The sequence below is a fragment of the Enhydra lutris genome, unplaced genomic scaffold (assembly GCF_002288905.1).
Source record: "Enhydra lutris kenyoni isolate GAN:26980312 unplaced genomic scaffold, ASM228890v2 scaffoldscaffold21, whole genome shotgun sequence".
NCBI classification, from domain to species: domain Eukaryota; kingdom Metazoa; phylum Chordata; class Mammalia; order Carnivora; family Mustelidae; genus Enhydra; species Enhydra lutris.
The window spans coordinates 11,235,892-11,380,070 of NW_019154105.1; the positions used below are offsets into that span (position 1 = coordinate 11,235,892).

Sequence of the window (144,179 nt, forward strand, 5' to 3'; positions counted from 1 at the left end):
CTTCCAGTGATGTTTACTGTATAGATGAGCAAATATTTAATAGACATTTTCATTTCTTTTTAAAATATAAATTATAGCATAACTCTACATGCTATTCTGTGCCATTTTTTCCCTTTTAATATGTCCCAAAGATCGTTTTATATCCATATATAGAATCCTCTTATTTTTTAAAATGTACAGTATGGATATATGTAATTTAACCTGTCCATTACTGGTGAACAGGTGAATTGTTTCCAATCTTTTGCTATTGTAATGCTGAAATGAACTATCTTATATAAATTTATGTCATTTTGTACATACACAAATTTCTCTAGGATAAATGGTCAGAGTATGTGCACTTGTAATTTATATCTAAAATTAAACTTGTAACAATAATTTATTTTTTCTTAGTTTACACCAGCAGCGCAAGTGCCCATTTTCCCATAGCCTCACTAACACAGCATATTAGCAATCTATTTGCCAATCTGACTGGTTTAAAAAAACTGCAGTGGTATTCTCTTAGGAGGTAGCATTTCATGTTTAAGACTTCTGGGGTTTCCTTTTCTGTGAATCGTCTTCATATCCTAACCCCATTTGTCCCCCCCTCCCCCTTGTTACCCCTGTCTACTTATCTCTTCATATCAATCTTAAAGCAAATCTAAGACCTAGCATCATAACATATGACCCTATTTCAGCATGCATCTCTTTTCTTAAAAAGGACTTAAAAAAAGCACCATTCCTAAAAATATTAATTTCTTGTCAAGAATATCTTTCTGAAAAATGATTTTTAAAAAAGTTTTATTTGGATCAGGATGTAAACAGCAGTCCTTAACGTTGCAGTTGGTTATTATGACTCTGCTCCAACATTTTTAAATAAAAAATTTTGAGCATAGAGAATAAATTATCAACATATGTACACCTACACCTAGATTCTACAAGTAATATTTTGTCATACTTTCTTCATCATATCTGTGCATCTATCAGTCTGTCTTTTTTTCTTTATAGATATCAAAGTTGTAGACATACTTAACTCTTAAGCTTTTTGAAATACGTACTGTAGAGTTTTACCTTGAGGTGAAATTTATAGTGAACAAGTGTTAAGTGTACCTGCCACGTGATGAGTTTAATGTACAACCGTGTAACCTCTGGCAAGCTGTGAAACATTTCCATCACGTCACAAGATTTCTTTACCCAGTCAAGTCCTGCACCTTTCCCATCCCCTCTTCCTGTTAGAATTTTTTTTTTTTTGCCATAGATTAGTTGACCTATTCTAGAACTTTCGTATAAATGGAATCATACAGTGTAAAGTTTAACTCAGCGTGTTTTGAGAGTCATCTGTTTCAGCTTTTTGTTCCATCAAGCCTTTTTGTGGATCTACATTTTAATTTCTTCTGGGTAGTATTTAGTTGAATAACCTGAGTTGTAAGATAGATGTAGTTTTAAGTTTACTAGAAATTGACATACTTTTTTCTAAAGTGGTCATTCTATTTTGTAAAACCAACAATACGAGAGTTCCAGTAGATTATTTTTGGGAAAATTATAGTCTTTATAATATTAAACCTTTCTATCCAAGAACACAAGATCTGTTTCCATTTTATTTGGGTATTACTTAGTGTTCTAGAAAGTTTCATAATTTTCTGCGTATCATAATTTTCTTGCATACTATTATTTAGTAAGCATAGCTAATGAGGTACATCTTCTATTTTTATCTACATATTTTTGTGAGATGTCTTTTTTTAGTCCTTATAGCTATTAAAGCTAAATATTGAAATAAAATTATTTTAGAACCAGACATTTAAATTATATCCTAATCGAAAAGAATTACAAACTAATATTTTTATTAAGGAAAATTTTATTTATCAACTAAAATAATTACATTAGTATTTATGTTATTCATTTTAAGTTTCTACTATGGATTTCATGCCTTATAAGGAATATGTGTCAAATTTTGCTAAGGAAACAGAAAGGCCTTGGGGATGAAGGTTAAACAAAGCTGTTGATGGCTTTCAGGAAATCAGGATTTGTAGGAGTTGCAGGAAATGGCTGACTGTGATTCAGCTACATATTCACCACTGAAATGAAATAATTCACAGGAGGAATACCAGAAGCTTCTGGAAGCATCTTAAATCTAATGTTTGCCAAAGCACATGACATGCTTGCCAGTGGCAAGGAAAAATATTGTGGGTTCTGTTTCTCTCCCACTGTGCAAAGCTTGTGTGAGTCTCTCTTATAGGCAGAATGTAATGCAAAACCCTGCTGGCAGGGAATTCTGAGAAATCTAGTTCCTAGTCTTCTAGCCTTTGTGAATAAGACATTCTGAAAGGCGGATAGTAGGTCCACATCCTCACCCTTTGGTGCCAGCTTGCACTTTTAGCCATTCTGTGTGTAGTGGTTATTTAATTGTGGCTTTAATTTGCTGTTCATGACAATTGATAATGTTGAACATTTTTTCATAAGCTTGTTGGCCATATAAATACCTTCTTTAGTGAAAATGAAGTGCCTATTATTTCTTTTAACCTGTATGTTCCCCTTTCCATATCTTTTGCCCTTATTTGAAGAAATAAGATTAACCTGTAAAGGTCTCCATGAACTGAATTTTGTCAGTTGCCTCTCTATGATGTTTATTGACCACTTTTCTATTGTGTTTGATTTTTTTTCTTAATAGGAGCCCTTTGTTCTTACAATGAGCTAACTAAATACCTTTCTCCTCAGCGCTTTGCTGTTTTGTTTGCTAGTCATGGCAGAAAATATTTTTATGTGGTGTAATTTTAAGTTTTAAAAAAAAATTTATTTATTTATTTATTTATTTATTTATCTATCAGAGAGAGAGAGAGCAGCAGCAGGCAGAGGGAGAAGCAGGCTCCCCATTGAGCAGGGAGCCTGATGCGGGACTCTTATCTTAGGACCCTAGGATCATGACCCGAGCCGAAGGCGGACGCTGTGCTCACTGAGCCACCCAGGTGTCCCTGTGTGGTGTAATTCTTATTTATTATTTTGGAGAGCATAGGAGTGGGGGAGGGGCAGCGGGACAGGGAGAGAGAATCCCAAGCAGACTCCATGTTGAGCGTGGAGTGTGACACGGGTCTTGATCTCATGCCTCTGATATCATTACCTGAGCAAATTCAGGAGCCAGATGCTGAACCAATTGAGCCATCCACGCACCCCTATGTGGTGCATCTCTTAAATCTCCCCTTTTATGGCTGCTAGGTTTTGTGTCAGGATTAGGCCATTGTAGTGAAATGCTTTTGAAAGTACCTGGTGAAGCCATGGAAGCCAGTGTAGACTAGAATATGAATGGACTCAGTGAAACTCTCAAGGATCACTATGGTACATTTAAGAAAAAGTCTTTAAAGTGATCTAGACTGAATATGAAGGCCGCAGGTAAAATTTCCCAAGTATTTTCACCAAAGACCTATGATCCCAAAACACCTGGTTCTAACTAACCTTTCTGTTACTTGACGATGACATTTGAGAATAAAGACCAAGAGTTAAGGAAACACTGAGTTATTCACAGTCTCTGATAGGCTGGCTGTAGTGTTCATTCATCTTTTGGTTTTGTCAAGAAAGCAAATGGGGGAATACAAGTTATAATATTGGGCTAATTTTTAACCTGCTTTAAATTTTTAAGCTTTTTTTTTTTAAGATTTTATTTATTTATTTGACAGACAGAGATCACAAGTAGGCAGAAAGACAGGCAGAGAGAGAGAAGAAAGCAAGCTCCCTGCTGAGCAGAGAGCCCGATGTGGGGCTCGATCCCAGGACCCTGGGATCATGACCTGAGCCGAAGGCAGAGGCTTTAACCTTAACACTGAGCCACCCAGGTGCCCCTAAAATTTAAAGCTTTTAACTTTAAAAACTTTAACCTGCTTTTAATGAACTTTAAATTTATTTAAAGAATAAATTATTTTTGATAGACCTTATTATTGAATATGAATGATGCTATTGTGTCAAAAAGCAGCACCCCAAAATGGTAAAGCAGTGTTGCTGCCTGGGGACTTCTGTAGCTTTTCTTTCTTTCTTTCTTTTTTTTTAAGATTTTATTTATTTATTTGACAGATGAGATCACAAGTAGGCAGAGAGGCAGGCAGAGAGAGAAGGGGAAGCAGGCTCCCCGCTGAGCAGAGATCCTGATGTGGGGCTCGATCCCAGGACCCTGAGCCAAAGGCAGAGGCTTTAACCCACTGAGCTACCCAGGTGCCCCTTCTATAGCTTTTCTGTCCTATCTGCCTGTTGGAGGCCTGAGTGCTCGCTCTCTACCAAGCTTATTAACTCTTAGGACTCCAACATCCAGCTTACCACTGGTCACTGGCTCTGTTTTTTAAATAACTTTTTGTTTCAATATGCTGTCTTGGATAAAATTTGACCTTTATTCGAGGTGTAGAAATTGTACATGCCAGATATTTATTTCTGATTTGGTAGACTGACATGCATATAAAATTCTCTATCCAAAAGTAATGTGTTAACAAAATTAATTGTCCTCAGGGATGTTGAGAATAAAAGAGTCAATAATGTCCAACAAATGTCTAAGAAGCCTTAAGATTTGACTTGAGGGACCATTAAGGGGATATATTAGGCTAAGTTATTTGAAAAGTGTTTTATTATAAATCAAAATATGGTCACTTCTGAAATTGAATTCTTTGAAAACGGCCTACCTTTTCTGTTGAGCAAAGCTAAAATGAGGCGATAATAGTGACCCCACGAACTACTTTAAAATCACTAGTCCATACCTGGGGTCCTTTCATAGAACAGTTAAATTCTCTTTTAAGAGTTTCATCATACATCTTTATTGACTTACACTGAGCTATAAATCTGACTTAAAATCCTCATTCTGAGGAAACTTCAATTTGGAAATAAACAGCATTTGGGAAGTTCCATTAAGTTTAGATCTATAATTATGAGTATGAAAGTACCCTTTTTTTATTTAAGGAAAATTTTTTTTAGATTTTATTTTTCCTTAGTAATCTCTCCACCCAATGTAGGGTGCAAATTTGTACCCCTGAAATCAAGGGATGCGTGCCCCACCGACTGGACCAGCCAGGTGCCCCTAAGTAGACCTAATTTCAGAGTAGTTTTAGGTATACAAAAATATTGGAAAAGTAGATTTCCTATATGTAGCTCATCTAGTTTCACCTCTTACATTGCTACAGTGTATTTGTCACAACTAATGTTAGTACGTTACCATGAACTAAATTCTACACTTTTTAGATTTTATTGGCTTTTGCCTCCTGTCTGTCTTGTTCCAGGATACCACATTACATTTAATCATCATGTCTCTGTAACCTCTGACCTTGTTTCTGACGACCTCGACAATTTTAAGGAGTACTGACTGGTCAGGTATTTTGTAGAATGTCTTTCAGTGGAGTTTTCTGAGGTTTTTCTCATGGTTACAGTGGGGTTATAGGATTTGGTGAGGAAGAACACCAGGGTCCCATTTTCATTCATCTTATTAAAGATGCATGTTTTCAGCGTGACTCCATCACTGACATCAATTTTGATCACCTGACCAAGATAGGGTTTGCTGGGTGACTATAAATTTCCTTTTTCCTTTTTCTATATTGTAATTTAAAAAAAAAATTGTACTTTCTATATTGTGCAGTTACTAAGCACAGCCCACATTCAAAAGGTGGAAAGTTAAGCTTCATTTTGAAGAAATAGAAAATAGTTTGGGTATTTTCTGTGTAGATTTGCCACTTCTCCCTCACTTACTTAAAATCTTTTGTATTAATAGGAGCTCAGATATTTTGTACTTTGGCTTATAATCCTGTACTACATTATTTCGTTGCTCACAGTTAACAGCTTTGGCCACTGGGAGCTTTTTATTGGCCACTGTATCCCTTCAGTGTCCTTGAACCCTTGGTTTTTATGCTACTTTCTTACTTTCTGGCATTACAAGATGTCCCAGACCTAGCATCAGCCATTTCTTCAAAGAGCCCTGGTTCCTTTTAATGGATAATGGTGTTAGAAACCAAGCTTTAGGGGTGCCTGGGTGGCTCAGTCAGTTAAGCGTCTGCCTTCAGTTCAGGTCATGATCCCAGGGTCCTGGTTTTGAGCCCGGCATGGGCTCCTTGCTCAGTGGGGAGCCTGCTTCTCCATCTCCACCTGCCCGCCACTCCCCTTGCCATGCTGTCAAGTAAAATCTTAAAAAACACAAAAAAAACCAACACCCAAGCTTCAGTCTTTCTTTCTCTTTTCTTTTTCTAAGAGCTTATCTATTTGAAGGAGAGCAAGGGAGAACATGACCAGGGGGGAGGGAGAGGGAGAAGCAGGCTCCCTGCTGAGCAGGGAGCCCGATGAAGGACTGGAGCCCGATGCGGGACTCCATCCCAGGACCCCAGGATCATGACCTGAGCAGAAGGCAGATGTTTAACTGACTGAGCCACCCAGGCGCCCCAAGCTTTAGTTTCTAATGAAAGATTGGCTATCGGGTTGTGCCCACTGCTACCAAGTGTTGGCTTCTAGACCCCCTCAGCAGACAGAACTGTGTGCAAACCCATATTCATCTTCCCCAACTGAATTCCCCCTTCCCTCAAACCCCTGGCAGCAACCATTCTACTGTGTCTGAATTTGGCTGCTCTAGGGACCTCACACAAGTGGGGTCTATCTGTCCTGTGACTGGCTTGTTTCACTTGTAATGTCCTTGGGATTCATCTGTGTAGTAGTATGCATCAGAATTTCCTTCCTTTTTAAGGCTGAATACACCATTGTATGTATTTGCCGCATTGTTTCTTCTTGGTGGACACTTGGGTTGCTTCCCCTTTTGGCTGTTATAAATGCTGCTATGAACATAGTTGTATAAATATGTTTGAGTCCCAGCTTTCACTTTGAGTGTAGTATACCCAGGAGGGGAATTGCTGTATTACCTGGTGATTTTAATTTCTTCAGGAACCGCCATACTGTTCGGCAGTGTCTGCACCCCTGCAACAGCACACAGGAGTTCCAGTTTCTCCACGATTCTGATGAAAGTCCAACCCATGTTTTTTTTGTTATTGTTGTTGCCTGTGCTTTTGGTGTCTTATCCAATAAATTATTGCCAAATCTAATATGAATCTTTTCCTGTTTTTTACCCCCTAGTTCTAGTTCTAGCTCATTTGTTTAGGTATTTGAACAATTTGGAGTTAATATTTGTATATGTTTTAGTAGAGGTCCCACTTTTTTCCCTTGCTTGGGACATCCAATTTTCTCACCCAATTTATTGAAAACACTGTCCTTCAAGCCCCTTCTGGTCTTGGCACCCTTCTCAAAAATCATTAGACCATATATATATAAAGGCTTATTTCTAAGCTCTCCTATTCCATTGGTCTAGGTCTTTAAGCCAGTACCATACTTTTTTTTTAAACCATACCGTTTTGATCACTGTAGCTTTGTACTAAGTTTTGAAGTAAGAAATGAGACCTCCAACTTTGTTCTTTTTCAAGATTGTTTTGGCTATTTGGGTGTCCCCTGGGATTCCATATGAATTTAGCATGGGTACTTTTTTTTTTTTTTAGCATGGGTACTTTTATTTAGGCAAAAAATATTGGGGTTTTTGATAGGATTACATGGGATCTGTAGATGGATTTGAGTAATATTGACATCTTAACAATACCGTCTTCCAATCCATAAACATGGTGTGTCCTCCCGTTTGTTGTGATCTTTAATTTCTTTAGGCAATGTTCTGTAGTCTCTAGTGTACAAATCTTTTGCCTCTTTGTTTATTCCTAAGAATGGTATTCTTGGTGCTACACTGTGAATACTGGAAAGCACAATTTTTAAGGAAGACAGAACTAACATGAAGTCAAGGCATTCATGACTTGGCTCCCTGGCTTTTGTGGACAGTTGCACCAAGAGATCTTTGGAGATTTGTCGGGGGTGGGGGGGAAAGAAAAAGCCTAAATAGCTTTGTGTGTTAAGTCACAATAAAAATCTCAAGTGGCTAATTACTTATTCTTCCTCACATTCCAGGTACCAAGTTGCCTCCTCTTTGCAATTTGATTCAAAACTAATTATAAAATAGCTTTTGCTAATTTGGGATAATTCCCCACATTACCTGTAGCACCTAGAACAGCGCTGAGAACATGCAGATGGCCAAAAATAAGATGATCACACACACACACACACACACACACACACACACGATATTATTCAAAGGGATAAAAACAGTCAACAACCTAGGCTAGAATTATTAGATTTTATTTTTCCCTAGTACTTTTAAAAGCTCAGCTTCACCATGTAACAGGCCAGACTTTTGGAATAACAACTCTTTCCCAGGCTATAACCCTTTTGAGGAGAATTTATCAAGTATGATGGTTCCAGGATGTTTCCACCCCAGAATTCTAAACCGGTTACAGAATCCGTATCTTCTTAGGTCTTAATTGTAATTAATAACCTAGACACATGTAACATAATCAAAATAGCACATACCAAAGTTTTTCTTTCCTTGTAGAAGGCACTTCCCCCAATTTTCCCCAAAGGGTTTGATATGAAGAGATATTTTAAGTATCACACTTTCCAAAAAATCTGTCTACCAACCAGTTCTAATTCTTGGCTCAGAGAAAGGTACCCCTTATTAAAGAAAATAAATATTCTGAGCTAACTGATCTCAGCCATGGACAAATTAAAATTGTTTTACTTTACACCTGACAAACCTTTGCTTTCAATACCTCCTATTTGCAAAACTCAAACCTTATCTTTAAAACACAGTCGTCATTATGACTTGGGAGAGCAGGGAAGGCTTAGGAAGGGAGCTGGCTTCTATTTTGCAGGAGGACATTCTGAAAAGGGCAGATACTTATTTCTGAAGTCATTAAGTGGAGAAATGGCAAATGTTCCTCTTATTCTGATACTGAAAACACTTGTAAGGCCAGGACCTTTCTGGTCCTGAAACTGTAATAAATTACATTGTTTTAAGTACATTCAAAATTTATATTACTCTGTAATTTCTTTTCCCTGAGTTTGGGTTCACAGTTTGGTAGAGATACTTTAAAGAGGTAGTTGGGCGGGGTGAAGAGGAAACCGTTTATGTCTAGCAGCACCTGGGGATAATATAAAACATCTAAATTTTGATCTCAGTTAACATTTATCTTTCCCCCTTGAATCTGCAAATGTAAAAGAAGGAGGCGATCATTTTCCTATTTTTTTTTCTTATCTGTGTGGACCCTCTCTCCTATTATGTTCATGCCAGTACTGTCACTATTTATAAAAATAGTTCTTCCAAAGACATGCTAAAAAATAAAGCCTTCAAAGGTGGGGTTGTTTAAGATTTAGAAGAGAGAGGTTCAGCTGAGTAATTTTTATTCCTACAGTCATTAGGGCAACTGAGCAAACCTTCCAGCACCCCCAACCACTGCCTTTTCTCCCTGGACCCGGTTTATTTAAACCATTCCTATCAATGCTGGAGCTGACTCTAAGTTCTGGGCTCTAGGAGATCCTGACATCTACCATGGGTGGAGACACTGGTCCAGGTCTCGGCTTCCAGTCTTACGATGGGCTGGTGGAATACTGTCTCATCAGATGCTCGTGGCAGGGATTGCAAACTCGCTCAGGCTTGATACTTGAAGGAAGAGGCAGTTCGTTTGTTGAGCAGGCATTACAGAAGGTCCCTGTGCAGTTCTTACACACATTCTGCGAGGAGAAGAGGGAGGTTAGGTGGGGAACAGAAGTGCAGGGCGTACAGATGCATGGGCTATAAAAGGCCACATACGAAAAATGCTCAATGCCTCGTCAAGTATTGACTGAATGTTTGCTAAGTGCCAGATGGTACCTGACCAAGCACAGTCTGTCTACGAAGCAGCTTACCATCTCGCTCTTAGATCTAAATGAGGAGAAGCAGTGCCACAGAATTCCAAAGAAATATAATACACAAATAATGTATCTTTAGAATACTTTCATTCATTACATTCACTTTTAGAGGGGCTAATTCTAAAATCAGTTTGTAAGTATCTAAGAATACTCCAAATGAGGCAGGGAGTGGCCAAGTGCTGGGCCGGGGAGCCAGCCTAGGGTTAATGTTGCTGAGTATGAACCCAAAGTGTACTTCCTGATACACTGATGCACTCAATGCTTTCCTGGAAAGCTCTATAAGCACATCCTTTGGGCTATCAGTGCGGCAGGAGCCCAGCCCCCTGCATCCTCTTTATAGGGAAATCAGTCCCTTTATGAAGCGTTTTGACTCTTTCGTGGTCATGCAATGAGGCAGCACGTGGGTCATTCTGGCAGTGTCACTGGAAAGGCTGTGACAGGGTGGTGCCCACAGAGCTCCAAGGGTCCCTGTATAAGGGCTGTGAAGAGTAATTGGCCCCATTAATAATGCCACTTTCTCCCAAACAATTCACCTTCCTGACAGTGCGGTAGAGGTAGGGGCCACTTTTATTTGAAAGCCTGAGAGGAATTTCCCGCTGACATACTGCGGGTGTCCTGCATGGCTCAGAAAAGCCCGAATTAGATTAGCCGTTTCTTTATTTTGGGAAATATGTCTAGAATTCCAGTTCTAATTCTAGAGAGGCAGGTTCATCTTCATCGGATTCTGCGCATTTGAGACTAGGTCATATTATAATTTTGCTCGCTAAAATTCAGCAAGGTCACAAACGGCGGCATTTGGGCGCAACCCGGAATTTGGGCACATTTCCTTATCTCTTCCAAGCACTTGTTTCTTATAGTCATTTGTCCGTTTTTGAGCATCTACAATGAAACGGGCACCGAATGCCATGCTGGGGGACAGCAGTGTGAGCAGGTCCAAGAGCCACTCACCACCCACGAACGCTTCCTTCCCTCTGCCTCGGGCAGGCACTCTGCCAGAGACCCCGCGGGCCCAAGGGGAAAGCAAGAGGTTTGGTGGCGAGCACGCAGTTCCCTGGCAGAGGCTGATTCTCCAAATAATTCAGAGAATCCCTCCCTCCCCAAACTATCTGATTTGGTCTACGCAGGATGAAGAATCGGAGGAGTATAGATTTGGGGGCCAAAGTCAGGCTGCGGCCGGGCTTTGCCACTTACGACCTGAGGAACTCTGAGAAATGTGCCTAAAATCTCTGAGCCCAAGGTGCTTCGTCCATAAACTGACGACACAAAGGAGACAAGCTTTACGACAGGGACTTGGTCCATGCTGGTTCATTACTCCTCGAGCGCGGGGAAATAGCACATTCCACACAATAGGCACTCAATAAACCTTTAGTTATGTTTATTTTTTAAATTACTTATATTTATTTTAATGGGGATTTACTGACATGACTTACTATGGCTGGAAAAAAAAACAACCCGTATTTTTTCAACAGGTATTTTATAAATGCTTGCATCCTTGTGCTTTTCTCCCCACTCTGTACTCTACACAGCAAAGTCCCTAGTATTGAAAGGCCATCCCTGTGAAGAACCCGTTTGGGCCTCAGCGCTGTTACCTTGGTTCGGCTGCCGTCTTCCCGGCATAGCTGACACATCTGTGGCTTCTCAGAGAGCAGCAGCTGATTCTAAACCACACATTGAGCGAGTTAGTGTCTCTTAGCCCAGAAACAGTAATACTTGCAGAATATTCATTTTTTTTTTAATCACAAAATTAATAGAACCACGCTACAAACTATCTGCAAACCAAAGAAACAAATTACATATGGTTCTAACCCCTTAAAGCAGCTCTGGTAATCCCATCAATATTCTTGGAGCTCTTTTCATTTTTATAAAAAAGTAATGTGATTTTATTTCTAAAAAGAAAATTCAAGGATACAAGTGTAAAGAAGAAAGCTAAAAAAAAAAAAGCCCCATCTCTCTTGTCCTACTGCATCATCAAGAATGGAAGGCAGTAGGCTTTTTTTGTATCTCATGGATGAAGGATGGGCTGGCTGAGTCCTAGCCGCACTTAACCCTCTTTCTCTGCAGGTTGTCATAGCCTGTTTTACTTGCAAAGTATCTCACAACCATTTATATCTGTTTATTTCCAAGTGATCAATAAGTCTTTTTTATGGAAGGAAAAACTAAGGGGAAAAGAGGTACAGTGAGCTCTCTTAGGTCCCACAGTATGGCAAAGAGAATTTCAAGTAAGAAACGAGACCTGCTGTTTACTTAGTAAATTGCTCAGAGCTCTGCGACTTCCGGGCAGGAGACAGTTTCAGGCAAATGCACTTGTTAAGGGTATTGTTACAAGGGTGGGCCCCAGGGGCCTGTGTGCATTCACCGACTTTCCATGCTGCCTGTGTACAGCCAGGGACAGTACAGGTGACTACAGAATTCATTCGAGATGTCTGAGAACGGGAACGGGGGGAGCCATTACCTGCTCATCCACAGGGTGAGACGGCAGCCTACAATGGAAAATTAAAAATAGGAAAAAACACCAACTTATTATATTTCTATGTGAATCATTGCAAAAGCACAGGAAAAGCAGCACCACGGTTCTTTTATGTTGACATAATTGTTAATCTTGACCTCCAAGGAGAGGAAATTTTGGTGGTTAGATCTTATTAGCAAACTCTGATCCTTGACTTAAATTATGGTTCCTGCTTAAAAACAGACTTGGAGTTATATTGTATGCTTTGTTTTTACTACCAAGAAAATAGTTTAGCGTTCATATCCCAGCCTGTAAAACTCCAATGGCCAATGCTATTCATTTTAGTATCTTTTGTTATGATATTATAGAAATCTACCCATTATATGTCCTGTATTAGTTCCCCTCTTCCAAATGTCCTTAAAATGTCAACTTTAGCAAATTAATCAGGGTAAGGGGAATGAATGAGATTGTCACAGGAGTATCCATTCATGCTGAACTATTTCTTCCTGAGACCTAGCTAAGCTCACCCTCCTTTTTCCAATTTGAAACAGAATTTAAGAGGAGAAGCAGTTCTGGGGATAATACACCACAGATCCACAGTGGTTCTAATTCTTTTCCACCGAGGGGCAGTGTGACCACCAGTGTGACCAGGTGTCCAAGCTGTTCCTCAAACTCTAATTCCAAGAAACCTGGCTATGTTTTAGGATTGTTGCTCTGGCCAGGACAGGCTCTGGAAACAGCTATTACGTAGAGCAAAGGACTTCAACAAAGACATGAGAAGCAGAAGCCGCTTAGGTGGGCCATCTTACTTCTCTGTGCTCCCCAATTTTCTCTTCTGGAGAATTACATTTTTAAGGAGATAATGAATGTGAAACACACTATTTAAGCTGCAGGGCACTATATAGGTAGAAGATAGTGTCTTATATTCCCAGGGCTGAAATCAGATGCTGGCTTGTAAGGTCTCCTGATTGTAAATGACTTAGTTCTAGTCTGGAATGGGGCTGATTCTGAAAGGCTCTTTTAAGCCCTCATTAATTTTACAGCCTTTCTAGTTCCTTTCTTTGGCCCATGCTGATCATTTTAAGGTCATTTAAGGTTAGTCCTCAATCAGGCCATGCGCTCTTAGGGAGTAAACGTAAAGCTTTGGAATCATTCTGGCCTTGAAGGTCAAGTACCTGCATAAGGAGTCTTTTTGTTGGAACTGTGTTGATTTATCTTCTCCAGCAGTGACTTGCTCAGGTGACACACTACCTCATTCTTGAGGCATCAAAGCCTGGAGAGGGACAGCTGCCAAAATGTATGCAGTATAGTTCTCTCCAAGCCCCTCTATGGGATCTTTCTCATTACTAACTTTGGCTGCGGCTGCTGTTCTTAGAACAGACTGATTCTGGGAGCAATTTTAGATTCATAGCAAAACTGAGCAGAAAGTCCTGACATTTCCCATATAACCTGCCTGCCCTTCCACCTTCCCCCAACATCAACATTCCACACCAGGGGGGTAAACGATGTGACAACGGATGAACCTACATTAACACATCATAACTAATCAGTCTGCGGGCTTCATTAGGGCTCACTCTTGGTGTTGTACATTCTAGGGGTCTGGACAATTGGAGGACACGTATCTATCATCGCAGTCCCATGTAAGTGTTTTCACAGTCCTAAAAAATCCATCATACCCCCGAGCCCCTGGCAAGCACTGTCTCCATGGTTTTGGCTCTTCCAGAATGTTGTAGAGTTGGACTCCTTCATTTTTTAATGCAGTGGCACTGTGTAATATTTTGTTCTATTTCTACCTGCTAAAATAATTATTAAAAGGCAACTTCCTTGAATAATCTTATGGTTTTCATAGTGAGCAGATCAGATGAAGAGTTAAGAAAAAGGCATCAAGTGAAGCTTTTTGAGACCCTTAAGAGAAAGGACATGAAGAAAATAAGAGGATTTACTGGAAACAGAGCTGCTTTCACATAGCACGTGGGGGAAACAAGCCATACTGGAGTTCATTTACGAACCTAAGAACTGCTATGATTTGTACTTCGTTCTTCTGTGATACCAGTCCAGTAAAGATGAGAAATGATCGCTGAAGTGATCATTTGAATTTGGGGATTAACCGGGGAAGAGTCAGAGGACAGCTTAATCACCTTTCTTCTTGAAATGGACTAAGTGGGCGTGGTTTAGTCTGCGTTCTCTGGTTGATTTATTCATTCCCCCTCAAAATGTCTTTCTGGAGTGTTACTATTACAAGTTGTTGTCTCGTCTGTGCCACTGTATATATCAAACTCTCCCTCTTTGCGCCACCCCAAACTAGCGTTCTATCTTTGTTAGTACTTTATTAACAAACACCTGTGGCTTTCGTCCAGGGCCTCTTTCGGTTTAACATTTTCCTCTTGAATTTTGTGCTTCCCATCCTGCCAAAAGAAAATAGCCCAATTCATGAGTTATTCAGAATGCTCAACAGCGATGGTATTGCAGACATTTCTTCTGTACTGTCTTAGCTTAGGTATATAAAGCTAAGCAGCTTTTTTTGTTAGGGAAGGAATTTAACTTTCAAGATGTTTTCCCTCATTCTTCGCTCTAAGTAGTTTCTTAACGAATATTCTGATAGCGTTTGCCACAAACGGTTTTCAGAGTAGATATTTTCCCTTCTTAACTCTTGAGGTTCAATGAAAATTCAGAATATACTGGATTTATTTACGAAGTGAGCTCAAGGTATCAGTTCCTTCTTAGGGTATGTTAGTTACTTCTGTAAATCTCTATCTGCCTCCACCCTCACTCCCAGCTGAGCTCTGGAAAATTGGGAAAACCGAGCACCGCATGTCTAGCAGACTGTAATCCTCTGGACACTCAGTCAAGCAGCTGCCACGATGTCATGACAACTTACACGGCCCATACAACTCGATGATACGTCTACTCTGAAGGACCAAATGTAAATTCCAAACTGCATTTCTACCAACGCTCGTAAGCCATGCCTGGGCGGTTCTCAGTGACAAATTCTTTGTGGCGCACACAGTGCTGTCTGTCTTGAGCTGCCGTCCATCAGCCTCCAAAAACAGAATGTACGTTCTTAGACCACTCAAGTGTCACGGAAAGGAGCTTAGTGCAATATTTACACTCCTGGAACCCCGACTGCAGGGCAATTTAAGATTGAGAAACTCAAGGGCTCACTGGAAAAGCAGGTAAGATAGGCCAAGCATTTAGGTAAATCTCTGCAAGCCCGGCTAAGGAGATTTTCTGTTTTCGAAACTAAACTAATAAAGATGGCGTGGTGCCAAAAGAAGAGTATTTTGCACACGGTAAAGGAGTAGTAATGAGTACTACATAATACATTTCCATTTACTATTATTTGCTGCGCTCCAGCAAACTAGCATCTCTTTCTCTAAAAATGCTAGATAAGAAGCTTATACATTTGTCCTTTGTTATATATAACATGAACCAAGAAGCTACTTTTCTCCTGTGTTTGTCTTTGACACAAAAGGTATTACATACTATTCTGATTTTATTATTTGAAAAGGTTGGCTCCAATTTCCTGGGTCCCAGAGATGGTCTCATTGAACGTTAGCTCCCTTGCCACTATAGGAGCTGGGGGTCTCTCTCCTAAGGCTGTTGTGTAGAAACTTCTACTGCTGTTCTTTAAACACTCTGTATTATTTTCTTTTCCCCAAGCAACTCTAGTTCCCTCTTGTTTTAATTTTCCCAAGAAAAGTACCTTGAGCATAGTAAAACTGAAATCCTCACGATTCTGAAAAGGCATACAGAAGCAAATCCACATTTAAGACAATAAAGGGAAATTCAGAGTCGGGAAGGATTACTCTAACCTAGTATTAAAGGTATTAGGCAGAAGAAGTCCAAGGAACATGAATTTTTGTTAAGACACCCAAATAATCTTACTTAAAGTGAAATCAAGTTAGAGAGAGTGTCTAGAGGTAGACTGAGAACCAAAGCCTGTGTTCACTCCAGGTCTTGTCTGCATGTACATACTCGAGGCCATAGCATTACGCTTGTGTTGCCAGAGAGAAAACCGTCCAGCTCAACGAGGTAGCCCCCCAAAATTAAGTAAATGACCAAGGGAATAACAAATATTACCATTTTGGGTTGTGGCTTCTGAGGACCCTTTCCTGGGATGCTCCTGTTGTTCTGTAACCTTCTTTCTCTTTCCAGTTTTAGTTCTAACTCAAGCTGGTGCCTGGGATGGGCAGGAGATGAAAAGGATCATAATTTGAATTTCTGCAATCATATTCTCTAAAGAATGCCAAACCCTTTCTTAAAGCTCAGCAATTAAATTTTAATACTTGATTAATAAAAAGTTACCAGATATATATGGACAATCAGGCTTTAAGGTGTTAAAACACAATATAGTAAAACCAGTAACACTAAATACAGACAGTATGTTTACTATTTCTTGGATAATTAAGAATGTACTTTGCGGCGCCTGGGTGGCTCAGTGGGTTAAAGCCTCTGTCTTTGGCTCAGGTCGTGATCCCAGGGTCCTGGGATCGAGCCCTGCATCGGGCTCTCTGCTCAGCAGGGAACCTGCTTCCTCCTCTCTGCCTACTTGTGATCTTTGTCTGTCAAATAAATAAATAAAATCTTTAAAAAAAAAAAATAAGTACTTTAAGGGGTGGCTCAGTCAGTTAAGTGCCTGCCTTTGGCTGAGCTCATGATCTCAGGGTCCTGGGATTGTCCCAGGTGGGGCTCCGTGTCCAGCAGGGAGTCTGCTTCTCCCTCTGCCCCTCCCCCTGCTCATGCTCGCTCTCTCTCTCTCTCTCTCTCTCAAATAAATACATGAAATCTTAAAAAAGGGATGTACTTTAAGATCTCCCAGTGCCTGAGGGTCACCACTCTGAATATCAGTATTTAAGATTAACTCTTAATAAAGAGTTGTAGTCAATTGAATGATGTTTAGTAGGGTTAACTACAATTAAAAGACACTACGTACAGAATTTCAGGAAGAAACAACCTGAAAGTACCAACTCTGTTGTCCCATTTCATCTTAATTAGCTGGTCTCTAATGTTCAATGTCCAGTTCTACTGTCCGCCACTAGTGTCCCTGGCAGCCATGTGCTTTTATATCCAACAACAAAGTTCTCTTTGTTTGAAGTCAGTGGCTTCAGCAAAGAATTGAGTCTCACTGGACAGATAATATGGAAGAGTGGTTAAGGACTTGGGAGTCAGAGAGACAGACTTTTAAAGTGCTGCTACTTACTTGCTGAACTGTGTCAATCTGGACAAACTGAACGCATCTAAGCTTTAATTTCATCTGAGAGGGTGGGTAAGACAGTTCCTACGAACAGGTTGGTGGGAGATGCTGGGACCGGATGCCTGTGCAGTGCTTCATAAAGTTTGCGGCACACAGTAAAAATTTAGGGAATACTATTTTTATCAGTGTTATGTGGGCTATTAATTCTCTGAGTCCTTTCTATTTATCTGGGGCCTTGGGTTCTAGTTTCCTCTTTTTCTGATCGCAAAGCATGTTGACAAAGATACGGGAATGTCGATATATGCGAAGCTTCCTGAATGCTAATTCCAGAGAAAGGACACTGCGAAGACGGAACGGAGAGGGCTGGCTCAGGGGCCCTCCTTCTCTTGCTGCCGGCCTTAGAATTACCCACGACCGCCCTGGGAGCTCCTGGCGCCCTCTCTTCACCGCTGCCTGGTGAGCTGGTCCACTTGCAGCTGCAGACTGTTTATCTTGTCTCCGAAGTCCTGCTTGAAGAGCCGGTTGTCTGCCTCGGCCGACCGGCGGCCCCGCTCAGCCCGACACAATCTGGGTGTGAGCCACATGAACTTGTGATAGAAAACAAAAGCCACGGTGGGGAGGAAGACCAAGTTTACAACACAAAATAAAGCAACCCAAGGAAGAGGCGTGGAGAGAGAGAGGGGGAAGAAAATGCTTTGCAGGACACAGGGGAAGAAATTGGACGAGGGTGGGGAAAAAGATGGAGAAGAAACAAACTCTAAAGAAAGGCCAGATGAAGGTGAACCAGGCAGAGGAAAAGGTGATTTTCCAATTTTTTTTTTATTCTAGTACTACAGTTTACAGCCATTAGATGATAAACAATAAAACATCACTTTTTAGAAAATCCATATCCAAAGCCAACCTCAAGTACACAGTAATTAAAGTCAAACCCACTTCTTTGTTTGGGTTTATTTCCTAACAGGTTTGGTACCTTATATTTCTGCTTTACACACATAACTGGAACTTGCAAATGGGCAACTACCTTCTTACACGTGGAACGAGAACATTTTCCTGGTCCTTTCCCTACACCACAATTTGTATTAAATCACGACATTGTACATGAACCCTTACCTAGGCTTTGAGTTCTTCTCTAAGGAAAAGCCTTTGTCAGAGTTTGGCCATCTCTTTCCTCTTCCATTCCTACCAGGTGGTGTGTGACTAAGTGGACAAAGAACTCAGCACTGGGCCTATATGACATTCCTGATCGCATTCTCTGGAAAATTCTAATGAATGCTTTCTTCTATAAATCCCATAACTTTGCACCTATAAAGAAGTGCGTTCTAAGAGGTGAACCATCCGGGGCTCTATAGAATAGAACTGGAAAGCATACTATCTGTAGTCTTTAAAATGTTTTATTTTAGTGTTGGAACACTCTTCCCAAATGCTCATAGAAAAGGCAACTCATCACCACAAAAGGCTGATGAAGATAAGAAAAGGTGCAAAATTATAAGAACTAAAATAAGTTCAAGAGCACAGTTTATTCCATGAGGTTGGTCATATGCTCTTTGACTTGACTTTGGTTCAAGTCTGTAAGGACCTAGAGAAGCACACATGAAATCTACCTTACTCTCTTAATTCTGGTTTTTCCAAGAAGAAGGTAAAGAGTTTCAAAAGCTGGAAGCAAAGGGGGGTTATCTTTGTTCCCACCTAAGCAGCTGAAATGCTGCAAATCATACCAAAATGAGAAAAAATATTTTTTTTTGTCAAGACTTCTTGAAGGAATGAAAGCTTATGTAAAGCCTGTTCCCCCAAATCAAAAGTCATTAAAAAAAAAATCCAAGTATTTATAGGATTATTTACAATGTAAAGCCTAGAAAGGGGAGTAGATCTGTGGTCACTTAGAAAAAGAAGCCCTGCTAATTACTATGTATGGAGATCTACAGGAAATTTTTATTTTTAGACTAAATAATAATAAAGAGTTTATCATGTATCTATTTCCTACGCTGAAATGGTTTTCTAATAATTAGATTGTTAGTTTCCCAGAGACATTAGCAAATCCCCATCGGAACAGAAAGTAATAGAAACTCTTAAGTAAATGTTTCTAGCAAGAAATGACAGGTGGGAAACCATCACTTATGTTTATACCTTGTTGTCTTTACTCCAAAAGGAAAAGCAGGATAGATCTGAAAATTGTGTAGTGTTGTGTTGTGTTTTGTTTTTATAGGAGACGAGTTTTTTCATTAAAATTATTCTCTCTGAGCTACCTAAATAGGAAGTGGAATTGCAGGAAAATGGCAGAGGTAGAAGATGGCGAATATTAGGAGGGTTTTCCAAGCTTCCACATTATTATGTTATCGTAAGTTACCTAATCACTAACTTTATCTCTACGAACTTTAAAGAAATATAAGGATGCGGGTTTGTTTCCCCCCCACAAAGTCACTAAGGCAAAAAAGTTGCAAGCAATCTTGGTTACGGAGAACAGAACTGTAGTGAAATGCTAAGTACTTATCTGTGGCTTGGGGAGTAAACCTACACAAGGAACGTGGGGAGGGGACGTGGCCTAGGAGACAGAGCTACTTTAGAAGAGTCCAAGTCCGTAGGGCTGTCACCTCCAGTCCATTACATCGCAATGGCAGAGCAGGCTCTCTGGCATGGACAGCGCACCTAGAATCTGGTACTGTCTGAGACTGAGCTGTAAAGGCATCAATAAAAGATGCACAGAGTGTCCATTCCCTAGGCCTTTTTTTTTTTTTAATGGTGTATTTATTGGTCAACTCAACCTTTTTTTTTTAATGGTGTGTTTATTTATTAGTCAACTTTTAAATGGTGTTTATTTATTGGTCAACTCAACCTTTTTTTTTTTTTAATGGTGTGTTTATTTATTGGTCGACTTTTAAATGGTGTTTATTTATTGGTCAACTCAACCTTTTTTTTTTTAATGGTGTGTTTATTGGTCAACAAAGTAATTTCTTGAAGTTTATTTGGCAATTAATTAAGAACTTACACTAAATGTTCTAACTCTAGGGAGAAAATAAAGAAGAAGAAAAAAACCCATGGCCTAGATATCAAATTGTTGTTGTTGTTGTTGTTGTTTTTTAAGTCCAACAAATTCAGAGTTGATTTTTGGTGACATTTTATGTAGAATCAGAGCTTAAATGAAATAACTTTCAGATTTCTTTCTTTACAATTAAGTTGTACATCAGACTTGCGAGGTGACGAAATGCAAAATGCCTAATGATGTTTTGGGATCAGTTTATTTGCTGCACTATTTAAGGTCTTTGCCTGTTTCACCAAATCCTTTTCACTAAATTAGTAAAATAAAAACAAAAATGGAGTGAAAGGGGAATGAGAGAATGAATAAACGGGAAAGACAAAAATAGCAAGAGAATAAGTCAGCTTAATACTTGAAGAACTCATTATTTTAGTTCTGTCTACTTCAAATGCCAAGTCAAAAAACTATTAAAAAATAATTCTATGCAACAGTTCAAAAACCCAATTTATGAACACCAAAATTAATTTGTTAAATCATAAACATATAACTGCTATGAGCAAGCACTTAGAGAACTTTCTGGATAGACTGATACCTTTTTATTTAAAATCAGCCAAATCAGAAGCTTCAAACTTATTTACTGATTTGCAATTAACTTGTGAGTTACCATTAATATTCAGTGCCATTCAGGACCCTTCCTGGTCAAGATTTATCTGAATAAAAGAAGTCATCCACTCATCTGTTCATTCATGCATCTGCTAAATGAATTCCTTGTGTGTTCATGGCACTAAGACAGATCCAATGAGGGAACTTAAAAAATTCATTAAGTAACCTGGAGGAATTCACACTCTCATCAGATGATACATATATAAAGGGCTGGAACGTGAAGCAGAAGGTGACAAGGAAGCATTAAGGACAGGTGTGGATGTAAGGCTATGGGAATTCCAATAAGGACAAATGGGTAGATTAATCTGAGAAGCATCATCAGAGGAAGCTTAGGAGAGGTGGTGGCTTTGGAGCCTGAAGGTAAAAAAAGGACTGAAGAACAAGGCAGCGAGAAGAGGAAGGGCCTTCCTAACCGGTGGGGCTGTTGGGCAAGGAACAGGTGGGGAAAGTGCAGGCGCGCGCAGGGGCCTGCAGTCAACGCGGCTCAAGTAAAAGAAGGGTCATCAGTGGTATTCGAAGTGGCAACCCACACTGGCCACGCAGAGTGACCATGGGTGCTGTGGCTCCTTCAGTCTTGAAATCTTGGCCATTTCTCTTGGCAGCTGAGTCACCATGAAGAAAACAGGTGGTTTCAGCCAAGGAGAAACAAAAGCGGCACCGGGAGAGGGTGTGTTTTGGGCAGACTGACTTGTAGGTACCTGACGGAAACAGCTGGTCAGAGGATGAAAACCCAAGACTGGGTTTTCAGAGGAGGACAGAGCTGGAGACGGACAGATCTAAGATTGTGGGCAGGGTGACAGTGGACACTGCAGAACCGCTCAGGAGAAAGGGGAGAGAAAAGGGAGATGGGAGGGAGGAGAGAAAGGCGTTCACGTGTTACAAGGGCCCTCGGTATCCCAGCGTCACTAGCACCAGCACGTTCCAAGAATTTGGTGACGCAGAATAAAACAAAAACTGCGAGCATATTTAAAAGTACTTTCAGGGCACCTGCGTGGCTCAGTCAGTTAAAAGTCTGCCTTCAGCTCAGGTCATGATCTCAGGGTCCTGGGATAGAGTCCACATAGGGCTCCTTGCTCAGCAGGGAGCCTACCTCTCCCTCCCCCGCACCCCCCCTCAACTGTGCGTGTCTGACTTTGCTCTCTCTCTCACAAAAATAAATAAAATCTTTAAAAAAAATTTTAAAAAGTGCTTTCATCCTGTGGGCCTCCCTCTTCCAACATGACACCGAAATGGGATCATGTAAGAGGATTACTGTTCTGCTGTTCAAAACAGTCAGGAGGGCCTGAGGTTTCTTAAAAATGTTTTCAGTGACATCTTAGAGAAACACAAAATTTAACTGGCTTTCTACTAGCATGTCTGGCGTTAAGTTGGGAGAATTTCATACACTTTGTCTGCCAAGTGCATAGCATCCTCTTCCCTTCCAGCACGGAAAGCTCAAGATGTTTCACTCAAGAAATAGCACTTTTACCTTTGTTCGAGTTGTTTGATGGTAGCGGCCATCTGATTAGTCTTCTCTTCCAAACGACTGTTTAGTTCACTTTTCTGTTTTACTCCTAAGTCTGAACTCTGTTATGGAAAAGAAATATGAGTGATGTACATAGAACATAAAATCCTGAAATAAATTACACACGGCTTTCTGAACCTAATGGTAAGTGTGAAACAGAGAAACAGAACTGCTCATATATTTGTCTATCAGTTAATTTCCAAATGGGGAAAAAACAAAATGCAACGTTTAAAATCAGTATTGCTATGTGCAGCTTTGTCACAGAAATGAACATTACGAGGCTCATCAGTTTATCATTTCAGTGTAAGAACTAATGGTGTGTTGCTTAGCAAAGTAAGGTGATCGGAAGAAGACAAGTACATGATTTCACTTCCATGTGGAATTTAAGGGAAAAAAAAAAAGGATGAACATAGGGGAAGGGAAGGTAAAATAAAATAAGATGAAACCAGAAAGGGAGACAGACCATGAAAGATACTTAACTCTAGGAAACAAACTGAGGTGGGGGATGAGTAACTGGGTGATGGGCATTAAGGAGGCCACTTGATGGGACGAGCACTGGGTGTTATGTGCAACTGCCGAATCACTGAAGTCTACTGAAATTACTTGTACACCGTATGTTAAAAATTGAATTTAAATAAAGAATGAAAAAAAAAAAAAAGCTAATGGAATATATAGCTCAGTTGACAGGGGAGGCTGGAGTGTAGAGATTATCTTACAGGATAAAAAAGACCTCTTTCCCCACCAGAATCTGAAAAGGAGCTATGGCTTTCCAGAGCAGCACAGGATCCTACGCCGTCTGATCTCTACAGCGGTTTACTGGCCGCCAGCCTCCAAATGCGACGTGAGTCTTCCCTCTTGGACGTCAAGCGTGATTCCAGAGATACCAGAGGGGCAGAGGGAACCCTGGGAGCTTACAGAGCCAGTGAGTGTGTTCTTCTTCTTGGCCCTACCTGCAGCTTGAAGGCAAGTTCATGCTTGAGAGCCCTGAGGTCATCCAGCTGCTGCCGCAGAGACACCAGGGCGTCCTGTTTCTCGCAGACATCCTTCTCCAGCATCTTCATAGCCAACTCCATCTCCTGTCTCATGCTGATCTGGATCTCCAGTTCTTTCTCCACATCCTGCCCCCAAAGGTAAACAAACTGCTTATTTTCTCTTTCCTCAATGAAGGACAAACTATGAAATTCCACAGGAAAAGGTGTAAACTCCAACACTCTCAGGTCTGAATATTCGGGCAAAATAGCTACAAGCTATCATTCAATGCAGAGATATTAACAAAGGAATAATAATTAGGATCATTAAAAAATAGATCATTTATTCGCTAATTTACAAATCCCAAAAACTTGGTAGGCCAGAGACAGTGCTATTTAATATGTCTGAAATACACACATACTTGAGGCACTTCATTACAGCGAGACAACTGATGTCATGTTCTATCACAGAAACGTACATAACGTGCTCCGCTAGCCAGCGCTGAACGAAGCACTTGCAATTCTCTTCAATTTGGATGTTGTTGATGTCGTCAAGAGCCCAAGGAGCCCGAAAGATACTCTGGGTCTCGAGGGTAAACATCTCAGTAAGTGAAAATGATCGATATGGTAACTGAATTTTTATAATCACGTAACATGAACCCCCTTTTTTGGTCCAATCATTATTACTGCAACATGATTTGGAGGATCAAAGTTACAAAGACCTGAATTTCCTTCTCCATCCATTCTCTTCCCTGGGGCGTATCTAGGAACTTGCTTGGTTTCTTTCCTTTCTGAATAAACCAGTATCTTTTTGTGACAAAAGCATGTGGAAAATTTTGTGTCAGATTTTTAAGATACATGTGCCACGTAATTGAGGTGTCCCTCTGTGCACGGTTAGCTTGATTCAATCAGATTGCTTCTGAAATGCTGACATGGGTTATTTCTAGGATCTTCCTCATAGAAAGTGTTCTGAGATCTAATTCATAAACACATAGAAGGAAAGTGATAATTCAAGGATGTTAAAATTATATTCCTGTTTGCTCAGAACATGTGAAATTCTATTCTATACACTGTTACGTGGTCATAATTTTTAGAAACCGAATCACCTTTATTTTCAGCTTCTTCCTACTTTCAGAGACACTGTTGGTGGGGGGAGATCCTTTCGTTTCTCGGATCATCACAACTGCAGGAGGAGTTCATTTACCAATACCTGGGATGTATCAATGTACTAATCCTTGGCTAAAACCTATTACAGGAGTATTATTCACTATTACACATTTATACACACACACATACATCCTCCAAGGAGACATAACAGAATCTTTGCAGGATGAGGACTGGGGTAGGAATGGGGATCACCAAGTTTAAAACAGTAGGTTCCGTATGCGTAATGTTCTCGTAACACAAACTATAAAACTGAAAAAAAAATTGGCAAAATCCCATTGGCTATTGAGAATAGTCATACTCAGAAAGTGGACTGGGAAAGCGTTATAGGGAATATGGGCTAAAAAGAGTGAGAAATATACACCTGAAACTAAGGTAACACTGTGTGAACTATACTTAAAAAAATTTAATTAAAAAAGAAAAGTCACCGAAGCAACTAAAGTATCATTGTTCTCTGTACGGACAATATTCTCTTTAGCAAATATTATGACATGGAAAGGTCCACCCTAAGACTTAGCTAAGAGGGCTTCCTCAATGCCATTTTATTTGAATCAGATAATTAGAAATATTCTACAGGTTTCCTATGTGCAAAATCCACTGTATTCATCAATAAGCAGCAAGCCTTTCCTACAGAAGAAACGGTAATATCTTTGATTAAGAGTGTTGAGCACTACATCTGAAACTAATGATGTACTATATGTTGGCTAATTGAATTAAACTTAAAGAAAAAAAAGAGTGTTTTATGCAAGTAATGTCCAGTGAAGGTAAAAAGCAACCATATGAAAATCTGCCTTTATGTCTAATTATATTTATAATAAATATATTCAAAATTAAAAATAAAAAGGAGTGAGAAACAGTTTTTTAGGATCTACAAAAATTTGTTGGCCCACTACTAATGTTCCTGAGCCTGGTCTGTTACGATCAAACATCTAAGTGGGCCTTTATGTTGAATGGGTTACGAACTACTAGAACACAAGTTAAGTTTACCAGTCGCAATTGTGTCTCTTCCTTTAAATGCTTTCTGGCTTCACTCAGTGCTTGCCCTTCTGCAGTTCTGTCCTGCTTAGGACCCTTGAAAAGATAAACAAAATAGTACATATATTTAAGGATTAAAAAAAATCTATATAGAGTTAGCTGACACTGCTATTTAGTAAGGGAAAATGATTGTATTTTATATTTAACTAAGCAGGTATAACAATGAATAAAGACAACAAAGAAAATGAAGCGGCTTAGTAAATAAAAAATTCTCAAAAGAACTGGGTTTTCTCGTCATTTTGTTTCAAGTCCTAAGATAGGTTATCATATCAGGTGCAAGAAGTCTTAAAAGTCAGCTTCTAAATACAAAGTGGCATTCACTGTAAAATGTGAACTGGGCCAAAGGTTCAAACGGTAATATACTCCTTCTTCAGAGATCTCACACTTGGAGTCTCCAACCACCCAGAGAGATCATAGCTAAAAACAAGTACATCATCAGAAAATTCTGAGCAGTCACAGTTGTTTTCACAATACCCACACATTAAAGTCAAACCCACTATTCACAGAGAACTACTCTAGTCCCCACTCTGAGCCTAGCTGCTTACTCTAGCGGAACAATTTTAATAACCATGGCGATGTGGATTCCTAGATCACAGAAGAACAGAAGCATGCAGATAAAAGGCAGTGGGGAGACACTAATACCAACAGCAATGAGAAGTGAGAGATGTCAGATCATGAAAGCAGAGAAAAAGCACCCAGAGCAATCTGGAAACATTTAAGTACAGGGGCTAGAAGCTCAATCAATTCCAACAGCCCCATAAGTGGTGTCGTTATGACTTAGTATGGAATTGCCGATGTTGGTAATTAGGACTTCCAGTCATCATGAACAGCTAAATGTGTTACATCATGTCCTCTACCTAGGATTGCTTAGGAGTGTGCAGTACCTAAAAGATTTGCAAAAAAATCGGGGCGCCTGGGTGGCTCAGTGGGTTAAAGCCTCTGCCTTCGGCTCAGGTCATGATCCCAGGGTCCTGGGATTGAGCCCCACATCGGGCTCTCTGCTCAGCAGGGAGCCTGCTTCCTCCTTTCTCTCTCTTTGCCTGCCTCTCTGCCTACTTGTGATCTCTGTCTGTCAAATAAATAAATAAAATCTTAAAAAAAAAAAAAAGATTTGCAAAAATATCTGTGTAGACATATATAAAAAGTTTGATACCTTAAGGGATCAAGTTATCTAGAAAACTCATTTACATGGTAACTCCCAGTGGTACTAAATAAACACTTCTTACAAAGTAGTAACAGGGCCTGAAAACAACAGTATATTCAATATAATAAACATAACACTTAAATACAGTACAAATCATGAGTCCATAACAAGACACTGAATTAGACCGGTTCTTGAAATTTCTCAACAGATAGAGACAGAGGTGAAGCCAGGGAGCGTCTGTAGGAAGAACCTCACACCCATGTAAGCTCCATCTTTACGCGATTCTACAGGGAATCTTGGTAAAAACAGTGCAAGTGCTTGATGCTTCCAAACAGTCCTCTAGAGTAGAGCCTCTCCCCCACCCGCCCTGCCACGTTAACACACTTTCTAGGAATATTGTATAAATCCAGTAAGGTTAACCTTCCGATTGGATTCCAGTATGTAGGAGCTTTCCTCTTTAACTCGTTCCATTTCTTCTTGTAAGGTAATAATCCTGTTGTTTGCAACTGCAAGCTGTTGAAAAAAATAAAAAAAAAAAATTTAGGGTAAATAGGATAAAATAATCCATGATCTGCTAGGACATAACTTTCAGGCTTGCGTATTCTTAGAGAAGGAAAGAAGGTTATCTGTAATCGCATAAAAATGTTTATTGTATCGGAAATTAGGAAAAGTATTTTTAAACTAGGTTAGATAAAAATAAAAAGTATCTCCTGGGGAGCCTGGGTGGCTCAGTGGGTCAAGCCACTGCCTTTGGCTCAGGTCATGGTCTCAGGGTCCTGGGATCGAGCCCCGCGCTGGGCTTTCTGCTTGACGGGGAGCCTGCTTCCTCCTCTCTCTCTGCCTGCCTCTCTGCCTACTTGTGATCTCCCTCTCTCTGTCAAATGAATAAATAAAATCTTAAAAAAAAAAAAAAAGTATCTCCTATTGCTGCTTTTTGTGTAAACTCCTTTTCAGTACCAAAATGTTGACTTAAGATTATTTACCTCAAGGGTGTTCTCATGGGTAACTTATACTTAGCTGTAATACCTGTTTCTAAAACGTTTAATGAAGAGGTCACGTCATGCCTTGGGGACTCATAAACCCTATGTAAGACCTTTGATAGATGATTTTTAAGAGTAAAGAAATGGAACTTCAAAGTTCTCACTAAAAGATGCCATTAAGTATCGAAGAGATCTGTCATTTCAGCGCCTGAACAGGTAAGGTAACACTACTAGCAGTGTATGCTCAGGGGGACGTTTATATCTGTACTCTACAGGAGAGGAAAGGAAAGTGCAGACACTTTTTCCTCTTCCACACCTGCTAACCTGGATTCCCCCCAGAGAACACGGGAGAGCCTGGAGGAGAGGAGGAAGGACACTCAGCAGCTCCTCTCAGCCAGGCTAGTCTCCCCTTACATGATCTCCTCACGAGCAGGAAGCACAGGTTCTGCTTGGTTCCCGTTCTAGTGCCTAAGTACAGAGGAGCCAGGGCTCAGGCATGCTCTCCAGAGGGAAGTCTGGAAGCCCATAAAGCCCTCTCTGCTCCACGGGCCTAACAGTGCATAAAAAAGTTAACTTTGGACAAGGGTGCCTGCTTTCTAGATCCAGACACATCCTCAAACGGGTTCTCCCAAGACCTTAACATCAGAGAAAGTATCAGGAAACTATGGCTGTACATCCAAGTAGGTCTTCTAATTCAGCTTTACCAGTAATAAAGTGTGTATTTACATATCTTTACCTGCTTAATTCTTCTCATTTCATCAGACCGGTTCAGAATTCAGGAGAGGAAAAAGGGGTTTTGGTTTTTGTTTTTTACTGGCCCTCTTAAATCCAAAATAGATGGAAATGGGAAAAGGCAGATCTAATTTGTCTTATCGCTTCTTTATAAAGCCTACACACAGGGCTTACCTGTCTCTAAAAATTCAAAGTTTCAAGAAATTAAATGTTACTGGCAAAATAAGTACATAAATGAATTAATTAATATTGGTAATAATAAAATAAATCTAGGTCAGGAGGACAAGTCTTGTGACTGAGGGAATAAAATTAATGACCATGTTTACTGGCCGCTTATGGTAATATCAGGCACTGGCCTGGGTCCTTATGTATCACCATTTAATTCCCACAAAAACTTGACTATTATTTTATCATTCCCATTTTACAGAGAAGATAACCAAGAAATAGAGGCTTAAGTTACTGGCCAGGATCAGAAAGCTAGCAAGTGCCAGAGCTGGGACACGAACGCAGGTAGCCCACCGGCTCCGGAGACCTTGGTTCCCTGCGGTGCCCTATTGCCTCAACAGAGGAGCAAGTGGCCCACAGGACAACATTTCTAATCAGAGTATTTCAAAAGCTTTGTAGGGTAAAATCCTAAGGATCATTTCCATTACTTTTTCTTTTTTTTAATTTAAAGATTTTATTTATTTATTTGACAGAGAGAGAGCGAGAGAGTACAAGCAGGGCCAGCTGCAGAGGCAGAGGGAAAAGCAGGCCTCCGGCTGAGCAGGGAGCCAGATACAGGACGCGATGCCAGTGGGCTGGGATCATGACCTGAACCAAAGGCAGACGTTTCACCGACTGAGCTACCCAGGGGTCCTTCCATTAAGTTTTAACATAATTTAAGAATCTACGTCCAAAAGTGAAGCCCACAGAGCTGAGTAATAGGGAAGGTGTTTTAAAGTTACGACAATGAAAACGTTCTGAAGAAAGCTGTTGAAACAGCATCTTCCTGCTGCTGCCTGAACTTGGTTCTATTTAAACCAAAAGTAAGCCAGGGGATGTAAAAGGATAGTTATAATAAGAAACAGATTAAGATATAGATAAGATAAAGTCTTTGCCACTGGAAATATTTCATTTAAGATTTTTCACAGAGGCGCGCCTGGGTGGCTCAGTGGGTTGGGGCTCTCTGCCTTTGGCTTGGGTTGTGGTCTCGGGGTCCTGGGATCGAGCCCCACGTCCGGCTCTCTGCTCAGCGGGAAGCCTGTTTTCCCCCTCTCTCTCTGCCTGCCTCTCTGCCTACTTGTGCTCTCTGTCAAGTAAATAAATTAAAAAAAAAAAAAAAGATTTTTCATAGAAACATCTAATGTTATAAAAGGAAAAAAATGTAGTTTAGCCACTGACAAGTTAAAAAATTTCTTTACTAATCAGAATCAAAGCACAAGGTTAATTTTTATTCTTAATTTGGGGACTTTTCTAAGGGTTTTCCTGTCTATATTCTGTGATCTTCAGAGTAACCATGAGGCTGAAAGGAAAAGTGTAAACACCTCATCTGCCGGGCAGGCAACCAGGCCTCTCGGAGGTCAAGCGACTGACTCCCGTGCGTGGCTCGTAAGCAGCATGACACGCAAGCAGGGATTGCCGGCCTTCCGACCAGCGCTCTGTAGGTTATCGACCCTCCCACCCCAAGGAGAAAATAAGGCCCATGAGGGTGGGAGCTTGCCAGTCTGGCACACGCCAATCAGTGCACCCAGAAATCACTGTGTAGCTCTCGCACAGAAGCAGTACCCAAATGTCTGCTCAATGAGCAAAGGATGAGTATCAAGCTACAAGAGCTTCCACTACTGCACATGAGTAAACTGTATGTCGGTCAAAGCATTTCCAAAACACTCACCTCCTCTGTCAGTTTAGTGTTGGATTTTTCTAGCGCATCCACTTTTGCCTGAAGATTGTTTACCGTAGCACTGTAAAGAGGAGAAAAACAGAACCATTTCTCCTGAAAAACAGAACATCCTGCCCTACCCGGGTACACATGCATCACAGGTATCACCCCATCGCCTAATGTCCACAACTCACGGTGGACTTGCAGGCTCTAAGACAGTCCCAAGGGGCTGTGGATCGTACCTGCTGTACCCTTGGCACTGAGCTCTGCACTAAAGCACTTGCTGGATGAAACAAAAGAGCTGATCCAGGGCACTCTCAGCTTTAAAGTTTACGTACATATAATGACAAGCTACCTGAATCAAGGGCTTGCCATGCACCAAGCACTTTCCTAAATGTTTTTATTTGCATTATTCATTTACTCCTTTCAACAACCCTATGCAACAGGTATCCCTAAATATAGATAAAGAAACTGAGGCATGAAAAGAGTAACTCACATTTTTTAATTCACTATCAAATGTGTATTTTTGCTTGACCAACTTCTCCGTAATTCACTGTACTCATTATTAGTTCTTGGTCCCCAGAGAAAATATACTTAAATTGTTCTTGAATTTTCTAGTTGAAATCAAGACTACTCAATATTTATATTGATACTGGTATAATCATGCTATAGGTTTTACTTAAATTACCTTTGTAAGAGAATTATTAAAAATAGTTAATGGGTATATTAATTTTTCTGAATTATTTGACAGTCTTTAGCATAACAAGAACACCAATATACTTGAAAATATCAACAGACTGTTTCATGTTCTGGACAGTTCTGAAAAATAGTGAGTATTTGGTAAATTAATGCTAGTGATAGTAAAGGGAGGGTAAGTTAATACCATCAATTCAATGTATAAATGAAAAACGCAAGGGACCAACATGATACAACTACTCTAAAGGAACTAAGTGGTTTGCTCAAGCTCAATCTGGAAATATGTGGTTGGATCTACTGAACTGAGGATGTTTGTCACATGTTTAAGAATTCTTAACATAATTCATAATTTGAACATAATTATTTAATCACTAGAGTTATAATTACATATTAATCTTATACTGCCTTTCACTAGAGGTCACCAAAACAGTTAAACGACATTTAATTTAGTGCCTAGCTTAGTGCCCAGCAAGCAGGAAGTCCGTATTTTTGTTGAGTATCGCCTGAATTGATCCTCATGGCTTATCAGTTTACTGTTTACTCTTCCTTTCCTTCACAACAGAATCCCCAGGAAAGTAGAAGTATTAACTCATTCTTTACTTTAGGTGTCTGTTGAGTTCTTCTACATAGTTCTTCTGATCCAGAATTGCAGTAATCTGGCCATCTCTGGGTGGGAGGGGAGCGTGTGGGGAGGGGAATAGAAATAAAATAAATAACATTAGAAGTACCAAAATCCCCCTCCCCCAGTCTTTTCATATAACACAGAAAGAAAACCATAGTACAGACACACTGAACCAAAAGACAAGCCTGATGTATAACGCCTCCAAAAAGACTCAGATACTTAAAAATGAAACAAAAAATTCCCCACATTAAAAGGCCTTTATTGCAGCTTATATACCTTAATAATTTCGGTTATAGGTATGACATTACATTCTATACATTCTATCAGAGGCATTTAAAAAATAAAAATTTTCTTCTCATAATTGATAGCTTTTTTTTTCTGTCTCTCTTTTTTTTTAGTTTGTGTGTGTAGTTTTTAAATAATTTAAAATTATTTGCTTTCCGCTTCCTGGTCTCAGAGTCAGGTTTGAGACTGAGGGACATAAACCTCAATACTGTCCGCACTCTCCCTGGATGAGTTCTGCCTCACGGAAGCTGCCCGCTGGGCTACCAGGAGTCTCTTGTGGGCCTCCTGGTGCTGCTTGTCCCTGATGCTGGAGGCCTTGTTGTGGCTCCCTGCTGGTCTGGATTTAGCTAAAGTTTTGCCAGTACTCCTTATAACAACAATTTTCCATTTGTCACAGGAATTAAATTAAGCTGATTTTGGCATAATAATTGTGATTCCCAAAGGCCACATCTTTGCCTTTCAATGTTGATTTTATTTCAAAGTGAATGGTATAAAAGGCTTTCACAAAGATCAAGTGTTTAATGTTACATGAGAAAATAAAGAGTGGAAACAGGAATTTCACTTCTGGAACCAACTAATTTGTAACAGCCAAGTTAGAAAGCCAGACTTTTCAATTAAAGTGAAATCAAGGCCACATACCTCTAGTACTAAAAGAAAAAACAATGTAGTCTTGGCTCAATGTCCAAAGTTAAGAATGTCCGATTAATGGTGCTTTCAACTGCTAAATTTATAAAGAGTATTAGGCAGTACACTTCTGATGTCTAATTTCTAAGGACCATATGGATATTTCAAAAACTTTTTTGAAATAATTTTAGATTTGTTACAAGAGTTGAAACAGTAGTGCAGGTCCCCATATACTCCTCACTCTGCTACCCGGAATGTCAACGTTTCATATAAGTCCATAATACATGTTTCTTATTTCACGTTTTAACAAAACCGAGAGGGCAATCCTCCTGATCAAGAAGACTATGTTTTCAAATACTACTTCAAGAGATGGAACACTGAATTCCTTTATAAACCCCTTTATTTTATTAGCCCCTGAACCACACAGTAGGAAAATCACTTCACTAAAACCTCTTCTAGGGTTTAGCAGGCACAAGAGTCAGCTCTTTTTGACAAGACTATGAAAACTATATCATCAGAAATTCTTTCAGCAAATCTGTTAAAGCACTATTGTTGTAAACTTTAAATGCTATCAAAGAACATTAAAGAAAAAAGAAACTCAATTGTCTCTGTACGTACCCTTCACTACCTTTACTGCTGTTCCCATCCTTGAGATACATTGAAAAATCTATAACTCCAACCTACAGAGAGAATTTTCAGAATTTAATATAAAATTAGATACTTTTTTGAAGACATAATATAATATCTCTTCCTGGGCATTCAAAACAGCAATAAAGTCATGGCCATTATTTGAAATTTTTGATGAAAATGGGGTGCCTGGGTGGCTCAGCCCATTAAGCATCTGCTTTCGGCTTGGGTCATGATCCCAGGGTCCTGGGATCGAGTCCCACATCGGGCTCCCTGCTCCATGGGGGAGATGGCTTCACCCTCTGCCTCTCTCTCTGTCATGAATTAACTGAATTAAAAAAAAAATTTTTTTGATGAAAATGTAATGTTTTACTTTTGTTATATCAAGAACTTGAGAATAGGTGAAAGTAAGTAAAGAATCGAGATTAAGGCAACAGGACCAGAAGACCAGGTCGTGCAAGTCAACAGAAGGCTCTAAGAAAGTCAACAGAAAGCTTACTATAAATTTAAGGCTTAAAGTTTCTTTCTCTTTGGTTTCTCTCAAGTATTCTGCTACTGAATCCCTATTCACTTTTAGGAATAATGTTTTAAAAATTCTAATTACAAACAGAATGCATATTTCCTTAAAGAAGTTTCAGAAAATGCAGGTAAGTAAAAGGAAGTAATACAAAATACCCATAGTCCCAACCACCGAGAGGACCACTATAATATTTTGGTATTTCTTCTTCCAAACTTTCATTGATGCAATATGTCTAAATTTTTCAGGACTGCTATTATTCAGCTTATTTCTCTTTTAAAATTGAGGTCAAAATATCCTACTTCCTTTTCCATTTTCTCAGAGTATAAAGTAACAGAAATTTGCTGTAGTATTTCAGAGAAGGGGTGAGAAAGAGTCATAGTGAAAGTGATAGCTTTATTTATTGAGCAATTCATATGTGCCAGGCTCTGTACGAGGTGCATCACATGTAATAATTCTTTCATTCCTCACTATAACACTATGAAATAGAAACAGATAATTCTTTTTTTCTCCCTGTATTACAGCTAAGAAGCGTGACACATCAAGAAACTAACTACAAAATTTATTCAGCTAAAAAATAAAGCAGCAGAATCTGAACCTAAACAGTTTAGTTTTAGTCTGTATTCGTAACTGCCACGCCTGTGTATGTATTTTATTTTATTTTTTTTAAAAGATTTTATTTATTTATTTGACAGACAGAGATCACAAGTAGGCAGAAAGACAGGCAGAGAGAGAGGAAGGGAAGCAGGCTCCCTGCTGAGCAGAGAGCCCGATGTGGGACTTGATCCCAGGACCCTGAGATCATGACCTGAGCCGAAGGCAGCGGCTTAACCCATTGAGCCACCCAGGCGCCCCCTGTGTATGTATTTTAGCCTGTGTCTCTCTGTGTGTATTTTAGTCTGTAAGAAATATTTTATTATTTTAAAATATTTTAATTATTTATTTGACAGAGAGAGAGAGAGAGACAGCGAGAGAGGGAACACAGCAGGGGCAGAGAGAGAGGGAGAAGCAGGCTCCCCACTGAGCAGGGAGCCTGATGCGGTGCTCGATCCCAGGACCCTGAGATCATGACCTGGGCCGAAGGGAGACGCTTAACGACAGAGCCACCTGGGAGCCCCAGTCTGTACAAAATATTTTAGACAGGGATTACAATCAAGACAAGAATGTGAAAAACATTCATAATACATAAATGAGTCAAGTTAGAAGGAAAAGTAAGTTGCTTATATTCACATCAAAAATGTAAAAATCCGATTTATGACTCACAGAATTTCCGTTAATTTGGTTGGTATAATCTGATCCAGCCAAATTCTGAGATAACAGAGCTCAGAGACACGCTTGGTGACTGAGCCTCTTTTGCATACCTGAGAGTCCAAGTCTTCTCCTTTCATGCAGAAATTGGCATCAATGACATTCAGACCCACCAAGAGACCAGCAATTATGGCTCCTTCTTCTTCCATCATTAGGGCATTGGGTTCGTAGAATTCACTGTAAGTGAAATCCACACAATACCAATAATAAAACCTCAAGAATCCGATGATGTAATCTTGAGACGAGCAGTAAATGCTGGCCTCACGGTTGAATATGGGTACCAAAATAATAGCAAAAAACTTAAAAAAAAAAACCAAAGACAGATGGCTTGGATAGTTTATTTTAGACAATACGTGCATGAATGGACTCTAGATATTAGTCCAGCTGAAAGAAAAGTGGTGAGAATGATACTTTCATTGAAGTGACTGTTTATGCTTTTCCCATATATTTATTTGCATTTGAGATGCAAGGGACAATTTTTCAATCTTAAAGCATCTTTAAAAAATTGGTTTTTCAAAATTTGCCTCAGAGATCTGGTTTATTTGTAAGTGGAGGTATAGTGTTACCACACTGCCATTCTAATTTGCATTTACATGATAGCTAGTGAACTTACGTATCTTCATATATATATGTGTATGTATATATGTACATGTACATATATATTTTAAGATTTATTTATTTGAGAGGGAGAGAGAAAGAGAACATGCACTTATGAGTGAAGAGAGGGGCAGAGGGAGGGGGAGAGAAATCCTCAAGCAGACCGCCTGCTGAGCGTGGAGGCTGAGGCAGGGCTCCATCCCACAACGCTGAGATCATGACCTCAGCCGAAACCTTCAGGCAACTTAACCGACTGAGCCACCCATGAACCCGATACGTATTTATAAAGTAAGCTCTACACCCAATGTGGGACTGAACTCAGGATGGCGAGATCAAGAGTCGCATGCTCCACTGACTGAGGCAGCCACGACCCCTTCCCCGCTTTTTTCTGTTTGCTAGCCATTTTGATTTTCTCTTGTGAAATGCTTATTCAAACCCTTTACTCATTTTAACATTTATTTGGCTCTCTTTTTCTTACTGGATTAAAGAAGTTCTTCGCATACCCTGAATATGCATCATTTGTTGAAGATATATATTACAAATAGCATCTTTCACTCTACGAGTTGCCTTTTAACCTTGTGTCTTTTGATAAATGAAGTTCTTCATTTTAATGTAGACAAATGTATCAATTTTTTTCCTTTAGGAGTAGAGCTTTTTATGTCTTATTTAAGAAAATTGTGTCTACCTTATATTTTCTTCTAAAAGTTTTACTGTTTTCCCTTTCCTGTTTGTATCTATAATCCATCTGGAAATCTTTTCGTGTATGCTGTTTCTAAATTTCATGTTACATGTCAGTTTCCTGGCTTACTGAGCCTGGGTACATGCCAAGACGTCAAAAGCTTTTCTTGTTTTTGGGGGGGTTATCACATTTTGGACTGCCCTGTATATGTGCCACAGTGACAGACTGAACATATGTACCAAATAAGTACCTGTTCTTGAGTGTGTATGTGTGAGGTGTGGGAGAAGGTATTAGTCGAGCTACATGAAATTGCCACGATATCAACTGTTTTTGATCTGTGAAAATGGCAAATTTCTATGATTCGACCTCATACGATATAGAACACAGCAAGAAAAGAACAAAGTTTAACAAGATGTTCATACCTGAGAAGTTCCTTCTTATTGATCAAAGCTTTCATATATTCTGAGAGCTTCTTTTGCATTAATGCCAAACGAAGCCAGGCTCTTCCTCTGCCTACTGGTGTCCTACAGAAACACAGGAACCGAACAACTCAAAGTAGCAGAGCTGGGGCCACGGTGGGAGAGATTCCCGTCCTCTCGCTCATAGTCCTCAGTAGAACATGCACACTGAGGTGCTCCCTACGATCTCCTCCACCTCATTTCTACGTGAGGAATTCTGCGTGGAGTGAATGGTGCAATGAAGGGGCTCGTGGGTCTGGGGGTGTGTGTTTGGAACAAGTGCTCTTGTGAAGAATTAGTTACTGAATGAGACTATGATCTGAAGACAGATACTCTGGGAGGCCCAAGTGAAAATGTTCCATCACATTAGCATTCGTAAATCCTCAGAGACTTAGCGTGGATCATGTAAGTACCCACATACTAGTAATGTGGACACAGTCCACGTAGGCCGCTATCTAATAAAAGTTAGACCAGTCTAACTTAGTAAGACGGTTACTACTCTTTTTCAAGTTCTGAGGTAGGTTCCCAGTGTCTGTAGCTGAGGTTCACTTCACAACTGTTTTGATCTTGGCTCTCAAACATTCTTTCTCTTAGTCATGTCTAGCATGCTCCCTCTTTAGATCTAATTTCTTGAGACTCGAACTGATGATTCCCACAAGTGCTTTAAGAGGATAAGAAAACGTTTGGTCTTTTAACATGAATACAACCTCTTTAAAATTAATAATAATTATCCCTCACAGGCACACTTCTCTTCATATTCGATATGAGCAGCTCTCTCACAATAGTTCTGATGCATAAATAGAGTTTTCTTTTTGGATTGTTATGAAATAAATTATTATGATCATCATTATCTTTAGTCTTCAAGGAGATAGTTAATAAGAATGTTTTCCTAACAGAATTCAACCTTAAACTTACTTAAGTCCTGGAAGATCTTTAACACTTGCTGTTATCTCTGCAGCTTCTGGAACAAGCTTTTCTACCAATTCTAGAGGCCCCCAGAAGGATTTATTTTGTCCAAGAAAGGTTTTCTTAGCTAAGGTGATAAAAACAAAGCAGTATTTTAATATTCTTTGCAACATAAACATGCTCTCAACACACAAACATGTACACACACTTCTCTCTCAACCGTTCAATCCTTTTTCTCAGGGAACTAGTCCTAGATTATTAGACAGTTCTAAAACTATTCATGCTTTCAGAACAGGTAACGTTTTGTGATGATTAAAAACCTTCCACTTCCCAAGACTCAGTCCTTTCTCTTTCAGGAAGAACTTATAACTAACTCGATATAATAAAACATTTTATAGTACTTAAAGCTGCATGGTATTAGTGAGGAAAACAGTCCAATGGAAAAGAATACATAGTCCAGAAACAGGCTGTTAGATACTGGGGAAGGAGCAGGAAAGAAAGCAAGGAGAACAAGATCAGGTCCTGTCCTCAAACCTTATGGTTAAGTGGAAGAGCACAAAAGCAAGAGTCCACTGTGTGACCTTGGGCAAGTTAGCGCTCATTCTAGGCCTCTTTCCACCTGTCAAACAGAAGGGCCATACTGGACTAGTAATGTCTGTTTCAGCTCTAGAATTTAGAGATCAGTGTTTCATAAGCCCTGTGTGCTCTTTAATTCGACCACATCCCTGTGCCCATCCAGGGGGCATTCTAGTAGGTTAGTATTACTAATTCAAGCCTCTTATTCTTGGGCTCCATAAAGACCGCTTTTCTTCTTCGGAATGTGCTGCCTGAATATAGCTGTGCGCACATCTGCATCCCGGGGCCATGGCCTACCCTTCAGGCCGTGTTTCAGGCAGTGCTCCATCACCACGAAGAACTGCTGGAGGGGAGCGTAGTCGGAGTCCAGAGTTCTCCCCAGGTTCAGAGCGGATTCAATCAAGCCCTTGATACTCAGCTTGGCCATGTTCATCAGGTTCATGCGTTCGTTAGCCATGAGATAATTAGGATCTACAGCCAAAGAGAGAGAGGACGGACCATGGTTACTGCAAACAGCACATTTAAAAATTCAGCATGTCCCTGTGTTGACATGAGCATCGAAGGTACAAGAGCAACGCTCGGTGGGGCTGCTGGTATCTTACTAAGAATGAAGACAGTGGCACCAAACTATATTGTTCGGTTTATATTCTCTGCCAAGTTCTACTTGCTGCTAAAAAGAAAGATGCCATGGGGCGCCTGGGTGGCCCAGTGGGTTAAAGCCTCTGCCTTCGGCTCAGGTCATGATCCCAGGGTCCTGGGATCGAGCCCTGCATCAGGCTCTCTGCTTGGTGGGGAGCCTGCTTCCCGTCCTCTCTCTCTGCCTGCCTCTCTGCCTACTTTGACCTCTGTCTGTCAAATAAATAAACAAAATCTTGAAAAGAAAAAAAAAGAAAGATGCCAGTTTCCCTCAGGAATATTCTTTTTTTTTTTTTTTTTAAGATTTTATTTATTCATTTGACAGAGAGAGAGACACACAGAGAGAGAGGGAACACAATCGGGGCAGAGAGAGAGGGAGAAGCAGGCTCCCCACTGAGCAGGGAGCCCGATGCGGGGCTTGATCCCAGGACCTGGGATCATGACCTGAGCCGAAGGTGGATGCTTAACAAACTGAGTTACCCAGGCGCCCCCCCTTAGGAATATTCTTGATGCAACAGTGAAATTACTTATTTTATCCAATTTCAGGTCTTCAGCACAGTCTTAATACTCTCACCACCAGCCCTGCCATTACCCTAACTCAGGTGCCCATCACAGCCCACTACTGCACAGCCTTCCCACCAGTCTCCATGATGCCACCCTGGCCCTGCCCCCTCTTTCTCCACAGTCTGTCAAGCGCTCTAAAAATTACAGCCAACGTAGGAAAAAAAAGTACTTAGACTTTGTTCCAAATACACTATATACATTATTAGTATTATTACTTATGCTAATTACATTATTATTTAAACTAAGCGTTACTAAATAAACTAATTAACAGTATTAGCTCCCCCAGTTTTGAGACTCAGCATACAGTGTGATAAGCTACTTGAGGAAAGGGACTAAGCACCACATTTTATCTGACAGAACTCAGAACAATCCAGGCACTCACAACTCCCACTTGCTGGTGCCTACCCTGTGCCAGGTACTGTGGGTTGCTCCCGGCGGTTATGATTTCAATCCCTCCTTACACCAGGCCGTGAGACAGTGACCGAGAGCGCCAACATACTCATGTAGCTTAAGAGTGTAAAGCTGGGCCCTGAGCCCAGCCACCAAGAGACAACAAAGCCAGAGTCTAAACCAGGGCTCTCTGCCTCCGACACCTATGCTCTGGGCCATTAGAATCTACTTACAAATGAACCAGTGACTCCAACGGATATTTATCCTTCTCTCTGCTGGCCATTCTTTTACAGGACTATCTTACTTAATTCTTGTGACTTCATCATTAAATATCGTCCCTTCTTTTAGAGGTAAAGCAGGCCCACAGAGTTAACAGATTGAAGGCCAAACAGTTCATAAATGGCAATTTGGATCTAGATCTGACACGAAAGTTAATGGATCCTCTTAAAGGTCAAATGTATCATATTTTTAAAAACTAGAAAAGGCCCAGACATCCATGAACTATTTTACCACTTCCCTGGTTGACAAAAAATACTAATAAAATCCATGTACCCATAACACAAAAAAGCTACAACATAAAACAGATTATTTCATTCAACTTGTTCCTAATTTTCTTCATGAAAAGTTTTCAATTGTATCTGCTTTCATGGTTGAATAAGCAGAATCAAATGCCAAATTCTAAGCTACTTTTCATTAAGTTTATGGACTTGCAGATTTATAATCCCAACTATTTAAATCTTGGTTTGTTGTGTTCTCTGAGATATTTTCAGAGAAACGCTTCATTAAGAAGTCAGAAGTGGTATATGTTGTCATTGATTCTTTCTTGCACAACAAATGTTTTAAGGCCGTGCCTCAAATGTGGCTCTTCGCTCGGGGCAGGTCAACTTGTCAAGACCAGAACAAATTTACAAGGTGACAATGAAATACACAATAATCTAACCCCCTAAAAAACGGCTTTATCAGATACTAATTTTCAACTTTGTTACTGGCATTTCTGTGCACTCCAGTGTTTCTAAGACATACTTTCTGTAAAGAGAGAGAAATTGCAAGCAAGCAGGAGGAGGGTCAGAGGGAGAGACAGAATCTTAAGCAAGACTCTACACTGAGGGCAGAGCTCCAGGCAGGGCTCGATCTCATGACCCTGAGAGATCATGGCCTGAGCAGAAATCAGGAGCTGGACCCTTAACTGACTGAGCCACTTGGGCACCCTGCACTCCAGTGTTTCCAACCTCCCATAATCACTGGATGGAAGGAATGGCACAGAGGCGTGTGAGTGTGCATGAATGTTTGCGGAGAGCAATTAGATTCTCTACTGCCTCCCAACAGATGACAAGGAAATGTCATCAGAGAGTTGGATTTGAGACTTTTGCCAGAAGTGGTGATGGATTTATACTTCTACATTGCCTCATCTCATTCTTCTTAGAATCATTAGCAGAATGTTCAAGACATCAGTTTGGGGTCTGGTAAATAAGCTATGGAGAAAGATGAGCTAATGCCTAGGGAAATTAAAGTCCTAATACCCTGTACATTACTAGTATGGCGCTATAACCTGTTTGAACCCATCTACATCAAACACAACCCACTCATTCTTTAGAAAATATTGCTCTCAACCTCAGTACTACTGACATTTTGGGCCAGATAATTCTTTTTTGGTGGGGGGCTGTTGTGTGAATTAAGTTTAGCAGCAGCCAAGCCTTTACCCACTAGGTGTCAGTAGCCCTCTCCAGTTACGACAACCAAAAACTGTCTCCTGATAATACCAAATGCCTGTTCCTGGGAGACAAAATCGGGCTTCTTCCCCATTAAGAACTATTACTCTAAACAAAAGAAGGTCAAACAAAAATCAGGGTAATTTGAAAGTTAGGCACAATAGCTCAAAAGAATTAACTGCTCATTATTAATTATTTAATGCAAAAGCTTTTTAAAAATGATTATTACTTGATGCTTATTATCGTAATTTTTGTGTTGAATAGTATATAAGAGTATGGGCATTACAAATAATTTTAATTACTTTTTCTATTTAGTACTAAAGTAAACTACTGAAAATAGTACTTTATATTATTTCTTTTTTACATTTTGTAATGTTGGCTAATAGTAATGATCACTAAATCACTAACCTGTCATTGGAATAAAAAATACTCTATACAATTGGTTTGTTACTTATCTTAAATCACACTCAAGTATAAAATGATTTTGCAGAATGAATAAATGCTGTTAAAAAGGGTTTCAGTGACACAATTAGAGCATGGAAGGAGTTCTGAGGGGCAGGTAAAGTTCTGGTTTTTGATATGGGTTTAGTTACGTAAAATAGTTGAGTGTGTGAAAATTCATCGTACTGAATACTTACAATGTGATCTTTCCTGTATATTTTCTACTTTTAACTATAAAACAATTTTTTAAAAGATTTTTATTTATTTATTTGACAGAGAGAGATCACAAGTAGACAGAGAGGCAGGCAGAGAGAGAGGGGGGAAGCAGGCTCCCTGCTGAGCAGAGAGCCTGATGCGGGACTCGATCCCAGGACCCTGAGATCATGACCTAAGCTGAAGGCAGAGGCTTAACCCACTGAGCCACCCAGGCGCCCCTAAAAAAAAATTTTTTTTTTAAAGATTTTATTTACTTGAGAGAGCGTGAGAGAGAGAATGAGAGAGCGAGAGCACAAGCAAGGGGAGAAAGAGAGGAAGAAGCAGACTCCTCACTGAGCTAGGAGCCTGATGCAGGGCTTGATTCTAGGACCCTGGGATCATGACCTGAGCCCAAGGTAGACAGACACTTAACCAACTGAGCCACCCAGGCACGTCTATAAAACATTTCTTTTTAAAGTTTTGTTATGTTGTATAGGCCAGAAAATGATTTTTAAAAATGCATGACTTTCACAGTGTCATTATATTTTTCTATGAGAAAAATATCTACAATTAAAATGTTTAACAATGCTAACATGTAACAATATTATTCCAAAACTGAACTTTTGTTCATTCATTCTTTTTTTTTTTTTTCAATAAACAGTAAACATCTACTGGGTATTAGATACTATGTTTAATGCTGGGACTCCAGAGATGAAAGACCTAGTTCCTGACACCAAAGTGCTTACTATTTATCGAAGTTGGGCACACAGATGTCTGGAGAACAAAACAGGACAGCTTACAGAGAAAATCTGAAATTTCACAATAAACATTATCATCTTCGACAAAGATCAATTTTATTCCAGGACAAATAAAATGTTTTTATATTAGATCAACTATACCCTTTCTATGGACTCAAATATAAGTTCTATGTATTTAAGGCTAAAATACTAGATGTGATACTGATGCAAAGTATCCGGCAGGTTGTATGTAAGTCCTATTACAACTTCCTCTGCCGCTGGATGTGTACAAGTTTGAGAAGCAGTGCAAATGTACTGCAGTAAGAACACCGACAAAAGTATACACAGGACATGACAGGAACATTTACAGAAGAAAGCTACCTGACCCGTCCCCTTTCCCTTCATATTTAAAGGGCAAAGTATGTGGATCTAAGTTTTCAGAGGATAAGGCTATTTTGTTTTTAGCTTATAAAATGTTTATTCACTCTGCAGCATTTTTTTAAAAGATTTTATTTATTTATTTATTAGAGAGATGGAGAGAGACCACAAGTAGGCAGAGCAGCAGGCAGAGGAAGAGGAAGAAGCAGGCTCTCCGCTAAGCAGGGAGCCCGATGCAGAGCTCGATCCCAGGACCCTGCGATCATGACCCAAGCGGAAGGCAGCCGCTCAACCGACTGAGCCACCCAGGTGCCCCCACTCTGCAGCACTTTAAGGAAATTAAGAAATATCCATTAACATGGCTATTACTTAACACTGTACTGAGGGTGGTGGAGGAACACAAGTGAAGAAGATAAAGAAACTAGAAGCACAGAACCTGTGGAACTTCATCAAATATTACTGCTCTCATATGATCTCATTTTACATCCAGAAAATCAAATGATCAGAATTTGTACAAAAATGCAATAACTTGCAGAAGTAGCACAGTACAAGATTAATACACAGAAACCATTGGGGGGTGCCTGGGTAGCTCAGTGGGTTAAGTGGCCGACTTTTGATTTTGGCTCAGGTCATGACCTCAGAGTCCTGGGACCGAGCCCCTCATGGGGCTCTGTGCTCAGCGGGGAGTCTGCTTGAGGATTCTCCGTCTCCCTCTGCCTCATCCCCCGCTTGCACACTTTCTCTCTAAAATAAATAAATAAATCTTTTTTAAAAAAGTGAATCACCAGGGTGCCTGGGTGGCTCAGACTGTTAGACCTCTGCCTTCAGCTCAGGTCATGGTCTCGGGGCCCTGGGATCGAGCCCTGCATAGGGCTCTCTGCTCAGTGGGGAGCCTGCTTCCCCTCTCTCTCTGCCTGCCTCTCTGCTTGCTTGTGATCTCTCTCTGTCAAATAAATAAATAAAAATTAAAAAAAAAAAAGTAAATCATTAGGTGCCATGTATTTCAGTAACAGGAGGAGTCAGACAAGGAGGGGTAGGCGTAGAGCTAGGAAGGGAGCAGGATGAAAGGAACAGGTCGGGCAAAGGCACCTAAGTATGAAAGAACTTGGCCCACTACGAAAAATAAAATGGGAAACATGTCAGAAGTTTACGGTGCACATGAGTAAATGCTGTGAGAAGAGATGAGGGAAACAGGTAAAGGAGAGATTTCTAAGGGTCCTGGTTAAGGTCTTGATTTTACCTTAAAGTCAGCCAAGATTTTAATGAGAGGTGTAGCTCACAGATTTGAGTTTCAGAGAAGCCGCTCCCAGAGCCGTGTAGACGGCGGCCTGGAAGGGTGCAGGACCGCAGAGCTGTGGAGCAAGTAAGGTTCTAACACAAAAGCTGGGGAGAAAATGAGGAAGGGGTGAACTAGAGCGGTCCGCCGCTGCTGTGCGGAGAAGAGGGATTTAGCTTTCGGAGACGTTCTAGGGGTAGAATGTATCAAGGAGGAAGTATGGAGAGTAACTTCTACGTGTCTAGTTTTGGTGGGCAGACAGATGGTGACACAAAGCACCTGGGTGGGGAACGCAGCAGGAGCAGGGTACTGAAGAAACTGTGCAAAAATGACTCCAGTTATAATAATAAGCATATAAATTGATTTGCAAACCGAAGTTCTTTCCAGAACATCTAGATCTTCATTATAGCTCTTCAAGAATGCGGATTTCCATATGAGGAATTTTAATGAATTTTACAGAGTAATGAGGCTCATTTAGTTAACAGAGATGACAAAAGTGAACCCAAAATCACAAAGCTAAGAGTGACACTGGGTCACACCATTCTGCAAACCCATCATCTGACCAAGACCCCATTTTGTCTCTTTAGTGCAATGGCTAATATTCATAGAGAGAAATTCTGAAATGTTTTATGAATAGTTGAAGAAAAGTTAAGTTATATTTAACATATGTTAATATTATTATACTGTGCCCAATTTTTGGCAAGGTGGGAATAATTTGTATGCACAAGCAGTTACTTTTTAGAACTTCTTGGTTATCTAATAGATCAAAAATTTATCCTATGTGAGAAACAAAAGTGGTCATAAAGAATTTTTCCCAAGATACCTAAGAACATTAGTATGAGATTAAAAATGACTAACAGAAAGGTACAGAGAGGAAAGCTTACTCTGTGCTCAGAATGTCTGAAGACCAATAATTCCTAAATAAATCTATTTTGGATTTTTTCTGTAATATTTCTTAGAGTATGAAATTGGGTGTAAAATGAGTTATCCTTGATAGTGAAAGAAATTACTGAAAGCACCGAAAAGATCCTGTAATACGACATCATTTAGGGATGTCTGGGCGGCTCAGTTGGTTAAGCATCTGCCTTCGGCTCAGGTCATGGTCCCAGGGTTCTAGGATTGAGTCCTGCATTGGGCTCCTTGCTCAGCGGGGAGCCTGCTTCTCCCTCAGCCTCCCACTCCCCCAGCTCGTACTCTAACAAATAAAATCTTTAAAAACAACAACAAAAAACCCCCCAAACCACCATTTAACTAGTCTGATGACACTTATTTGTACAAGAGGATCATGAGCTTTTTATTCAGTCCTCATTTGAAAATAATCAATAGATGGGGAGCCTGGCTCAGCTGGTAGAGCACGTGACCGTTGATCTCAGGGCTGTATGCTTGAGTCCCATGTTGGATGTAGAGATCACTAAAAAATAAATTATGTATTTATTTGATAGAGAGAGACATAGCGAGAAGGAACACAAGCAGGGGGAGTGGGAGAGGGAAAAGCAGGCTATCTTATCGATCTATTCTCCTTAATGCCATTCCAAATATCATACACACTTCTACTTAGAGTACCAAAGAGGAAATTCACTTCAGTAAAATCTTCTCTGGGTCGAAATCTTAAAGAAGTTGAGAAAATTGTATGTATGTATGTATGTATGTATGTATGTATGTATTTTTAGAAGTTGAGAAAATTTAACAACAAATTTACTTCACTGCTGCCTTTCCTTGGATAGCATAATCAAAGCTGTACTGTGCTAAAATCAAGCTTTATCATCAGAAGATTATATCCACCAATCTTAATGTGCTTGATATTAGTCACCTATTTGCACTAATTATATGCCACCAGGCAAGGAGTCTTACTTCTCTGGGGCCTCAATTTCCTCATCTGTCAAGTGAGAAGGTTAAGCTTATTTAGTAATTCTTTTATCTGACAGAAACAACACATACAATGTCAACCACAATGACTCACTGCAGCACCAGTGGGCGGGGGGCGCATATTATTATCCCTGGAATGGAGAGAAACAACACGGTTTAGAAAACCCCACAGATGACTCTGATACCAGATGAACTAGACCTTTACCACCAAACATGCAGCCCTGACCTCAGCACGGGCATCGTCTGGATGCTTTTGGAAATGGGAAACCTTGGGCTCCAATGGTACCACTGAACCATTGTGCAGAACCTCAAGTTCCGCACTTGAACCAGACCCCAGGGTTTCTGTATGTGCACTCGAAGTTTGAGAAGCACCGACCTACATGACTCTTCTAGATCCAGCATGTCATAATTCGACAATTTCACAGACAGCTTCCTCAAGGGCAACCAGTAAATATATATATTAGTGGAAAGCCCCAGGAAGAAGTAGTAATAAAGATTAGAACAGAAATAAAGAGCACATTAAAGTACTGAGAAAAATCAATAAAACTCAAAGTTGGTTCTTTCAAAAGATTAACAACATTGCCAAACATTTAGTTTGAGTGACCAATAGAAAAAGAGAGAAGACTCAAATAGCTAAAATCAGGAATGAAGAGAAGACATAATTACTGGCTTTACAGAAACATAGAGGATTATAAGGGAATATAATTATTTAATTGGCAATTGTGTGCCTAGATATGAGACAACCTAAATAAAATGGACAATTTCTAAGAAATACACAAATTACCAAAAGTAACTTGAGAAACAGAAAATCTATAGCAAGTAAAGATACTGAATTTGTGGGGCGCCTGGGTGGCTCAGTAGGTTAAGCCTCTGCCTTAGACTCAGGTCATGATCTCAGGGTCCTGGGAATGAGCCCCACATTGGTCTCTCAGCTCAGCGGGGAGCCTGCTTCCCCCCACCTCTCTCTGCCTGCCTCTCTGCCTACTTGTGATCTCTGTCAAATAAATAAATAAATTTTTTAAAAAGATTTTGTAATTAAAAAAAAACTCACAAAGAAAAAGCCAGGACCAGATGGGTTCACAACTGAAATGTACATTTAAAACATTAAAAAATATAATTAAAGCAATCTTTCCCAAACAATTCCAAAAAATAGAAGAGGGAATATTTCCCAACTTTTTCTATGAGAACAATATTTCCTTGAGACCAAAATCAGACAAAGATAGAAAAAAATTATAAATACCTCTTATGAATATAGATGCAAACTCCTCAATAAAGTACTTGCAAACCAAATCTAACAACATATAAAAAGGATTATAGAATGTGACTAAATGGTTTTTTGGATGACACCACAGGTATAAGCAAAAGAAAAAAAATAACCCGATTAAAAAAATGAAAAAAAATTAAAACAAACTAAAGTGGATTTTATCGAAATTAAAAAACACTTATGCTTCAAAGGACATGATTAAGAAAATGAAAAGACAGCCCATAGAATGGGAGAAAAAAAAATCTACGTATCATACCCAGTATCTGAAATATACAAAGGATTCTTACAATTCAATAAAAGAAAAGTAACCCAGTAAAAAAGAATGGACAAAGGATTTGAATAGACATTTCTTCAGAAAAGATACACAGATGGCTAATAAGTCCATGTAATAAATGCCCATCAGGGAAATGCAAATGAGATACCATTGCACATTCACAAATATGGATATACTTTTTAAAAAGTTTTTAAAAAGGAAAATAATAAGTGTGGACAAGACTACAGAGAACCCATCTGCACTGTTGGCAGGAATGTAAAATGGTGCAACAGCTTTGGAAAACTCAAAAGGTTAAACCATGGTCCCCAGCATGACCTAGCAATTCCATCCTTAGGTCTATACCCCCAAGAAGTGAAAACACATGTCCACATAAAATTTGTACATGAATGTTCATAACAACTTCACTCATAATAGCCTAAAAGTGGAAATGGCCCAAATGTCCCTCCACTGATGAATTGATAAATAAAGTGTGATTTGTACGATGAAATATTGTTCAGCAATAAACAGGAATGAAGTACTGGCGCATGCCATACTATGAATGAACCTTGAAAACCTTCTGCTGAGTGAAAGAAGGCAGGCACAAAAGGCCTCAAATTTAGTGACTGTTTAAACGAAATATCCAGAACAGGCAAATCTATAAAAACAGAAAGTAGATTAGTAGTTACCAGAACCTGGGGAGAAGAGGGAATAGGGAGTCAATGCTAATGGGTACAGGGTTTCTTTATAGAGTGATGAAAGTATTCCGGGATTAGGTAGTGGTGATGCATGCACAGCTCTGTAAACATACTAACGACCACTGAACGGTACAGTTTAAAGTGGTGACTCTTGACAGTATGTGAACTCTATCTCAGTAAAACTGTTCTTTACAAAAACTAGAGGGGAGGAGGGAGCATATGGGTTAAGCAAGTGGCGGGAGTCACATTGTGATGAACACTGGGTATTTTACATGATGAATCACTGAATTCTTCACCTGAAACTACTATTACACTCTACATTAACTAACTGCAATTTAAATAAAAAGTTAGAAATAAAATAAAATAAGGAGGATAATAGCAGTATAAAAAATTAATAAAAATTAAAAAATAAAAAAACCCTAGAGACTTAAGAGATGTAATAATGTTTATCTTGTGCGGATCCTGATTCAAATAAACCAAATGAAAAGAGTCATATTTGAGACAAGCAGCCTTTGAAGATAGGCTAAGTAAATATTAGGTAATATTAGGAAATTTTGTTAATTTTGTTAGGTGTGATACTTAAGTATTTGCAAGTGGAAAGGCATAGCATTTGGAGTTTCCTTTAAAATAACAGATCTTTGGGGGCACCTGGGTGGCTCAGTTGGTTAAGAGACTGTCTTTGGCTCAGATCATGCTCCTAGGGTCCTGGAATGGAGCCCTACATCTGGCTCCTTGCTCAGCAGGGAGCCTGCTTCTCCCTCTGCTGCTACTCCACCTGCTTGTGCTCTCTCTCTCTCTCTCTCTCTCTCTAATAAATAAATAAATAAATAAATCCTAAAAAAAATAATAGCAGACCTTCTTCAAGATACGATGGGGTTACATCCCAATAAACCCACTGTTAAGGTGAAAAGATTATGTTAAGAATGCATTTAATACATCTAACCCACCAAACATTATGTCTGGCTTAGCCTACCTTAAAGGTGCTCAGAACATTCACATTAGCTTATGGTTGGGCAAAATCATCTAACAAAAGCCTATTTTATAATGAAGTGTCGAATATCCCATGTAATTTATTAAATCGTGTACTGAAAGTAAAAAAACAGAATGGTTGTATGGCATAGAATTTTTTTTAAGTGTCTCAGCTGTTGACCTTGTGACTGCCTGGCCTGACTGCTACATTTCTCTGCTGTTGTCCTGCATCACGGGAGACTATTCTACATCTTGGGAAAAGATGAAAATTCAAGATTGGAAGAATGATGTCTACTGAATGTATATCACTTTCGCACCATCATCAAATCAAAAAATCATAAGCTGGGGATTGTAAGTACTCCAGAAACAAAAATGTGGAAATAGACGAAGTAAGATCAACAAATATTGACAATTACTGAAGCCGGGTGATGGAAACTCTAGGGTTCATTATTCTCCTTACGTACTCGAAAAATTCCGTAATTAAAAATAAAAAAGAGGTTCTATTTTTTCTTGCTTCAGATCAAAGTTTAACTGCCACCTCCTTATTGTTCTCTCATCTCTGCACATAACCAAAAAAATCCCTTTTGATTGGCATTAGCACTGAAAAGAATGAGCTTATTGGGCAATTTAATGTTTCCAAACCATTGTTACTATCACTATTATTATCACACTCATTCTTAGGCATTGTAAAATAATTATATATATATCTATATATATATAGATATATATATAATCACATATATCTATATCACACATATATATACACATATATATCATCACATATATATATATATATATATCTCATCACATTATATAAATATATATTGGTTTCTATCGTCTGATTCCTAACAAAGAGCTCCTAAAACCCCTGAAATTTCCTAAGTGATAAGAGCCATGGAAGCATATTTTGTTATAATATTTGATTTTCGTCCTTGGCGCCTGAAATAGCTCCAGAGTTAAAGGTAAAATGAGCACCTTTTGGAAAACCCTTAAGGAAGGGGGCTGGTTGGTGCGCCTGGGTAGCTCAGTGGGTTAAAGCCTCTGTCTTCGGCTCTGGTCATGATCCCAGGGTCCTGGGATTGAGCCCCACATCGGGCTCTCTGCTTAGCAGGGAGCCTGCTTCCCCTTCTCTCTCTGTGCCTGCCTCTTTGCCTCCTTGTGATCTCTGTCTGTCAAATAAATAAATAAAATCTTAAAAAAAAAAAAAAAAAAAAAAAGGATGGGGACTGGTTAACCAGGAGAAACAACCATGCGATTACAGGGTTAGAATATTCAGCTATACCCCACCCCCCAACTCTAAGGAGGAGAGGAGGGGCTGAACATTGAGTTCAATCATCACTGACCAATGATTTAATCAACCATGCCTATGTAATGTAACTTCCATAAAAATCCTAACCAGAAGCTTCAGAGAGCCTCTGCGCTGGTGAACCACTGAGGTGCTACGAGGGTGAAGCGCCCAGGGAGGGAAGGGAAGCTCTGTGCTCCTTCCCGTGTACTTTGCCCTATGCGTCCCTTCCACCTGGATGTTCCTGAATCGCATTCTTTTATAACACTCCATAATCTAGCAAGTAAACCCTTCCTGAGGCTTCTGAGTCATTCTGGCAAATTACCAAACCTTATGAGGGGGGTCACAAGAATCTGATCTCTATCTGGTTGGTCAGAAGGAGAGGTGACAAGCTAGCCCTGCAACTGGCATCTGAAATGAGGCGGTACCTTGTAGGAGTGAGCCTTTAATCTGCGCACAGAGTCTGCATTAACTCCAGGTAGATAGCATCAGAACTGAATAGACGTTGGAGAATTGGCTGGTGTGGGAAAACCCCCACATAATTGGTGTCAGAACTGTTGTGAGCAGTAGAGGAAAAGACTGTTTTTCTTTTAGGCATCCATTTCTCTAATCATTAAGAGGTCCATTTATAATCCTTTTCAAGAGTTCCCTATGAAAATACGCTGGTTTCTTCCTTATTGGGTTCCCATATCATAATATAATCAATTTGTTTGGAAAGTTCCCAAATTCAACACCACAGAAGAACACCGAGAATTCTGGGAATCTTTAGAAGTAGGACAATAGTCAATGATCTTTGTATGAAGCAGCGTAAGAAATTTAGTAGATAAATGCAAATCCATGAGTTCCTTGCTTTTGTTCAACTTATTCCACAGCAAGAATTTAAATGTTGGGGGCACCACTGTGACTCGGAAGAGCGAGAGCTCTGGTCTACAAGAGTGAGATCTGTCTCTCACATTCCCTGAGTGACACTGGAGAAGTTTCCCATATCTTTACATTTTACCATAAAGTGTTAGGAAAGAAAATCCTCCTTGGGACTCCTGTGCTACTACACATCTTTACTGGGTTGTATCAAGACTGCAAGCCCCTGGTCACTCTTTAACCTGGGTCACTCGTCAGGGCTGTTTAGGCAGCTGATAAGTCATGAGAGGTAAGGCTTTCTCCCCGCTTCCTATAAAAGCAATGCATTCTCCAGATTCAGTATTCCTCAGATGCAACACAAACCCACTGGATGGGGAGCATCTTGCTGAGGCAGACGATGTCTCCCAGGTGGGGCTCTTATGCAAGACACAAGTGTGCCTAGACACAAGCTCAGGCTGCTTGCGGCGTCATGAATAACAAAGTCCTTTGTCTCTGACTAGGAGTTTTTTGTCTTTTGCCAGTATCCAAGAAACAACACCAGCGTCATTTTTTAGCTTATAAGTAGGATAAACCCCAGACCTAAGCAAAAAATTGGGAGTAATCTCAAACCTTAGCTTAACGTTTGGAATACTGTACACCTGTGCTCCAAATGACACACTACCATATACTGTAGGCCTTGAAGAAGACCCTCACTGTGAAATCACAGAAACATGGGAGGACGGATTCCAAAAGGTGGGAATGGGTGTGTGAAGTCAGGTGAGAGGAATAGGAACGGAAAGGGGAGGTCTTCCTGGGAAGAAGTGGAAAGCACAGAAGGGTCTCTAAACTAGACTTGAACCCAGCAATGGGAACCATGGTAGGATTTGAGCAGAGAAGTAGTATGATCAAAAATTGAAGATGATGAGTCTGAGAGGATAATGCAAAGTGAATTTGGGGGAGGAGGACCCAAACTGCCTGCCATGAAGAACTATACCCAGTAAGAAAACAGAAGAGTCACGAATAATCCAAGATTTTTGCCCTGTGAAACTGGAAATGAAAATGAAAAAACTGAGTAACTGTTTTGGGGTAAGGGGTAAAATCAACTTGTTTTTTGAATACGGTAAAGGACACTTACATGGAAGCCTTCTCAACATATTTTTCATCACATAGTTGTAAATGCAAATTAAAGTTTGAGGCTGGATAATCACTAGCATAGGGATAATAGTGACAATTATTAGATGGTTTCACCAGAGGAGATAGGTTTAAAGAGAAAGAGAAGGATGCAGGGTTAGTGGCCCAATTTAGAGGACGCCAATAATTGTATGCAGGAAACAGAATCTGAAATAGAGTCATTTCAGGAAAAGCCCTTTTTCTTCTATCTGCATGGCTAGAACATTTTTCAAACTAAAGGTCACACCCCTCAGTGAAGTATACAATCGATTTACTATGTCTCTTATAGTGAGGTCATGTATTGTTTTACAAAACGTATGTTCTGGACACATACAAATAAATGATGTATGTACCGAGTTTTGATAAAGCATATTTTACAGTGGGTCTTGAGTCAAGTAAGTTTGAACTTTGGTGTAGTGGTTAAGGGCACAAGCTCTGGGGGAAGCCTGCAGAGTTTCAACTCTAATTGCACTCTTCCCTGTGGGACTCTGGGAAAGTTTCTTATCTCTTTGCTTTTACCTTGCACTTTTATTTTGAGATAATTGTAGATTCACATGCAGTTGTAAGAAATAATAGAAATTTCATGTACCCTTAACCTAGTTCCCCCAAAGGGTAACATCATGCAAAACTAGACTACATCATCCAACCCAGGATACTGACACGGAATTACAGTCAAGACACAATGTTGCCATCAGCCAAACCCACTTCCTCCAGCCCCCTTCCCCCTCAACCCTTGGCAACTACTATTTTCCATTTACATATATGTTTTATCACTTTAAGATTATATAAATGTAATCGCACAGTATGTAACTTTTTAAAATTGGCTTTTCCCCTCCCACTCGGCATAACTGCTTAGAGATTCCTCCAGGTTGCTGTGTGTATCTATGGTTTATTGCTCTCTGTTTCCCAGCAGTATTCCACTGGGAACCTTTCCTACCTCTGCAGGCCTCAGGTTCCTCATCTATGAAATGTAATAGGGTTTTGAAGACTAAACAAATGTGTGTATGTCAAGTGTTTAGAAATTAAAATTATTATGGTTCTCCATAAACAAGTGTAAGAATTATTTAAAATAAACCTTTACTGAATGACTATGTGACACAGCGCTAGATGCTAAGAATATCTCTTAGATGTGTTCCTTCCATTTTTAAAGATGGTAGATGTTAAGTCTTAACCCAAAAGAAAATATGTGAAGGAACCAGTAAGCAATCTTGATCAAATAATACTTCATACAGGTATATTATTTCCTTAATTCAAGTAACGTCCCAACCATTTCAATGCTTAGAGAGATGGGTAGTAATCTGGGTAACTGCAAGTTCAGAGTCCGTTTAAGAGGCTAGTAATGAGTACAGAAAGGAATTTAATATTTATTGAGAAACTAAAGATAGTAAACTATGTGCTTTTATTATTTCATTTAATTTTCATAATTTTCTAGTGAGTTTCCAAATTTCAGACACAAATCAATAATAGTATGTAATGAGATGAGATGCCAGATAATGCATCAGTGTTGAAAGCATGCTACCTTTCCACCCGAAGGCGACACTTCCTTTTCAATCAAACAAGAGTTACAGACACATTGAATGCAACACCAACCACCACTGTTAAGAAATCAGTTCACCAGAAAAAACTTCAATCTTGACAAAATTTAAACAAAACAAAACCCAAAAGCTAACAGTTCTAATTTATAACCTCCTAGAGTTTGTTATTTTAAAAAGCAAATTCTCAGGAGGCTGGAAACCAGTGTTAACACTTCATCTACTAAAAAGGCAACTGTTAGGACAAATCCATGGTAACAGATGAGAAATAGAATTGAAACGGCTCAGCAATGAAGGTCTCCTGAGAAGATCTGAGCCCACATACATTGTCCACTTTCTCAGGGTCTGGAACCGGGATCCACCGCAGACCCCGAGCTGCTAAGTGTGTTACACATGGGCAACACTCCTTACCTCATGTTTATTCTTGTTACAAGTATGCATTTATAAAAACTCTTAATTTAAACAGTACAGTAAAACTAGCATTTCACATAACTGAAATGAGGCAAGAGAAATAGAAAATGGTAATAAAAAAAGGATGAAATGACTCGAAAAAGTTAATGAGTAAAGCCATTTCCCTCCCCCATTCTAATTTTTTCTTAAAACTACATTCTAGAAAGACTTTTTTTTTCTGAAAATACATTCTTGACTAACATTACCATATACTATGTGACTGGTAATCCACTGAGATCATCAAAATATTGAGACAGTTCACAACTTCTGGGTCTTTAATGTGTTATACGGTTACAATTCATCTTATTTCCCTTTCTGATTTTACCTACAATAATCACTCACAAAAATTCCCTCAAAAACACAATGAAAAAGAGGAGGCTGCCTCTTGCAGTAGGCTTGATTCTTGAAGTGGTACTTTGTATTAAAGAAATGGAATTTTGCCAAGTTGAGTCCTAGGGAAGAAGTCTTCAAGAATGGCACAGATTAGCTAGCTTTTATGAAGCACTTTTCTTTAGGGCCGAGCCTATTAAAGGAATCAAAACCTTACACTTGTGTGGTGCCTGGTAAATCATCAGAACAGCCACTAACATAACAGTAAATGCTACTCGCGAATGAATCAACACCCGCCTCTTCGTTTTCCTTTGTCTATGAACTGCCAATCAACTATGTTAATACTCATTTTTTTCACTGAATTATACACAACTAGTTACAATAAAAGCAGACTCAAAGTTGGAATAAAGACACAGTTTGACTATAGGAAATGAGATGAAACTTAGAATAATTTACTCATTCGAAGTACAATGATGAAGAAGATACTACTGGGCCTGGGCAGTCTTGTCTGGTACGACCAAAGGGACTGAGCACAGTACCACCCCAGGTCTCACAGGGACACTGAGAAGTTGAAGACATATAAAGATTTTACACTTGAACTAGGGACGATAAACACACAAGAAGAACAAGTAAAAAGGCTCAAGCTCCAAGTCCTGCAGGCTTGGTGAATGGAGAAATGAATGTGGGCCACAGCTGTCAAGGAGCAATTCCTTCGAGGTGCTCCCATCTGGGCTGACAGGTGTGTTGGGCGGGGGGAGGATGCACGGGGGGGTGGGGGGGTGGGAGGGCATTAAATGCTCCAGGCGGAACACTGCAGGAGCAAGGCAGGAGAGGAGGCTGATGCCCTCATGCACAGGCAGTGAAAGGGCCACTCAGTCTGCACGCAGGCCAGGGGATGTTTGTGTGCTGAAGCTGGGGGACCTTCAGGGCCCAGGCAAAGTGGGAGAATATAAAATGATACAGTAAAGTAGAGCCAAACTTCAATTTTTCTATTTTTATTATAAATTATGTAAATTACCTCAAGCTCCCTAAAGTTAGGTGCCGATTACAGAAGAAACAACTCTTGGTGTGGGGAACCTTCACATATTGGAACATAGGTGCTACTCTTGAAAGTAATTCCACCAGAAAGTAATGCTATTACAGGACCAAGCTGAAAGTGCTGAATGCTACGGAAATCTGCAAATCTGAACAACATTCCAGACTGGATACTTCAGATTCCTGGGATCTGTCTGTTTCTGATACTGTGGAACTCACAGGAATATATACTTTCATGAAAGATAAAAGGATTTACATCTTCCCAACAAATAAATGAAAAAACAAAAAGCCATAGAAAATTTGATATAACTTGAAATAAAGTCCCCTTAAAACATGGTATCAACAAACATCCTAAAGGGACAGCATAAACACGTACTTATGACATTGTGCTTGGAACCACAAGGAGAAAGATTTTAAATGTAAGACTCTGAAAACCCTAACCCTGTTCGAATCAGGCACCTGTTTGGAAAATCTGGCAAATATTTCTTACTACTCCAGTTATTGCCATGAGAAACAAAACCTAAAGCAGACAGTCTGGTTTATGGAAAACAATCAAAAGGTGGTTAGAAATTAAAAAAAAGAAAAGAAAAGAAAGAAAGGAAAAAGAGGAAAGGAAAAAGCTGAAAGATGTTGGTGTGGCACGCACCTTCTGTATCATCGCGCATTTGCTCCACCAAATCTGTCAAATCCTCCCAAGAGTCTTTGCAAACGGCAAAAAGAAAGGAAAAGAAAGATAAAATGTCATGCAAGCCAAGAAAGAAAAGTGCTATTAAAAACAAGGTTTCAAAAGGGATAACCGAAAGGGAGATTCCTAGAATGCTTCAGATTAACCCAGAGATTAACAGTGAAAGGGGCTGGGAACATAGGAGGAGTAGGACATTAAGCAGAGATATCAACTAAGACTATTAAATCTGTTTCAAAGCTAAAATAATTTCAAAATTTCTAGGAAGAGATAACAAAGATGCACATCCCACAAAAGAGTAAAAAAGATTTTTTTCCACTGAAAATCAAGACTAGTCTGTTGGTATCTTTTAAGTGCACACAAGGTTGATTTCATTCAATGTTTGTTTTGACCACTTCAGTGAAGCTGGAAAATAAGGGAATGCTTTTTAGACTCAGGCCAAATGTCATGATACAAACTAGTGACTCTTCTTAAAATAACCAAAGAAAAATCTAAATACCTTTCCCAAAGCCCTCCATCCCCCCAATTCTTCCCCAGATCAAAAATAAAGGAGACGATGCTACTTTGAAGACAAATCACTTATAAAAGTACTCTCTCCTTTTACTACAAATTCAATGTTCTTGTACACAGAATATTCCACGTGAGTCAAAAGGACAGGAAAGAACATGAAGATTACAATATAATAGTACTCTGTGTCTTAAAGCTGTAGGATGACTGTTTGGAAATAAATTTTGAGAACCTATAGAAATTTTTTGAAAAGTATACCAGCTTCTCCTGCAGTAATTCTGAAGCTATTATATTGTACACTATTGCAATATTCATATGCAAACACAAAATCATGTGAATTTCCTATGTATAAATATGCAGCAAATAAAGAGAAATTGTCAGAAAGTGAAGCATAATAAAAATGAGAAAATGGGCAAAGGATACTTTGTCCACAATAAACCTTCCTTCCTGAAAAATATACCACAGAAACCACCATAGGGTCTGAGGCAATAACACGGAATCATGATCTTAGAAAAGAATTTATCATTTCTCACCAGTTTATTAAGTTATCACTGTAATTTAATTGGTTAATTTTTGGTTAATAATAAATAACTAATAAAAAAAGAAAGAAAGAATAATGTCTATAATAGCCTCAAATAAATTTAGGTCATGTTTTAGCACCAAATGAGTCTAGGCAAATTTAGGAAAAATGCTTGGTTTTCAGAGCTTTTTTGGATTCTGCAATTGTGGATATATATGTAATAAAGATAGTGTTTCATATAGAAAAAGCACAGTATCAGCATTAGTTACTATTATTTTTAAAGTAAATTAATGTTAAAATATCATTTTCAAGTAGAATCTCCTGCTACAGATTTATACTACGTAGGATTACAGAATTACAAGAATATAATCTTAACTATCACATGAGTTTACTCCAAAGACTTGCTATGTTGGGGCGCCTGGGTGGCTCAGTGGGTTGAAGCCTCTGCCTTCAGCTCAGGTCGCTCAGGTCATGATCCCAGAGCCCTGGGATAGAGCAGGCATCGGGCTCTCTACTCAGCGGGGAGCCTGCTTCCTCCTGCCCGCACCTGCTCGCCTCTCTGCCTACTTGTGATCTCTGTCTGTCAAATAAATAAATAAATAAAATCTTAAAAAAAAAAAAAAAAAAAAAAGGACTTGCTATGTTGACCTTGTGAAAGTCAGTAAGGTGAATATTCCTATTTTATCCTACATTTTCTTTACCTATAAACTGTATTTGTCACCTAATAAAAGTCTACCTAGTTATCAAAGCAAAATACAGAGGTCCTCCAAGACCAGTGCACAGAAGAAGTCTGGAAAATGAATTTCTAGTTAGGGAGGGGTGCTGAGTACAAGGGGTCTCTCTGACTTTCCCCTTGCCATGTCCCAACCACAGCAGTTTCCCAGTCTGTTCCAATCAGATATATTTTTTGTTATGCTTTTAAAACAAATTTAAAAATTGTGTCAGAGATGGAATCAACTTAAAAGAGCTCTCCTCCCCCAAAAGATTAAAAAAGGTGTTTTTTTCTCCTTCCAAAGTTGTTCTCTACTTACCGTGACGTGCTCAGCATTTCATTACAATAAAGAATGGATACTGTGATGTTCTTTTACAATCTTCTCAAAGAAGGATTTATAAAATATTAAAAAAATTATGCCCTCTGGAATATGTTCAAGTTATTAAAACAATGAAGGTATCTAAATACATGAGTTGAAGATGGTAGTACCATGGGCAATTCTTATCTTTTCCCCCAGAACATTTCATTTTTCTTAGGGATAATACTTGGTTGCTTTCGAGCATGTTTTGCCTGATCTAAAAATCTATAATAACTTTGTGTCATACAATACCTATTCACAAATTTCAGAGAACAATAATCTACAGAAGAGAGGCCTGCATTACAATTTTTCTATCGATGGTGCATAATTCAGAGCTGTAGCAATCAGACCTATATCAAATACATACTGTAAATGTGAAATAGTAAAGGGAGCTTCTAAAGTTACTCTAGCTAAACAGCCTCAGTTCCCACTCAAAGCACTAACTGACAAGGAAAGGAGTTGCAAAGCTTGGAAATGCCAAGTGGACTGTCACCGTGTGTAGTGCCATGAGTCTGGTGATGAAATATCAGGACCACCCCTCCACTCTAGATGCTTGGATTAAATGGTCAGAAATGCTGTACCTAACAGACTCATGAGATGTGCATGAACAAAGTCATTTTTCAAAGTCAAGAGATAAGAGATAAGGCTGGAACTGTACGAGAGCCCCGAATTAGGAAGCATAGCTTATGTGAGGCTCAGTGAACTATCTTCTGGGCTATGGTTCTGTTTCAGGTCTAAGAATGACTAAGTCAGCAGACTGATTAGGTAGTACTGTAAAATATTTGCTTGGTGGCAATGGCAGTGTGGTCTGGTAGAAGGGGCCCTGGCTCTGACATGGATAAAGATTTGGGGCCACTGTTCTCACAAGGCCTTGGGCCCTGTGTAATTCCATCTTTTCTTTCTGGATGAAGGAATTAGCTGAACCTCCTTCTCTCTCTCTCTCTCTCTCTCTCTTTTTTTTCTTAAAGATTTTATTTTTATTTATTTGACAGATCACAAGTAGGCAGAGAGGCAGGCGGTGGGGGGGGTACAAGATCCCCACTGAGCGGAGAGCCCGATGTAGGGCTCAATCCCAGGGCCCTGGGATCATGACCTGAGCCGAAGGCAGAGGCTTTAACCCACTGAGCCACCCAGGTGCCACAACCTCCTTCTCTCTTAAGAGATGCTTGAATGAGGGGCGCCTGGGTGGCTCAGTTGTTAAGTGTCTGCCTTCTGCTCAGGTCATGATCCATGGGTCCTGGGATTGAGCCCAGCATCGGGCTCCCTGCTCAGCGGGAAGCTTGCTTCTCCCTCTCCCTCTCCCACTGCTTGTGTTCCCTCTCTCGCTGCATCTCTCTCTGTCAAATAATACATAAAATCTTTAAAAAAAAAAAGAAAGAAAGAAAGAAAGAAAGAAAGAAAGAAAGAAAGAAAGAAAGAAAGAAAGAAAGAAAGAAAAGAAATGCTTGAAAGAGCTCTAAGTGCTTCTCCACGATTTCCATGTCCAGGGCTGTGAGAGCTCTCTTTTTGATACATGTTTTTTTTCAGGAATGTTGTTACTATAGACAACCAAATCACACTCAAGTTTAGAGACAAATGCAACCAAGCTGTACTGTCTCCTTGAGGCTAGGTGTCTCTGATTTACAAAGTGTATTACAGTTTCTTGGGGGAAAATCTTTCTGAAGCCCCAACTACTGATCATAAATAACTCTTTAAAGGACTTTTGTGAAAATAAAAGCTAGCTAAAGGGGGCACCTGGGTGGCTCAGTGGGTTAAGCCTCTGCCTTTGGCTCAGGTCATGATCCCAGGGTCCTGGGATGGAGCCCCACATCAGGCTCCATGCTTAGCGGGGAGCTTGCTTCCTCCTCTCTCTCTCTCTGCCTGCCTGTCTACTCGTGATCTCTGTCTGTCAAATAAATAAATAAATAATCTTAAAAAAAAATATATAGTTAAAAAAAAAAAAAAGTTAGCAAAAGTACTCAGCCACTCCTAGGTATTGTGTCGACTTTGCCTTTACAAGAAACCAACATATGCCCTGTATTCTCATTTGGCAAACAAGCTGGACTCTTCTAAGTATATCTGCCATAATTAAGAAAGCAAATAGAGTGGGATTTTAAAAAAAGACCCTAAAGTAAGTATTAAACGTGGTGGAAAAAAACAAGTCAACATAAGCAGACCAAATGACAGGTTTAACAGAGGAGGTGCTGTTAAACTAATAATACACAATTAGCTTGGTAATACAAATATTAGCACAGGAACTACCAAAGTAGTTTTTAAAAATGCTAAGAGGTTTTGTTCTAATAAACTAGTAATTTAGGTCAAGATCTATCTTTTCCCCACAGTAGAGTAAAAACAAAAACATCAGCGAAGAAACACCAATGGTCCTGAAAAAGGTAACATTAAGCGACTGCGATCCTGTGATTTAAATGAGAATCTCTGTTTGGTCTTCCTCCCCAGTCCCTGACACAGGGCTCCTGGCCCTTGCGAGTTCCTAAGTAATAACAGCACTAGGAGCACTTCTGTTCTAATGAGGCGACTCGGGGTGGGCTCCTGGATGGGGGCTGGAGCCCAGAAAGACCAAGCCATGATTACAAGCTTGGACTTTTCCATCCTACTTCCCACTTCTTTAGAGAGAAGGGCCGGTAACGGAGTCTACTGATCATGCTATGTGGGGAAGCGCCACAAAATCCCCGTAGTAGGGGTTTGAAAGCTTTCCAGATGGTGAACACGTCTCCATACCAGGAGGGTGACGCACCCCAAATCCACCGGGAAGAAGCTCTTGCATTGGGGACCCTCCCAGACCTCTCCCTATGTATCTCTTCATCTGACTGTTCATCTGTATCCTTTTATCATATCCTTTACTAAACGGCAAACCTGCATGTTTCCCTGAGCTCTGTGAACTGTTCTAGCAAATAACTGAATCTAAGGGGAAAGAGGTCATGGGAGCCTCTGATTTGTCACCCAGCTGGACAGAAGTTGTAGGTAACCTGGGGATCTACTACTTGTGATGAGTGTCTGGAGTGGGGGGCAGTTTTGCAGGACTGAGCCCTTAACCTGTGGGATCCGACACTGTCTCCAGGTGGACAGAGTCAGAACTGAGTTAAACTATAGGACACCCAGGTGGTGTCACAGAATTGCTTGGTGTTAGGACCTCCCCACAACCCCCAACACATACACACACATACACACACACAAATTTGGTGACCAGAAGTGTTAGAAGTAAAGTATTCTGTGTGAAAGGAGAAAGACACAAGAGAAATACAGGCTTTCTTAGTACAGTTAGCAACGCTTGAGCCATTTAATACTTGGTATGTAGGCTGAGCAAAGGATTTTACTAAGGCAGTTTGTACAGAAGTCACAAACAGAAAATATCCCTAGACACACTTCCCTTGAGGAAAACTAAGTAACTGTGACATTAGATAAAAAGGGATTGGTACTGGAGAGATAAGAGAAGACAAAATAGATTCCTAAGTCAGGTGAGCAGCTATGGGACACTGGAAGGCTGGGGAGGATATGGGCTGATAGGGACCGAGGAGATGAGGAAAAGGGGAACCCCCACATCAGTAGACCCTCTGCTGCCTTCCCTGAATTGCAAGAAATAAACATGAGGAGTCTGATACCCTCAACTGGGAAGCTTGCTGCCCACAGGACTAGACATTATGGAATTCTCAGATGAAACGCAGGACACATCCTAGGGTGCCTGGGTGCTCAGTGGGTTAAGCCTCTGCCTTCAGTTCAGGTCATGGTCTCAGGGTCCTGGGATCGAGCCCCGCATTGGCCTGTCTGCTCGGCAGGGAGCCTGCTTCCCTCTCTCTCTCTCTCTGCCTACTTGTGACCTGTCAAATAAATAAATAAAATCTTAAAAAAAAAAATGCAGAACACATCCTAAGTTTTACAGCTCTAGAAGAAAGAAAGGAGAAATCCCAGCAGTCTTTCACCCCAGAAAACAGACTCCAGCAATCACAGAAAATGTGAAATTTCTCATTATACTTTTAACAGTAAAATTCATTCTCTTCTGCTTAGGATATTGTCATTAGCTTAAAGAAAGAAAAAAGATAAAATATTATCATGCAGTTTATAGCTGCTGAATCAGTTGTCCTTAAAACACACACACACACACACACACACACACACACACACACACACAACTGTTTCCTTTGGAAAGTTCAGATTTTAGTACTGTGAGAAACCACAACCAACTGCAGAAAGGAAAGACAAAAATGAGTTGCAAAGTAGCTAATATGAAAGTTCAAGATACCATGCTACTAAAGACATTTTTTTTTATGTTTATGGTGCTTGGAAATGTGTCTAAAAAACAAAAGTATCTTACTATTTGACTCAGAAACTCCATATCTCAAAAGGAAAATTAGTAAAGTGCTCAAATTATAATCATAATGATGTACCCAAACTGTCAGTGGTGGCCAAATTTAGAAACAACCTAAAAGTTGTAACAAGGAAGTCAAAGAAATTATGGCATATCCAAAAAATGGAAGACATTAAATGAGGTGATACAGATTTCTATTTATTTACTGATGTGGAAAGATACTATGGAGGAAAAAAGGCAGGTCACACAACACAGGAATGATATGATTTTACATGTAAAATCTGTGTGAGCTTATAAGTGAACTCTGTATATATTAATAAAAAAAGAGAATCTGACTACTAAATCTGTGGTTATCCATAGGTGCTAGAACTTTTGGTGAATTTTACTATTTTGTGTTTTATACTCTTCTGTATTCTTTTTTTTACTTTTTTTAAGAGTATATTTTATATTCTTCTGTATTCTTACAGTGTGAATATATCATTTATATAACTAGAAAAATAGAGTTGTTTTCATAAAATGCAGATGTACATAACAATAACATATACATTTTCTTAAAAACCCTCCATTATTTTCAGCACACTGACATATAGATTTTACTTGGGAATAGTTAATTATAATGAAAAATAAGTACTTAGGGGCCAATTTGTCAACAATCTATTTCTATGTCCCTCTACACAGTGCTTCTAAGCTCATCAAATCTTTGTTCTCCAGCAAAGTTCAAATGTGAAAAACTCTAAGGAACAGGTTTTCATATTACTCCTCTGTACTCAAAAGTATTTCAGGAGCACGTGGGTGGCTCAGTTGATTAATACCTGCCTTTGGCTCGGGTCATGATCTCAGGGTCCTGGGATGGAGCCCCGCATCCAGCTCCCTGCTGAGTCTGCATCTCCCTCTCTCCCTCTGCCCCTCCCCTGCCTTTCTGCTGTCGATCTTGCTTTCTGTTGGAAAAAAAAAAGTACTTCATAGCAGTCATAGTGGACTGGTGGGGGGCTGGGGGGAGCCATAATGGAAAACTGTGCCTCATTATACTTTCTATTTTTCCCCCCCAAATGGAGGCACTGCCAAAAAACCCAAAATACAGCACACCCGAAGAGCAGAGAACATTGTGGGTCTCTCATATGACAGCCCTTGCCCTTTCCAGCCAAGCCTCACAGGTCCCCGTGTCTGGAATCCGACCAGCCGAATTCTAATCGAGCTCCCTCACTGAGCAGTTATCTATCTGGCACAGATTTACATCTGGAAAATGATAAATACGTCAGCGGTTAGGGTATGAGGAAATGACCTGGCATGGAAGCTGATAGCCCAAAGAAGAGTTAATGTAAACTCCATTAAGAAAGGCACAAATTAAAGGTTAAAGAAAAAGCTCTATTCTGAGAAAGGTCCGGAAAGGCTCACCAACAGGGAGGAAGGAGGGTGAGTCACGGTGATCAAGGACAGTGCACGGAAGCAGACCCCAGCGCAGGGCATGAAGGAGCTGGGAAGGAACTGGAATGAGAAGGAAAAGCTGATTTTTTTTTTTTTTTTTTTTTAGATTTTATTGATTTATTTGACAGACAGAGATCACAAGCAGGCAGAGAGGCAGGCAGAGAGAGAGGAGGAAGCAGGCTCGCTGCCAAGCAGAGAGCCCGATGCGGCTGGATCCCAGGACCCTGAGATCATGACCCGAGCCGAAGGCAGAGGCTTTAACCCACTGAGCCACCCAAGCGCCCCAGGAAAAGCTGATTTTACGGAGAGCACGATGGTCGGTTCTGAGGCTTCACACAGCTCTGCTGAGATTTCTCTCCCAGAGAGAACTTTATAAAAGTTGGGCAAAACTTACCTTGAAAGGATGACTAGCCAAGCTATTCCACAGCAGAGCAACAAGGGATGAACTTTGTCCAAAGAACTTTGCCCAGTAAAGCTTCTGAGACGGTGCTGAAAGCTACCACGTCCGCACTTGGAGAAGTTCACACAGACTGCCTGGTGCACATGCGGTCACAAGCTGGAGACCCTGACGGTGGAGATCTGAGGCCATCCAGGCTGCTGGCAGCAAACGTTCCCGTAATCTCACCGAGGGCAGATTACGAAAGGTGCGCCATATCAAAAGCAAACAGCAAGAATGGGAATCTACGAAAACCAGAATCCTCTCAATTTGGTTTTTCTTTTCTGAACCCTTCTGAAAAGAATAAATCAAATACTGTACTGAATGCACTTGAGTCTAGACCCTGTGGTCACCCTTGGGCACTGCTGCAGCTTTCAGAAACCGAGCTCTGAAAACAAAGCATGCCAGTAAACAAACACAGGCCTATAACATGGAAAAACTCAAACACATACACATAGAAAGATGACACTGACGACAGAATTCAAAGCAATAGCCCTGCGTTCAGGCAACTGCTCCTTTTCGTGGATATGTGAACCTGTTATGGAAAGTACTCCTAAGTATGAGGCAGATGGGTGACCGCACACCTACAGTTTTCAAAAAGCTTACTTTCCGCTTTAAAAAAAAATAGCATTTTTCCCTGATTATAGTAATATATCCTCCTGTAGAATATTTGGAAGACATAAAGAAGTATAAAGGATATCCTAAAAATCACCTGTCATTCCACTATCCAGAGGGAATAACTTTTAACATTTTTGATACATTTTGTTTTACTTGTGGTGAATGTGTACCCCTCCCTTTCACACAAAGTGTGACCACAGTGTATGTAGTTTGGGAGACAGCTTTTAAAAAATTACATTCTAAACAATACCCTATGCCATTAAATATTGTTCCACAACACCATTTCTCGTGCCTGTTGTACAGACGTTTTAGAATTTATTGGGCCATTTTCCTGTTTGGCTATACTTGTGCTGCTTTTTAAGGTTCTGCTACTATAAATCATAAAACTGTGCCTTGAATCAGTATCTCTATTACTTCCTGAAGATGGATGTCTGGTATAATTACTGGAACTTAATTTTTTGAGTCTCTTGATTCACAGTGATTAACTGATTTCCAAAAAGTCTGCACCAATGTATATGCCTACCAGCAGAGCCCATGCCCCAGTCTTCCTATACTCTCATCAGCGCTGAGTATTAGTCGTGGATATATTAGAAAACAACAATAACAAATTATTAGTTACACTAAACTTCAATTTTCTAGGTAAGATACAGTGAGTCTGGAATAGAAGATAAATGACTAAAAAAAATTAAAATAAAAAAACCAAAAAAAAAACCCATAAATTGTGTGTAATGGAGGGAAGGCATTTCAATAATCCTTTCTTTCGCCACTGATTATCTGTTGGGGTTAGGAGGTACCACTGAGTTCACCCAAAGTGTGTCGTTGGACAGCTGCCATAAACAGTACACAGTACCACGAGGCCTTCTGAAGGAGGCAAAAGAAAATTTTGCCCCAAAGAACTTTCTACGTAATTTCATAAGTGAGGAATCACACAGATTGAAATTCATCATTGGAGAATGATTCCAAGCGCATTCAATCAAGTGGCACAGACAGTACCCAACGATTCAGGAGATGAAGAGTGTTGCCCATGCTAGAGAAGGTCTTGTGGATGAAGGAAGTCAAGGGGCCTTCCATTTCCAGATTTGATGCCAGCATGCAGAATCTCAAGAGGGAACAGTGTAACATCAAGAATAATCAGGGTCCTGGCGAAGCGAGAATCAACCGCTCGCTGCAATCGTGAAGTACCGAATGGGAGTTTGGAAACAAACAAACAAACAAACAAACACACCAAAACACACCAGGTAAGTAAAATTCCAAAAAAGGGGATGGAAATACTTTGCCTTTGAAGACTAAGGAGTCAATGCAGTGACTATTTCAAACAATCCATAATCATGAACATTTCTCTTACCACAGCACCTGTTCACATCACTTCGTACATCTACTTGATACTTGAGCACGTAAGGGTTCTCCCTGCCTGCCAGCAGGACAGTTTCAGCAATGTGCCCTTTTTGTTGTTTGGTACTATCTGTGCAATCATGTAAGCATTTTCATGCACTTCATAAAAATGAGTGGAAAGAAGAAAATGAAAACAAGTGGATAAAAGCTATAATCTCCAATTTAATTGATGGCAATCACCAAGCATACGCCAAATGACATGCTTTGACCTCATTCTGACGTTCACTGGACTTAAGCTGGCCAATGCTGTGAACAATGGTGTGCAAAACTGCGGGAAATATGTCACCGGGGAAGATGTCCTTGGTTACATGCAGGTCTGTCACTGGACTTACATTGACTGAATTCTGGCTGAATGGTGGCTCCCTGCATTTGAATTGTGGCTCTACCACTTACTATATTCCCAAGTGTCAATTAGTAAAAGTGGGGTAATAATATTTTGGCTCAAAGGATTACGGTAATGATTAAATGAGATACTACATACCTATTACTCAGAGGAAACAGTTCTTGGCACAAAATCACTACTCAGTAAGTGATAACATCTCCTCCCATGACAACCCCATCACCTCCTTTCCAGGAGTACTCTACATGTAATACAGAAGGCTGCCCGAAATAGGGCTCTTGTACAAGAACAAAAAGTTTGCTTTCATAAAGACTTCTTGGCAATTTTATGAAGAATGAATCAGTATAGGAAGAAAAATGGGTTTGGAGAAAAGCTGCAAGTAGGTGCAGGAATCTAGATGTGACATTATTGGTTCCTGGTAGTTTTAAAAATGAGAATGAAAGACAAAACTAAAGACTTTGTAGTGGACCACAACACAGATATCCTTCTTTTACGCCCCAACACATGCAGCACTCTTTGCTTGTTTAACCATAACAGAAAACTATAACAGCCAGATGCCTTGTGTGTATACATGTGTTGCATTAAATGCAAAAGAGCTAATTTATATAGTTAAGTGATGCTTTTGATATGATTAACATGTTCACTTATAAAAATAACTGGAGCCTTGATTTTTCATTAAGTTCAGTTAGTTTCACAGGAGAAGCATTGAGCATTGCATGCTTAAAATTTTCTCAGTAAATACATGCTTATCATCAAAAAGGTAAGAGCATGTTCACATATAAATAAGTGAAAATAGAAAATTTGCATGTTACTAGGATTCAATATTAAGAGTAATAGTTGGTTTAAACTTTTTACCATTAAGAATGGCTTTTTATAAATGGATGACCCCACAGTTTTGTTCAGGATTTAATAGCTTATTACTGTTTTTCCTACTTCCAATAAAGAATTTTGTTACAAGAAGTATCCAACAGCTCCAATTTAAAAATGAAACCATCTACAAAATAAATCTGATATTTTTTTATAAAATAAGAGTAATAGTTGTTTTGTTTTTCTAATAATTTAGAGAAATGACTATTATTATTAAGTCTTATGTAGGAGGGCTATGAAAATTCACATATTATACTATTAAATATATGCTCATTTTGTTAAAGTATAGGAGTAAATGCACACACATAATACACTTATTCACTGTTAAAACACTTAAGATTTTATGGTTAAAAATTAACATTATGCACAATCAGAGGAGAAAAAAAAATCTGCTATTTCATCACTACCTCTAACATTTTATTTCTAGTAGAACATGTGGCTTTATTAATATTTCTGGTTAGAGGTGAAGACTACCTGGAAAGGAAATTTGGAAAGGGGCCGAAAATATATACTGATAAATCTTTCAACTCCGGCATCCGGGTCTCTGAGAGCACTGTCTCCTCGCCGTCTCCACCGCCGAATACCCGCTGCCTCCACTTAATGCCCAGATAACTCCTGGGCATACTTTAGGTCTTACCTCAAACATTACTTCGATCGGAAACTTTCCCTGGACTAAGATTTTTGACTCTGTACTAGCGTACCGCAACGACTATCATTTTACTTGCTTGAAGTACCCCACTCCACACCCCCCACTTGCCAGTAAGTCCAGAAAATACAGAGGACTGGACTTGTTCACTGTGCTGTACCTTAGGACCTACGATAGTGTGGGGCATAAATGATAAGTAGGATACTTAAATGTATGTTGAATAAAGGACCAAAGGTCCGTATGATAAAAAACTGAGTTTTTAAAGTATTACTTTTTTCCTTGGGTGGGGGGGTTCTAATGGACACTAAGGATTTTTCTTCCAGAAAAAAAATATAGATATAAAATTTTATGTATGATTTTTAAGATCAAGGATCCTAGGTTTGGAAGCCCTGCACTAGACTACAGTGAATTCATGCTATGAAGTTTCTTGGTAAATAGCCATTTGGCTTTCCCTGCCAAAATGCCCATTGGGACATGCACTTTTTACAAGAAAACATATGTAGCTCCCCAAGCAGGATAGGGTTATACTAGGGTGCAGTCATATTAATGAGTAAAAGTACATTATTAGTAAATGTCAATGGGATTATCTCAGCACCAGACATTCCCATAGTCACTGGGTAACACCTTCCACTACATCTTTAGGGGATTTTTCCTCGATTATTTTAACTTATCAGTAGAGTATTCCCTAATATGTCTTATTGGTAAAGTATTTCCTATTGAATGGAAAAACCGATCACAAATCTGTATCCACAATCTGCACCCGCACTGTCCTCTGGGAAGCGGGAAGGGCTATCAATTTCTTAGTCCCTAGAACCAGACTTTGCACCGAGGGACGGCCAATAAATATTTCTGACCAACAGACGGACCAAAACACATCCTGGCATACAGAGCAGCAGCACTACTACACTTGCAGATGTGTCAGATAAGCCACCTCTTTAAATATGACAGTAACGCCTGCTCTTGTGATGAACCCTAAAGCAACCTGCAACGTCAGGGACACTGCAGAGTTACGCGGCAACAGCATGGATGAGGTCTGCCGCCACACACGGCTCTCCGACCTGGAAATCACCGGGTCTGCCCTGCAGACCACTTCTTCCATAGTCTGTCTCTTATTATCTGCATTTGAAAAGGAAGCTTTCTAAGTCAAAAAAGTAATTTCAAAGCCTACAGATGTCTTTGTAACCAGATGGTGTATTTTATTGTATTAAATTGATCATCTGTGTGTACTGTCTCTCAACATCAGATTCCCACTCTGTAAAAGGTTAAAAGGAAAATAAGTATTGCTTGATAACTGACTTATACTTTTAATCAATTTTTTTTTTTTTTTTTGTTTATGGAGGTCCAAGAAAGGACAATGCTAAAACATGAATTTAAGCTTACTCACTACTACTTTAGTCTATCTGGTAAACATCTAGTTTAGACTGCTCCAAAGAGTTAGCCATAAAAACAGAAATAAACATTAAATTGGTAGTGTGTTTAAGAATGTGTTGCATCTCAAGCTATGGCTCCGTGAATAACTACTACACACATAACTAACATTTATAGGGTGTTTTTCATTAACTATCTCACTTAATCCTCCTAACCTACAATGAGATAGTTACCGCTGCTAACTACTCGCTACTTTCTGGCTCACCCAGCTCACCAGGTACTGCTGGAAATGGCCCCCCTTCACCCTACATCTGCCTGATGATCACCTTGTTATGTACAGTGTGTAGCCCAGTTTCACTCATTGAACAGAGCTTTTCCTGAACCCTCTCCTCTCCTGCAGAATTAGTCCTAGGCTCCTATCTTTACGGGAAATCCACTTAAAATCATAGATTCGTAGATTTCCTCCTGGTTTAAAAAAAAAGTGTACAGAAGGGCACCTGGGCGTCAATCAGTTAAACATCTGCCTTTGGCTCAGGTCATGATCCCAGGGTTCTGGGATCGAGTCCTGCATCAGGCTCCCCCGTGGGAAGCCTCCTTCTCCCACTGCCTCCCACTGTTCTCTTTTTCTGACAAATAAATAATAAATAAAATCTTCAAAAAAAAATTTAAAAAGTATACTGAAAGATCACCTCCTTGACTACCAATAAGCACTGAAATAATGAAATGAATGCTTCCATTCCCGTGCATTTAAGGGTTAAGCTAGGCAGAAACTCTAGGTCTAGGCCTGTACTTTGGGGTGCACAGTGAGAGGTGGGAGGAGCTCGTTTTCAGGAAACAAAAGCTGGAAACTGCAAAGCTTCGATTGCTGAGGCCACACATAATATAGATTATCGTCTTATGAGGGTATATTCTGCTTTTTGCCCATTTTTCTCTTGTGGGAGTCAGAACACCTCATTGCAGGATTTGTGTGGTCAGACAGCTTTCCGTCAGTGAGTCAGCTGGGAACTACAGTGTGAACAGTCCTGTGTGTCCAGGCACCAGGTGCTCCGTTTTGTCAACAAGGTGAGATTCACATTACCACTGGCCTGGTGATGGCTAAATTATACCTAATAACTACCACTGGCACTAATATTGAAGCAGGCACTTCCTGAGTCCAAATGACTATTCAGACATTCTGAGTCAGCCAGCAGAGAAAGGAAATCAAAGCCCTGTAAAGCACCGCCTTGTTTCCTAGATCACTAAACCTAGATGCCTTCCTGTGCCTGGACTTTCTTTTATTATTCCCATTTCTAATCACTTGAAGTTGTTGTTTCTCTTGCCCAATTTAAGCCAAACTCCAAAATTCAATGACAGCATTTCTCTGTTTTCCTCCACACCCTCTAGAGTTGGTTCTAAGGTGTTGAGAACTCCCTATTGGTCTATTTTCCTTCATCAAAGAATGTGCCACTTAGAGCTTGGTTTGGGCTCAGGTATATTTTCCAATGAATATATATATATATATATTCACAGGCCCCTTTGAAGGATTCATACAGCACCACTACAATTGCTTACAGGAACCAAACAGCTCAAGTTTGCTCACTCATAGGAATCTTGTTCAAGAAACAAATACATAGTCAAAGTACTAAAATTGATAAAAATTATTTTTTAAGACACTGATGAAAATTATTTTTGAGACACTGATATACTGGGTTTTATAATTAAGGGAGTATTTCATGTTTCATATCGTTCAATATGGAGGAGAATATTTTTGAAAACAAAATATGAAAATTGAGGCATTCGTTATAGACTTCTTGGTAGCCTTCTAAAAATGTGTTTTTCTTCCCTTAAGATTCTTAAACCTTTGGAGGCCGCTGTAAACAGTACCAGCATTCTGTGGAATTCCAGCTGATGTCTTCTAACCCTTGTACATGTTCTGAGTCTGAGACTCAGAGCCAAAGGAAGCTGCCTAACTGAAAAACCAATTGTGAAAAGATGCAAAAGGCCTTAAAAACTACTTAAACACTGCCCTTAAAGACACACTAAAATGACTACTTTGTGTTCTGTGAAATTAATCCTCTCTAAAACCTTCTCAAGGCTAAGCCCAAATGGGAAAATAAAATCCTTTTCGGAATAAAGGGTGAGATCTGAGTCATGATAAGATTGCAATACAAGGTCAAGGGCAAGGAACCACTTTTCCCTAACCCAATCTGCTATGTGCAATTCACCTCATGCTCTCTATTCTGCAGATATACCTAAATACCAGACAGATGTTGATAAAGAATTTCTCATTTCTAAACATTTCTGTCTTCATTATTTAAAAGCTAGAGAATAAACACTAGCTAAGAAGCCACTACATAAGAAACAAAAATATTTGCATCTATGACTCAAATTAATTTTTCTTCCTTACAGCATTGAGTTAGGAGAATTAAGGGGTACAAGCAGAAAACCTCTGATAATTTAGAAAAGATTCTGGGAGAAAGTCACAAGTTAAGCGACCACAAGAGTCTCAAAGGTATTGAACGTGGAAATTTCAAATGGGTCATCACAGTTACCACAAATAACTTATAAAAAAAAGCAATGGCCAATAGATCCCATGGGTAGCGATTACCTTATTAATCACGTTTAACCTTTTCAAGGCATTATCCTTTTTAAAGCATCCATATTCATTCAATAAGCACTGAATGTAAAACTGCTTTCTCATCTATAGTCCACATTATTAGAAAAAGATAATGTGTGACCAAATAATTTCTAGATATCATAGCCTGTTTAACATTATACCCCGATGCCCCTTGGTAAAACACCAAGTGTCTCAATTATGTCATGTACGATCTTATAGTCATGCTGTCTTAACATACTTTATTAAGAATTACTGCAATTTCCATAATATCTTAGTACATAATCAGTATTAATAGCTTCTTCATTATCAATTAGGGCCAAATGTGATAAGTGACTTCAAATTTCTCTTTAGAGGCTTAAAGACAAAGAGCTCTAAGTAGGGACCAGCATCTTTTGAAAGGATACCTCGCGGCAGGGAAAAAGTATTTTTTCCCCATAGAGTAGAGAAGGGGAACTGGGTAGTAGGTAAGGATGAAAGGTTTCCGTGGTTGCTAAAAGGTTAGAGTATGGGTTCTTCCTACCTATCCCTGACCCTCCCAGCCTACTGTAACAATGAGGATGCTAGTGAGATACTAGTGGACAGGGTCTGACCATACCTTCATGGGTAGGCTCTGGGTCAGGTGTAAGTGAGATGTCATCCAGCTCTCGCAGGCAGAGCCATTCTCCGTCCATAGACACTCGGAATTTGCAAAGGTAGATGGTCTCCATGGCAGCCTGTGTGATCTTGTCAGTGGTGGGGGTTGGCATATCGGTTGGAGGCGTCAGAGCAGACATGATGACTCAGCTGGGACCACAACACACACACACACACTCACACACACACACACACACTCACCCCAACAAAAATAAATAAAACCTCCTCACCAAAAAACCCCAAATCCAAAGCTCTGGAACAAAGCTCTCAAGAAAAGGGGTGGGGGAGATTAAAACAAAACACAAGGAAAAATGCCTTACGGTTTAAGAACCAATTGCTCGAGATAAACAATTCTGTACTATCTTTTCTCGTAGATAGTTCCTAGCACATAGCAAAAGAAGATGATGCCTGGTCTTCTCCTAGCTTCTCTCCTTGTATCTTCCCTTCCCCCTCCTTTTTCAGCTGAGCTATAGGCTTTAAATCCCGCACAGCCGATGCCACCTTAGCTGCCTTTAAAAAATTGGCCTCTGCATGAGTAAGTGAAAAATCCTCCTTTGTGCAGACAAAAAAAACCCAAAAACAAAACAAAAAAACAACAAAAAAAATCCCCCCAAAATAATATTTTTCAATTTAGCTTAAAAAAATCCTGAACTGCAGAAATCACTTCCAGGATCTGCTCAGATGAGCCGGGATGCTGAGTTCTAATAGGATTGGTTGTGCGCCGTAAGCAGGGTGTTGACCAAAATGGCTGACTAATGAACTGAGCTGAAAATCCAGGCTCATGTGACCAGCTGCTCTGAACGCGGGGCGAGCAATTCCCAGGATGCTTTATAGATGCTGCTGATGCAGGGAGAGCAATTAGGCTGCTGTTCTCATCCTGTACCACCCACTCCCAGACTGTGCTAGTCAAACTGTGATCAGACATAACACAAGGCACAGATCCTCATCCATTGCCCGTTCCGGGATAAAAGGGCTGGATAACGGGAAGACAATTAACACTGGGCGGCACTCCGTAGCAAAGATGGGGAAAGAGGCAGATTACTTTAACGAGTACGTAATTCACCTCTAATCTCTTATTCTCATATACCTAGCTATTAAAATTCTTTACTCTGCCAAAGGTGGTGTTTTAAGAAAAAGCTAAGGCAGATTTTCAAGTTAAATATCATACTCGAAGGCATTTATAATTTCTTTCCCCAAGGTACAAAAACCTGACTTTTCTAGACTGGACAGAAGTGCAAGAAAAAAACTTGATGGTGTAAAAAAGCAAAATCCCTTCCAATTAATGGCACCCTCCCCCTTCTGGTGCTGCTGTATTTACCAAGTGTCGCATAAAGTATGTCTTATGTTTCTTTTTCAAGATTTTATTTATTTATTCGACAGAGAGAGATGCAGCGAGAGTGGGAACACAAGCAGGGGGAGTGGGAGAGGGAGAAGCAGGCTTCCCTCCGATAAGGGATTCTGATGCAGAGCTCGATCGCAGGACCCTGGGACCTCTACCGGAGCGGAAGGCAGACACTTCATCACTGAGCCACCTGGGCGCCCCTGTATTCTGTTTCTAGTCAGAAGATAAAGCTATGTTATATTTTTAAAAGCCTCTCATCCTGGAATAAATATCCCAAGGGCATATTATCATATTCTCTTAAATCAGCCAACCAACTCACCCACCCACACACCTATCTGCTTACTATATTATCCAATGAGGCATTTATACCTTGGTAGCTCAAGGTTAGGTGTTTGCTTTCTTAGCCACTTAAACGACAAGATAAGGCATGATAAAGATTTTCTTTGAAAATGCTTTGGACAACTGAAAACAAGTGTCTGTTCTATTTAAGGATCTGATTTTTTTTTTTTTAAGATTTTATTTATTTATTTGACAGAGCGAGAGAGATCACAAGTAGGCAGAGAGGCAGGCAGAGAGAGAGGGGGAAGCAGGCTCCCCACTGAGCGGAGAACCTGAAAACGGGCTCGATTCCAGGACCCTGAGACCATGACCTGAGCTGAAGGCAGAGGCTTAACCCACTGAGCCACCCAGGTGCCCCTAAGGATCTGATTTTAAGGAGAAACCTATAACTTCAAGAAATATATCCTAAGATGATTTATTATATACTGGGGATTTCTTATCAGAAGGATACCTTGATTTCTGAAAACAAAAAAGAATTCTCCTTGATTATTTTAATTGTATTTTATATACAATATAGATGCATGATATATTACATTTACACATATATTAAAATTTCATAAATGATTCATCTTAATTTGAGGTTGATCTCAAAGAAATAATGCTAAAAACAAGACTGTAGATAAACAGGCATTTCTCATACTGGTAGAGGGAAAGCAAACTGGTAAAGGTCAAAATGTATATTCGTATATGATCATTTACAATTAGGAAGAAAATTAGCGTGTAAGGAAAATGAAATATCCTAGGTTTATTCATTTCTATTTAAATCTCTTCCACCATTATCCTACATCTGGACCCAGAGCTATTCATTCATTCATTTATTCCTCCAGTAAATACTCACTACGAGTATTCCACATGCAAGGCAGCAAGCCAGGCACTGGGTGTGCAGCAGTAAGACAAGGTCACATCTCCAAGGAGGCAGAGTTATGTATCCAAATCCTGAACACAAGTCTTCATTTAACACATTCACATTTAATTACGGGTCAATTCCTTTCTAGCCATATATATTTCCATCTCACACATTAAAACTTTAAGGGAAATAGGTTATAGTTTCACTTTAAGCTATGCAATACTTCAAAATCTCATAAGCAATTGTTAAAACCTTTAAATTAAACTTACACTGAATAGTTCCAGGAATCGCAATGCCAAAGAGCCCGGCCTATCTGTACACATGACATCAACACTGTAGGTCACTGATACATTCTTAAGATACAGAACGGTGAAAACAAAAAGAAATGTGAATACTTGGACATGTCCTGGGTCCACCAATACCTGAATTGAGCCTGTCACAAACCATGACAATCTTTTTACCAACCAACCAGGAAGCATTTACTCACTCTGAACACAGAGGGATTGATTACAACACACCAGCATAACAAGAACTTCCCGGTCAACGGCAGAGAAACCTGGTTAATATTCCTGCCAAAGGTCCTTCTCTCCAGGTAGAAGACACCAGGAGGGAAGCTGAAGGGAAAGAAAAGCCTTCCTGCGTGAGCTAGCTTTTGGTTGCCCCTATTTATCAGCTGGAGGAGGTATTAGCAGTCATTTCAGAAATAAGAACTGTGGGTAAGAAGGAAATCCTGTATTTCCACTCTCTAAAGCGTATCTGCTTGCGGGTAAACACCCCGGAATCTTCAGCATGAACAGTTTCTCATTGTTCATAAGCCAAGAATTCACTATGAAAACAGGCACTATTTTAAACTAATAAAAATAATTCTGAACATTGTTTAGTACTAGCTTAGAATGTAATGATACCATTAAGTCATCAGTGAGACAAACCTTGGAACTTTTTTTCTCTTTTGCTCTTACCTGTGAATAAAGGCACATCTTTGTAAGGTAGTTGTGAGGAGGACTGAGGTGTAGCCTGTGGCCCTAAAATGGAACTAACAGGCTTAAGTGAAATTCAAATCCAAGGTGACGATTTGAATAATACTATGTTCTAGCTGCTTACACAGCTCAAATTTTCCACATTGTAATTGATTCAAAGCAAATGAGATTCACATGTCAAAGTCAGAGGTCACATTCCTTTTAAAGAATATTTACTCAGCTACTATTAAAAGAGGAAGACTGATTTGTCATGCTCAATGTCCCTGTTATACAACGTGGAAAAATTATTACGTAAGGTAGCTATCATGTACTGGACCTCTATTTTCCTGTAGGTCCTTTACAAATACTGTATCAGAGCCCCACAAGAACTCTGCAAAGCAGATACTGGTATCACCTCTTTACATACAAAAAAAAACCCAAAGCTGAGCCAAATCACTGGTCCAAGATCACACAACCAGCAAGCAGCATACCCAAGATTTCAAGATCTGCCTTTCGGAGGGGAGGAGGCAGAGAGAGGGGGAACGAGAGAATCCCAAGCAGGCTGTAGGCTCCAGACTGAGCCTGTTATGTTGGGCTCAATCACAACCCTAAGATCGTGACCTGAACCGAAATGAAGAGTTGGATGCTTCCCCAACTGTGCCCCTCAGGCGCTCCCCAAACCAAAGTCCATGTTTTCTTTCATACCTTGACGTGTCAGTACTCCAACCCAAGGATTACATTTTAATTAGGGAAAATAAAAACTAAACAAAAGGCAAAACCAATTTAATATGAGGCACTATCCCCATAAAATTTCCCAAATATTAATTTCAACAAATTTAAGATTAGAGGAAGAGGAAATTTTTATTAGCTTTCACACTTTACAAACCATATATTCCACTGACATTCTGGTCAGGTTTATAGTAAGTATTTTCTGAGACACTGAGAACCCAGCACAGATCTCTCCTCTTGCGTGCTGAAACCAAATTCTTCCTGATCACCACGAAGGATACACTACTGACCGTACCCGCCCCTAAGGAAAAGAGCTGAAAATAACGGGGTTCCTCCTCATCTGCTAACTTAGGGCCTCTTAAGAACACTTGATAGAATCAGTAGTGTGAAAAGATAAATGAAGGGGGGAATTATTTTCTAAAACAACTTATTCCAGAACTTCTTTAAATAGCTAACTTCAATGTATGATTTTAATTATTAAAAAACATAACCAATATCCACAGAACCATCACCCAACTGATGAACCAACAACTTGAATTTGTGCTCCTTCTCTCTTCTGAATTCCTGCCTCCACTTTTGAGGCAATTACTTCTGAAGTTTGTGTAAATCATTACCTTACTTTAAAAACACTATTATGAAAAAAATTAAAAAATACTATTATGACTATATGGATACCTAAACAATATATTTAGCTTCATCTTCTTTTAACTTTACAGAAAGGGTTTCAGTCATTATATTTTTATTTTATTTTTTATTTAAAGATTATATTTATTTATTTGGCAGACAGAGAGAGGGGGAAGCAGGCTCCCCACTGAGCAGAGAGCCCGATGCGGGGCTCGATCCCAGGACCCTGGGATCATGACCTGAGCCGAAGGCAGAGGCTTTAACCCGCTAAGCCACCCAGGCACCCCAACACTGCATTTTTAAAGACTCATCCACACCGTAGTGTGCAGCTACGGTGCACACTATCCTTTTATCCTTTTGGCTGCTGTATTATGAGGTAATATTCCATTGTATATGTGTAAAGAATTTTCTGATCCATTTTCACGCTGATAAGTATATATGGAGTATATATGGGTTATTTCTAATCTTTTTTTGTTTCAAATGATGTTATTTAGATACTTTTCAGAAATAGATTCCTTGTAGGTATGTTAATTCTTTTTTTTTTTTTAAAGATTTTATTTATTTGAGAGACAGACATAATACAAGCGAGGGGAGAGGCAGAAGAAAAAACAGGTCCCCCATTGGGGATAACCCACAGACTCCCCCACTGGGGGGCGGGGTAGGGCTTGAACCTAGGACCCTTGAGATAATGACCTGAGCTGAAGGCCCCTGCTTAACCAACTGAGTCACGCAGGTGCCCCATGTATGTCAATTCTTAAAAGATTTGAAGGTAAGAGACCATTTCACTTACTTCTTTTATAGGTAGTTGTCTCCTCCTATTATCTAGTTTCTATACTGCACATAATGGTGTTTTTTAAAATGTATCAACTTGTGCAACTAAATCGTTTGTAAAGCTCACAAATTCTATTTCCCCAGGATTCCTGGATCGCAGTTTTACAATTTAAGAAGAAAAATCTTACCCCCACGCCCCCCACATTTTACTAGTTGCTATTAGCACAGAAAGGTTTCTTTGATAAATTACCATCATGATGACACTGGTGGAAGGTACAGATGTTTCTGTTAAATTATAAGATTTTTTTTTTTTTTTTCTGAGAGACAGAAAGTGCACAAGAGGAGTGGGCAGAGGGAAAGAAAGAGTCTTAATCAGGCTCCATGTCCAGTGTGAGCCTGACGACACAGGGCTCCATCTCATGACTCTGAGATCATGACCTGAGATCTGTGTGACTGAGCCACACAGATGCCCAAAAATTATAAGATTATTCAGTTGAATGATCATGATTTTTTCACATGCTCTAGTCCTCCCTCCCACTTCCCTCCCTCTCACTTCCTTCCCTCTCTCAAACAAAAATCTATTATGTCCACCTCTGATGCTAAGATTTCTACAATTTTAGGTTTATAGCATTTGAATGACTCAGTACTACTTTGAAGTATTAACCGAGAATGGTAATAAGTACTATAAAATGATTATAACCGAGAAGCTGAGTAATCATTATTTTGTTAGAAACAAACAACACCAGGAGTATTATAACGTATAATTTTTTCACTTGTTAAAATTAACCAGCATGGGACGCTTGGGTGGCTCAGTGGGTTAAAGCCTCTGCCTTCGGCTCGGATCATGATCCCAGGGTCTTGGGATCGAGCCCCACATCGGGCTCTCTGCCCAGTGGAGAGCCTGCTTCCTCCTCTCTCTCTGCCTGCCTCTCTGCCTATTTGTGATCTCTGTCAAATAAAAAAATAAAATCTTAAAAAAAAAAAATTAACCAGCAGAAGACCAACTAACTCCTACCTTAATAACAAAAACCAATTTCATGGCTAAGTGCCACAGGCAATGATCCACAGATGTAAGGCTGCCAGCAACTTAGTAGGTATTCCAGGCAAATATATCCTGCTCTGGTCCCAATTTACGCAGCTATAAAATAAAACTAAATAACTAGCTTCACAAAGATCATGGGCTCCTTGAGAACCTTGCCTGCTTTGCACACCTCTCTATACAACTGCTTAAAAGTAGCACCTACCAAATATCAGACTCTCAATAGATCTTGGTATAAATATAGAACTCCAAAGCACTCTGTATTCTTGCAATGGTATGTTTTCACCCTCCTATTTCACCTTAACCATGAAAATCCCCAAGTTCTGCAAAATCAAGCTGTATTTATGCCCCAATAATCAAGTCATTCTAACACAGGCTTTACTCATTTGTACAGAATAGATTCGTTCATCTAATATGCACAGGGCACCTACACTGTGTTAGTCACTATAAACATGAAGAACAAGGTAATAGACAAGAAATAGGCAATTAAAGGTTTTTAAGAAATTCCTAAGTCCTTGACACACAGACGACTAATCAGTGTTTTGTTTACATATATAACTATTTTCTCTATCAAACTGGTGACTTGTGGATTTCACATTCATTTATTCATTTAGCAAGCAGAGCTTTGCTGAGTAGAATGAGAAACTAGAGGGTTGCTGCGGTCTGAAAAGGAGCCTTCAATTTAGGATGGGATTACAGTAGTGGAACTGATGAAGGAAGCTGAGAGCATGTGGTCTTAGGGCCAGAAGACCCACAGCGAACCCTAGATCCACCACTTGGAAGCTGAGTAATCTTGGCAAATTATTTGCTTCTGTGCCTGCTTCTTTTTTTTTTTTAATATTTTATTTATTTATTTGATAGAGAGATGGAGATCACAAGTAGGCAGAGAGGCAGGCAGAGAGAGAGAGGGAAGCAGGCTCCCCGCTGAGCAGAGAGCCCGTTGGGGGGCTCGATCCCAGGACCCTGAGATCATGACCTGAGCCTAAGGCAGAGGCTCAACCCACTGAGCCACCGAGGCGCCACTTGTGCCTGCTTCTTCAAAGGCAAATGCAGACGTAATATTAACTACTTCAGAGTTAAAGGAAGTAACGTAAATAAAATGCTCAGCATGGCACTTTGTACAAAGTAAGCAGTCAATAGATACCAGCCATTACCATCGCTGTAAGTGCTTGAGAATTCGGCGGTGGTGGGGGGGGGGGCGGTGAGATGCTCCCAGGACTGAGGTAGAGGAAAACAAAAAGGAAATGTGAGCAAAGGGTATGCTGGGGCATCTCTCAGGCCTTGAGGAAGGAAGAAGAGATGGGTCAGAATTTTACCATTCATATCAGATGACCAGATTTCTTAAGTTCATAAAAAAGGCAGGGGAAACAGATGCGTATGTCTTTGGAGAGTCCCTAAACAGATTTAAAGTTAGAGGAACCACATTCTAAAAGGCAGCTTGCTCAAACAACTTCTGCTTTCAACATGCCTCTTGCTGAGTGTGTGACAGTTTCTCTTCTCCTCTGTTCTATAATGTTTCAAACTTTCCCACCTCTGCCCCACCTCCATGCCTCCCCCTCTGACACCTGTTGCCTGTCAAGTCTATTTGGTATGGAGCAACTGTAGAACCAGTCAGTCATGAAGAGGGGCCCTGCAAACAGGGATACCAGCTTGGCCAGAAGCCCTTGACTGATGTTTTAGAAAGACCATGAACCTTTCATAATTATTCAGATGTAGCTATAGTAGAGGAGGGGACCATATTGGTACTCTCTCAAATATGACTGCTTTTAAAACTCTAAAAGCATTTCATTTTGGGGTGCCTGGGTGGCTCAGTGAAGCCTCTGCCTTCGGCTCGGGTCATGATCCCAGGGTCCTGGGATCGAGCCCCGCATCGGGCTCTCTGCTCAGCGGAGAGCCTGCTTCCTCCTCTCTCTCTCTCTGCCTGCCTCTCTGCCTACTTGTAATCTCTGTCAAATAAATAAATAAAATCTTAAAAAAAAAAATAAAGCATGTCATTCCTCCTAATTTCAAGCCATGCTTATGATACTCGACTGACTTGACTCCTTGGGGCATCTGGTTGGCTCAGAACATGTGATTCTTGATCTTGGGGTTGTGAGTTCAAGCCCCAATTGGGTGTAGGGCTTACTTATAAATAAGTAAGTAAGTAAATAAATAAATAAATAAAATGGGATTCCTTTATTTATGATGGCTACGTGTTACCTTTTGTACAATGATAAAGAGGCACTTTATCTCTTAGGCAATGCTCTTATTTAAGGACTTTCCAAAAATATTAGACAACAAGGAAATAGCACCCAGTTAATTCTGCTACACTCTCACCATCATCCTCCCAGACTTTTTACTATCTATAACCTACACTAGAAAAATATGTTCCCTTAGCTTCTTTGTAAGATTCTACCTCGTTAACATAGATTTCTTTTAAAAGCCAAACAAAAAGGAAAAAGATACAAGACAGAATAAGTCAGGTGAATATGTTTTGAGGACAATACTAATCTTTTAGCCCTAAAAGTTGCTTTCTTTGCCACCCTTCCTTTGCTCTCTCTCAGCAAATTTTACTGCCTTCTACCTGAACTGATTTGAGGGCGCATACAATGATTAAGGACATGAACTATAGTATCATACTATGCAGGAATATGAATTCATTCTCTGTACCTCACTTAAAAAACTGCATTATAAACAAATATTGAATCATTATGTGGTATATGTAAAACGAATATAATGTCATATGTCAATTATACCTCACAAAAAATAAACCAAACACCCCTGGAGATAAGGCCAGATAATCTGTGCTAATAAGACATCCAGGTGATTCCGATAAGTGCTAAAATTTGAGGTAAGAACTATCCTAAAACCACAAGATCTGTGTCTCCGGAGTGTCAACTTCTAAATCCAAGGTAACTCTACCAGAATTTCTGTATTTTATAATAATTTAGAAAAGTTACTTAGAGATACTGAATCAAATATTCTGATGAAAAACATGTTGTATCCATCTATGAATTCTATATGAACTACTCCTTCCCATTTTTTTCTTTTCAGTTTTCATTGTTAAGAGAGTAGTTTTATGTATTGGCACTTCTACCTATTGGAAATATTATGAAATTAAAAAATCGGTAAGTATTGGGGCACCTGGGTGGCCCAGTGGGTTGAGCCTCTGCCTTCGGCTCGGGTCATGATCCCAGGGTCCTGGGATCCAGCCCCACAGCGGACTCTCCGCTCAGCAGGGAGCCTGCTTCCCCCTCTCTCTCTCTCTGCCTGCCTCTCTGCCTACTTATGATCTCTCCCTCTGTCAAATAAATAAGATCTTAAAAAAAATCGGTAAGTATTGATGATACATGTGAACTTTCTAGCTCTCTGCAAGGCACACCTAAATATTCCATAAATGGCAGCCGCTGCTAAGTACTACTATTATCTTACTACTCACATTCTTTATCTAAAGTTGTTTGGGTTATAGAACTATAGTTAAACTTCATCTAATGGAGTCTTTTTGGATCCTCCAGTATCCAGAATGAAGCTAAGATCAGAAATAAGAAAAAAAGAAAACTCTGTCTATAACAATCAACCAATAACGAACAGGAGGGGAACAGTTAAAAAAAGTCTCAGAGATAACCTCTAATATCCTGAAGTCATTGCTTTGTCAGTCTCAGAGCGTGCTTTGACTTTTTGATAATGCCAGACCAGAGGAGCAAACAAAAGGAAGGAGGCAGGAGGAAGGGGAGAAGTGAAAGTTTAGGCAGCAGTGGTGATAAAAGCCAATTTGGGAAGGGGAAGCACCAGACAGGTTACCGCAGCCACAGGACACAGGAAATGGGGGCATGACCCAGCTCCCCTACCTCAGCTCGGGTCACTGCAGCTATAGGTGGAAGGGACCTACCTGCATTTACCTATTTAAATACTCCTGAATCCTGGGGCGCCTGGGTGGCTCAGTGGGTTAAGCCTCTGCCTTCGGCTCAGGTCATGATACCAGGGTCCTGTGACCGAACCCTGCATTGGGCTCTCTGCCCAGCAGGGAGCCTGTTTCCTCCTCTCTCTCTGCCTGCCTCTCTATTTGTAATTTCTCTGTCAAACAAATAAACAAAATCTTTAAAAATAAGTGAATTAATAAATACTCCTGAGTCCTAAACTCCAGTTCTGGTAGTCACTAACCTACAATTAAATACTGTCTGAAGATGCTACATTTCTGAAGGATGGGGTTGGTTGTTTTTTTTTTTAATGGGTGTTTATAGCTGCCTATAGATAGTGATCCTTAACCCAGGTGTAAGCATTTTTTTTTTCAGGGAAAGCATTCTTAATGTAGTTGGAAAAGAGCTGAAGACTTGTGAATCACAGTATTGTAAACTGAGACACTGCTCTGCTCTACGTTTATTATACCAAAAAGCTGTCTTTAAAAAAGTCACAACTCAATCTGCCATTCTCAAATCTACCAGTATAAAGATGAGTGCTCAAAGTGCTGGGGTTCTGATGGTTCAGTCCTACCCCCAGGACTTCTGAGTTTGAGCAGGTGCCTCTATATTTATGAAGTAGGACAAAGTAGTTTTGTCGTTTCAAAATTAAAAAAAACAAAAAACAAAAAACATTCAGCAGATGAACCGATTAATGTGTATTCAACTGCTGACCACGTGTAATGCTTTATGGAATACTATTAATTGATGAAAACAGAAGAAAGAGAGACAAAAAACCAGAAATGTCCATGGAGGATAAATTAAGATCAATGAATAAATATATACATATACACACACAACAACGTATGTACATGCACATGTACATCTCTATATATTTTTATATTGCGTGTATGTGTATAAACTAGACATAACACTTTTTTCTTCCCTTACTCATTCCTGCATTTATACATAAATGAGAAGTTCCTTCCCCAAATCATGGATTCTTAAAGTGCATCTGTGGATGTTTCCAGAAGCCTCATTCTCTGAACTTTCCTGGGCCCAACCAAGGTATTCACTGTTAGGTATACTGAACTTCCAAGTGGGTGATCAGAGTAATGCTGTCAGGCCTTCACACTTTTTTTTCTTCTTTCTATTCTATTCCTAGTCCCTTCCATCATCTCAAAGCAGCACATACAAATACAGAAAGAAAGCTGCTTCTTTGTTGCGTTGGACTTTTTTCTTTTTTTTTGGTACACTGCTGTAATGAGGTAAGACAAGGGCAAGATGCAGGTCATCTGCATGTCTGTCATAAACAGCAGTGTTTGCCACGGCTCTGGGAGTTGGAAGAAGGAACGAGTATGCGCCAACAGAAGCTGAAACCATATACACAGCGGGAGTGCCTCTTCCTCAGCACCAAGAAGCCGTCTCTTACTCATGCTGCCATCCATGAGAAGACTTCAAAAGTTGGGATGGAAAAGGAAGGCATTAAAAGTACTGTGCCGAGGCACAAAAGTAGCTCCTTCCTATACAGTTTATGAGAAACTGGTATGGAAAGTTCTACACAGGGTGAAAAGGCCTCATGCAAGATGAATACATCCACGTTGACGAATGCACGCAAAAGTTCTTGAAGAAAACTCACCAAACTCAAAAGTGATAGCCTCTGAAAAGAAATGAGGGTGGGGATGCCCCCCCCCCCCGAGGAAACTGTAATTTGTAATGTACTCTTGCAGGGTAAACATTTAAACAATGGGAAGATTTATGTGTTACTTGTAATTTTTATAAATCAAGTATTTTTTTTTAAATCATCGAGATTTCAAAGCTAGAAGCATCGAAATGTACCAGATTAGCACTCCAAGACTCAGAAAGGGACATGATCCAACAAGGCACATCAGAAGCCTTCTTTCATATTGCTTTGAGCATGCTGAATATTTTGTGGACATTATATCTAGCAGGATTTTACACTGAAACACTATACATCATGAACTCTGAAAAGTTTAGGCTACTTCTCCCCCCCCACATTTTTGCTCTTCTTTATCAGTGTCATTTAAAACAAAGCTTCTGAACTCAAATGTAAAGGTTAATTTTTCAAATCTCTGAATACAGGTAAGATTTCTAAAGTAAAAAGATGACACTGACTTAATATACAATACCTCAAAGTTATTATATATTATGCGTTTTTGGCAAATAGATTAGCAAGAGTTAAAAACTAGGTGTTGAGGAGGCAAACATTCACTGGGTGTTGACGTTGAATCCAAGTACTGCCCTGGCGACTGAAATGAGAAATCTTCTTAAAACTGTTCTAAGGTTGGGGGCGCCTGGGTGGCTCAGTGGGTTAAAGCCTCTGCCTTTGGCTTGGGTCATGATCTCAGGGTCCTGGGATCGAGCCCTGCGTCAGGCTCTCTGCTCCCCTTCCTCCTCTCTCTCTCTCTCTGCCTGCCTTTTCTGCCTACTTGTGATCTCTGTCTGTCAAATGAATGAATAAAATCTTAAAAAAAAAAAACAAAACTGCTCTAAGGTTGCTCAAGTCAACAGGCAGGAGACCCAGAGTTCTGATACTCAAGTACATCATAGAAAGTAATATTGCACTGAGCACCAAGAAATGTTGTAATTAATATACAGAGTACCCCTAAAAAAAAATTAAAAAAAAAATATACAGAGTACCCCTTTTTCCAAATATGACTGTGTTCTGAAGTAAATATCAAATAACAAGATAAAAATGAAAACTCAAGAACTACTTTAATACACTACTACTACTGTAAGGTAAAGACTAAGAGATCACAGGTATGAAACTTCAGTTTTAAGTCTTCCATTCCTGATCTTGATCATGCTTAGACCCTAATTTTCTTTTCTTTTTTTTTTAAGATTTTATTTACTTATTTGACTTATTTGACAGACAGAGATCACAGTAGGCAGAGAAGCAGGCAGAGAGAAGGGGAAGCAGGTTCCCCACTAAGCAGAGAGCCTGATGCAGGCATGATCCCAGGACCCTGGGATCATGAACTGAGCCAAAGGCAGAGGCTTTAACCCACTGAGCCACCCAGGTGCCCCTGAGGCCCTAATTTTCTAACAATAAAAATAAATAAATAAATAAAGCCAACCCTTAATAGGGGGAAGAATCAAATAAATTAACCTAAATTCAGATAATCCCCACAAATGACAATGGCCAACAGTCGAAAATTTCTTCTGTCAAACTTTGTACCAGAACTGTTGAGAGTTATAAAGAATTGATAGGACTGTTTTCACTCTATAGTGATAGTTAGTAGGCAGATTACACAGAAATAAAATTTTAAAGGATAAAAAAGGGGCTGTGCTTAAATAAACTAGAAAGCAGATTCCTTAGAAAACTGAAAGTACTGTGGTCAATATTCTTATCTCCATCTCCTCTGCTTATTAAAGGACTAATTTCTACCTTGATTAGACTCCCATCTGGAGATTAGCAGACCACTCCAACACACTAACTATGGTTTTACTAAGACTGTTAGTGGTCAGTGTTGGCCCTCTTTCTAGGTAATACAGAAAAGGTCACACAGGACGACTACCTCCAGCTGAATCCAATGGCCCCTAAGCTAGGAGAACCATGCCATCAGTTTCCAAAGTCTGGGGTTTGCTTAAAGAGCACGTGCTTGGTAGGCAGGGAATCTGGGTCAACTTCATTCCTTCTCTAAGGCTGTGACCTGGGACAGGTCACTCAATAATAGTGACCCTTAGCTTGATCTGAAAACGTGGCATCGTATCTCACAGAGATGTGAGGATTAACTCTGATAATCACAGCACAAGCACACAGAAAATATTCCACTAATGTTAATCTTCTCATAGGGGATGGAGGAGGGGTCAGAAAAGGCAAAGTCGGGATTTCTCGGTTGTGTGGAGCAGTTAAAAGGTTTGCTGCGGCGATCAAAGAAACCTTTAGCTCTGTCTCTGGGAAAGAGAGATCCCCTCATCCCTTTAAGCAAGTTTCTCCCCCTTTTCAGAACTCACACAGCAAAGTATTTGACATTTATGGCACGCCTTGTATCTTCAGCCACATTTTCATACTGTAAGACCCTGTCTTGTCAAGCCAGATTTCACATTCCTCCCCGTCTTTTCATACACATTGCCTGCTCTAGGGTCCCGCTCACGGCGAGCAGCAATAAACATCTGTTGACCGACAAAGCACAAAGTGGGGTCCGCTGCAACCAGAGGGCTCCCGCGTCCGGGTTGCCAAAAGGTGGAGGCCTCTTCCTGCCAAACGCTCCAACCTCGGGAGCGGCCCCTGCAAAGCCACACATCCCCATCTCGACATCTCGGGTACTGGTCCCGATTTCTCTTCCCGATCCGGGGGAACGAATCTGTGGGATCTACGGCCGCGGCGTGAACGCTCGTAAAAATTTTACTGGTACGGCTGAGGCCGCCCGGGTGGCGGCGGCGCAGCAGCCACACCTACTCGGCGGCCGCGGCGCCGGGAGCCCTCCCAAGGCGGGCCGCCGCGGCCGCCGGGTCTCCGGGCGCCGCCCCCTCCTCGGCTTCTACCGGGAAGGCTCCCAGCCTGGGACCCGGGGCCGGGATCCGGCGAGCACGTGGGAGGCCAGCGAGGACCAGCGCCCGGCCCAGGAGGGAAGGGGAGGCCGGGCGGGAGCCCGCGGCCTGGGGAGACGCGGAGGTAAACAGTCCGGCGGCCGGACCGCGGCAGTTCCCCGCCCCCCGCACCCCTCCCGGCCGAGTCCCCCCTTCCCGCCGCCACTCACGGTGCTTGCCGCCGCCGCCGCCGCTCGGGTAGCTCAGCAGCAGGAAGGGCAGCGGGGAGCCCGGCGACGGCGGGGTCCTCCAGGCGCGCTGCTGCTGCTGCGGCGGCGGGCGCGCTGCGAAGCCGGCGCCTCCATCGCCCGGGTAGAGCAGGAAGAAGGGGGCGGCCACCGGCGAGCCGGGCTCCGACTGCCCCGCGGGGGAGGCCGGCGGCGGCCCCGCCTCGCCCTCTCGGTCCGCTCCCCCGGCTGGAGCGCGGCGCGGCTCCTCCGGCAGCTGCTCCCCGCCCCTCGCCGGCTCCTCGCTGCAACTTTCCGCGCCGGAGGCGGGTGGCGGCGAGGTCTCAGCCATGCTCGCTCCTTCCTTCGCCGCCGCCTGCGACTCGCTCCAGGGCGCGGGCAGGTGAGCAGAGGGTCACGGCGGCGAGTCGCCGCCTCGTCCCGTCCGCGCCGCCGCCGCCACCTTTCTCCTCGGCCGCGGGCCGGCGTCTGCGCTCCGCCGCGCCGTCTACAGGCCGCCCTGCCGGGGTCCGAGCCAGCAGGAGCGGCGGCCCCGCCCGACGGCGCGGTCCCCCTACCGCCGCCTCCTCAGCGCGGCTCCTCCCGCCCCGGCCCCCAGCCAGCGGCGCGGCTCCCCTAGGGGGCGGCGTCCTCCTCTTCCCACGTCCCACCTTCCGCTTCCCTCCGCCGGCGGGGACCTCCCTCCCGACCCTAAGGGAGGAGACGGCGCCCGGGGCCGCGTCCTTACCCGCCCCGGGCCTGGCCCCCTTTGGCCGTCAGGGGTGTCCGCCCCCCGGGGCTTGAAAGGTGGGAGACGGGGCGAAGCAGCCCGCGGCGTTTTCCGGGGTTGCCGCCTAACTTCAGCCGGAGCGCGGAGGCGCCACGATCGGGGTGGGAGAAGGGGCGAAGCTGATTTTTTAAAAGGGGCCTCCCTCCCCGCGGGTATTAAACTGTACCATTTGTCTTTCACACACGCGAACTTGAACCGTTGATTCACGGTTCTCATTTCTGAGCTCCGTCTGGCAGAAACTCGAGGGGGCTGTCTGCGTTCCGCCACCTCTTTTGTTCCCTGTCATGTGCGCCCTGTAGACACCTCGTCTCTGCTTGGACCTGAGCTCCCGGTTTTTCGGGTGTTCCGGGTGCGCATGAGTGCATTTTAAACCAAACATGAGAATTTATGCGACAAGCGTCTGGTACAGGTCGACGGTTTTCCCTTCCATCGTGCCTGTGTCTCGCTAGTCATTGGCCGCTGTTGCTTTATTTTCAGTGTTTGACTCGAGGATGACGGATCCAGTAATTCCCCTAAGTAAACGCTTCTTTCTCTAATAAAGACGATTTCCGGTTATCATCGTTATTTCTTACGCTGGATTCTGTGAACCTCCACGCGGATTTCCTAGCGGATTAGCTTTGTGTTCAGGTTGCGAAATGCTGGCGTAGGATCCATGTTGACTTATAATTAAAAATCACTGTTGTGGAACGTTTTCGCCTGCCTGCTTTTCTCTTTCTGTCCTTCCCTCCGTAGAGGAAGCTGTACTTCTCTGGGAAAATAAACCTTTTTATTGTTATTCTCTGAAAATCACTCTTGAAGTTACAAGGAATTAACATGAAACTTCCAATACTATCTTTCACCAAAAAACTTTTAAACAAAAGTATTTTTAAAAATGTTTAGGAGAAGCTAACTCCAAGGAGCCTGACCTTTTTCTTGTAGCTTTTTCTGTTTCTGGCATTTCCCTGACCTGTTGATCCCAGCGCTGCAGCCTACTTGACTAAGTTACTTGTGCTCTGAGCCAGGATTCCTCTTTTGTAAAAATTATTATATTCCTTACTCACAGACATGTTGTGGAGATTAAATCAGAAATACGGGGAAAGCCTTTAAGACAAGATCTGTCATCTTCTTATTAGCTATAATGTTATTAGCTATATTTTATCACTGGCAAAGCAGCATATAACTTTCAGAAATAAACTCAACTGAGGGAAAAAAAACCGTTTTCATCGTATCTTTAGCATTTGGGGAGATTGTTTGGCCTTTTTATTTCAGTCTTGGTGAGGGTGAGAATCTTGATAAAGGACATGTTTGCCTTTTAGGAATGACAAACTGTAAAATACCTCGAAGAGAAAAACTTAAAGATTCCAGGTGTGTTATATGGTTTTAATGTCCATCCTTAACTGGATCTTCTACCTTGTTTTTGCATGCAGAAAAATTTAAGTATGATTATAGCTCCTTCACAGAGATGTTTTGCAATGTTTCAGTAAAGAATTTGACAAGAATATACTCTTAACTCCATTGAAGGTAGGAGGAAAGAGCAGAGTCCTCACAAATCACAATCAACCAAGGAAGTCATCGAGTTCAAGTACAAAACATTATCTAGTCTAAATGGCCAGCTTTCTCCTCTCTAGTTAGCCAAGATCCCTATAGGTTAAGAAACCCTGACATGCTGTGGAATCTTGCAGTGTAATTGTTTTTTTTTTGTGTGTGCCTCTCTGCATTTAAAAGCAGTTTTATTTATGTTTTATGTCGTTAATTAAGTGGCTGTGTAATGAATACAGAAAGCCAGCTGAAATAGGAGTTCTTTAAAATTTATAGGTAAGGCTCTTTGTGAGCCTTTTCTTTTTTTTTCTTTTCTTTTTTTTTTTTTTAAAGATTTTATTTATTTATTTGACAGAGAGAGATCACAAGTAGGCAGAGAGGCAGGCAGAGAGAGAGGGGGAAGCAGGCTCCCTGCTGAGCAGAGAGCCCGATGTGGGGCTTGATCCCAGGACCCTGGGATCATGACCTGAGCCGAAGGTAGAGGCTTTAACCCACTGAGCCACCCAGGCGCCCCGAGCCTTTTCTTTAACGGTGGATGGTACTCCAAGTTCCTAGTTGCTTTTGCTTTTAGCTTTTGGATCAATAATATGATCACAGCTCTGCATCAGCTTCAGTGCAGTAAGGGTTGATTCAGCTGCTGCACACATTTAAGGCAGCCAAGATTATAAAAACAAGCCTAAACATGTTGCTTCTTGAAAATTCACAGAACATCTTACTGTACTGTTTTAAAGGGACAAAATCCAAGCTACTGTAAGAATCAGGCTTTATTCATTTTCTTGTGAAATAAGCAAGAGATGCTTTTCAACTTATATTCATTTTGTTTTTATTTATCCTTCGGTTTTTTGAAATCCTCTGGTGAACTTAAGGATGGACCCTTAGAACATGTGACAACACTTTTTAGAAATCAATATCATGGATGTGCTTTTAGCATAAGCTTTTTAGAACTGTGGTGAGAGAAAAAAAATACTACTTGGGAACATATGGAACGTTTTTGTTTTTGCTTTTTTTCTTTTTCAGTGTTGTGTATAGGCTTGTAATGATTCCAAGATAATGGTTTTCCATGCTCCTGGCTGGCTCAGGGGGAAGGGCTGGCAACTCAAGATCTCAGGGTCATGAGTTCAAGCCCCATGTGTAATGTAGAGATTATTTAAGTAAATAAAACTTAAAAAAATAAATAAGGGTGCCTGGGTGGCTCAGTCAGTTAGGTATTTCAGCTCAGGTCATGGGGCACCTGGGTCAGCTCAGGTCATGATCTCAGGGTCCTGGGATTAAGGCCCACATCGGGCTTCCTGCTCAGTAGGGAGTCTGCTCTTTGCTCTCGCTCTCCTTCCATGTTCTCTCTCTCAAATAAATAAAATCTTAAAAAAATAAAATAAGGGTGCCTGGGTGGCTCAGTGGGTTAAAGTCTCTGCATTCGGCTCAGGTCATGATCCCAGGATCCTGGGATTGAGCCCCACATCGGGCTCTCTGCTCTGCGGGGAGCCTGCTCCCTCCTCTCTCTGCCTGCCTCTCTGCCTACTTGTGATCTCTGTCTGTCAAATAAATAAATAAAATCTTGAAAAAAAATTTTTGTTTTTCATTGTGTGGTACTTGGGGAAAGACTTATTTGAAAACTATACACTCAAGACTTCATGTTTAACTTCTGATTTTAATCCAGAAATTTATTTACACCAATTAGTTAATATAAAGCCTCAGTGTGAAAGCTCTCTGTAGAGTCCCCTGTTCTTTCCTTTTGATTCACAAGGTTTTGATGACTGTCACTGACTTATTTTTGCAAAACATTAATTACAAAAATACTTAGTCAATATATATATATATATATATGTCCTCTCCGTGTTTATCTGTTAAACTCTTAGAAATATTAGCACTACTTTTTTTTTTTTTTTTTTTTTTAGATTTATTTGTCCCAGAGAGAGAGAGAAAGAGAGAGCCCACAGCACAGCAGGCAGGGGCAGAGGGAGAAGGAGATAAAGAATCCTCAGGCGGAACCCCCACTGAGTGTAGAGCCCACCAAGGGTCTTGATCCCAAGACCCCGACCTGAACCATGACCTGAGCCAAAATCAAGAGCCAGGCACTTAACTGACTGGGCCACCTAGGTGCCCCTATAAGCACTACTCTTAATATAATATTCTTAATGAGATTACAATGCACTCTTAAGATATATTTATCTTCAGCAATATACTTAACCCAGATCAAGCGATGGCAGTTTTCTTTGGGTGGAAGAAATATGGATGCATTTTTCCATTTTTCCACTTTCCTGTATTTGAAAATAGTCTATGATGAAGGCCTAACCTTTATAATAGAAAATAAAACATGTTGAGGGATGATTTTGATTAAGAGTTTGATAATTATATATATATATATATTTTATGAAGTTCTATTAATAGCAAAGAGCAAGTGGTGTTCCTTGTGTTTACTGTGGAAAAGTGGAGTTCAAAGGCTTATGCTAGAGAAGCTTATAATATTTTGTGTCAGCTTGGAATTTTAATACCTCAGTAGTGTTGCTGAAACTATGTGGTTGTTCAGATTTCTGGCCTTGTATGACTTTATTCACTCTTTTCCCACTTCTCATGCCTTCATCAGATTCTCTTTTAAATTTCTGTCAGATCTGTTCCTTAATTTGTTTTTGCTGCTTTAATTGGAATCTTCTTTTTTGCCTGTATTATTGCAATCCTAGCTGGTTTTCCTGCCTCTATTTTTAATCTATTCCAATTCCATTGCTCTAAAGCAGTTAGAATGAGTAATTAGCTTATCTGAAGGTTGATCTAATTATGTTGCATAGATTCTTAAAAAACCTTGCTTGTCTTCTCTGTATCTGGGATACAATCTAAGGTCTTTCATGATCTAACTCCTCCCTACCTTTCCAATATTATCTTCCAACCTTGTTTCGCCCTTGTTGCCTTTGGATAGACTTTATTTTTTATTTTTTAAAAAGATTTATTTATTTGAGAGTGAGAGAGAGCACGAGCAGAGGGAAGGGCAGAAGCAGGGGGACAAGCTGATGTGCCACTGAGCAGGGAGCCTGACATGGGGCTTGATCCGAGGACCCTGGAATCATGACCTGAGCCAAAGGCACCACTTAACCAACTGAGCCACCCAGGTGCTCCTGGATAAACTTTAAAATGTTTGGCATTCCCCATATTGCCACACTCACTCTTCCTCCCAGATTCTACTCAAAAAGAACTCTCTGCCTTCCTTGTGTAAGAGCTACATGCCTGTTTTGAGGTCCCACAGCATCCTAACTAAGCAGCTAATCAGTCCAACTTCAACATGTCTATCTCTTTCACCAATGATTCTTCTCCCAAAGTTGACATCTTTGAGTTTCTCCTTTTTACAATACACAACAGATTTACTCCTCTAGTAGTTCTCAGAAATCCTTTTCCTCTTCCTGAAATCTTATAAAAACTCTGCGCCATTGGGACCCTGAACAGAAGTGATTGTGACGAGTTAGACTTAAGTGAAGCTTAAGGAATAAACTTATTTGTTTGGCCTTAATTTCCCTTTATGTGTAGGTTTGAATATGATGTAATTAGAAACGTAAGTACAATTGCCCCTTGACAATATGGGTTTGAACTGTGCAGGCACCCTTCTGTGTGGATTTTTCCAATAAGTAAGTCCAGTTTGGTAAATGTATTTTCTCTTCCATAGGATTTTCCTAGTAACATTTTCTTTTCTCTAGCTTATTTTATTCTAAGAATACAGTATATAGGGACGTCTGGGTGGCTCAGTTGGTTAAGCTGCTGCCTTCGGCTCAGGTCATGATCCCAGGGTCCTGGGATTGAGTCCTGCCCCGGGCTCCTTGCTTGGCAGGGAGCCTGCTTCTCTCGCTGCCTCTGCCTGCCATTCTGCCTGCTTGTGTGTGCTCTCTCTCTCTCTCTCTCTCTCTCTGACAAATAAATAAATAAAATCTTAAAAAAAAAAAAAGAATACAGGATATAATGCACATACCATAAACATGTGTTAATCTGCCATCTATACTATCAGTAAAGCTTCTGGTCAAGACTAGGCTATTAAGTTTCGGGGGAGTCAAAAATGATACGGGATTTTCATCTGCATGGGGGTGTGGGTTTGCATCCTTAATCCCCATATTGTTCAAATGTCAGCTGTATGTCTAAAAGAGCTCATGTAATAAGTACAAAAGAATTATGAGTGCTAATAAAGTTGTTTAGTCATCGGCTTATTTTGAATAATCCCCTCTCTCCCCCATCATAAGATGGTCTCCTAGTGTATGTACTGGCATGGGCCACATAAAGCAACGCTTAAGGGTAAATAAAAGGAACAGGCCTCTAGTGTAAGGTTTCCTGAGGCCCAAGGACTCCTGGCTTCAGAGTCCAGGAACCCACTCCTGGTATGTAAAATGTGGTCGAGCCTAGGTTATTGTACTGCCTGGCGGTCCATTGCTTTCCACAGATTCTCATGGGACTAACAATTGAGGTTCTGTAGTCCCATGTTAATACCACCCATATTTCATTCCTGTAATTAATTTCATTCAGGTCTCTGTTATTGGCTAAGAGAAACCTAAAACCAGTGTGCCCAGGGCAGTGTTTCCCAAAGTGTATTCTATAGGTTACCTGGATCAGCATCATCTGAGGTGCCTGTCAAAAGTACAGATCCCTGAATTAACACCAGGCCTGCTAAATCCGAGTCTGTGATGGTAGGGCACAGGAATCTGCTTCTTAAACTTACCGCCTCGTCCTTAGGTGCTCTGGTTTGTAAAGTACTGAGAGAACCAAGGAGAAAATTAACTCTTTCAAGTGGAGGGAGTGATTTTTTTTTTAATGGATTAATAATAAAAAAAATTAATATTAACTAACACTAAACACTTACCTGCTGGGTACTGTTCTAAATGTATATTATATGGTTTAACTATTTAAATGGCTATAACATCATACATTATTCAATGTGAGGAAGTTGGGACAGAGATTAAGTAGATCAAAGACACACTGTAAGTGGTGACACTGGGATTTGAACTCAGTCTGGCTCCAGAGGTCAAACTTTTACTTGCTACCCTACATTGTTTTCCTTAAGGCAGACCATGTTATTCATTTCCTCCAGGGTTTCTTTTTGTTGTTTTGTTTATACTTTTAAAAATGTGGATTCTTGGGGCACCTGGGTGGCTCAGTGGTTAAGCCTCTGCCTTCGGCTCAGGTCATGATCTCAGGGTCCTGGGATCGAGTTCCACATCGGGTTCTCTGCTCTGCAGGGAGCCTGCTTCCTCCTCTCTCTCTCTCTGCTTGCCTCTCTGACCACTTGTGATCTCTCTCTGTCAAATAAATAAAATCTTAAAAAAAAAAATGTGGATTCTTAATATTTACTCTCATTTAAAGCTTCGCTTTGAAGCAAATGTAAGAAAAAAAAATCATTTTTTCTTCCTTAGAAATGTATAGCTGAAGGAATCCAGAAAACCTCTGGAATGCATAGCTGAAGTAACTAAGTTAAAAACTTTGATATTAAGAAAATATACTTTAAGCAAAACTTAAAATATACATGTTAACACATGTATATATCATGACCCGAGCTGAAGGCAGAGGTTTTAACCCACTGAGCCACCCAGGTGCCCCTGGGTGGTGGTACATTTTTTAATTTGTTTCTGTGGCATAATGCAAATGTGTTAAAAAGAATCACTATCTAAAAGAATTTTTAAAGTCTGATTTATGGGGCGCCTGGGTGGCTCAGTGGGTTAAAGCCTCTGCCTTCGGCTCAGGTCATGATCCCAGGGTCCTGGGATCGAGCCCCGCATTGGGCTCTCTGCTCAGCAGGGAGCCTGCTTCCCTTCCTCTCTCTGCCTGCCTTTCTGCCTACCTGTGATCTCTATCAAATAAATAAAATCTTAAAAAAAAACAACAACTCTGATTTATTACCTGAAGTAATATTCAGTTTGAATGATTTGGAACTCTAGGTGAATCCTACATGATCTTTTGGGATCAGTTTCTATTCAGTCAGTGGTACTTGTTCCTCATTGTGCTCTGAGATGTAAATTACACTGACCTTCACTTTTCTTGAATTATTTTGATAATGTTATATTACTGTAACATATTAAAACTTTTACTTTAGACAAATAGCAAGGAATAAGCAATTCTAGCCATTTTTTAGAGATATAATTTTTTGTGTGTGTCAGATATGTGAATGTAACTATTCAAGTTATAAGCTATTTTTATCTTTAAGACCACAAAAAGTAATTTCCCAGGAGCCAAAAGCTCTGACCATTAAGGTAGTTTTAGAAGTCTGATAAGCAGGGGCACTTGGGTGGCTCAGTGGGTTAAGCCTCTGCCTTCCGCTCAGATCATGATCTCAGGGTCCTGGGCTCTCTGCTCAGTGGGGAGCCTGCTTCCCACTCTCTCTGCCTGCCCCTCTGCCTACTTGTGATCGCTGTCTGCCAAATAAAAAAGAAAAAAAAAAAAAGCCTGAGAAGCAAATTTATTTCTACACAAAAATTAAAGGGATACATTTATTTTTATTTAATTCCTTCACAAGAATATAAGTGAGAAACTGTGGCTTAGAGAAATTGACTACTCAAAGCTAGTCAGCTGGTTAGCGGTAGAGTAAATCACTGGATCACTAGTTTGGTATTTTCTTTACTTTTTAGTATTTTTAAGTTACCCATAGCTTAACATGCTGACATAAAACTAATAGGATGTTGCTTTATATTGATTGATGCCACCAACCAGTCATCTATTTTATTGGAACTGTTACCCACGACACTCCTGAGTTCACAAAGTGAGTCACTATGCTAAGTGATCACACTGAGTAGTTATTCCCATGTTAGGATGGTACCTCCCACATCTCAGTGCCCTTTAAATGTTTAAATATATACAAAATTTGGATGATGTAAATATTATATCCAGCAATTTGTTACTTCATTAACTATCAATTCACATCAGGCAAGGCCATTTTTTACGTCTGTAATTAGGATAGCACCACCTATATCCTAGCTATTCCAGAATGAATTAATGTTTACAATGTGTTGTGAGGTCTCTGAAGGAGTATTTGGTGGAATATTTAACAGCACAATTTTTTCCATTTTCCTAAATGGAAAGCTTTTCTTCCTTTAAAATATCTCCTCCTCATCATGACTTTATACACCTGGCAGAGATTTGACATAGAACATCAAGTATTTTTAACCTCTAACTTCATTTCCTTTGTTTTGTGCTAGGTTTTCTGTATTCCTTAACGTGGTCACCCAATGCTCCCCTCTTCTTTCAAACTGAGAATATTAATTTCTCAATCATTTTTACAAACTATACTTTATTCTGTTTCTGTTTTAGCTACAATTCGTTGGGCACCTATGTACTGAGGTGTGTTGTCACAACCCTGTAGTTAAGAGCCAAAACTTACTAGGTGATTGCTGTGTAACAGGCATTGTTCTAAGTGCTTTAATTATTAATTTAATATTAATTTTCACAAAAACTCTACAAAGCAGACACTGCTACTAATTCTCCCAGTTTAGATGAAAAAAAAACTAAGGAACAGAGAGATGTACCCCAACTCATAGACTAAGTGATGGAAATGGGTTACGAACCCGGGGAGTCTAGTCTGCTCTCGAATTGGGAAAACTGTTTTACACCTCTTTCTTTTATAGTACCACACTCACAGTATTTCTTAACACCAGATGTGAGCCCCTCTCCTCCCCCTAGCAATTGTCACACTGGCTGGGTATTGTACAATTTAACTAAATTCTGACATTCTCTACCTGGACAGTTCAAGCTGTTAACCTGTGCTTCTGCCCCATCAGCTGCAAATCTGAGGTTCTCACAACCCCCTCCCTGGGTCCAATTAATTGGCTAGAGTGGCTCATAGAACTCATGGAAACACTTACTTAACGTTTACCAGCCTGTTAAAGGATATGAGTATACAGGTGAAGTCAGACGAAGAGATGCATTTGGTGAAGTATGGGAGGGTGCCGAGCACAGAAGATGCTGTCCCCATGGAGTGCATCACCCTGTCCGTGTGGATGCATTCACCAATCTGGAAGATCCCTGAACCTCACACTGTTGGGGATTTTATGAAGGCTTTCTCACATACGCATAATCAATCAGTAATTCCATTTCCAGCCTCTCTCCCCTTTCTGTTGAATGGGGGTAGGGCTGAAAATTCCAAGCTTTTAATTGTGGCCTGAACTTTCTGGGCACCAGCCCCCATTCCAGAGCCAAGCAGGAGCCCACCCAGTCACCTCATTAGAACAAAAAAATGCTCTGAGTGCTCTTATCACTTAGGAATTAACAAGGGTTTAGGAGTTCTGTGCCAAGAATTGGGGGCAGAACCAAAACACATACTTTCTATTGTCTCAGAGCTCTTAACCATTGTTACATCACCTCTCCAAGGTAGGTACAGTTGTACCATAAAGAAAATGAGTTGGAAATCAAGTAATTAACTCAAAAGCACCCGAGTAAGTTAATAGCAAAACTTGTACTTTTCCTAATGTATCAGGAAAGGAATGCCAGAAAGGCTGGATTGAAATCCTGACTCTACTTAATAGCTACATGACCTTTAAAGCTATTTTTTCTTTTAGCTTCCTCATCTTTACAATATGGCTAATAGATATTACTGCACCAAAATTGTGAGGAGTAAGGATGTTAAGTATAAATAAAGTGCTTACAGAAGTACCTTAGCACTTTTGACTTTTATTTCCAATCCACCTCTTTATAAGAAAACAAAAGATAAAATAATTTGACATGTGTGCTGCTGAGGAAGCAGCTTTAAACCAGAGGTTAAGATAAGGCTCAAGTTAAGATGGTTTAGGTCCAAATCCCAAGCCTGCGTCCTTTATAAAGTTAACCTCCTGGAATTTCAGCATCCTCCTAAGGGAAATCTATAAAACAGTACCACACCTCACAAAGTTACTATTAAAGGTTAGATGAGGTGATGCACAACTGGTACATGGTGATTGTTTAATAAATATTAACCACTGATCATCTTTGTATCTCTAACAGCTAGAGATATTTAATTAACAATAGCTAATGAACACTGACATAGTTACAACATCTTTTATACTTTCCTTCAGTAGGCTGGTCATTTTCTTCCCTGGCATCATCCCAAATATTTTCAAGTTCATCATCTCAGCATCTCCCTCCTACTTTAAAGACCAGAATGACTAAGGAAAGGTGTAACTTTTGTTCTTTTTTACCACCTGAACTTGTCACTCACCTCACAGTAATCCTACCAAATTTTCTGCGAGTGTACAAACGGCAACTGTTGAAGTCCCCAGTACAGTACTGAAAATGAAACTTTTACCTTATTTATCACATTAAGGACTATAAGAAAATGTTCACAATTAATGTAATTAAGTCGTGTCTTTTTCTACTTTAACTAAAGTTCCTCTTCATTCCTAAGCTTTTACCACACAGAATGTACAAAATCCTTAAGCTGACATTAGACCTGTTAGTTACAAGTATCCTGCTCAAGAATTACACTCAGGTAAATGAAATTAATATGTCAGAACTATTTTATAGGCCATCTTACAAATAAGATGATTCCAAAGATGCATTCTCTTCACAAGAAAAATTATAAAAGTGTTCTAAGTTTGACAGTTGTTCCTTCACCACCCAGGAAACTTTCCTAGGCGACTACTTGACAGAATATTGGAGAACTCTGGTCCACACCACCTTTTACCAGCACTTTTGTATGGCTGCCCAAATTCCTAGTATGACTTCAATATAAATTAAAGAACAACAAAAAAATTGAACAAACCAAATTTCCCTGTTGACAAGAATTTTTTAAATCTAAGGTTAGGTATTATATATCAATCCAATCACTTCACCAGTTAAAGATAAAAATTTATTGATCTAAAATTATTGCCGAAGAACTTAAGCTAAGTGAAAACGTTATTTAAGCTTAATGCTCTTTTTAACTCCCGCACGAATGCCAGAGAGTTCACCAGTGTAACGCTGCTCTTCTCTCCGGACTTCACGAACTTGCCCTCTCCTGCGGATTTTGGCTCTTCTGAACTTTTCCCGGTGTTTCACTCTGGGATTGCGGTCGATCTTCTTTCTTCTAGGTGTAAGTCCTCTATTTTTAGCGATCTGATAGGTAATGGCTCTCTTCGCATTCTGATCTTCAAGAGTCTGTTCGTCAACACTATTTTCTTCTTTCTTTCTCTTCAACTTCTGCTTGTCTTCTATTTCCTTGTAGAATTTCAGCGCAGCTTCTTCATCAAGATCGGAATCATCAGACGTAGCTGCAACAGCAGAGGCCGCAGCAGTAGTCTCTGAAACGGATTTTGGCTTGGCCTTGGTGGATTTTGCTCTCGAATTTAGTCCTTTCTTCCCAGCATCATCTTTAAATGTGAGCAGATGACGAATTTCAGAAGACAGCTTCTGATCTACAACTGACAGTTTGTTGATCAAATTGCGGTAGGTGACAAGCCTCTCTATGACGGGGTGTCCATGCGCGGGGACTCTCCTGGCTTTCAGGATCAAATAAAAGCTGATGTTGGAGCAGTAGTTCAAATAGAGGTTGTACTTGGTCCTCAGGTACTGGCTCCCCTTTCCGGGTGGAATGACCCCTCGCTCCGCCAACTGCAGCAGCGGCTCCAGCTCATCCTTCACTTCAGTCAGCTTAACCTTCAGGTCTTCTATAAGCTCCAAGAGCTCTGGTGACTCCTTCCGCAGCATCTTCAGCTTCTCTTTCACTGAAACTTTCGCCAGATCCTTCACGACGCGGGTCTCAGCCTCATCTACCTGAGGTGCTGGTTTTGCAAAGGCCTCAACCCAGGTGACCCCAAAGTCATCCTCTTCCAGGGCTTGCGCGAGACGCCGCTGAATGAGCTGCGCTTCCTCCTCCTCCTCTCTTTCCTCCTCCTCTACTTCTTGTTGACTCTGTCGGCGTCGGGACTTGGAACCGTAGTCTGTGTCATAGTAAAGTTTTTTCCTCTGACCCCATGACAAACTGGGATCCACGGACACCTCGGCCTCACTCTGCACGGAGCTCCCGCCATCGTCATCCGCGTCATCCCCCGCGCTCTCTCCATCTTCATCGTCCTCATCAGCAATATCTAGGGGTAGAACCTCTTCCTCCTCATCACCGTCCTCCTCCTCCTCCTCACTCTCCACTTCGCCCCAGCCTTTAGCCAAGGCAGCCCGGGATCGGGCCTCATGGAAATCGTCTACCTTATCTTGGTAGTAGCTGGAGTCCCCAGGCGAGGGTGGCAATTCTGAATCGTCTTCATTTTCGTCCTCTGGGCCGGGACCAGCCTGGGCTCGCACAGCTGCCCACTTGGCCGCTCCGCGCCGCCGGGATCTCCCCACCATAACTCACGGGCTTAAGTTCCACACCGATGTCAGGCCTTCGGTAACCTCCGACCGCCGCGAACCGCCACGCGCTCCAGCAACACGCCTTTTCCAACAGCCACGCGCTCTCCTCCCAGGCCAGCTCGCCCGCGAATTGCTCCGCGGCAGGAGTTTCCACCTCCTTCCGGCCCCCAGGATCCTTTCCGCGCGGCGTGTGAACAAGGACTTCCGCTCCGTCCGGTAGGCTTAGTCACCTTAAGAGGACCTCCCTCTTCGCTTTTGCCCTTGAACGCCAATCGATTCCGGTGAATTAAGATCCTTCCGTGTAGGAACACTAGACGTAGGAAGTTCCGTTCCGTGGAGCCCTTTGAGACCGCTGTTCCTACTCTCGCGAGTCTGGGCGTGGCTGGGAGACGGGATCTTGCGGGAATCTCGAGGCGCGGTCTCCGGGGCCGCTAGAGGGCGCTCTATCTCCACGCCTCGGAGAGGCCGGGGGGTGTCCGGTGAGCTGTCGTGTGGTTGTACCGGGCGCTTCCGGCCGGCAGCGAGAGCAGATGTGTCGGAACTCCCCAGTGACTGCAGTTGTTACATATCCCCTCCGCCCGTCTGTCTGGAAGCTAAGCAGGTTTTCTGTCCGCGACGTCCAAATACTGCCTTTCTGGGCACCGTAACCGGAGGCCTGGACGGCGCCGCCGGCTTCGAGAATCCTGGCCGGGCCTCGGGGAGGCTGTTAACCCACCTCCAGCGAGGCGCCCGCAGGGCTCGGTGACGGTGGTGATTTGTGACCCCGAGGGGGTCTCCGGGGGTCGGTGCGCGGGCGGAGCCCCGCTCCTGGAGCTGACTCTCCAGGCGCTCGAGTTGGCTGCAGAGGGCGCCGCGACTTCTTAGCGGACAGTTCACTCTTGAAGATGTTTGGACGGGACACGCTCGCGGGGGTCTTTGTTGGTTTTTTTTTTTTTTTTTTTAAATCAATTCTTCAACATTTACTAAGCGCGAGACAGTGTGTTAGACTCTGGGAAAAATGGTGGACACACGCACACGCTGTCCCGCAGTTAAGGAACTTGTGATCTAGCGAGGGACACGCGTTAATCAAATCCCACGAAGTGTGTCAAATTCTAATTGGGGTAAGTGCTGCGAGCACGTAACCTGTAAGCCTGTCACCCAGCCTTCAGCGGCCGAAACACTCGACATGCCTCTGGACACACAATCCCCCTTACTGAGGACGGGTTTAGTTCTCCTGCCCGACTCTGGGACGTGTTTGCTGTATTGCAGGAGCTTAAGCGCTGCTTCTTCCATCTCTTTACTTCCTTCGTTGTCTTTTCCTCCTTCTTTGTCATCACCTAGTAGATCTCTGCAAACACTGTATTGCCAGGCACAGAATACGTGTTCAATCAATATTCCTTTAATGAATAAGTATTGAAAGTGCTGTATCTGATTACTGGTCTTAAATGCTGCATACAACCGAATGAATGATGCAGAAGGCTGCAGACATTCCTTAAAGGCGATAATCTGGGCAGGAATGAATCTTAGGAATCATTAATTCTTTTTTTTTTTTTAAAGATTTTATTTATTTATTTGTTAGAGAGAGAGAGAGAGCACAAGCACAGGCAGAGTGGCAGGCAGAGGCAGAGGGAGAAGCAGGCTCCCCGCCAAGCAAGGAGCCCGATGCGGGACTCGATCCCAGGACGCTGGGACCATGACCTGAGCCGAAGGCAGCCGCTTAACCAACTGAGCCACCCAGGCGTCCCAGGAATCATTAATTCTAACTACTTTCGTTTTATGCATGTGGAAACAGAGACTTGGGGAGATTACATTAGCACACCTGGCACAGAAACCTGGGACAGGGCTCCCGTACCAAACTTTCACATTGAGCTGTTACCAGTCCTTTGCCTCTTCAGTGTAAATTAGTTTCAGACTTTTTCCAGAGGGTAGGTTTTGCTGCGTGGATGACAGAGAAACTAAGAGCATAAATTAAAATATTTGAGGGGGGCGCCTGGGTGGCTCAGTGGGTTAAAGCCTCTGCCTTCAGCTCAGGTCATGATCCCAGGCTCCTGGGATGGAGCCCGGCATCGGGCTCTCTGCTCCGCATGGAGCCTGCTTCCCCCTCTCTCTCTGCCTGCCTCTCTGCCTACTTGTGATGTCTGTATGTGAAATAAATAAATAAAAATCTTTTTAAAAAATATTTGAGGAGGAGGGTGAGAATAGGGAAGAATTAATCAAACTTGTCTTTGGAAGTATTATTAGGGCTAGAAATATGAAAGGACTGCCCTATAATCTTAGACTAGTTCAAGGTTATCGTTTTCAGATATTACATATGATAGATTTCGGAGTATTAATGACACCTTCAAATGTAGGGGCTTAGAATCTGAACTTTCAATATGATGCTAAAATTAAAGGTGACGTACAATTTCTTTGCAGAACAAATAGTGTCATTTGGAAAAATCATACAAATTTTTAGAAAGGTAATATTTTGAACTAAATATTTTTAAAATGCCAAAAGGTATCTTAAGCATTTTAAAGCCTTTTAAATATAATACAATTTAATGAATTAAAAAATGTGGGTAAAAGTCCTATGTCCTGATGGTAAGCACAGAATTAATTTTTGAATGTAAGTTTTAATAGGTTTTATTATTTAAAAATATTAACTACTTACTAACTGTAGCAGCATACTACATGTGTAGTAGATCCAAAGGTGAATTAGCCAGAGTCTCTTCCCTCTGAATTTATAATTAATAATTAATAATTTATAATTAAGTATTTATAATCAGATATAAAAGAACACATGCACACAGATTATTAAAATACAAAGCAGTGTGTGATGTAAGCCCCATGCTGTGAGAGATCAGAGGGGTGAGAGACTGCCTCTAGATTGTTATTCTGAAATACTGCTTTAAGAATGTTGCATCTAAGTGGGACTGTAATTATAACCTTGCTTTAAATGTATTAAATTTTCATTATATATACAAATTAAGTTTTATTTATACCCACAGATCCCAATTTTTCTGCTTAATTTTGTTGTGAATTATTTGAGAATTTATGGCCATACTTTAGGACCAGAATGTGTGTATTTTTATAGAGAAGTTAGAAAACTACTTTTGATATTTTTAATGGGAATGATCACATTGCTCTAATATTATTTATACTAAAGATTACATTGGCTAAGAATTTAGAAAAGAGTTACAGTATCCTGTGTGTGTTGAGAGAGTGCTGTAGTCCAACATGCTCAGATCTTTTTGATAAAGACCAATTCAGAAGCCAGTTTTTCAATTCCAGAAGTTCCCATAGTCTGATCATCCATGGCTTAATCTTAGAATTATTTACCATTTAGGTGAGGAAGTTTTTTTGGTCAACAATTTGTTTTTCTGAAAAGACAGCTTAATACTTTTGTTATGAGCCTATGGCAATTAAAGTGAAAAACAGGGTTCCTGGGGAGCTGTCTGTTAAACATCTGACTGGGTTTCGGCTCAGGTCACGATCTCAGGGTCGTGAGATGGAGCCTCACAGGAGGCTTGCGCTCAGTGCAGAGTTTGCTTGTCCCTCTCCCTCTGTGTCTCCCCCCACTCACACACACCTTCTCTCTATCTCTTTCTCTAAAATAAATAAATAAAATCTTTTAAAAAAATAAAGTGAAAAACAGTCCCCAGAGAAAATGAACAAATCCTGAATAACATTGGACGTTTAACCACTATATTTGTGGCAACTATAATTTATCATCAACTTGAATATTTATTACATTATTGTGATGCGTGCCTTAACATTAGCAAGCTACAGGTAATGAGGGCCAACAAGTTTTTGTTTGTTTGTTTTTTCAGTATAACCTTTTTGCCTTAGTGTAGGAGTTTGGGGGGATTTTCTTACTGGGGAAGGTAGGGTTTTATGAATCTTGAAGTAGGTGGTATTAGGATACTTTATTCAGGACATGAGTTCTGGGTGTTGAAGATATTCTACCACCAGATTTGCTTAAATTGATCTCAATTATGGCCTATGCAGCAAGAGCAGTAATAGTAGCAAAAACAACAACAACAAAGCTAACATTGAGAGCAGCTACTATGTGCCAAGACTGTTACAAGCTCTTGAACTATATGTTACAAAGCTCTTCAACTATATGAGGAAGGTACTATACTAATCTCTGCTGGAAGAAACTTTAGACACACAGAATTTAAATAAGGTGATAAGGCTAGTCAGAGTAGAACTAAACTTGAACCCAGGTAATCTGGCTTCAGAATCCACACTGTGCTCTAGCTAACCACTTAGCTAGTCCTGGCTTTTAAATATCCTCTTTAGAAGTCTCATTTCCAGTCTGTGCTGTACGTTTGATTCAGTATCATCAGATATATCAGATATATCTAGGAGGACTTATATATCCTCCTAGAATATGATTTCTATCAACCTACATCCTTCCTTAAAAACTTTTAGTGACTCTCAGTATGAAGATAAAGCTCATGGCATATGTGACCCTCCCTCAGTTTTGCCAAAAAATAACCTTTCCAGCCATACCTTTGATCCCTCCCCTATTGAAACATTTTGTTATAATTTATGTGCTCTACTGCTCTGTTTCCCTCCACTAGATCTATGAGCCCCATTCAGTCTGGATCCATGTGGTCGGTTTTTAAATCCCCAGGATCTAGGTGAGTACTTGAGTAGATATGTTTCTAAACTCAGTGTCAGCATATGAAAACAGCAACCTTTAACAATGAATTTCCGTGTCTTTTGTCCTTCTCTAGTTATCAGCAGCTTTAAAAAAAAAATTTTTTTTTTTTTTATTTGACAGAGAGAGATATCACAAGTAGGTGGAGAGGCAGGCAGAGAGAGAGAGAGAGGAGGAAGCAGGCTCCTCGCTGAGCAGAGAGCCTGATGCGGGGCTCAATCCCAGGACCCTGAGACTATGACCTGAGCCGAAGGCAGAGGCTTTAACCCACTGAGCCACCCAGGCGCGCCCCCCCCCTTTTTAAAACTTAAAAGTGACATTTGAAACATCAAATATTTATTATATGGCTTTGTGTACTTCAGCTAATAGTTAAATACATTTTTACTTTTAATGCCAGTGTCACAGACTAGGCTGTGATGACTGAAGCTGTCAAAAGAAGTACCTTGTTTTTGCTTGTTCTTTAATGCTCAAAGAAGTAGTAATGGTGCAAATAATTTTCTATGTTAGTAATAATGGGAAAACGCATCCTAGATGTTCAACTTCTTTAGATAGTTTGATATAATCACAGAAACTCCTTGAACTAATTTTGGGTACAGAAAAGAAAGAAGGATTATTTTTAACCATAAAAAAGAAAATGGAAGAGAAGACATAGTTGTCATCTGCTTTCATTTCTCTCAGAAACCACTTACCCTGAAACTAGTAGGTTATAGCTTCTTTTTTCAACTAAGATCTGTATCTATTTAAAGACCCCCAAATCCTAAAAGTAATCTGGAAGTAAAATACAGAACCTGTACTGAAATATGGGATACACACATGAACACATCTAAGATTTTAACTGATGATGACTTGGTTTGGTGGCCTCAATTATGAAAGGAAGAATTTAATGAGATTGTAATACCATTTCTCCTTCCAAACTCTAATATAACTAAATACTGTGTAATTGTTTTCCAAACATTATTTTAATCCTTTATATTTCTATATCATGAGGAACCTTGTGGATACAATTATTTACATATTAGCTACTGATTCTATGAAAATTATAGCTTTAATGGTGAAGGTCTTTTGAACATGGCTCAGAAAAAGTGTTTTTCTTTAAGCTATTCCTCATTCTCTGTATTGAATAAAGACCTTAGCTCTTAACCTAATGTTCAGGGTTTACCTTTATCTGGTCCTGACTTATTTTTCCAGCTACTTTCCTACTATTTTTCTTAAAGAATTCTACAGTCCAGCCAAACTAAAATACTCATGTTCTTTTTCTCTTTTTGAGATTTTTATCTCTTGGCCTTTGCTTATGCTGCCCTATATCTCAATTCTTAGATGGCCTCCAAGGCCTACCTAAAACCATATTTTCTTCAGGCTGTATTTTCTGATATGCTTCCTTCCATTAGCATCTGATAGCCCTTTAACTCCTATGTTGGGATTTTAAAACATTTTCTCAATTGTGTTAAGAATATTTATATACTTGTCTCATCTTTCCTCCCAGATATATCACTGTTAATCTCTAACCCTTATGATATCTAACACGATTACTCAGTTACCATACATAGTAAGTACTGATAAATCGCTAATCAAATAATGAGACTTAAATTGAGCTCTGTTAAATTTCAGTATGGTATTAGAAGTTATTAAAAACAACCCAAGAATTTAATAAGCTTCTGCAAATGGGACATTGATCTGTATCTATTTGTGGTATTTAGAGATAACTTAAGACTTTATGTTAAGAGAAAAGAGGGAAACCATTGGAGGGTTTTAAATAGGATAGAATTGATGGGAAGAGGTAAGATTATAGGCAGGATGTTTGTGTGGAGGTTGTTACATTCATCATTTAGGTGATGAATTTTAGTGTCTAAACTAGGGCCCTGGGAATAAGGGTATAAACAGTGGACAGATTAAGAGCTATTTGGGGAGATGGTATAGGATTTAGTGTCTGATTAAGTATGAGAGGTAAGGAGTTACAGTGACTCCCAGGTTTTCTTGGACAAATGAGTAGATGATATCCCCCCCCCCCCCAACTAAGATAGACAACTCAGGAGGAAAGAGGTTAGCAGCGTGCAGGAAACAGGCAGAAATGAGCTGTAGACTTCAAAACTGCTGCATTTGAGTCTTCTGTGAAGAAGTTCAAGTGTCTAATGTCTATTGACATCGAATATATGAGTCTGAAGCTATGGAGAAATAGCTAAACTAGAAAAGACATTTGGGGATCCTCAACGTTCAGTTGGAACATGGAACTATATTTGATATTTAATTGAAAACAGACAAAGTAAGATTTGATTGCTTTTACCTAAGTAGCTAGCCCGCATGAACCGGACCAGAGGGGTATATTCTTTACTTGCTGCTACAGTTACAGGACTGTCTGTCTGTCTCTCACCAAGTGTCAAACTTAAAAGGTTCAGGTTAATAAATGAGCTATATGCATTTAAGTGTATAATTTAAATCTATTAAAGTTTAAGACCTGTAATGTGCCCTGTGAGACCTATCACCATCACCAACAACAAAATCCATCTGAATAAAGCCTCCTCATGTGCTCAACTTGCATTTTTATCATGTGCACCAGTTTTAATACCTGTCTGGGCCTTCTCCACTAGCTATTATCAATAACACTGAGAGGCATCTGGGTGGCTCAGTGGGTTAAGCCTCTGCCTTCGGCTCGGTTCATGATCTCAGGGTCCTGGGATAGGGCCCTTCATCGGGCTGTCTGCCCGGCGGGGGGCCTGCCGCTCTCTCTGCCTGCTGCTCTGCAGACTTATGGTCTCTCTCTCTCTGTACAATAAATAAATAAAAATCTTTAAAAAAATAACATTGAATATTTTGGGAGATGCTAATTATGTATCAGGTCCTGCATTAGGTCTTTTAAGTACATTATCTTACTACAGTATATCACTGAGAAGGGTACCATTATCCTCTTTTCACGGATGAGGCTCAGAAATGTGAAGTAATTTGCACAAGATTATATAACTGGTGGTTAAACTCAAGTCTGTCACACTGAACTTGGTTTTTGAAATCATTTCATTGTACTGTTACCTAATCTATATTTTATCACTAATGAAAAACTTGTAGAGCCCAGAGACCTATGCATTCCTGCTTCAATGTGTACTGAAAAACTTTGACTCAGATTTATAGACTAAGATTGGTCAGAGGTACGGTTTCAGATTCAACCAACATAATGGCAGAAAAATAAGAAAATTGGGAAGCATCAACCGTATTTCATCTCTTCAGTTTTGTTTTGGCATGAATGTAATAGATGTGTTCAGAGTCTAGGCAAATAATCATAAGGCATAAAAAAGGTTATCATTCAGAGATTGGTCTGCTATTTCCACATTGATTAATTTTGGGCAGATTTCCTTCTGTGATTTTGGTAGAATTGTTTAAATTATCTATACAAAATCACTACTCTACAACCAAATCATATAATAATGCTAAATTTACACCCATGTAAAACATTTTAATTTTGTACTGCATACAGCACTGTACTAGGTACTTAAGGGAAGATATGTTGAAACATATAAAGCACATGGTCTCTGGATTTCTCTTGCCATATTGTACCTTCATTTCCTTGAATAACCATGTTTTATCTCAACTCCAAATTGTCAGTGTTATATTTTATCCTAAACCATAGTCATCCCTCTTTTGCCTGACTTTTACTCATCTTTCAATCTCACCATTGACATTGCTTCCTCTCAGAAGCTTTTCTTGACACTGTCTACCCTCTCCTCCAACATCTGTGCTCCTATGACACATTGCACTTTGTCATCCTGTGAATATATATTATCATTACCCAATAGACTGTCAACCCATCTGATCAAAGTTCAGGCTTTTCTTGTTCACTTGTATCCCTGCTATGTTGAGTAGATGTCAACAGATATTTGTAGAAAGAAAGAACAAATGAATGAATGACTATTTGAATTAAGGGCTAGGTAAGAGTTAGGCGTACCTACAGCTAGGTAAGGCATTAACCTTGTAGACCACCTTACACATATTTGCTATAATGGCAATTTCAGTGCCTTATTATTTCAGTGCCTTAAAGAGAATTTTTAAAGGTTTTTTTTTTTTTTTTATTTATTTGGCAGAGAGAGACACGGCAAGAGATAGGGAACACAAGCAGGGGGAGTGGGAGAGGGAGAAGCAGGCTTCCCGCTGAGCAGGAAGCCCGATGTGGAGCTTGATCTCAGGACCCTGGGGATCATGACCTGAGCCAAAAGCAGATGCTTAATAACTGAGCCAACCAGGTGCCCCTTAAAGAGAAATATTTTAAAAAGTATTTTTATTTTTAAGTTATCTCTCCACCCAACATGGAGCTCAAGATCAAAAGTTTCATGCTTCACTGACGGGGCCAGCCAGGTGTGGCTAAAGAGAAGTTTTTTTTTTTAAATATTTATTTATTTGACAGAGATCACAAGTAGGCAGAGAGGCAGGCAGAGAGAGAGGAGGAAGCAGACTCCCCGCGGAGCAGAGAGTCCGATGCGGGGCTCGATCCCAGGACCCTGGGATCATGACCTGAGCCGAAGGCAGAGGCTTTAACCCACTGAGCCACCCAGGCGCCCCTAAAGAGAAATTTAAAAAAAATAAAAACACATTGTTGCCCCAATTATACTAGGATATTGTGAGCTGAAATGACACCTAATTTCTGATTGGTGCTATAACAGATTACCACAAACTTAGTGGCTTATAACAATACACATTTATTATCCTAATAGTTCTGGAGTTTAGAAGTCTGACATGGTCTCTTTGGGCTAAAATCAAGGTGTGAGCAGGCCTGTGTTCCCTCTGGAGACTCTTGGGGGAGGAAACCTTTCCTTGCTTTTCCCAGCTTCTAGATGCTTCCTGCATTCTCCTAGCCAGCAGCACAGGATCTTCAAGCCTCTCATTCACTTTTTCACTGACTCTCCTACCTCCCTCTTTTCTTTGTGATGACATTGGACCCACATAGATGATCTAGCATAATGTCCCCAGCTGAAGGTTACCTGATTAGCAAGCAAACTTCCACCTGCAACCTGTGTTCCTCCTCGCCATGTAACATATTCACAGGTTCTGAAAATTAGGACATGGACATATCTTAGATGGGCCACTATTCTGCCAACATTATACCTTAGCATTTATGTAATTCTGAAAGAAGATGCTATCTTTTCTCAACATAAAAGAATAATAGTGGCGGGATGCCTGGGTGGCTCAGTGGGTTAAGCCACTGCCTTCGGCTCAAGTCATGATTCCAGGGTCCTGGGATCGAGCCCCTTATGGGGCTCCTTGCTCGGCAGGGAGCCTGCTTCTCTCTCCGTCTCTGCCTGCCACTCTGCCTGCTTGTGCGCTCTCTCTCTCTCTCTCTCTCTGAAAAATAAATAAAATCTTAAAAAAAAAAAAAAGGAATAAAAGTGACTAAAATAATTGAGTGTTTATATGTTGCCGGCATGTTCTAGGTGTTTTACAACTGTTAATTCTCATCAATCCCATCTAGTATGTACTATAGTTATGCTCATTTTATAGATTAAACTGAAGAAAATGGAGGTTAAATAACTTACCTAAGTGCCATTTGAACCCAGGCAATCTGATTCTAGAGCCTTTGCTTTGTTCAGTAGGAAGATGGTAGATAGAATAGCATGTCTCTTAACACATATCTTTACAGTGTAAAGTATTATGTTGTTTTAGGTATTATATAAATTATTAAAATTAAGATACATTTTTAACTATAATATTGCAAAATTGGTTGGGAGATAATCAATTATTGCATACCTTTTGGGCCAAAACAGCTCATTTGAAACTCCGAGAGATACAAAGAATTATTACAATTGTCTTGAAAAAATGCATTAGGTATTTTAAAAATAGTTGACTCAGGATTCTCCATCGTGAATTTGTGCTTTCTTATTATTAGGAAAAACAGAATAAGTATAGTACTTGTACATGATGTAAAAACTCTGAATAGAAGAGTTAGAGCAAAAAATTTTTTATTTTTTCCTCCATTTTTCTATCTGATTCTTTATAATTCTTTTTTGGTATTTCCTCATATCCTGTTCTTTGGTACCAATTGCTACTTCTCTTTATTAACCCCCCTTCTGCATTTAGAAAGCGTTAATTTCGTATATGAGATAAATTGTACACATATGAAGAGAAGTAATAAGAATGTAATATGTTAACTCATGTAAAATGATATAAAGAGAGATCAGATGGGCAGCCGAGTACAGAGAGTAATAGAGTGAACAGAATGAGATGACATTATGTGGGGAAGACTTATCAGAATTAATTTTAAATGAATTTAGGACTTTTGAAAAGAACTTGCAGAAAGGAAGAAGAAATTTACGGTGAGGAAAATGACAGAGTAAAAAAGATTCTGAAACAGGAATTAGCAAATCATATATAGGAAAAGGAAAGCAGACATATTTGAATAGAGCAGAGGCCTCCTCTGAAAATAGATTAGAATTTCCTTAAAGCATCAAGGGACCAGACCACTGGAATTCATGAATTAAAAGGAGCATGTTATTGTTTGAGGAGTTTCCTGGAAATCTTGTTTATTATTGTGTCTCTGAAAAAATAACCGTGAAATCTCAACTGTTAGCTTTTTTTTAAATGGATTTTTGGAAATAGGTTATTTATAAACTAGGACCTGTCCAGAAAGTAGTGTGGTAAGAAGAACAGCTCTGCATAATAGTCAAACGACGGACATGTAATATCCCAAATAGCAGTTCTATGAAAAGCCACTGCAGGTGCAAGTTTATTTAAAAACAGACCACAGCACAGGTGCAATTCTCCTTATAAACATTTAACCACAGAAGATTACCCTAGAAGTCTCTGTGGAAAGGCATTGGAAAAAAGAGAGTTCAGTTTTTGTCTTAATTTTTTAATTTTTAAAAGGAATTTGGGATGAAGTTTCTTTCTCATGTTTCATATTCTTTTTCAACTTAGTTTTTGTCTCCTGATATCTAAATGTAAATTTTACATATACACGATTAGATACAGATCAATATTAAGAAATTCTGTATGCAATAAGCAAAAATGTTTAGGGTTAAAAAATGTCAAATAGAAGAAATTTCTCCATGTATATATGAAACAACTAATATTAATGACTTGTAGCTCTGTAAGGTGAATTGGACTAGAAGTTAGGAGGCCTATGCTCCACATTTAATGACTTAATTCTAAAATTCAAAATACATTCTAAATTTATACTCAAATGGGAAAAATATGACTCCCATAAAGAAGCTCATGGTGTCATTACTATAGTTCTCTCCTTTACTCTGCTACAGTTCTGGGGCCTTCCTCCCTGCTACCTGAACTGTCCGAATTCTCTCCCATCTTGGGCCTTTTATTTGCTGTTTCCTTTCTTTTTGGAGCAGTGTTTGTGTGATTCTATTGTAGGCAGAATAATGTCCCCTGCAACCCCCTCCCCGCACCAAGTTAAGTGCCCTAATCCCTAGATCCTGTGAATATGTAAAACTGTTACATAGGAAAAGAGATTTTGCAGATGTGGCTAAGGGTGTGGGCCTTAAAATGGGGGAGTTTACCCTCAATTACCTGGATGGGCCAAGGTAATCACATGAGGGCCTGAAAGCAGAGAACTTTCCCTAGATGGAAGCAGAGGAGATGAGGCAAAAGCAGAGATCAGAGCAGGACTTGAGTCACTATTGCTACCTTTAAAGATCAAGGAGGCCCCTAGCCAGGGAATGCTGTCGTCATCTAGAAGCTGAGAACAGCCTCCACCTGCCAGCCGAAAAGGAATGGGGACGTCACCTCTAAAGCTTAAGGGACCGAATTCTGCCAAAAACATGAATGAGTTTAGAAGTAGATTCTCTGCCAGAACCTCAAGAAAACAGTCAGTCTCTGTCTCTTGGAAATCTGTTCCTGGCGTTTTTCTTTGGCCTCCATCATGCGCTGGGCCAAAAGTTTAGCATATTCTGCGGTCTCTTCCTTCATTTTCTTAGTACGCTCTTTCTTCAAAGCAATATGTTGATGTTTGTGTTGGGGGACATGTGTAGTAACAAGACCCTGAATTTTGGGCGCTTTGGTTCTAGGTGTCTCATCTTCTTTGTTTAGGGGCTTTATTACAACGTACTGTGGACATCTTTTTTAGAGATTGAAAATTTTGTGGGTTCTGCTAGCTATTTTAGGCTCCAGACAATGAGGCACAGTCATATCGGTGAGTCTAGAAATATGCTTCTCACCCTTTTTTGCGATGATGAAGTTGAGAGCACTGAGATTGGCATCCACAATGCAACCCCAAACAGATTTGCCCTTTCTTTCTCTAGTCCTCCTTGGTTTGTGACAGGAATGCTTACTCAGCTGCTGATAGACACAGCCATGGGTCGGGACACCCTGCTTCATGGCATTGAATCCTTTGATTCCTCGCTCAGACTGTTAGCAGCAACTTCTGTGGCCGTATCTCCTCCTAAAGGGTACAAAATTGCGTCCATCCCCCACTTCAGTAAGTTTCTGGCTGCCAGTGGCTGGGAAAGGGATGTTTAGTTTCACCCTAAAGCAGCTTACGGCCTCCAAGGCACCATGGAAAAGAGCTGATTATGGTTCCTGTTAAGTTCCATCTGCTCTTGTGGAATTGGGAGGAGAAGGCTCTACAGGAGCAATCCAGCCAGGATCATCCTGTGGGCAAGAATAGATTGCCAGTCAGATAAAAGGCTTTAGCTCACTTTAGAAAACTCCCTCTTTAATCCTTGTGAATAGCTTCATATACAACAGATTTGTGGAAGTCTGAGTGACTATAGGATGTTTGGGGACTTTCAGGATGTTTAAAATTAAACCGGTTGCAATTATATATTCATTATATCGGGTATATATAGACACATAAAGAATTTTCCATTTTTGAATGTTTTATCTTGCTTCATTTCTCTTGGATATCATTTTTTCAGCTTGTCTTGGCTGAAGTCCCTTCCTCCGTTCTAATAGGATCTTCTCTCAGTTTATTTTTCTGGGATGATTCAAAAGTTACTTTTGTATTCTGTAGTGTCTCAAAGGTCTAGAAGGTAGAGATATGGTACATATAGATAAGGTATAAAGGCCATGTTGCTGATGACCCTGTGATGTATTTGAGATGGTGTGTTTTTGGAGATAATTTGGACAATACTATTCATTACCAAAACTTGTTTTTAATATGTCAAGTTCAAGGACAAATGGGAACAATGATTTGTTAAACCGAATGCAGAATTTAATCCACTAAAAGGAAAATAAAGGGAGTCCAGCTACATCTTCGATTTAAAGCCAAGAAGGCTATTAAAAAATATCATCATCCCTTTAAGTGTTTAAGTGGCAAGATTCCAGGAAATCAAGGTCTTTTTATATTATGAAAGACTTTCAAGGGGAGAAATCACATGATATTAAAGAGGCTAAGGAGAGACTAATTACTTAAGATAAGTATTCATACAATCCTTATGGATGACATGGAGAATTATAGTCTGTGTCATAGCATGGTATTGTATGAATTAACCGAAAATGAAGGGCTATGCCCCAAATGTGCTTATGAATGGATCAGTGTTAGCTTAGAGGCGAGACTTCCAATGCGTGCCGAAGAAGTCTGTTTTCAGCACTAGCCCACTGAACATTTCTCTAAACAACTTAAATAAGGACCCTGTTGGCATGGGTATCAAGTCTGTAGATGCTGTGAAGCTGAGAGAAGTAACCAATGAGCTGGGTTTCAGAATCTGGGCTTAAAAAGAATCTAGTAAATTATGTTGGTCTGAATTTAATAAGATAAAACTTAAGGACCAATGCTAAATCTCATGCCCAAATCCCAACTGTTTGAATATTAAATGTTTATAGAAGCACTTATTTATCTTTTTAAATTTATTTTACAGACAGAGATCACAAGTAGGCAGAGAGGCAGGCCGGGGTTGGGGGGAAGCAGGCTCCCCGCCTAGCAGAGAGCCTGATGCGGACCTCAATCCCAGGATCCTAAGCAGAGGCTTTTTTGTTGTTGTTAAGATTTTATTTATTTGACAGACAGAGATCACAAGTAGGCAGAGAGGCAGGCAGGGAGAGAGGAGGAAGCAGGCTCCCTGCTGAGCAGAGAGCCTGATGTGGGGCTCCCAGGACCCTGGGATCAAGACCTGAGCTGAAGGCAGAGGCTTTAACCCACTGAGCCACCCGGGCACCCTAGAAGCACTTATATTTTAAAAGGGGGATTTAGTTGACTATAAAGTTGTTAAAAGGCAATAGTGTGACATAGCTGCCAAAAGTGTGATACTCTTATCTTAAGTGGCATTTATTGAAATATATTACTGTTCTGCTGTTTTATACTTGATCAGATAACACTTGGACTACTGTATGCATATCTGGGAACAACACTTAAAAAAAGCAGCATTGACACCATAAAGCCTGTTCAAAAAAGAGACTAATATTGCTGCATACAGTTAAAATTAGAGAGTTTTCAACTCCTTAGGAAAATGTTCTCCATTCATCCTTTATTCAATCAATATATTTTAGGTGTTTTTGTGCTCTGATCTTGGAAACAGAAGTGAGCAACAGGACAATGCCATTTTCAGAAGCTTTTATTCTAATGAGGAGACAGATACTAAATAAACTAAATAAGAAATTCAAAGTATGGTAAATACTATGAAGAAAATAAAATAGGGTAATACGACAGTGATTGCTGGTGGGTTAGGATGGTTTGCAACCAGGGAAATTCTCTCTGAGGCAATGATCCTTAACTTGAGACTTGAATGATGATGAGGGACCAGCCACGCAAAGATTTGAAAAGCGTTTCATGCAGAGGGACTAAAAAGTCCAAAGGCCCTGAGTAAGTAGCTGGAGAATGATAAGTGAAAGAGAGAGTTATGGGAAATCAGGTGAGATAATGAGTTTGAATTTATTCTAAGTGTAATGAGAAGCCAGTAGAGGTTTTGAATCAGATATGATCTAATTTACCTTTTGAAAAGATCACCGTCTGCGGGGCAGATAATGAGTAATGGGGGTAAGGCTGGATGTAGAGAGGAGTTTGGAGCAGTGAAGAGTTTAATGAATTATAAACATGAAACCATTTTTTCCTCCAAATTATTGCTTCCAAATTACCATGATTAAATTTTTCTTTGCCTTCCCTTGACAGTGTTTTAAGGCGATACAGTAATTTTGTAAATTTTTTATCATTAAATGTCTAGTATATATTTTTTTGAACCTAAAACAGGTCTAAAGAGTAGTCAATTTAAAAAAAGTCTAGTTCATTGTAAAAACTTATATCTAAAATTCACTTTTAACTTCAAATCTCTAATATTCAGTTTGAAACGAGATGGAATAACAGAGACCAGATCTACTCTTCCACCAGAAACAAGGAGAAGAAACTGACAGACTTATGAAACAATGGTTTTTAAGAGATTGGACATTAGGCAACAAAAGGCGTGATCTCTGAGGGACAGAAAACAAATGTGAAGGCCTCTGCCATTGCCCCAGCTTCTTGCCTTGAGAGGGTTTCCAGGACCTGGCCTGACTGCTGAAATATGCCAAACATTTAAAGAAAAAAAAAATAATTCTACACAAACTCCTCTAGCACATTGGAGAGGAAAAGATACTTCAAAACTTATTCTACTGGGTAAGGATTATCCTGATAACAAAACTAGGCAAAGACGTTGTAGGAAAACAATTTCAGACCAATACCCTTGATCAATATAAATGCAGAAGTTCAAGGCAAAATTTTAGTAAATTGAATCCATCAACTTATAAAAAGGATATTACATCATGAATAAGTGGGGTTTACCCCAGAAATGCCAGATTAATTTAACATTTAAAGTCATTATAATTCACTGTATTAAAAGGCTAAAAAATGAAAATCATGTGGTCATCTTAATAATCAGAGAAAAGCCATTTGAAAATGTACAATATCCATTTCTGGAAAAAAACAAAACAAAACAAAAAACCAAAAAACAGGAAACTAGGAATAGGAGGGAACTTCCTGAACTTGATAAAGAATTTTCAAGAAAAACCTAAGATCATACTTAAAAATTGAATTCTGTGTGATCTCTCTGTCAAAAAAATAAATAAAATCTTTAAAAAAAAAAACTGAATTCTGAAGATATGAAGAACTTTTAATAGCTTTATTGAGATGTAATAGATACACAATGAAATGCCCACATTTAAACTGTACAGTAACTTTTGACGTGTATATACAGTTAGGAATTTGTAACCACCATCAAGACAATGAACATGTATCCTCCCCAAAAGTTTCCTTAGACATCCTTGTAATCTTCTTCCTCTCTTCTCTCCCTGCCCTACTTTCCCAGATAATCCCTGATCTGTTTTCTGTCACTGTAGGTTTGTTTTCACTTTCTAGAATTATTTGTATTAAAACAATCATTTTTATTAAATTATAATTTTATTATAATTATTTGGATTAAAAAAGTAATATATTATTTAATACAGCACAAAATTTAATACCAATATCTTAAAACATAATTTAAAAATAATATTTAAAATGTACTATTACATATTTTATAGTCTATATTCAAATTTTTTTCTTTTAAGATTTTATTTAAGTTTAGGTTAGTTAACATAGTACAGTATTTGTTTCAGGGGTAGAATTTAGTGATTTGCCATTTGCATATAACACTTCTTATTACAAGTGCCCTCCTTAGTGCCCATCACCCATTTACTCTACCCCCCATCTCCCCTCCAGCAACCCTCAGTGTTAACCCTATAGTTAAGAATCTGTTATGGTTTGCCTCCTTCTCGTTTTTTTTGTCTTATTTTTCCTTCCCCTCTCCTATGTTCATCTGTTTTGCTTCTTACATACCACATATGCATGAATCATATGGTATTTGTCTTTCTCTGACTTATTTCGCTTAGCATAATACACTTTAGCGCCATCCATGTCATTGGAAACGGCAAGATTTCATTCTTTTTGATGGCTGAGTGATATTCTATTGTATATGAACATTTTTATCCATTCATCTGTTGATGGACATTTGGGCTCTTTCCATAATTTGGCTATTGTGGACAGTGTTGCTATAAACATTGGGGTGCATGTGCCCCTTTGAATCACTATTTTTGTATCTTTTGGACAAATAACATAACTAGTAGTACAATTGCTGGGTCATAGGGTAGCTCTATTTTTAACTTTTTGAGGAACCTCCATACTGTCTTCCAGAGTGGATGCACCAGCTTGCATTTCCACCAACAGTGTTAAGAGGACTCCCCTTTCTCCACATCCTTACTAACATCTGTTGTTTCCTGACTTGTTAATTTTAGCCATTCTGACTGGTGTGAGGTGGTACCTCATTGTGGTTTTGATTTGTATTTCCCTAATGCCGAGTGATATTGAGCATTTTTCATGTGTCAGCCATTTGTATGTCTTCTTTGGAGAAATGTCATGTTTTTCATGTTTTTTTTTTCATGTTTTTCTGCCCATTTCTTAAAAAACATTTTTTTTATGTTTTTCTGCCCATTTCTTAACTGGATTTTTAATTTTTGGGGTGTTGAGTTTGCTAAGTTCTTTATAGATTTTGGAGACTAGCCCTTTATCTGATATGTCGTTTGCAGATATCTTCTCCCATTCTGTAGGTTGCTTTTTTTTTTTTTTTTAAGATTTTATTTACTTATTTGACAGAGAGAGATCACAAGTAGACAGAGAAGCAGGCAGAGAGAGAGGGAAGCAGGCTCCCCGCTGAGCAGAGAGCCCGATGTTGGACTCAATCCCAGGACCGTGAGATCATGACCTGAGCCGAAGGCAGCAGCTTAACCCACTGAGCCACCCAGGCGCCCCTGTGGGTTGCTTTTTTTAAAAAAAGATTTAATTAATTAATTTAGAGAGCCCATGAGCAGGGGGAGGAGCAGAGAGACAGGGACAAGCAGATGCTGTTCTCAGCTAAGAGCCTGATGTGGAGCTTGATCCCACAACCCTGAGATCAGGACCTGAGCAGAAACCAAGAGTCAGATGCCCAACCGAGACACCCAGGCACCTTGGCTGCCTTTTAGTTTCGTTGGTTGTTTCCTTTGCTGTGCAGAACCTTTTTATCTTAAGTCCCTATATTCAAATTCTCTCATTCTTTCTCTCTCTATATATAGAATCACACAGTATATACTCTTTTTTAAAAAATTTAAAAAGATTTATTTATTTGAGAGGGAACGTGTGTGTGCGCGCGCGCGCGCATGAGAGAGAGAGAGAGAGAGACAGAAGGAGCAGGGGAGGGGCAGAGGGAGAGGGAGGAGCAGACTCCCCGCTGAGCAAGGAGCAGAACACGGGGCTTGATCCCAGGACTCCCGGATCATGACCTGAGCTCAAGGCAGACGCTCAACCAGCTGAGCCACCCAGGTGCCACAATATATACTCTTTTTAAGATATTTTTTCTGGCTTCTTTCACTCAGAATAAGTTATTTTGAGATTCATCCTTGTTGCTGTTATATGTTTCAACAGTTTATTCACTTTTATTGCTGAATAACTTGCCACAATTTGTTCACTCAATTTGTGTATGGATGTTTAGGATGCTTCCAGGTTTAGGCTATTACAAATAAAGCTAACAGTTCTTCCAAGTGCTGTCTTCCTTCCCCACGTTAGTAAAACCAGTTGTATTCTTTTTCTTTTCCAGCTTTATTGAGAAATAATTGGCATATAACTGTTTAAGGTGTAAAATGTGATGATTTGATACATGTATATTGTGAAACGGTTACCACGGGAAGGTTAGTAAACATATCCTTCACCTCACATAATTATCATTGTCCTTGTTATGCAAAGAACATTAAAGTTCTCTAATAGCAACTTCTAAGAATACAAAACAGTATTATTAACTCTAGTCACTGAGCTATACTTTACAACCCCAGAGCTTTTTCATCTTGTAACTGGAAGTTCGTTTTGTTTTTAATTTAAATTCAACTAGCCAACATATAGAACATCATTAGTTTCAGATGTAGAATTCAGTACTTCATCAGCTGCGTATAACACCCAGTGCTCATCACATCATGTGCCTTCCTTAATGCCCATCACCCAATTACCCCATCTGCCCACCGATCTCCCCTCCAGCAACCTTCAGTTTCTTTCCCATAGTTAGGAGTTTCTTATGGTTTGTGGCCCTCTTTGATTTCTTCCCATTCCATTTTCCCCTCCCTTCCCCTATGATCCTCTGCACTGTTTCTTATATACCTCATATGAGTGAAACTATATTGGTAATTGTCTTTCTCTGATTGACTTATTTCCATCAGCATATCAGTTTGATATAAATGGTAAGATTTCATCCTTTCTGATGGCTGAGTAATAGTCCACTGTATAGATACACCACATCTTCTTTATCCATTCACCATTGATGGACAACTTGGCTCTTTCCATAGTTTGGCTATTGTGGACACTGCTGCCACAAACATTGGGGTGCATGTGCCCCTTTGGATCACTACCTTTGTATCTTTGGGGTAAATACCTAGTAGTGCCATTGCTGGGTCATAGGGTAGCTCTATGGGACCTCATCAAGATAAAAAGCTTTTGCACAACAAAGGAAACAGTCAACAAAACTAAAAGGCAACCTATGGAATGGGAGAAGATATTTGCAAATGACATATCAGATAAAGGGCTAGTATCCAAGATCTATAAATACCTTTGTACCCTTTGACCAGCATCTTCCCATTTCTTCTACCCCTCAGCCGCTGGAAACCACTAATTCTATTCCCTGTTTCTATGAATTTAGTGTTTTTAAGTTCCACATATAAGTGAAATCAGTAAGTTTTTTTTTTTTTTTTATTTCACTTAGCACAATGCCCTTAAGGTCCATCTGTGTTGTCATAAATGGCAGGATTTCCTTCTTCTTCTTCTTCTTCTTCTTTTTTTTAAGTCACATGCTCTACCACCTGAGCCAACCAAGTGCCCCTAGCTTCTAAGCTTTTAAGCTTCCAGTCTAGTGGGTGCCTGGCTGACTCAATTGATATGGCCTGCAACTCATTTTATTTTTAAAGATTTTATTTATTTATTTATTTGTCAGAGAGAATGAGAGAGAGAGCATGCATGGGCTCACACACGAGCAGGGAGAGTGGCAGGCAGAGGCGGAGAGAGAAGCAGGCTCCCTACCAAGCAAGGAACCTGATGCAGGACTCGATCCCAGGACCCTGGGATAATGACCTGAGCCGAAGGCAGTGGTTAACCGACTGAGCCACCCAGGCATCCCAAGATTGCCCTCTTTTTTATAGCTGAAAAATATTCCACTATATATATCACATTTTCTTCATTCATTCCTGTATTTATGGACCCTTGGGTTGTTTCCATGTAGCTATTGTGAATAATGCTGCAATGAACTTGGTGTGCAGATATCTTTTTAAGATAGTGTTTTAATTTCCTCTGGTATTCTTTTGGATATTGCCCAGAAGTGGGATTGCTGGATCATACTGTAGTTCTGTTTTTAATTTTTTGAAAAGCACTTATATTGTCTTCCATAGTGGCTGTACCCATTAACATTCCTGCCAGCCACGCACAAGGGCTCCCTTTACTCCACATCCTCACCAACATTTGTCATCTCTTGGTGTTTTGGTAATAACCATTCTAACAGGTGTGAGGTAATATCTTATTGTGGTTTTGATTTATGTTTCCCTGATGATTTGTGACATCGAGCACTTTTCATATACATGTTAACCATTTGAATGTCTTCTTTGGAGAAATGTCTGTTCAAGTCTTCTGCCTATTTTTAAATTGGGTTGTTTGGGTTTTTTGCTATGTAGTTGTAGGAGTTCCTTGTATCTTCTATATGTTAATTTCTTATCAGATATATGGTTTGCAAATATTTTTCTCCCATTCTGTAAATTGTTATTTTAATTTTGTTCATTATTTCTTTTGCTGTGCAGAAGATTTTAGTTTGATATAGTTCTAGTTGTTGATTTTTGCTTTTGCTGTTTATGCTTTTGGTGTCCTATCCAAAAATTCACTGCCAAGGCCAATGTCAAGGAGCTTTTTCCACTATGCTTTTGCCTAGGAGTTTTATGGTTTCAGGTCTTATGTTTATGTCAATACATTTGAAGGTAATTTTTGTGAATGGTGGAAGATAGAGGTCCAGTTTCATAGTTTTGCATGTGAATATTCAGCTTTTTCAAGGCCATTTGTTTAAAAGACTCTCATTTTACCATTGAATATTCTCCTCTCCCTTGTCAAGTAATAGTTAACCCCACGTGTGTGAATTTATTTCTCGGCTCCAGATTCTGTTCCATTGGTCTATGTATTTGTTCTTATTTGTTTGTTTGTTTTTTATTTTATGTATGTTTTTATGCCAGTACCATACTGTTTTGGTTACTATAGCTTTTTTTAGACGTTTTCTTTCATACCTTATAAGGGTCATATAGCATGAACACATACCAATTTCTATGTTCCTACATGCCCACAACCCAAGGGGAAGTGTCCAGTTCTTCCATGAATGCTTTCCTCAAAGTAGATAGCTCCAGGCTGGGTTTGCATTTTGTGTAACTCAACAGGGAGTAACCACGATGGTGGTTCTGATGATAATAATACTATTAATGGAGTGCTTACCATATGCCAAGATCTTTTCTAACTTCTTTATATGTTATAATACATGTTAAGTTCTACAACAATCCTAAGAAATATGTATTATTATCCCCATTTTACAGATAGAGATTACATGAGTATTCAAGATTTGCCCATTTTACCCAGCTAGTAAATGATAAGTTGGGTAATAAACTCAAGCAATCAGACTCAGAATCCTTTCTCTGAACTATTATGCTCCCTTGCTTCTCAATTTTCCTTTTTTGCAGCATCCCTGATTTCTTTGAATTATTTTCTTGAATATCTCCCTCATTTGACTTTGAGGAGGAAAAACTACCCTATCCTTCCCTCTCTCAAGAGTAAAGGGGGAGGGGCACCTGGGTGGCTCAGTGGGTTAAGCCTCTGCCTTTGGCTCAGGTCATGATCTCAGGGTCCTGGGATCGGGCCCTACATAGGGCTCTCTGCTCAGTGGGGAGCCTGCTTCCCTTCCTCTTTCTCTGCCTCCCTCTCTGCCTACTATTGATCTCTGTCTGTCAAATAAATAAATAAAATCTTTAAAAAAAATAAAAAAAGAGTAAAGGGGGAAATTGTCTTGCCACAAACATTCCTATTTCCACAAAACCAAGAGCTCCAAAGATGTTACTTCCCTTTTCCTTCCAAAGTCCTCTAAAGACTAGAAGAGAGAGCTTAAGAAGGGGGGTGGGGGTTGATGGCCATAAGTTGAGTTCTGTTCTTCCTCCTGGTAAGCCTTGGAGGAAGTATCTGACTCTCTTTAGAATTTGGGGTACTTAGCCATTCTTGTTTATTAGCTGTGAGCCCTAGAAGCCAATTGTGGGGCAAAGGAAAAATAACCTTATGACTGAGGCTATTGTAGTAGTCTAGGCTAGAGGATAGAGACTTGGGCTGGGGTGGCAGTGAAAATGGAGAGAATCAGATAAATCTGGGATATATTCTTCAAATAAAACCAAAGGGTATGGTAGTAAACTGAATATGGAGGAGAAGAAACAAAGGCATCAAAGAAGAGGATTTGGTTTGAACAACCAGGTGGATTTTCTGAGAGAAGGAAGGCTAGAGACAGGAAAAGATCAGATTAGAAGTGTGAGGGTGTCTTGATTGTCTAGAGTACTGTTTGCCTGGTTAAGTTTTGGATACCTGTCAGACAGAGATATCAAATAGCGGAGATATCAAATAGAAAGTTGGATGTAGGAGTTTGGAGCTCAACAGGCAAGGTAAAGTCTAGAATTATGCACTTGAAAATCATGGCATGTCCTGAGTCAAAGCCATGGGATCAGATAAAGTTAATTAAGGAGAAGATGAGAAAAAGAGAAGGCTGAAGATCAAACCTCTGTATTCACCAGAAAATTCAGCAAAAGACTGCCAAAGAGTCACCAGTGAGATGGGAGCAAAACAAGGACAGCGTCTTTTGTGTCCCAAGAGAATAAAGTCTTTGTCATGGTTTGACTATCCAGGTCCAGAATAAGCTATGTCCAGAGGAAGTGATGCATTGACCTATTTCAGATGGTTTTGAAGCAAATGCTGAGCTCAAACTGTCTGCCATATAGGAAATTCAACAAAACTTGAGTGGGAGTAAAGAAGGTGAGACTAAATTGTCTTAAGATCTGTTTAATCCAGATGAGTCTATCACTGGACCATTTACTTTCAACAGTCTCATATATGAATGTAGAAAAATAAACCATTTTCGGTGAAGAATTTAGAACAATGTGGCCAAGCTCCCAGTAACTTAACTAACTTGCATGGGAAGTGTTTTACGATTCACATTTTATATTTTTGGTGGGAAGAACATAACTAGAAGTGGAGATTGAAATGGTTTAAAGATTAAACCAGGACCTGTTATTTATATGTAATTGATTAGTGCTAAAAAGATTACGCAACAATTTGCCTATAGCACGGAAATGTAAAAATAAATAGAAGCTTCAGCTAAGTTGTTTTCAATGTAAGCCTGTTTATTTATTTTTTAATTTTTATTTTTTTTTTATTTGACAGACATAGATCACAAGTAGGCATAGAGGCAGGCAGAGAAAGAGGGGGAAGCAGGCTCCCTGCTGAGCAGAGAGCCCCATGCGGGGCTCGATCCCAGGACCTCGGGATCATGACCGGAGCCAAAGGCAGAGGCTTCAACCCACTGAGCCACTCAGGTGCTCCCCTGTTTATTTTTTTTTAAATTACCTTTATTAACCTCTTGCTCTTCTATGAACAGATAATACTGCCAGTTATTATCCCCCCTGCGTGCTTCTAGTCTATGAATTTTCAAACGTCACTGTACATTAGACTCAACTGGAAGGCTTTCTAAAAAAATACACATTCTAAGGTCACATCTCCAGAGATTCTGATTGGGTGTAGCCAGGAAATCCGTATTTTGACTAGTACTCCAGGTGATTCTAGGGAAGATAATCCCTGGGCCACAGTGGGCGATACACTGGTCCTGATCCTATATTTCAGGTGTAGGTAACTCTCTTCGGGTGGCAAAGGGGCCACTTGGGTCTCCACCCTTATTTCTATTTTATTTTATTTTTTTCCTCTTTTAGATGAATATTTTACATAACAGAAATACAAAACTGTAAGATTAAAAGCCTAGAAACATCAAATGTGGAGCTTTTCTTTGGCATAGTAATTATGAATAAACTACTATTTGCTTTTATAAAAATAAGCTTTGGGGAAACTTTTTATCCCCAAAGATTCATCCAACTTGCTTTGGGGGAGAAATCTAGACTTGAGTTTATTTTCAAGGAAATAATGACTTAAAAAAAAGTGTCCAGATAACTTCTAATTACTCTGTTTTGGAGTGAATGAATAAATCAGTTATTTGGAAACTACAGTTAGAGATGAAGAGGCCTTAAGTGTTGATACTTGTTTTGACATCCTGGCCATACACTGAAGTAATGTGTTTTCAGATTTGTTTCTTCCCCCTAATAGATACAATTGTTTTTGTGAATCCATTATGTTTTCCTTAACACCAAATAGTTTCTAAGTCCTGTGATAGTAGAAGTTAAAATGACAGTAAAGTCTGACAGTATAGTAATATTACATGTTTATTATCTATGGGGCTTTGTTCATGTTAGACATTCAGTACATGATTGGAAGAGTGCAATTATGTGTGAGCCTTTAATAATTAGTTTTCATTCTGCCCCATTCTGTTCTTAGCTGTGAAATCTGCTTGCCTACTTGATCCTGAAGCATTTCTTTAATGCCTCTCAAGATTCTAGGAGACCCTTAAAAAATTAGAGAACTGAGAACCAAAAGTAACATAATTGATGTTGCATATGTAGATATATAAACAACATGTTCCTGGAACCAACCCTGCCTAAGAGATAGGAAATTCTAACATGTTGGGGCAGAGGGTAGGGGGAATGTCCTGTCCAGAAGCTCAAGGTTTTGTTTACTTGTTTGCTTGTTTGCTTTTTGACATTAATTAATAACAAAAAATTACAGAAATACTGCAGTTGATTAAGTTTTCTGTTGAGGCATCTCAGATGAAAATCATTTCATGGGCTTATAATTCCAAAAGCCGGTATCAGACACAAGGTCTGCCTTAATGCTATCAAATTAAACCATGGCAACTGATACATCTAGTATCCATCTGTTTCAAATTCCAATTTTGTGTTTGAGTTTATAAAGTAACTAAAAGCAATCAGATTATGTATATATTATATATGTCATGTATAATATGTATATTCAAATCTGGTAACTTGGTTAATTAAGGAGTAGGAGAAAAAGTTGACATGAGGTACAACTGGGACCTTGAAAGGCTTTAATTAATTTCTCTTCCTCCTCTTGCCTTCATTTACTACTCTAGGCACAACAAATGTCCCATATTTGATTTGAAACTTTATTATCTAAGAACTAAAGTTGAGAACCCCCATTTAAACATTCTCAATGTACTCATGACTTGAAGTTATTAATAATATTCATGTCTAATTTTATAGAGTCATTGTAAAATAAAGAGTTACTGCATCAAAGTATGGCTTTTGGGGAGATACTTTGGAAGAAAATACAGAAACCTGAGACATACATCTCTGTACAGGGCAGCATTTAAATTTCTGACTCCAACCACAACTGTGATTGTTTTTAGTTTGTTAACTGCCTGGGAGTGTTATTTTAAGAAAGCAGAAGCACCATCATTTGCACAGTCCTTATAGATCACACACCTTAGCCCTGACTTTTCAGCTTCGGTTTCTCAAAAGGATTGAAGTCAAGATGAGGAGCCCTTTGTTTTTCTGTGGAGTCCTAGCCATTTTTGTTAAGGCTGTTCTGGTAACAGGTATGTGCTATTTTGAAAATTAACCCACATAAATGGAAAAATGGAACACAGATCCGCTTTTCAGATTTAAACTTTTATGTTTACTTTGGTTAGCTAGCTAGCTGGCTACTTTTTCTAACATGCCTTAATCTTTCTGTGGGCAGTGATCTTTATGCAGAGAAGACTCACTGTAATTCTTTTTATTCTTTTTTCTCTTATTTGTTTACCTACTATAACTTAGAGAAGAAGAAAATATATATTTGTGAATAAGTATTGATAGCTATACTTACATAAATATCCACTTTAAATCTTGAAAATCAGTAATCCTCTCCTCGAGTATCTTAAATGAATATTCTGGAGAAATGAAGTAATAATTACTATAACTGCCATATGGGATGCATTGGGCTTTTACATCCCTAGAGAGACTGATACTAGTTCTAACAATTTCCCTGAATCTGAGCCTACAGATTTAGTATGATAATTTAACAGTGTTTAGTGTTGTACAGGTTGCCTATGACTCCATGGTGTAACTTTGGTTGTTTTGTTTACTAACCTTTCAAACTACTGTAGAGAATGGAATACACTCTGAATACAGATGTAATAATTGTCATCTAGAAGGGTAATGAGTTAGAAGTGATGTAATTTGGCCTGATGTTTTCTAACACTTACTGAGCTTATTCTTATTTCAGAACAGGGTATGATGTAATTAAGAATAGTCATTTTACATATATTTTTATACTAATTTAGCATTAGAAATAATGCATTTCTTTTTTTTAAAGATTTTATTTATTTATTTGACAGACAGAGATCACAAGCAGGCAGAAAGGCAGGCAGAGAGAGAGGAGGAAGCAGGCTCCCTGCCAAACAGAGAGCCCAATGTGGGGCTCAATCCCAGGACCCTGAGATCATGACCTGAGCCGAAGGCAGAGGCTTTAGCCCACTGAGCCACCCAGGTGTCCTGAAATAATGCATTTCTAATAATATTTTAAACAAAAAGATAGTAGTATTAAAACAGGTACAGTATATGTAGCTATATATGTAAATAAATGTTCATGAACATGTTTATATACCTATAAACATATGTAAAACATATATAAAATATCTATCATTGAGTACATACTATTTTCCAGGCATTATGCTAACTGCTTTACATATACTATTCCATTTAATTCTCACAATAACCACTTGAGGGTAGATACTATTCATATTTCTAACATATAGGGGTGCCTGGGTGGCTCAGTCGTTAAGCGTCTGCCTTCAGCTCAGGTCGTGATTCCAGGGTCCTGGGATCAAGCCCTGCATCGAGCCCCACATCAGGCTCCCTGCTTAGCGGGAAGCCTGCTTCTCCCTCTCCTATTCCCCCTGTTTCCTCTCTCACTGTGTCTCTCTCTGTGAAATAAATAAATAAAATCTTTAAAAAAAATATTTCTAACATATAGTTGAATCTACTGAGCTTCAGAGAGGCAAAGTAACTTACCTACAGTCACACAGCAAACATGTAGAACCCAGGCCATCTCACCCGATAGCCCATGGTCCTAACTTCTATCCTATTCTGCCTATATTGGAGAATCACCTTTTGGATAAACTCATGTTCATATCTACTATGTGTTGTTAAGTATATTTTCTTATTTGTTTGACTGAATTAAATTTAACAAATATTTATTGGGCACCTGCTATGTCTCACGTACTCTTGGGGTAAAGCAAGGCACAGTCTATAACACAGGTTTATTTGGAAAAATATTGCCTGTAAGTGAGAATGTTAGAAACTTGTAAGGCTTGGTGAATTGACTGTATTTGTACATTTCCTGGTAGATATAGTAGACTGCCTAATATTTTTATTTAGTAACAGTAAATAGTAATAAAAATTAATAGTTTTTTCCTAGGTTTCTGGTAAGAAAATAAATTTTATACTCAAAATAAAATATAGAAATCTTCTATTTAAGACTTTAATAGTCAAGTCACATACTTGACTCAATCTGTATTTTTGTCAGGCATTACACATTCATTTGTATTTTATTGAGAACATTTAATAAAATAAGATGAAATCAGAGAGAGAAATAAACCATAAAAGACTCTTAACTATAGGAAACAAACTGAGGGTTGCTGGAGGAGAGGTGGGGGAGGGGACGGGGTAACTGGGTGATGGACATTAAGGAGGACACTTGATGTGATGAGCACCGGGTGTTACATGCAACTGATGAATCACTAAACTCTATCTCTGAAGCTAATAATACACTATATGTTAATTAATTGAATTTAAATAAAAAAATGAAAACATTTAAGAGTCATGAATATAGGAGTAGGGAAGAGGACACCATTTAAGTCATCTTATTCTTTTCAAAATGTTGAGTTATATTATTGTCTTGTATTCATAATGTTTCTTCTCCAATACTATACAGACTTTTGTCAGAAGATGTATTAAGAAGTTATGAATAATGCCATAATAATGCATGGTAAAGTACTTCCAACAGTTAGAAGTACAAAACAATGGTCTTAAATGTTTTTGTAATGACTGCTATCATCAAGACTGAAATACTGCAATTAGGTCCTCTCTGCTTTGGTACATCTGTGAAATAATTAGACTTCCAGTTACAATTATATCTATGCTGATCATTTAACCTTTGTAACTTCAATTAATGTGTTAAATATATATATTTTTTTAAGTTGAGACTTGATGGGAGAAATTTTAAAGGTCATTTAAAATTAAGATTAAAGTTAAAATTATAGAAATAAAAAACATATTTAGTAGGTTAATTTTATGGTAGGGCAGTATAAGTTTGTTTTAAGTACCCTACACTGAGTAAAAGCTAACATTGGTAAATTCTATCAAATTGAGTATTCTAGTTGGGAAATTGTACTATAGTTTTTCAGGATGTTACCACTGGGAGAAATTGGGTAAAATGTACATGTGTTCTCTTTTTAGTATTTATTATAACCACATGTGAATTTACAATGATTTAAAAAAGTTTAATTTAAAAACAAAACAAAAATATATCAAACATCATTATTGTTTAATTAACACTAATGAAGTTGTTATTGATTCTTCAAATGCCTGTTAACTGATGAGTCCAGATAATGTGAAATTTTCTTTGCTTCTTCCTTGCAACACTTCCCAGACCTCTTTGTCCAATATTCAGATTCGACAGTAAATGTTGATACTCAGAGTTAAGGCTTTAATGGTCATCTGTGTATCCATTCACTTACTATTTTTTCTGTAAACAGCATATTATATTAAGTAGAGCTTGTACCTCAAAATATTTTCTAAATTGTTTTTGTAAATTCATAGCACTTTACATCCATATATGCCATATCTTTTAAAATAATTCCTTTAGGAAATATTAATAAATATAACACTTATTATTTTATTTGATTGAATCATTATGCCATGCTAGCCTTGTTATTATTATGAAAAAGAAGAATACAATTAAGTTTAGGAAAATTGTAGTAAAGAATATTTAAACATCTCACAAAAAAGTAGGGTTATCTTGGGGAAAATGTGCCTATTCTTAACTGTAATCCAATCTAAGGAGAAAAAAAGAATGTAAGTGGGAGTTCAGGAAGGATGTGACACTTCAGACTGGGACTTATAAAGGCTAATATTATTTGTTGTTCACTTTTGAATTATTACTTTGAAGTGAGAGACATCTAGTCTAGATTTTTTTCTCTATCATTTTGTCGTTTGTCACTCATATTTGTAAGGCTACATTATTCAGAGCTGTGCCTCTATTAAAAACATTAGATGAAAACTAGAATTCTTTTAGCCCAGGTTCCCACAGATGGGGCCAAGAGAAAAAGAAAACAATTTGTCTGAAGTGCATTTGGATTTCCTTCACGATGCTGTGAGATTCCACTTAGCATGTTAGATTAGGAAAGAGGACAAAAATGGAGAAAACTGAAACTGATCCACCATAAAACTTAGTTTTTCTACTGGAAAAAAGATAAATCAACCCAATAAAAGTACAGAAACATACCTTTCCCCCCTTTCTTTTTTTAAAATTATTTTTATTAACATATAGTGGATTATTTGCTTCAGGGGTACAGATCTGTGAATCGTCAGTCTTACACAGTTTAAAGTACTCACCATAGCACATGCCCTCCCCAATGTCCATAACCCATCCACCCTATCCCTACCCCCCGGCTACCCCCCAGCAACCTTCAGCTTGTTTTGTGAGATTAAGAGTCTCTTATGGTTTGTTTCCCTGCTGATCCCATCTTGTTTCATTTTTTCCTTCCCTACCTCCCTTTCTTTTTAATATGTTTTATTTCTCAAGCCCAAGACGAAGATGGAGTGACTGTTCTTGCTGACAACAAATGTCAGTGTGCCCGGATCACTTCCAGGATCATCCCTTCTCCCGAAAACCCTAATGAAGACATTATAGAGAGAAACATCAGAATTGTGTACGTGGCTCTTTAAATTTCTTTTATATTTTCATGTTGTAAGCAGAGATACTTTCTGATATTAGCCATTTTTTTAATGTATTGACTGTAATACCTATGTCTCTACTTCTTCTTCTTCTTCTTCTTTTTCTTCTTCTTTTTAAGGGAGAGAGAGAGAGAGTACGGTGGGGAGAGAGGCAGAGAGAGTGGGATAGAGAGTCTTAGCAGGGTGGGCATGTAGCTTGATGTGGGATTCTATCTCACAAACCTAAAATCATGACCTGAGTGGAAATCAAGGGTCTGTCACTTCATCAACTGAGCCACCCAGGAGCCTCTCTACTCCTCTTTTTGATGTGTAATACTTACATGAACCTGTTTCCATAGATATTATCTATGTATGTATAGATACACATACACTTTTTGTGTGGATTAAATATGCTAAATGGACAAAATTAAATATGCTAATGGACAAAAGCATCTAGGACAGTGTTCAAAAACCCACAGTAGGTACTCATACATGTTTATTATCTTTCTCATTATTCAAGGCTTCTTCTGATATTACTAGAGCCTTTACAATCTAATAAAGAAGAGATTCATTCATTCATTCATTCAGCAAACATTTATTGAGGGCAACTGAATGCCACTGACGATTGGAGCTGGTGATACAACAATTTATATAAAACACAGTCCATGCCATCAAATAGTTTACAGTCTAGTAGGGAACTTTAAACAACTTAAAAGGCAATTGCAATACCATCTTGTAAGTGCTGTGACAGGAATAAATGCAAGGTGTTATGGGAGCACTAAGGAGGGGCACCCGGTCCAGTCCTGGGGGTGAAAGGAGGGTGGCAGTGGGAGTCAGGCAGAGGTGTTGGAGTACTCGATGGCAGTGGCGGTTAGCTGGTCCAGTGGGAGTTACCTGGGTAAATGTGTGTGGGGAACGACAGGGTTGGTAGGTGAGGCAGATCATTCCAGGAAAAGGAAACAGTCGCCATGCCGATTGTATGAGATCATCACAGAACACCCTTCCATAGTACCAGGCACATTGCTAGTACTTCATAAATGTTAGAACTCGTGTTTTGTTACTGTTAAGACTTGGAGATGAGAAAAGCATGGCAAGTTTGTGGAATTGCAAGCAGGTGTTTCCAGCTGGCATTTAACGAGGTTGGCCCCAGGGAGAGATGGGGCTGGCGAGCTGCAGGTGTATCATCAGTGCCTTCTGTGCTGTTTTCTGTGTGGAGACACTGTGGGATTAAAGCTGAGAAGAACATCGGGCTTGTATCTTAGAGGCCATTTTGGCAAGAATATGGCTAATACATTGAAGGGGTCAAGACTAAAAGAGAGTACTGCTGTAATGTAGGAGAGAAATGGCAGTGTTTTGAACCAAGTGCACAGATTGCAAAGAATCAGAATCAGCGGAACTGTGGGATGGATTAGATATCGGTCATTACAGAGAGGGGGCACCCAGGAATGGGATCTAAGGGTTTGACTCGGTATCTATGTAGAGAGTATTGCTAAATCCATCCTCACGATTTCCTTTGTGTCATTTGGTAGGGAGGGGTGCATGTGAGGAGGAATGATGGCATATATTTTTGCATCATCACGGATGGGACTGGAGGAAATTATGCTGCATGAAATAAGTCAAGCAGAGAAAGTCAATTATTGTATGGTTTCATTTATTTGTGACTCATAAGGAATAGCATGGAGGACATTAGGAGAAGGAAGGGAAAAATGAAGGCAGGAGGAATAAGAGGGAGAGACAAACCATGAGAGACTATGGACTCCGAGAAACAAACTGAGGGTTTTAGAGAGGAGGGGGCTGGGGGGATGGGTTAGCCCTGTGATGGGTATTAAGGAGGGCAAGGATTGCACTGAGCACTGGGTGTTAGACTCAAACAATGAATTATGGAACACTACATCAAAAACTAATGATGTAATATATGGTGACTAACATAACATAATGAAAAAAAATTTAAAAAAAAGAAGAATTAAAAAAAAGAAAAAATGTGAAATTAATGAGACTACTTCAACTATTTGATGTTACCTAATTTTTCAAGGAACATCACCAAATCAAGAGGCCTGGAGTCCAGTTACAGTTTTACTACTTAGTTGTTATATGAACTTGGGTAGGTCATTGAGATCTCTGGTTTATTTCGGTATCCCATAAATATGGATAATAATGTCTGTCCATTTCTTCCATAAATATTGAACATATTCTACATGCCACACATCTAAAAAAGCATTGAGAAAACATAATTGGTTTTGCCTCAAAGAATTTATGTAATCTGGGGAAGAAATTTCTCTATAGACAAGGAACTATATGGCACTTACAATAAAGATACGTGAACTTCGGGGTGCCTGGGTGGCTCAGTGGATTAAAGCTTCTGCCTTTGGCTCCGGTCATGATCTCAGGGTTCTGGGATCGAGCCCCGCATCGGGCTCTCTGCTCAGCAGGGAGCCTGCTTCCTCCTCTCTCTCTCTCTACCTGCCTCTCTGCCTACTTGTGATCTCTGTCAAATAAATAAATAAAAAATCTTAAAAAAAAAAGATACGTGAACTTCAATGAGATGAAAGAGAAGGAGTTTGTTCAGGAGTGAGGATGGATCATCATAAAAGGGAAAACTTGAGTTGATTTTTAAAGGAAAAGCAGGGCTTTGCCAAGTGAGCAATGATCATTGACAGAGGAGTCTCTGTGAGGTTTACTTTGAATGGGAAATGTTTAAAATATGCAAATTACTTTGAATTCTGAGTAAGAGTATTACTGTAGAGTGGTTTTAGTCTTATAAAGTGCTAAATGTTCTAAATTCCTGATGAAATAGTAAATACTGTCCCAGCAACATACCTATTACCAAAAAAGCAGTATCTGTTCATTTCATTATTTTGATTTATTTTCTTTCTTTTTTAGTGTTCCTCTGAACAACCGGGAGAATATCTCTGATCCCACCTCACCAGTGAGAACCAGTTTTGTGTACCATTTGTCTGATCTGTAAGAGATTTTCCTTCATGCTAATATAGATATGGAAGTTAATAACTTTAAATTTGTTAGTAGGAATGTTTCTGAAAATATGGGGTATAAACATTTACTGATATAATTTGAGCTTTTGAATACATTAATTTCTATGTTAATTATTAGATATCATAAATTTATAAAACTTTATCACAGATGAAATTTAGCTATAAATTTATTCTGAATAAGAAATTATTGCCAGTAGTACAGAAGGGCCAATTTGTCTTAAGTTAAATAATTAGATTCCAGACATATTAACATGCAGCTGTTTCTTTGGAAGCTATAGAATCCAACATCAAATAACTTATTTTTCTTAAAAACATTCTGCCTTCCTTGTCACTGTAAAGAACTTGTTTAATCCCAGTGTACTTGTTTAATCCCAGTGTACAGGTGGGAAAAACCTAAGAGAGTAGAAGTTGTTGTATGGTATAGATAAAACAATCATATTATATCATTAATTATATTGTTTACTTTCAACTAATTTTTATATATTAAAGGTTGAAAAATTCCATTAACTATTCTGTAGAGTAGCTGAGGTCTGAAAGGAGTTATGAGCAAGAGCTGCTAATTTTGGATAGAAACGAATATTCACTCAGATTCTGAGACAATATTTGATGGGGATAGTCTAATGAGTGTGTTTGTTTTTCAGCTGTAAAAAATGTGATCCTGTAGAAGTTGAGCTGGATAATCAAATAGTTATTGCCTCCCAGAGCAATCTCTGTGATGAAGACAGTGAGACCTGCTACACGTACGACAGAAACAAGTGCTACACAAATTGGGTCCCATTTACATATGGCGGTCAGACCAAAATGGTGCAAACAGCCTTGACCCCGGATTCCTGCTACCCTGACTAATTTAAGTCATTGCTGACTGCACAGCTCCTTTTCTTGAAAGGCTCTTCATTTTGATCCAGAAAGTTCATGTATTTACTACCAATGAATTTGAAGCAGTGATTTTTTTGTTAATATAAAGCTATCCCCCCAAATAGAAATAGTAACATTATTACTTTTATTGAAATTACTTTTCAACTATATGTTCTCACTCTAAGTATTGAGATCTCTCATAGTCCTTGCCCAGAGGGTTATACGACCTTGAGAATTTAATTTCTAGTATTTAAAAATAGACAAGAGGAGAAAACAAAACTCAAAGAGTAAAAATAAGAAGACATAATCAAATTTCACTTTTTTTTTTTTTTATGGCCTTGCCTTGGAGAGCCAGAGCTTTCGCACTTTCCACACTCTTCTCTTTTAAAAAAGTATCACTGTGCAGAGAAAATTCGTGTGTAAACATAGGTCAATTACATGTCTTCACTAGAAAAATAATAATTGGAAAACACATTTTGGAAATAATTGCAAAAATAATTTAAAATGGGATCTCCATTTATGAAACCAATGAGCTGCAAGTGACATAATTAAATTGAAAAAATATATTTTGACGTAGTACAGATTTGGTGGAAGATGATACAGACTCTTTTTGATGATCAGCAGAGTGTAAGACATTCCCATTGGAAATCATCTATCTTGTAACTGTATCTAATGAAGTATGTATCTAAAACATGTATTCTCTAGCACGGCTTAAACAATTAAATAGATTCATAAGCATATACCTGTGTGAAATAATTTATTGAAAAGTTTACTTGTGTTAACTTCATTGCATGTAAGGTAAAATATAATTTATTGCTGATGAGCAGTTCGTAAGTATGGTATAATTATGTATTAATCACTGAATTCATACATGTACATATTTGAAGTAGCTTTGTCATTTAAGCCTAAAATTAAATTAAAAGGCAAGGTCCCTCTTGACAAACATAGTGTTTACCATGGCACATAAAATTTCTCATGGCAGAAAGCCCAAGGCCAACTGACATACATACCCAAGGGTTCTGTGGAAAGTAAATGCTGACTCAGGGTTTAAAATAACAGGAGAGTGTTTGGTAAAAGTCAGTTTCCTGAAGAGTCATTGTTCTTTCTTTTCTTTCTTTTTTTTTTTTTTAATGGGAACAGTAATTACTCATAACTTATACTGTGCTCGTACAGATTATTCAGTGTCGGGTTTTTTGTTGTTGTTGTTTTGGGGGGATAAAGCTTGGGAACTCTAGTGCTTCCGTAGGAATCATAGTTAATGCACGAAAGACACATCATTCTTGACTAATCTAGTGTGGGTTTTAGCCAAGTTTTAAAATTTTATCTAACTAGTAAACATTTATTAAATATTTATGCCATGCAAGGAACTGTGCTACACTTTTTGGCGATTAAGCTGTGATTAAGTGCCTTCCAAACAGCACCACTCACTCCCTAGGCATCTGCTCAGTTTTCATGAAGCTCACCCTGTTTTTCAGAACTATAAACTCTATTTCCTTATCCTGGCTTACTTCTCCCTGTATACGTATTACCCCCTTGTGGACTATATAATTTACTTATTTACCATTTTATAGTTTCTCCCCCCCACTAGAGTATAAGGTCCACAAGGGTGGGCATTTTTATTTTACTCAGTGATGTATCCCCAGTGCCCAGAACAGTGCCTGGCACATTGAGGTTCTCAGTACATGTTTGTTGAATGAATGAACATGAATACAGTTTACTTGAGGAGACAAGACATACACGTAAAAAACGACAATCATTTGGGGCATCTGGGTGGCTCAGTGGGTTAAAGCCTCTGCCTTCAGCTCAGGTCATGATCTCAGGGTCCTGGGATGGAGCCCCACATCAGGCTCTCTGCTCAGCGGGGAGTCTGCTTCCCCGCCTCCCCCTGCCCGCCTCTCTGCCTACTCGTGATCTCTGTCAAATTAAAAAAAAAAAAAAAAAATCTTAAAAAAAAAGACAGTCATTTGACAGAATCTCATAAAGACAAACAAATAGGGCCCAAAGTGTTGCGAGAATTTATGGGGCACTTCCTGTTGGGGAATGTGGTCAAAAAAGATGTGACCACTGATTGACTCATGAGCTGCACCTGGGCACTTAGAGGCTTCTCTCCCCCTCCCTGTCTCTGGAATGTGGGTTCTGCTAGCCTATCCCGCTCCTGGAGGCTGCTCCAAGGACATTGCCTTGAGATAGTGATGTGGTGTTGAAATCACTTGCATAGTATACATGCTTGAGCCAGTGAAGGCCTCTTTATAAGATTTTAAGATTTGGCGGGAAGGTGCGGGGATCCACTCGTCCTGTTGCTGCCCAAGACAAGCAGCAACGTATGTAAGTTTCCTTTGCTATTATTAAAATTGCCACCTACCAGCACGGAGTGGCCTGCTTTCTTTGGTTTCTTCCTGACCTCTGCGTCAAGGGGCTTTCAGATTATACCAGCAAAGTCCCCGAGAGGCCTGTGAACCTACATTTCTCCCTTCCCCCCCTAGTTTTATTGAGATATAATTGACATATTACACTGGATAAGTTAAGGTGTACAACATAATAACTTTGCATACGTATCTATTGTGAAATGGTTATTGCCATAAGTTTAGTTATCATCTGTCACTTCATACAGTCACAAAAATTTTTTTTCCTTGTGATGAGAACTTTTAGGGGGAGACTGTTTCTGAAGAGGGTCCTCTGTCCTTTCCCCACCCTTGCTTTAGTTTTTCTGCATACCCAATAGAAAACATTTTTGGGCTGGGGCGCCTGGGTGGCTCAGTGGGTTAAGTCTCTTCCTTCGGCTCGGGTCATGATCTCAGGGTCCTAGGATCGAGCCCCGCATCAGGCTCTCTGCTCAGCAGGGACCCTTCTCCCCCCGGCCCCCGCCTGCTGCTCTCCCTACCTATGATCTGTCAAATAAGTAAATAAAATCTTAAAAAAAATTTTTTTGCGGGTGGGGGGACGCCTGGGGCTCAGTTGGTTAAGTCTGCCTTATGCTCAGGTCATGACCCCAGGCCCTGGTATCGAGTTCTGCATGGGGCTCCTTCCTCAGTGGGGAGTCTGCTTCTCTCACTGCCTGCTGCTCCCCTTGCTTATGCTCTGTCTCTCTTTCTCTTTCTGACCAATAAATAAATAAATCCAAAAAAAAAAAAAAAAAAAAAGGAAAGCATTTTTGGCTATGAACATTGCTGCCATAAGAGACTCTTAACCAAAGGAAGCAAACAGGGTTGCTGGAGGGGAGGAGGGGGCGGGTAGGAGAACCCGAACCGGGTGATGAGCTTGAAGGCGGGCGTGTGATGTAAGGAGCACTGCATGTTATCCGCAAACGATAAACGGCTGAACTCTACCTCTGAAACTAACGATACACTCTATGTCTGTATGTTAATTAATTGAATTTAAAAAAATTAAAAGAAAGAAAATGATTTTGTTACCACGTGGCAGATTCTTGTAAGAAAGACCCTTACTCCGGTGTCATTGCATCATTATATGACGGCTGGACGATGACGGCAAACTTTCGGTTCTGTAGGTGTTGCTTCTTTCGGAAGCTCAGTTAAACTCTAAGACCCAGCACGTTAATAACAATTTGGCCACTTACCATGTGCTAAGACACCAGCCTAATTGCTTTATCGAGCATTAACTCATTCAGTATAAGTCCAGAGCAGCTGCTGCCTTTTAAGTGAGGCTTGTTGAAGAAAGGCTGTCCTACATTTGCTTGTATCACTGGACAGCTACCAGGGGAGCGCTAAGGAATCGGCGTAGAAGAGGCAGCTCAGAAGGGACACTTGGCTCCTTGCAGGTGGCTTCTCTGACTGACGGCTCTGGTAGGAATCACTGGGTTTGTGTGAGAGGTCCATGAGCTGCCTCCCAGCCAATAACGATCGAGTGTGGCAAGAACACCGAGACGGGCTCGTTCCTGGGAGACACAGGACTCCCCTGATGGATGACTGACTTGACTTCCCAATCAGCTTCACTAAAAATTTCTTGGCACAGCACTACCCTTAGATATTACCTCCCCAGCCTTCCTTCCTATCCTCTTTCCTCCACATGGGCCAGACCTGCATCAGGGTCTGATAGTTCTCCCAGTGTTCTTGGGCTCCCACCCATATTCTCTTACAGGCGTTTTTTTTCTGATAAAACTCTTGCACCTTTAATCTCATCTTGGCTTCTGCTTCTTCAGGACCTAAATTTAATTAAAGCTAATTATGAGGTATCTGATTTAATGATTGTGATACTGAGCATTCTTCCCATGCCAGGGGATTCACCTATGCCATCTCATTTAATCCTCACACTAACCCTTTGGGTGTTACTTTTATATTGTAAATGAGAAAACCAACTCAGCGGGTAATTAACAATTTGACCAGTTCATATGTCTAGTAAATGGCAATGAGACCTGAATCACTGCTACAGTCTTAACAAATATTAAGAGACATTCTTTGGCAATCATTTATTCTCACTAATAACATTTTCTCAAAACTCACGAAGCATTTTGAGGTTAATGTGACAAATTCATTGACCTGTCAAAAAAGTAAATTATTTTTGTATTTCTTGTCCTTTCTTTTTAGTTTGAATTAAAGAGATATTTTTAAAATACAGGCATAAGTGGGTATTCTTGGTGAGAATGTTTTCCTTCTGTAGAGTTCTTGACAAGTTAGCCATTTACCTAAGTGAGCACACTCAGCACCAGTAGAGAAAAATTATGTTAATTAACACTAGGAGTAATGCTTTTTTGTTACAAGCCCTTAGAGTCCAGTTGACCCCAGCCAAGTGTTCAGTTTTCACTTTAGGACTATTGTTATTTCTAATTGTTTTACATAACTTAATATTCAAAATGAATCATATTTATAGTACCATATCATAAATACACCAATGTATACACATTCATAATCAGACATGTGTGGACTCCCTAACCTAGAAGCAGTGGGATAGGAAAATTAACCTTTGATATATTTCCCAGGTCTTGGCTTGGGGATGGCAGTGTAATATAGTGGGTAAATCCATGGCGTAGGTTGAAATACAGACTGAGTGACTGAATGATAGGTCACTAATGGCAAGGTCATTGAATCTAAGGTTGAAAAATGGGGGTAAAAACAACTATCTTACAGACTTTAAAAAAATAATTAATTAATCGATTAATTTTTATTAACATATAATGTATTATTTGCCCCAGGAGTACAGGTCTGTGAATCATCAAGCTTACACACTTCACAGCACTCACCATAGCCCATACCCTCCCCAATGTCCATAACCTAGACATCCTACTCCTACCCCCCCAACATCCAGCAACCCCTCAGTTTGTTCCGTGAGATTAAGAATCTCTTATGGTTTGTCTCCCTCCTGATGCCATCTTGTTTCATTTTTTCCTTCCTTACCCCTCTAACTCCCCACTCTGCCTCTCAAATTCTTCATATCAGGGAGATCATATAACTGTCTTTCCCTGGTTGACTTATTGTGCTCAGCATAATACCCTCTAGTTCCATCCACATCATTGCAAATGGTAAGATTTCATGTCATTTGATGGCTGCAGAGAATTCCATTGTATATATATATGCCACATCTTCTTTATCCATTCATCTGTTGATGGACATCCAGGTTCTCTCCATAGTTTGGCTATTGTGGACATTGCTGCTATAAATATTCGGGTGCACGTGTCCCTTTGGATCACTACATTTGCATCTTTATGGTAGATACCCAGTAGTGCGATTGCTGGGTCATAGGGTAGCTCTATTTCAACTTTCTGAAGCACATCCATGCTGTTTTCCAGAATGGCTGCACCAGCTTGTATTCCCACCAACAGTGTAGGAGGGTTCCCCTTTCTCTGCATCCTTGCAAACACTTATCATCTCCTGACTGGTTAATTTTAGCCATTCTGACTGGTGTGAGGTGGTATCTCACTGTGGTTTTGATTTGTATCTCCCTGATGGTGAGTGATGTTGAACACTTTATCATGTGTCTGTTGGCCTTTAGGATGTCTTCTTTGCAGAAATGTCTTTCATATCTTCTGCCCATTTCTTGATTGGATTCTTTGTTCTTTGGGTGTTGAGTTTGATAAGTTCTTTATAGATTTTAGATACTAGCCCTTTATCTGATGTGTCATTTGCAAATATTTTTTCCCATTCTGTCAGTTGTCTTTTGGTTTTGTTGACTGTTTCCTTTGCTGGGCAAAAGCTTTTGATCTTGATGAAGTCCCAATAGTTCATTTTTGCCCTTGCTTCCCTTGCTTTTGGTAATATTTCTAGGAAGAAGTTGCTGCAGCTGAGGTCGAAGAGGTTGCTGCCTGTGTTCTTCTCAAGGGTCTTGATGGATTCCTGTCTCACATTGGGGTCTTTCATCCATTTTGAGTCTATTTTTGTGCGCGGTGTAAGGAAATGGTCAGTTCCATTCTTCCACATGTGGCTGTCCAGTTTTCCTAGCACCATTTGTTGAAGAAATTGTCTTTTTTCCATTGGACATTCTTTCCTGCTTTGTGGAAGATTAGTTGATCATAGAGTTGAGGGTCCATTTCTGGGCTCTCTAATCTGTTCCATTGATCTATGTGTCTGTTTTTGTGCCAGTACTATACTGTCTTGATGATTACAGCTTTGTAATAGAGCTTGAAGTCTGAAAATGTGAAGTCAACAATTTTGATTTTCTTTTTCAACATTCCTCTGGCTATTCAGGGTCTTTTCTGGTTCCATATAAATTTTAGGATTATTTGTTCCATTTTTTTGAATAAAAAATTGATGGTATTTTGATAGGGATTGCATTAAATGTGTAGATTGCTTTAGGTAGCATAGACATTTTCACAATATTTGGTCTTCCAATCCATGAGCATGGAACGTTTTTCCTTTCTTTGCATCTTCCTCAATTTCTTTCATGAGTACTTTATAGTTTCCTGAGTACAGATTCTTTGCCTCTTTGGTGAGGTTTATTCCTAGGTATCTTCTGGTTTTGGGTGCAATTGTAAATGGGATTGACTCCTTAATTTCTCTTTCTTCTGCCTTGCTGTTGATGTATGGAAATGCAACTGATTTCTGTGCATTGATTTTATATTCTAACACTTTACTGAATTCCTGTATGAGTTGTAGCAGATTTGGAGTAGAGTCTTTTGGGTTTTCCACATAAAGCATCACATCATCTGCAAAGAGTGATAGTTTGACTTCTTCTTTGCCAATTTGGATGCCTT

General features: G+C 39.8%; 4 protein-coding genes across 11 annotated transcripts; 1 reads left to right on the forward strand and 3 right to left on the reverse strand.

The window, feature by feature from the left end:
- Nucleotides 1-8,132: 8,132 nt before the first annotated feature.
- LOC111148935 (RUN and FYVE domain containing 3) lies at nt 8,133-89,533 on the reverse strand. Of its 8 annotated transcripts, XM_022505752.1 has the most exons (19): nt 73,691-73,936; nt 56,972-57,025; nt 38,611-38,784; nt 37,747-37,864; nt 36,796-36,897; nt 35,151-35,274; nt 33,264-33,325; nt 31,715-31,780; nt 30,431-30,500; nt 27,266-27,358; nt 25,654-25,737; nt 23,485-23,652; nt 22,499-22,596; nt 17,844-17,963; nt 16,283-16,382; nt 14,543-14,607; nt 12,209-12,236; nt 11,346-11,414; nt 8,133-9,579 (listed from the first exon to the last, which is right to left on the reverse strand). In XM_022505752.1, exons 1-19 carry the CDS (start codon nt 73,866-73,868, stop codon nt 9,436-9,438), a joined length of 1,917 nt encoding a protein of 638 aa, XP_022361460.1. In that variant the 5' UTR covers nt 73,869-73,936; the 3' UTR covers nt 8,133-9,435. The 8 variants fall into 8 exon arrangements, with proteins under 8 accessions (XP_022361460.1, XP_022361459.1, XP_022361461.1 ...); XM_022505751.1 differs by lacking the exons at nt 56,972-57,025; nt 73,691-73,936 and adding an exon at nt 88,975-89,530; XM_022505753.1 differs by lacking the exon at nt 56,972-57,025 and having other exon boundaries at nt 73,691-73,935.
- A 9,145-nt stretch (nt 89,534-98,678) lies between these two features.
- On the reverse strand, nt 98,679-102,738 carry LOC111148937 (UTP3, small subunit processome component). The gene has a single exon (XM_022505760.1). It carries the CDS (start codon nt 102,524-102,526, stop codon nt 101,102-101,104), a length of 1,425 nt encoding a protein of 474 aa, XP_022361468.1. The 5' UTR covers nt 102,527-102,738; the 3' UTR covers nt 98,679-101,101.
- LOC111148822 (40S ribosomal protein S6-like) lies at nt 102,556-115,729 on the reverse strand. The gene is given in 7 exon segments (XM_022505644.1): nt 102,556-102,911; nt 103,245-103,388; nt 103,723-103,865; nt 114,937-115,474; nt 115,477-115,514; nt 115,516-115,605; nt 115,707-115,729. Coding segments are annotated over 7 exon segments (1,332 nt in total).
- Nucleotides 115,730-128,652: 12,923 nt separating this feature from the next.
- Nucleotides 128,653-137,778, forward strand: LOC111148953 (joining chain of multimeric IgA and IgM). The gene is made up of 4 exons (XM_022505789.1): nt 128,653-128,812; nt 133,063-133,189; nt 136,074-136,154; nt 136,825-137,778. Exons 1-4 carry the CDS (start codon nt 128,749-128,751, stop codon nt 137,027-137,029), a joined length of 477 nt encoding a protein of 158 aa, XP_022361497.1. The 5' UTR covers nt 128,653-128,748; the 3' UTR covers nt 137,030-137,778.
- The last annotated feature ends 6,401 nt before the right edge of the window (nt 137,779-144,179 follow it).

What these genes read in the sequence shown, in the direction of transcription:
- LOC111148935 (XM_022505751.1), bottom strand. Translation starts at nt 89,323, where the DNA reads ATGGCTGAGACCTCGCCGCCACCCGCCTCCGGCGCGGAAAGTTGCAGC. An exon ending in AGCAGTAAAGGTAGTGAAGG is followed by an intron (nt 31,781 to 33,263) that starts GTACGTACAGAG and finishes CCTCCCACCCAG; the next exon opens with AGATGGCCAGATTACTGCAA. An exon ending in CTCACCCTGTGGATGAGCAG is followed by an intron (nt 11,415 to 12,208) that starts GTAATGGCTCCC and finishes TGTGTGGTTTAG; the next exon opens with AATCAGCTGCTGCTCTCTGA.
- LOC111148937 (XM_022505760.1), bottom strand. Translation starts at nt 102,526, where the DNA reads ATGGTGGGGAGATCCCGGCGGCGCGGAGCGGCCAAGTGGGCAGCTGTG.
- LOC111148953 (XM_022505789.1), top strand. Translation starts at nt 128,749, where the DNA reads ATGAGGAGCCCTTTGTTTTTCTGTGGAGTCCTAGCCATTTTTGTTAAG. An exon ending in TAAGGCTGTTCTGGTAACAG is followed by an intron (nt 128,813 to 133,062) that starts GTATGTGCTATT and finishes TTATTTCTCAAG; the next exon opens with CCCAAGACGAAGATGGAGTG. An exon ending in GAGAGAAACATCAGAATTGT is followed by an intron (nt 133,190 to 136,073) that starts GTACGTGGCTCT and finishes TTTCTTTTTTAG; the next exon opens with TGTTCCTCTGAACAACCGGG.